Here is a 121896-nt window from a genome sequence, read left to right as displayed (position 1 = left end):
GGGAAGAGACATTTATGAACAGCCTCAGACTGTCCTTTGGTTCCTGCCATCTAACCTTGTCCTTCCTTAAAATAAGTCACACGCTCACATACACACAGACTGCCCTTCTGCAGCTGACGGTTAGCCATTTGGCAGCTCATCTGTTACCTTGTCCTTCCAGAGAGTTTTTCAACTCAGTTGCCTAGCTGCCCATAGGAAGGGGTTGGCTTCCAGCCTTAGGCCAACTTGCTTCCGCAATGCATAGGGCTCAGCAAACGCATCTGAGCTAGAAAACTCCTTCCGGCCCCAACCCTAACTTAACAATATTCCAGCTGCAATCCTAAGAATATTTATAGGAAAATGAGCTCCCTTGAACATTTTGAAGAGCAGGCTGCGTGTCTGCGTATCTGGGTTCATCTTTGAGCCAGCCGGCTACTAAGTAGATATCAGTTAAGTGGATTGCAGAACTTGAAAATATCTTTTTGTGTTAAAAAAAAAGGAAATAAGGGGTTAATTTTCTTTTAGCACATTTTACTTCTCTTCCCCCCCAAAAAATAAACTGAACTTATCATAGGAATTTTCAGATCTAGTTCCATAGCTAGTATTAGTGCTGTCAGTGGAATTCCTAAGGCTATCGTTTAAAAATAAGCTACCACATTTTATTTCCTGACAAAGGAATGCACATCTTATCATTTTTGCCCACCCCTCCAGCCTTCCATAAAGTACTAACAGGCAACCAACAGCCTAATCCACAACTTGTTCATGCTGTAGGACTGGGACTTCTATGGATTTAGTACCATAGAAGACGAGGCAGAATTGGCTTAAATCAAAATACTTTGGCTTAACTGAATTGCAGACTAGGCTGTCAGCAGATACTTTTAGAGATTTAGATAGAGACAGGTGGAATACACAGCTCCTTTCCAGAAGGAACTAGGAAACCAACATGTGGTCTACAATTACATTCTTCCTGCCAAGTGTTTAGCACAATTAGGACTCCCACTCTAAATTTAAGCAAACCAATGTGAAACTGTAGAGCTTGAATCTGGATGATTTCCAAGCTTCCTTGTCCATTTTCAATATTCTTTAATCATACATTGGAAGGAGGTTTCAAATTCTAACCATGGCTGAGATTGAGCTCTGGATAAAAGTGGTACAGTTCAGAGGCTGGCATCTGAACATTTGGTCAATTGTGTGCAGAAAGCTGGGTTGTGCTCCTGGATTTCAACTTGGATTTGGGTTCCAACCCGCCTCCAGTCCCAAACAGATGGCAACCAAGTTTGGGTTCATCATTCCATATGATAAAACAATTTTTTCCTTTAGTGTACAGTTCTTGCAAAAAAATCAAACACGGCAAGGTAGTTCAGAACATCACTACCTTTTCCCATACAGGAAAGCACCAAGTTTTTATTCTACACTGATCACTATTAAAAGAAAAATAATGAAGAACCATTGTGCCTCAGTGGAGATGTGATTGTTCCTTTAAAATCTTGTTTGAGCTTCTGTTCAGCACAGTTTCACCAGTCAATATGATTTACTCAATACAGCATGGAAATCACCTTCAGTTTATAACAGGCTAGCAACTACAGACTTCTAAAAAATGCTACAGAGGAAAGGTGTTTTTTTTAACTAAATGCTTTGAGTTCAGGTCCTCTCAAGCAAAGAAAGCTGTGCAAAGCTTACAACTGTCTAGTGTCCTACTGGCTGATGGACAGAGAGGCAATAATGGCTGAGGGTTGTACCCAATGATGTCCCTCTGTAGATGGAAGTCTTTTTGATCCACTGAAGGTTTACACATACAGAAACAGGAGGACAAGCAGGGAGAAGATGCAATTGCTGCTGATTCTCCGTTCCCTCTGCAGTCCCCTAAATCTGATCCAGAGATTTGGGGAGCCCTTTGGTAGTGCAGGGCAAAGCAGGAGTAAGAGGGGACTTGCAAAAAAACAATCTCTCGCTTTCCACCATGGAAGCCACCACTAGAGAAAGCAGCCTTTTGCCAGTCAGGAGAGGTACAACTGGATACAACCCTGAAACACTTCTTGCCTCTTTGAAATTGTTTCCTGGTGGCATTTGGAAGTGGAGACCTGCTATGTATATTACTCAGAAGCATGCCCCATTGCACATGATGGTGCTTAACCTCTAAGTAAACATGGGTTAAGGTCACACCATAAATGAAAAATTACATTACTCTTTAAGGCTTAAAGCAAAGCACAGTAATTTCTGTTGCCATAGCAGCACACACCTTCTCGTTGCACAGATTAGCTGCAAGTTTCTTTCCATCAGCCTTGACTGCTCACCTATCCTCCAGCCATTCCTCTTCCCTCTGCCTCCCTAGGCTTCCCTCAGCAGCTGCCCAGCCCAGCTGTTGCTGCTTAAATAACAAAACACCCAGGTTTTTGGTTGCTCAAAACATCCATGCTCTGATTCTGATGCTTATTCTGCCTTGCGGATTCAATCTGACCAGAACCACATACATAGTTTTGAAGCAAAGTGTAAATAATGAGAATTAACTCCATTTCCCCCCCCCCCCTAATTTACAGTATGTATAAATATTTTGTAAATGTGTACTTCTGGTTATATTGTTATTAACTGATACCTCTCAACAAGATTGTGACTAATGATGAATTAATGCGGAAAGTTTGGAAGATGTGTCCTTCTCTTAAACTAAAGTTACCAGACAACTCTGGAAACTGCTTTGGTCAGAACCAGATCTGCAACTGTTGGTTGCAGGTGTCTTGAACGTCCAAGTGATCTGTAACTGGACATTTCTGGAATTCATCCAAATCAAGAACACTGTTTCAAGAACATGTCCCTTTTCCAAACCCACAAAGCATTCAAGGTATGCTCTCATTCTCTCCCCACTTTTTTTTTTTGGAAATGCAATCACTTATGTGAACAAACATTTATGCTATTCCGCCCTCCCTCCCCCATCTCCCTGAATCCAAACCAGTTCACCAACAGTTAGTCACAATACTGAATATTTAACTTCTTAGTTACAAAATAACAGATAAAATAGGCCACAAAGTTCTACAAAGTAAATTAGAAAAAAACCAGTCTTTCTTTTTTTTTCAATCATAAATAAGTAGAAAATACAAACAGTTGTTTACAATGTCCCCCTAACCCTGCCCCCACTCCCACCCCATGCCCTTTAATTTGGCAGAATCTACTGTTGACATTCAGATTTACCACATTCGATTATTCAGAGATTTTGCGGTGTGAAAATGTGCTCCTTGGAACAGAAAACCTAGGGATGACAGGCTGTGTTAAACTTGATTGAGGCTTTGCTCACCCCCACCCGCCCCCAATTACACTAGCTAGCATAACTTTTTAAGGTCACTGTGTATATGCCTATAAAACCCTTTCACCCTCAACATGGAAGCTACTGATTCAAATGGCACAGCTTAACCTCAAAATGGGCTGGAACTCTAAAGGCGCAGGACTGATTCTTTCTGGTTTTGTTCTGGAAATTCATCCTCCCACAATATGTGCTTAGAGTATCCCCTGGTTGATTATATTTGCACTGGTATCATCAGCTGCTCTGGAAAGCCTGAACTCATTTATTTACTTGCTTATCAAAATATACACTGCACCGTATTTAGGTCAATGTGCACCAGGGAGAGTCAAGGGAATTCAGTTAAGATCTGCTTCTGGCCTAACTCCTCATTGCTCCCCAATAGCATGAAAAGAGACAATACAAGTCTGACCTGTGCTTATTAAATTGGAGTCCTACTTTGGCTAGCAATGAGGCTTGGATGAGAGAGGTCAGCTTTCCCTTGGCTGCCTTAGCCCTCCAGGTTAAGCTTTTCAGCTGGTAGGGGCTAGGATTTGAGAATGATGCTATCATGTCATCACATATTATGGAAGTGTTTGGCTTAAGGCTCTTCCAGTAGGATGGTCACTGGAAAATGAAAGCCCTGACCCTGGCCACCTGTGTGTACTCAAAGTTCAGTTCCCTCGCACAAAAATAAATTTGAGACTCTTACCTTAAAAAAAAAAAAAAGTCAGCTATACAAGAAACTTGAAATAACTGTGCTTTGGTCCTTTTTTATTTAAAGTTGTTGTTTCCATTTCATATAAAACCTGACATGACTTAGCAAGCATTTGTAAAGCCAATACGCTGTGGCGAATGAGAGCATGGGACACATGTAGACATTTTCTTAGGTTTTCTTTTTTCCTTAAAAAAAATGTAATTAGGAATGTTTTCAAATACTGGCTAGGTTCCAGTTTAAACTACAGTATCTGTCACTGACAGACTAAACTGGCTACAGGTACTCAGGTAAAGGGTTTGCTGCCATTTCTGGCTTACAATCCTGCCCATATTGTGTTTAGTGCCAATGCTCACTTAAAAGGGGGCACCACCTCCCCCAAGATCAATGCCCATATGGGAGGGTCTAAGAACCTTTATCCAACATCATCTTATTACCTTCCATAAGAACCAGGGCTTGGTCAAACTGAGGTGAGATTTCCAGAAGCAAATCCTTATTCCTGAGGTAAGTGGGAAAGTTCTGTATGTTTAGTTCATTGATGAAAAATCTTGTTCAGATGTTTCATGCCTCATCCAAACTAAAATGCCTTTGTAGCTCATTTCATCTTCTTGTGCTTCCTTATCTCCATACGATACAAATGATGACTCTACTTAAATGCCTGTGAGGATCAGGATCTAAGTCTGCCTCCTACATCTCCTTCTTTCTCTCTCTCTCACTCACTCACTCAGCTGCATGTCTTGAATAGTCCTGCGCTGCAGTAGCTTCCTCAGCAGTGGGTCTAGAGGTTTTCAGGTTTTATAGTGACCGATATGCTACTACGCTGCTTTGAATGATACAGGCCCAACACTCCTTTCTGTGAACTAGAAATGATAAATTTTAGCAAGTTTGGGGTTTCAAAAATGCTTCAGAATTGCACAGCGCTTTTGCAGCATCCTTGCAAATGCTGCACTTCTATACGTGCTCTTTGACAGCAAGCTACCTTTCTAAGAAAATTCAAGTCAAAGCCAGTTCATTTCTCGAGTACGGCCTGCGGAAGACGGGCCAGTCCCCACATCACTTTGCCTCAGTCCACTCTGCCGACCTGTTAAGTTACTCTCGTGTCTCAAAAAGTAACCCAAGAAGAGATCTGGGACACATGGCGGCTTCAGAGAAACCCTTCTATACCAACAATAGTAGTAGAACAACACAAAGGTCTGCATGTCTTTCTCAGAAGTCTACATATAAACTCTGCCTGTGTTGGGATATTAGACACAGAACTGGCTTAGGGAAGACGGGACTCGTGGGATGTAGAAAGTGGCCCTGAGAGGGTACTGCCTGGCAAAATGCCACCCAAGCAGGAATGACCTTGCCACCCTCTTGCAGGCTTTTCGCACAGAAACCGTACTCGGGAGATGGCTGCTGCGTGGATTGTTCCCTTGGTTCCCAACTGCTCCCAATTCCCACCCCATATTGCAGCTTTTCCAATTACAAGCACACAAATATATATCTACAATCTCTCTATATTTTACATGGACCACAATAAGCATAAAAGCATGTACCCTTTCCTGCTTTAATTCTCCCCACTTGAACCAGAGGAAGATAGTGCCACACCTTTGAAAACCAGTTTCTTAAAACAACATAAGCATTAAAAAAGCAAATGCCTCCAGTGAGATATTCACTTTCTTAAGTTTTGGTTTTACCCTGTTCGCAACCACACCAGCACCTAATGAAATTTGAAATGTGTATATGCATATATTTATATATGTTGTGTGTTGGCATAATCCTATATATGTTTACTCAGAAGTAAGTCCCACTGTGTTCAATGGGGCATAATCCCAAGAAAATGTGCATAGGATTGCAGCCCATGTATATATTGCTGGCAAGAAAATCAACTCAAGTGGTAAAGTGGTATCATGAATAGGCGTTAGATAGATATGTTGCGTGGAGAGAGAGAAAATTAGTAAATTCCAGCAGTGTGCCTAATTTGATATGAAAGCTCTGCCTCTAAATAGAGCGAGAGGCATCCACTGTGATTTACTTTACAAAATATTAAAAAATAAAAACTGAACACACAAAAAATAACTTTCTCTGTGAGAAATAAAAATAAATCCTAGTGCAAATATAAAGCTCTGTAAACCTGGTCCTATGAGAGATTCTATGGTTAGTAAACGGCAGTTTTAAAGCAGGCATCTTCCTCTCATAGAGAGAGCTCACATCATTGTCTCCACGATGATATGAGTTGGCTTGATCAGTTCTCCATTGGCCATTCCAGGAGGGCAGAAGGGGGCAACACTCTCTGTTTCTTTCTCCCACCGAGTTATCTCACGAGGGGCAGCCACTGTCTTCACCCTCTGGAAAAAGAGAAACACGGTATTTGGCTTCCAAATCATTATGGAGTGAAAAAGCCTAACTTTACAGATACATGAATGTGGGCAGATTTTCCCTCCTCTCCTTATAAGAACATAAGCAAAGTCCAACCAGATGCCCCCTAAACTTGTTCTGGGGGCTTCCCCAATGCTCCAGAGCAGATGGGGGGGGCATGTGGGAAGAGGAAATGGAAGCATAATTGCATGAGTGGACCTTGTTCTATGCACACAATTTAGTGGAATCCAAATGTGTATGACTGAACTGGCAGTGATGACCAGAAAAAAATCACCGGCAGGGGCGAGGTGGGGAGAGGTTATGGTAGACATGCATCAACTCAGTCTGCAGCAGCTGGAGAAAAAACCTGAATATCATACTAGGAATTGTTAGGAAAGGGGCTGAAAATAAAACTGCCAGGATTATAATACCAATACCTATGATGTAGCACACTTGAAATAGCACACTGGGTCATATTCAGCAAACTCATTGCACCAGCAGAAGGTAGTACAAGGATTCCCACATTAATTCCTTCCTCCTCCTGTGCTGTTCCCAAAACAGCTCTGGAGGGTTGGGGCAACCCCCAGAAAAGATCAAGGGAAGGCACAAGGAAAGAAGGTCCCATCTTGCAAGGAAAATCCTTGTGCTGACAGCACCTTAGCAGTAGCACTGCAATGAACACAAGCCAATGCCAACAGTTCTGGTTGCTGCATCTCAAAAAAAGGGGGGGGAGGAGGAATATTGTAGAACAGGAAAGGGTATAGAAAAGGACAGCTCCGCTATGTGGAAAGATTAGAAATGGGGTTTTCTGGTTTAGAAAAAAAGGTCAGAGAAGACATGACAGAGTTATGTAAAATGATGCATAGTGTGGAAAAAGAGGAGAGACCTATCTCTTTCACTCTCTCTCTCTCACTCACTCACTCACTCACTCAGTCACACACACACACACAGTCATCCAAGAGAACTTAATGGGTAGCCTGTTTTCAAATATTGCATTTTAAATGGATATAACCTGTCCTGGGACCTTATGGTGAAGGGTAATCAATAAACTGAATAGATTTGGCACAAAGGAGATGGAGTATTTCTTCATACAGCACGTTGCTAAGTGAGGGAATTGGCTGCTGCAAAATGTCAGCGGCACAGTGGCTGCTGCCTTAGATGGCTTTTAAAAGGGATTAGACCCATTGATGGAAGGTAGAGCTATCAGTGGCTACCCATCACGATGCCTGTATGCTTCCTCGGGATCAGAGACACCATGCTTCTGAGTTATTCAAGTCACTAGTGAACAAATGAAGGAGGGTGCTGCTTGTGGGTTTCCCGCAAGGATATGACTTGGGGGGGGGAGGGGAGTGTTGAAATACATATGCCTTTGGAATGTTTTGGCAGGGCTGCTCTTATGTATTCACAGTTCAAATGCCAAAAATGTTGGTTCATGACCATGAAGTGGATTTAGTTTGAACGTCCAAGCCACTGCTCATGAGACGAGATGAGATCAGAAAACTGATTTTGTTACTGGGAGAAAGTGTGATAATGCAAAGAACAAGAAGGCAACACAGAAGAAAGGTTTTGGGGAAAGCTGGTGTGAGTAATATGCAGTGAGCATCACTTAGACCTGAGGTACTGATAAGTTACTGCTTCCACTAGGTGGCTCTCTTAACTCAGTAGTGCAGCTGATGCACGCCAGATCCTTCCACACAGCACACTATGTAGCTAGGATGCCCATCTATGGGGCAGTACCCGGAAGGGAGGCTGCCCACTCAACATGTGGACCCCACAGGCGGAGCTTCATGTCTTTACTAGGGCTCTTGTCAAAGTACAATCATCAAAAGCTAGGCTGACTTGTCTGAGATTCCAGTATAGCAACTAGGCAGAGGACTGCTACTCATGCAACTCTTATACTCAAGCAAAATAGTAACAGCGCAAAATAGATGAGTCCTGGATTTATTTAAATAGGATAAATATTTGAAGCTTGCCCCTTTGGAAATATATGCAAATAGAAGTCCTATACTGGGGGGAAAGCCTGCTACATGTTGCATAACACAATGAAGGAATTAGTAAGTTAACTGTATTGACGCCTGATTGTAAACTATTTATTAGAATGAATATATTTGAGTGTTATTATTTAAAATACATGCTGTTTAAAAACTGATAATTAATTAAAAATATATTAATAAAAAGGCCTATATTATTGCCTGGTTACTGTTTCTGTGCATTTGATTATTACAGTACCAAATGCTTGCACACTTCCTATGTGCTAGAGTCTGGGCATTTTATACCTGGGTAGAAGTTGTACGCCGGCTCCCTCGGCCAATAAAGCGAGATGAGCGCCGCAACCCCAGAGTCGGTGACAACTGGACCTAATGGTCAGGGGTCCCTTTACCTTTACCTATTTCCACTCCAGTAAGTACTATTGCAAAGAAGTCCCTTTAAGAAATGGTGTGAGAGGCAAGCAGAGGGCCCCCATTTGGATAATTCTTAGAATATTGGTCTTCTTTAACTAGATGATCATGACCACTGGATGATCATGACCACAGCAGCACTACCAACATACAAATGTAAGATTGAAAGAATAAGGAAGCGTGTCTTCAGAAGGATGTTTGGGCTAAATAAAGTCCCAGGTTGGAAAAGATTGGAAAAGGTTGGAAATTACTGTACTGGCTTAGAGGAATCAACCTGGAGAGGGCTTTGTGGTTTGTAAATGGACACGAGTTCTTTTAGCAAATACTACAATCCCATGCATTTCTAACTTCGCTCTGTACTGGCCGTGTTTCAGCTGTCCAGAAGCTAAAATTATTGAGCACCTGTATTCTCTTCCAGAATGTAAATATGACTAAAGCAACAGGCATCTTGTTTAATTGCACTGAACCTTGTCCAGTTCAACAGAGGAACTCTGCTATGCCTTGCTTTAAGCATTGTGAATGCACCAAAATAACAGAGCCTGTAAAATTGCCCTATCCACTGAATGAATGACCAGGAAAAACTTTTGTAGACGTAGAAATGATGAATGTGCACTGGAAATAGCCTGGTTCCTGCAGCAAAGCACTGAAGTTGAGGCTGGGAAGGCAGTTGCGGAGAAAAAAGCTTGTGAGGACCAGTGTGCATTCTTATGCACTTCCAGGTTGTTGACTTACCTCAATGAGAGAGCCATCGGACTGTAGAATACGGATAAGCATTACAAGCGGGATGCAGACCATAGAAGAGAGGGCAAGAATCCACCCCAGGCCAATGGCCCACTGAGGATATATGTACACCTTGTTGTAGGTCAGTGGTGTATACTTGGCCAGAGAAAAGATAAAGCACCCCTGCATTAGGAAAAGAAACAAAACAAGACAGACAGGTTGAAGATTTGTTGGAAGAACTGTATGCACCTTTCTGCTACTGACACTAGTAGCTGCATGGATTTACAGTATCCAATGAATGTACAGTCTACAGAAAAAAACCACAAGCTTGACAACAGATAAGCTTGACAAAAGTTGAGCTTCTGCTGTAGTTTTGCAGTTGTTATTTGCTTTCATGCCTAACTCTGCACATGCCTAAGTGTGTGTTTACAAGAAGCTGTGGAGTGGGAGAAAATGACATTTTAAAAGCTTTCTCCACTTCCCTTTTGGAACTTGAGATTCAGAAAACAACATCTACCTCATTCCTTCCTTTCCATTAAGTACACCCCCTTAGCGCTTCCTCTGCCCCTGGAATCACACTGCTAGAGATTATGGTAATAATTGGTAATAGCAGGGGTTGTTGTTGTTTAGTCGTTTAGTCGTGTCCGACTCTTCGTGACCCCATGGACCAGAGCACGCCAGGCACTCCTGTCTTCCACTGCCTCCCGCAGTTTGGTCAGACTCATGTTTGTAGCTTCGAGAACACTGTCCAACCATCTCGTCCTCTGTCGTCCCCTTCTCCTTGTGCCCTCAATCTTTCCCAACATCAGGGTCTTTTCCAGGGAGTCTTCTCTTCTCATGAGGTGGCCAAAGTATTGGAGCCTCAGCTTCAGGATCTGTCCTTCCAGTGAGCACTCAGGGCTAATTTCCTTAGGAATGGATGCGTTTGATCTTCTTGCAGTCCATGGGACTCTCAAGAGTCTCCTCCAGCACCATAATTCAAAAGCATCAATTCTTCGGCGATCAGCCTTCTTTATGGTCCAGCTCTCGCTTCCATACATCACTACTGGGAAAACCATGGCTTTAACTATACGGACCTTTGTTGGCAAGGTGCAGGGGTAGGGGATGCCAAATTTGTTCTGCATCCTTTCCCCATTCAGTAAGTGTTGTTTTGTTGTATATATATTCTGTGCAACCAAAAGTGAAAAAGTGTAGCATGCTGCACACCAGGAGCAGCTGATGGGGTGCACACCAAGCTTTCTGGCAGCTGTGTTATGATGGGGTGGGGGAAAGAGGCGACAGGGAAATAAGCCCCGTGTACAGACACACCACTGGGAGTGCTGGTTACTCCTGTGCTGCACTACTATACACCAAAAAGAACAAGAAGGCTTTGATGTATTCATCATAGCACTGCCCTACTTCTTTTCACTTGACATGAATGCTTCCACCTTTTAGGCTTTGTGCAATATGCAGTGCAATCTTGTTCATGTTTACTCAGAAGCAGATCTTGCTGTGTTCAGTGGGGCTTTCTTCTTGGTAAGCCTGCAGAGTAAGCCATCTCAAAATACTAGTATTATAGAGCCACTTCTCTCTCACGCTTCCTGTGTGCTAAGGTATATAAAGTTTAACTGAAATAGCTTGAGGAACCATCTAATGGCAACGGCCCATCACATTCCAGTGCCTTCAAACAATGCTTGATTACTGTTCTGCTTACTGCATGTTTATTTATAGAATTTATAGCCTGCCTTTTGCTGCAAACACCCTCAAGGCAGCTTACAAAACTGAAAGCAGCAAAAATGCAGCTCCACGCAGCCACCAGTAAGATAAAAACCCCTCCACAGGCCACTTGGACAGCTGAGTAGTACAGTCAGGTGACTGGAAGTTCAAGTAGGGACTGCAAAAAGAGGCACTAGAAGCACACTCTAAGGGCGTCCATGCTTCTTTTTTCACAGCTCCAGCTTCAGCTTTCACGTTCTGAATTCAAGCAGTGGCTGCAAAAGAAGATTCAGGAGTGTGCTTAGGAGTGCACTCCTTATTCTTCCTTTGCAATAGGATGGACTTTGCCTAGAGAAAAAAAGGTAATTAATAGAGTGCCAGGCAAACAGGCACATAGCTTGGGGGTGCTTCTGGATTCATTGTTGTTGCTTGAGGCTCAGGCAGCTTCAGTGGCAGGGGGTGCCTTCCACCCTGTGATCCTCAGATGAAGGGCGGTACAGAAATTATTATTATTAATGATGATGGTGATGATGTGTGGGATGAAAATTTCATCATTTGGGCACCCTATGAATACATTAAAAGCCACTTCTGTTAGCTGCAGCAGAGTGGTCCACAGGAAGGCCTCTGAAAAAGATCTTAATTGGTATGCAGTTTCACGTGGGAGAAAAATGGTCTTCTAGGTTCCCCAACTGATGGCTTTACATGCAAAAGTCCAGCAGTTTTATGTGGCCATGGAAAAAAATGGAATGCCAGTGGAGATGTTTTAACATGGGAGCAATTCCTTTACACATTATACATTTTAACTCTGTATCTTAATTCATGAAGCTACTGTTGGAGAAGATGAGGAGTAAAATAATAAAGCAACAAAGTCTACTACAAATGCAAAACCATGTTTTAGCCAAGCTGTTTCAAGCACTCACCACACAGAGAACTGGTGTGATTATAATCCAGCTCCACTTCATCCAGGGACCGGGCCTGTAACCAATCATATCTTCAATGGCATCGTAAAAATTATCAGCGCCTAGAGTTCGACAAAAGGGAAAGGAAATGTTACTGGCCTGGATGAGACGCCTGCTTTGGCTCTAACCTCATAATGGGAGCTATGCCACTTTTTTAAAATTCTTTTTTATTAAATGCAAAATCAAGTGTAGAACAAAACCATCACAGAAAACAGGTACCAAGGGGGGGGGCAGAGATACCAGTAATACATTTCAAACCTTTATTATAATAGAAATTATAACAAGTTTCTAAAAATATCAACATGAATATCCTTGATTTCCAGGGGGATGAGCTGCAAATCCAGCAAACCATAGTTTTATTGTATTATCCACAGCCATTTATAGGCTGGGAGGGATAGGACTAGGGAGACAGGCTATGTTTAACATAAACACTAACATCATACCGAACAGAAAGAAATTTGTTCTTTTTTGACCTCAGTAGGGCTGATTCCCACACTTATGTGCACCAGAGTTTTGAAATAAAAAGTGTGTTTTCAAGAAGCCTGAAAAGAGTGCTGAAAAACCCACACCTTCTATCTTACACTTTCTTTGTGCCTGTTAAAACAGTGATTCTTCCCCAGTCTGCTACTGGTCCAGGAATTTTTTTTCAGCTTTTTAAACTTATGATTTCTCCTTCACAATGGGATGCAACTAAAAAGACACCACATTGTAAAAGTGATGGCAAACCAGACCCATTCAGAGTTGGCTATGTAGTGCCAAAGGCAACAGAAGTTGCACCGCCTTCCCTTTGCAGTTCCAGACCACTTCTAATTGTGTCAGCACAGGCAACATCTGCGCTCAGATGAACATGCAAAGTATATCTGGGCAGATGCTCCCTGTTGTGATGCACTGCAGCACTTTCATTGTCACAGAGCAGCATAGCAAAAGGTAACACTGGTACAGTGGCCAAGCCCCATTAACTTTCCTCTCAATAAGCCCAGCCATGCCTTTTCAACTGCCCCCTGAAAATCTTGCTTTTGGAAAAGGGAGATACTTTTTGAAAGTTCCCCAAACCAACCACTGCATCCAGCTTGATTCAGCCAATGTCTCTCATACTGTAATGTGTATTATAGACACTACTTCATTTTTCAAGGCTGGGACTCAGGCTCACTTCCTAAGAAAGCCAATATGCTGTTTCAATTAGGAAAGTGATTCTTAGCTTCACATTCACCAACTCTGTTCCCATATAGCAGGGACGTCCCAACTCCCAATAGACTGCGATCTCCTCACAGTATAAAAAAAACTGGCAGTGATCTACCCATTGTCATTGGATGGGCCAAAAGTTGTTGAGCTTTCTTGGGAAAGGCAAAGTTGTTGAGCTTTTTTTTGGGGGGGGAGGATAATATCTCTGACGGGCCAAAAATCTATGAGGAACACCCCACGATCTTCCAGTAGATCACGATCTACCTGTTGGACATGCCTGTCATATAGCAACCTTTTTTTCACCCTATCAAGGACTGCATCTCAGGAAGCAAAGTAAGAAAAATTATATTTGTCACTTAAGACCCCTATTTTAGCTCAACCCCTATTTTAGCTCTGCCTCCCTCACAATCCCAACTCCTGGGCTCCAGCGGCCTAATCTTCCAAGACCCTGCAACGTTTCGGTGTTCCTGTAGGAAAAATACCAGGCCAGATATTTACAACTTACTCACCATAAACCCAGGCTACAGCAATGCATTCAAAGAATGCAACCCACAAAAGGCATACACCACTAGCTGCATAGTAGTCAAAGAGTTGAAACACATACATGCCACCCTGAAAAAGAGCAAGAGAGAAAAAGAAACAAGTGCTATTAATAAACCACAAAGAAAACCTGTGGCAAGCAAGATGACCTTCATCCCTATCCTTCACATCTATGACTCACTCTGGAGAAGATTACTCATTGCAAATACAACTGTCAATCAACTGTTGGGGAGTTATAAGCACATGCTGTTGTCCTCCCCAGAACATGCACTTATTTCTTATATAGAAGGCATTTTTGAAAGAGATTGTGATTGACCAAAATTAAGCCATTTAGCTTATTCTACTCCAACACTGAGCTATTTCCTTTCTAAAGGATAGTATTTTAGGATGGGCTCTCACAAGAAAAATATGGTGGGAGAAAACAATTGGTGTTCAACGGAAATTGCTATAACAAGACCAAAATATATGGAAGCAATGCTTACCAAGGAGCTTCCTCATATATGGGCTGACACTGCTTTTCTCTTAGCATGATATTTTCCTTTCATGCACTGTATTTTCCTCTGCTCCATTTTCTAGCACCTTCTATAAGGCTCTCTTGTAAAGGTAAAGGGACCCCTGACAGTTAAGCCCAGTCGCGGATGACTCTGGGGTTGCGGCGCTCATCTCGCTTTACTGGCCGAGGGAGCCGGTGTACGGCTTCTGGGTCATGTGGCCAGCATGACTAAGCCACTTCTGGTGAACCAGAGCAGCACACGGAAACGCCGTTTACCTTCCCGCCGGAGCAGTGCCTATTTATCTCCTTGCACTTTGACGTGCTTTCGAAGCCCCAAATATAATGAGATAGGCTTCAACCTGCACCATTTCCCACATGTTTCACATCTATCTAGCTTTGTTTACTCCAGATCTACAGCACAACGGAGCACGCTATCTAGGTTCTTCTATAAGAATAAGCTTGGGGGAAATGCAGTGCTGGATAAAAGCAGCACTAATAATACAACTGGCATGGCCTTACATTGACACCACTGGAGAACTTAAGAGAAATGAAAGATTTGGATAAATCAGTTCTCAACTGTTCTTTCTGCTTTAAAAAACAATGACAGCAACAGAGTAACCGTTTTATAGAGCCAGGCTCCTCTCTTAGGTACCAAGGAATTTCCCCTATGCTCAGGCCAAAGTATTTGTATATCCAGCCCAGTACTGTTAGCTCTGACTGCTACCAGCTCTCAGAAGGAAAAGCTCTCCCAATTTTATTTTAACTGGAGATGCAGGAAATCAACCTGGCACCTTTTCACATGCAAAGCCTGTGCTCTGCCATTGTACTGTGATTGCTTCCCTCTTGCACTGTACTATTTGACTTCACAGAATGAAATCAAAACCCAAGCAAACCCACACCAGCTCGTCTCACTTACTTCAGTCACCATAGATAGTCCCAGAAGATAGCTGACGAAACATATTATAGCGATGAAGATTTCCCGTCGGTAACCCTTCCTTAGGAAGGATGGGTACAGATCAACTAATGACGTGATCTGTCCTTCAACTTCAACAAACTGGCAGAGAAGGAAAGAAAAAAGAACCCTGAACAACTGCCATGAATGTGTTCCATTCTTTCATAAAAGGCATCCCTTGGAAACAGTGCTGGCACTCTCCCTGGAGAAGCTGAATCCATTTACTTGCTTAACCTTTCAACAAGTCAAGGTTACAGCCTGTGAGTGGTGTCCAGCTGGGGTTTTGCACTTAGAATGTCCTCCTCCCGAGTATTTAAAAATAAGTCCCTGTCTTCTTCTTTCAGTTTATTATGCATGGGGATATAAGCAATTTGCTTTACACACATAACATATCATATTTGTTTCTGCTAACGAGCAACAGCTGCACTAGTACTGTGCACTGTAAAGCTAACTCACAAGCTAATGTATTAAAATCTTTCTTTAACCCAGGGCCTTAAAATACAGTACACTTCCAGAAGTTTTTTTTTTCTTCTGTTGCAATACAACTATAGTCTAGCTTGCTCCTAAGCTATTCTAGCATTCCAAAATCCTGCCTGACAGCGCTCCAAAAGCAAACAAAACATTAAATGCTCCAATTAGTTTTAATTATTCGACACAGTGAGAAATGACTTAAAATTACTAGGCAACCCTCAATTTACATAAGTACTTGGTTGCAGAACCACAGCACCAAGCATGTTTTAACATTCAATTTGGAAGTGATTAAAAGTCACTCACTGGAGTTCAAAGATTAAGCACTAAAGAGCCATTTAGAACAAATGGAATGCTTTGCCAATTTAAGAGATCAAGTGAGTAACAGCCAGAGGGAAAACTCCACTAATCGCTGCTCATATGAGAGGTTTTGAATTCAGTAAACTTTCTGCCCCTGTCAAGTAGATTTATTTAATGTTAAAGCTACTTTCCCAAGGAACAAATAGAACCTTGTTAGTTTAAATTCTTAAACCAACTCAATGAAATACCCCCTAAATCCCTGGTACATCTGTGCAACTAGCAATAGCCTACAAATTATTAACAGATTTATTTGCGTCATATAAATAGGTCTCTTTGGGGAGGCGGGGCAGCCGTCCATTTCCTCAAGGAACAACAACACCACCAATGTGTACTACACATTTAGTCTAACTGTTTTAAAAGAGAGCTTATCCATGGTTTCAGTTTTCAAGGGTGCTGAACTGTAAGAGACCTTATGAAAGGCAGGACTTGCAAGGGTACTCAACCCCACATCCCAAGGATGGCTTTGTCCCTTTCTTATTTAGCTGAAAACTTCCTGAATAACTTAATTAGCCACTTCATACACTTCAAAACAGTGCATAGGCTAACACTGATTAACAGCTGTTACCCTTTCTCTGCTAGAGAATGAAGCAATCCATTTCTGCAACATTTATGATGCATTTGCCCCAGAGCAGAAAATGCAACAAACCCAATTACATTGTTAAATTTTCCATCATACAGTATGGATGCTGTGTTTGTTGCTATGGTTACTCACCTGGCTGTCCAGGCCAAGCAACAGAAGCATAATAAAAAAAAGAATAGCCCAAAAAGTTGGGAGTGGCATCATGGACACAGCTTTCGGATACGCAATAAAGGCCAGGCCTGGACCTAAAGGAATAAAGGGAGAGAAAGAGGAGAAGATATAATAAGTAAGCAGCTCATTCTCAAAGGCAAGACCCCCTCTGCCTCTCCAGAACAGATGCTTGATTTGATTCAGATAAACCAAAACCCAACTGAAGATTCCAGAAGGGAATTCACTTGGATCCTTTATCTGACAAAGAAGCATGCATTGCTAGAACAGGAACTCCAATTATCAAATTCAAAAGCCATTATTTATCCACTTTCAGTCTCAGCATCTGCCTCAACATGCCAAGAATAGGTCAAACTCTACACGCATCATGCAGAAAGTGAGTAAGATAGAAGATGAGCAGCTGGGCTTATGGTGTAAATGAGACATAGTTATAGGATGACCGGTTCCTGTGCTCCTTTACAGAGGAGGGGGGAAATGCCATACATGTTCTCTTTGTTTTCGCAACCCCCAGCCCCTCCTTGGGCAAATAAAACCAACAAAATATCTTTCAAGGGTTTGGGATTTGTGCTCCACAGGCCAGATTTGGAGCTGTTATACCCCTCCACAGTTCTATCAATGCCAACAAAAAGCATTTCTATACCACAACAAATGAAGTGGAAAAACTGACTTCGACTATCTAAATAATCAATCCTCCGTCCCTTCCTCTGGGACGGAGGTTGGTAGCTGCATTGTGTTAATGGCTTACACAATGTCTATAATGAATCAATTTGCTGCTATCAGTAGGCAGTATTCTTTTAAGATACAAAGCAATAGCTGCTGTTTTTTCATTCTGAAAGCCTGCTGGCTGAAATAAGGCCAATGTCCCTCAACTAGTATTGTTAATAATCATTGGTAGATTATTCCATATTTGCACTGTGGATGAGCCACTCGAAGCCAAAACCAAGCTCATTTCCATGGCACGTGACAGTCATGCACTACAATGAGATGAGCTTTCAGTTTATATTGGTGACACTTATTCAGGTGCAATAAAGAATCATATAGGGATGAAAAAGCCAAGAAGCGCTATTGTTTATGTTTAACGTATTTGGGTAGTTTTAAAGATGACTGAAAATATTACATCAACACTTTTCATACAAGCTTTTGTTTAAAGAAAATACACTGGCATTCCAGTTTATAGCTCTACTTTGTTTTTCTTCTTTTATCTGTTACAAAGTACAGCAGAAGAATTCTCTCCACAGATTAGTCCTTGTCACTCACCACTGAATGCCTCTGCTACCTTCCATTTTCCATGCCATTAAACTGAATGGAAAGGCAGATCAGTACAGCAAAATGAAAAAATGTTGGCACCCCAATCCTGAATCTATGGTCTTCACCTCAGAAAAGTTAGTTGAGCATGACTCACTAAAATAAATGAGATTTAAGTTAGACGTGCCCTTGATTTCGATGGAAATTAAGTGCAGCCCCTTATCTCTGAACTGGTGGCATTGGGGCAAATGCATATTTAAGGTTATGCTCATGACAAGCATCTCTTGCTGGGTAAGGAACAAAATGTACAAATGGGTCTTATCCACATTATTCCCTCTTGTGAACCAACTGCTGGGACTGAATACATTATTTTAAAAAAATAAAAATTGCATCAGTCAGTTATTTAGGAAGGGAAATAGAACTGAATCCAGTTCCTCCACTTCCCCTTGAAAATACTTTAGCTTTTTTAAAAGAAAAAAAGGGGGGAGACTATGCTCACCTCAAGCTGTTCTATGAATACAGAGCTAAAAAGTACTGGTTTCCTGGGCTCATCTCTGCAGTTGCTTATCTGCTCATAAAGTTACTTAGGCTGATCTCCTACCCACATGTACTTGGAAGCAAGTCCAACTGAACTAAGTGGGTCTAAGTTAACATCAGCCTTAGCCACTTTTTCATTTTAAAAAGTGCTGTGTAAGACTAAGGCATCAAACATTTAGATCTGATGGCTACAATCTTTCAACAGACTGACAAGCACATGCTTACTCAGAAGAAATAAAGCCTGCTGTGTTCAGTGTGGTTTGCTCTCAGATATGTGTGCATAGGATTGCAGCCTTAAGCAAGCTTAAGCTAATTGAAATCAACATGGTTAAGCTCTGCATTGGGATGTTAACAGCCATTCCCAGCTCCCTCATTTTCCTGCCTGCCTTGAAGAACTAGCCAAATAAAATTTGAGGGAATATACCAGTCTTCACTGGCATTCCTCACCACTATTAAAATGGCAATATAGGAAGAAAAAACGATCTGTTTGACAATATGGCACGGCAAAATCACAGTACAAGTTTTCCCCACAGCACCCAAATGGGTGACCTTTGTCTGCTGCCTGAGGTGTGCATTAATATTAGGGTAGTCACAGCCTTTTAACGGCTTTACATCCAATGCCAATGCACATTTCTTGCCTTTTCAAGCTGTTTTGAACCTCGCCAAACCTGCACTCTCAGAGAAAAATAAAATGTGTATAATGGATATGACCAGCAGAAACCTCTGGGGTTCTACAATACCCTTTTTACTAGCTAGTTGCAGAAATTGCTGCCAGCCAGTCTAAGTGCTATCGTTTTAAGTAAGTTCACATAGACTACAATGAAAAGAGCATTTGGTCTAGCACGTCTGGGCTTCGAAGGCATAGTTAATTTGAGTTGCTGTGCTTCCTCAGGTTTTACAAGGCAAGTCCAGAAAAGTATGCATGCTTTGTTTGAAAGTAAATGAGATAAGGACATATTGTTCTTTTAATGCACATGTATCCCAGGGAAATATGTGTAGGAATCAATCCACTGTTTCCTGTATATGGAAGTGCTCTATGCACGAATGTAAAATATGATGGGAGGGCAGGAAGGGTGCAAAAAGGGGGGCTCCTCTCTTTCTAGTTTCTATACAGCCTTGTCATGGAAAACAATGGCCCTTCACTAAAATATACATGGTGCAATAAAACTCAAGGCATACCCTAGCACAGCTATAATCTCTCGAGGTCACTTGCTGTGGGTCTATGGAGCTTTCAGCGATCATATCTATTAGGAATTTGATTGAAGCAAATGGAGAGCGACCACAGAGGTTCATATATTTATAAACTGTTTGCATCTTGCATATTTTTGACTCTGTTCTGGGCATTTCTTTTAAACTCAATTCCATTTTATGTTTCTGCATGTTTTCAATTTGTTTCGAACTGTCACACCCATTGAAATAAAGTAAGCCTTTGTCTCCTGAAATGCTGAGTAATTTTACTTTTCAAAATATCTCCTTTTGGGGGGAGGGGGGAGGGGCGGTTGATTTGGTTTGTATTACTTTGCTCACACACTGGGTGGCAGTGCCCACCATCACTGCCACCGACACCATCGTACCTGACTCTGCCACATCAGCAATGTCCACCCCTTGCTCTTGTGCCATGAAGCCCAGGACGGAAAAAATTGCGAAGCCAGACACAAAACTGGTACCACTGTTCAGGCATCCCAGCAGCAAACAGTCCCTAAGTCACACATATGTCATGGAGGAAGTTAATTGGAGAAAAAAATTGAACCCATGGTTCCCTACACATCAATTAGCTAACATGTACTAAACCCCTTTGGTAGGAAACTTGCCTATAGCAGTTGTATTTGTATTTATTGTAGCTCCCCAAGGAAGTCATTGCACCTAAGCAGATTGCATAGGAGAAGAAGATTTGCGTCCCAGCATCTATCCAGACCTAAAGAAAACATGAAAAGGCCCATTAGAAGGCTGCATTTTGCACCAGCACCGGCCATTTATCTAAAGCTAATACAGACTATGCAACCCCCACAATGTGACAACAATAGACGTCTCTTTAAAATAATCCGCTCATAAATGCTAGCCATTGAATGCACCTACACTGTTCAATACCATATCACAACATTTTGGCACAAAAGTGAATAAAAACGCAATCAGTTCTTTTAAACAAAAACAACAGAGCATTACATATATACAGTCCCAGTTTTGAGCATCACCCGTTGTAGATCCCAGCAGACTAATATACACACAAGATACATTTCAAGATCAGTTCAGTGGTTTACGGATCCCAGGCTTTTTGGTGGATAGCACTATGCTCCCTCCCAATACCTCTTAGGGTTTTTCTTGCTGTGGCCAATTATGTCTTCCAGTGCACTCTGCTTAGGCCAGTGGTAGGGAACCTCACCAGACGGTTAAGGGCAAAACACTGCCCTCCAGCCCTCTCTCCCTAGAACTCTCTCAAGACCATACCCTCCACCAGCACTATTTCAGATCCCCCTTAAGGGTTTTCCCTTTGTTGGAATATGTCTTTGAACTATGACAATGCCTCTTGGTTTCCTGGACGGAGGATAGCAAGGGCTGTGTGTAGAAATGAGTCCCACTGTACAAAGGTAAAAATTGCATTTGTTGCTTCACCCACTTTTGCAACTGTCCCCTCCCACCGCTGGCACGTGTCCCCTGCCCCACAGCAGGCTGCCCAGGTGGGAATGTGACCCTTGTCCTGAAAGGGGTTCCCCAGCCCTGGCTTAGGCTAACAGAGAAGAGTTTAACGAATCAGAACAGGAAAGAAGCAGCAACCTCTCACATAGCTGCTATAAATGGTGTTCCAGATGGATTGTACTCAAGTGGCATTTTCATCCGGCTTGTATCATAAGTTGCTTTTCATTCACTGCTCGTATCACAATATTACCATAGTCTTATGTGCATTCCCCACCCCCACCCCACCCTACTTTAACAGTTTTGCATTTCCCCATTGCTACGGGGTAGAGCTTGTGGCTGACCAGATCATAAAATAAACTGTCACATAATTTGTAAGCAGTTGAAGATGGAGCAAAAAAAGAAAAGAAAGTGCTATACTCCTGCGCTTTACTAAGGGTGCTATCTTCCAAACATTTGCATAGAAGCAAGTTTCTACAAAGAACGTGAAAGGTATTCAGCATTTCCCATTTTATTCACTGTCCTTAACTGCCTTCCCCCAAGGGCGTCCATATGACATGGACATTTGCAAATACTCACAAGTGCTCCTTACCGTTCTGTTCGCTGCTCCATAATTTTGCTGCCTTTAAGAGCTAAAGACTGAAGCAAAAATTATCTCCCTTACCTTGTCCACAGCCTAATATCAACAAAAAAGCTGAGATGCTATATTTGGACAGAGTCTACAAGCCTCAGAATCCTTCTGATATAAAAAGATATACACACATGGAAAATGCATTAACACATTAACAATAATAACCTTTTTGACAAGATACGGTGGAAAGGAATAACACCATGGAGGTAATCTTCAATTAGGTTTCGACTGCTTCAAGATTACAAGAAAATCTACTGCACAATCATCCCACTGCCCTCCTCACATTTTGTTTAGAGCATAGAAAGAAAAGTATCACCACTTCCCGTTTTTAGTAACCCACCTGTGGATCTGCTAGCCGAGAGATGTCAGGGTAAAGATAAAACTTGATGCCCGTTGAAGCTCCAGGTAAAGTGACACCACGGATTAACAGTACAAGAAGCATGATGAATGGGAATGTTGCTGTTATGTACACAACCTGGTATTAAAAATGATAAATGTTATCACTTTTTGATAATAAAAAGCTAGAATTTTAATTGTATACGCCTGGTATTTGAGGTTACAAAAATCTTCAATTCTTATCCTCCTGTTTGCTCTCAGCTTTCATTATTCAGTGGATCACAGCAGCTTCCCCTTAACTGCATGCGCATATATCCATCATGACAGAGAAAGTACATTATCGGACTTTAATGCGGACTTTAATACTGGTCACATTTCTGTTTCCAGTTCCCCCAAGTCACCGCTATGTCAGGCGTGATCGACATGGTACTCTCCAACTACCATCATCTCTGACCATTGGCTGTGCTGGTTGGACCACTAGTGAGGCTGACAAGGCAACACACTTCATTCTCATTATATAGATGTCTACAGGTGGCATTCACCACAATAATGAAGAATGTGGTAGTAAAATAAAGAAATCACATATACAGCAATGAAATTTGAGTACTGGAGGTGTTCCTTCCTTCCCTAGTATGTATGCTCAATAGAACTTATGTGTTTATAATATCATTAAACACTCTTCATCAGGAGATTCACTAAAGACTGGAACTGATGTGTGACACCCCATGTAGATCACAACCACCCACCCAATAAAGAGCTGTTCCTTACTTATGATCTGAAGCGCCATAGCTCAATGGTGAACATTTTTTTTGCCACAGAAGGTCCCAGATTCAACCCCCAGCACTTCCAGGTAGGACTGGGAGGGACCCCTACTTCAAATACTGGAGAGTTGCTGCCAGTTAGTGTTGTAAATACAGAACTACTGTATCAAAGGCACCTAACTTTGTTCCTATTGTATCCAGCACAGAAAAAGGATGAACCTGGGCATGATCAACTGAGAATGTCTTGTAACACAAACTGAATAAACAGAAGGTGATGTATAAAATCAGTATGCACAAGAGATTACCCTAGCTGAATTGTACCCCTTGCTTACTTCTGAATGATTGTCCCAAAGTACATGTGTGCCTTCTGGAAATCTGCCTCAAACTTATGTTTATTTATTTATTTGGTTCCTTTCTTCTGCTAATAGGGTCAGATGATGCCACCCAGTAATTACAGCTCTGCTACTTTAATATAGCTTTGTTTTTGTGAAATTGGTTTAGCAAGATAAAAGCTCCTGAGATGCATCTTCCTGCCTTTTAAGTGAACCTCGAGAGATTTAACAGGCAGATATCAAAGCCTGTTGCACCATAATAATTTCTGCAGCCAGTCTGATCTCTAAATGCAACACCCATCCATATCATGCCCTGCTTTTCTTTTGGCAAATTACCGTATTTTTCGCTCTATAACACGCACCCGACCATAACACGCACGTAGTTTTTAGAGGAGGAAAATCTGTAGGCATGCCACCCGTAGGCATTCCCTCCATAACACACACAGACATTTCCCCTTACTTTTTAGGAGGAAAAAAGTGAGTGTTATGGTGCAAAAAATACGGTACATTTCTCTGTGTGTAATTTTTCTTCCAAAAGTATTTTGTTTTGCTTTTAAATATAATCCTTGCCTTTGTTATTTCCCCTTCTTTTCTAAATTAAACAAGTATTTGTAAGCAGTTTTTTTTGTTCGTCACAATTAACAACTTTAACTCTTACTATTACTACATTCATTAGTCACTTTTTACCCACAAGTGACTCAAAGTGACTTAAAGAAACAAAACTCACCAGCTTTTTCACCCCAAGATTGTTTCTGAGAAATTATTTCAAATTAAGCCAACCTAGCATATTTTGCCAATGTGAATTACCGTATTTTTCACCCTATAGGACGCACTTTTTCCCCTCCAAAAATGAAGGGGAAATGTGTGTGCGTGCTATGGGGCGAATGCAGGCTTTCGCTGAAGCCTGGAGAGCGAGAGGGGTCTTGCTCTCCAGGCTTCAGGAAGCTATCTGCAAGCCTTGCAAGCCCGGCGGGAGTTTCCACGGGCTCGCAAGGCTTGCGGGCAGCAGCCTGCAGACCGAAGCTCGGGGCTCGCTGCACAGCGCACCTTGGGTTTCGGTTCCCCGACCTAGTTTGGAGGCTGGCAGTGGGGATAAGAGTGCTTCTCCCTGCTGCCAGCCCCATAAGCTCCGGGGACAGTGGGGAGGCGGAGCGCCGCCATCCAGCTGTTCCCCAACCTGGTTTGGGCTTCAGGCAGATATCCGCAAGCCGTGGGAGCCTGGCGGGAAGTCGCGCCGGTCTCCCAAGGCTTGCGGAGAGCTGCCTGTTCTGGGGGCTGGGGGGGGGAATAATTTTTTTTTCTTTATTCCCCCCCCCCCAAAAAAAAAACTAGGTGCGTCCTATGGGGCGAAAAATATGGTAATTGTAAGAGAAATATTTTCAGCCAGAACAAACACTGAGCTATGCAAATTGCTTTTTGGATTTTTTAAAAAATAAAAGAGGTTGGTTGGACATTCAAACTTATGTACTTTTTTCTTTTTACATATGTTTAAAATGAAAGGAGACCTGACTGCTATCTAATTATTATCGTTGGGCAAGGAATTATCTTCCAGAAGTACACTGTGACAAATGTGGAAAATCAAAAAGGCCTGTTCATCAATTCAAAGAAAAATAAAAAAATCTAAGGATGTTCAACAGCTATGACCTAAAAAACAACTAAAAAGCAGAAGCCAGATGTTATGAGAGTTTCTGAACTCACTCTGAGTTTCTTCCAAGTTTTCAGTGGGTCTAGCCAAAGAGTTCACAGAGGAAACAACGTAATAAATAAATGCATCCTCCATCCTTGGATAAACAAGGAATATGTTGAGGTGCAGTAATAAAACTGCTAGCATATTTGCAGGGCTCGGTATGGCTTCAGCCACGTTGTGAATCCTGCATTGCAGGGGTTGGACTAGATCATGGCCAGGCAAACTAAGGCGTGGGGGCCAGATGCAGCCCAATAGCCTTCTAAATCTGGCCAATGGACAGTCTGGGAATCAGTGTGTTTTTACATGAGTAGAATGTGTCCTTTTATTTAAAATGCATCCCTGGGTTATTCGTGGTGCCTGCCTGGTGTTTTTACATGAGTAGAATGTGTGCTTTTATTAAAATGTATATCTGGGTTATTTGTGGGGCATAGGAATTTGGTGATTTCCCCCCCAAAAAAATATAGTCCGGCCCCCCACAAGGTCTGAGGGACAGTGGGCCAGCCCCCTGTTGAAAAAGTTTGCTGACCCCTGGACTAGATGACCCTCAAGGTCCCTTCCAACTCTACAATTCTATGATTCTAGGAAAGGTTCAAAATAACATTGGGAACCTAGCCTTTGCTAAGAAGTCAATTCAATCATTTTAAGCCCAAAATGATGTGGAGAGTGCGTAAAACCACTGCATAAAACTAATTTCTGAACCTATTTAAACACTTTGGCTATAATCCTAATGTGTATGTGTGTAAAAGAGGGTGGAATTCAAAGGCAGATTATGCTCTGCTGGTATCGAACGGAAGTTAAGGCAGAGTAATGTTTTGAATTTATCTGGCCTTTTTAACACCTCATTTTCCCTCTATTGGAAACCATGGAGCAAAAAGTGGGGGGAAGATTGAGCAAGCTTGGAAGTTTGTTCAAGTTTCCCCCCAGTTTGAGATGCACTGTGGGACTGAGAGGAACTTGGATCCAAAGAGAACATTTTTTATATTTATTTTTTTGGAGTTGCCAATACCAGCGCTCCAAGAAACAAGGCAGTTATAATTGCAAAGGGAGAGGCTGAGAGCACTTACTTTCCCAGTGGACTTTACACCTTTCCAAATGCAAAAGAAACATATCACCCAGACAAGGAGGAGACATAGTGCCAGGTCCCACTTGACAACACCAGGCTCATCAATTCCTGAAGACAAGCTCAATACGTTGTGCCTTAAAGGATTAAAAAAAAGGAAAGAAATGAGACAAAAGTTATGATAAAACAAACTGAACAGCTGCTTCACAAGAACCAGTCTTTAAAAGCAGAATGATGCTACTTCCCATGTTGCCTAAACAGATTAACTGGACACATGGGAAAGGCCCGTTGTTCTATTTGTAGTCTTCCAAAGAGCTGGGAGTGATAATTATCCCTCAGCTTGTTAAAACTATTCTGTTCACTCTGGAATACTTGGAACTGAATCCATTTGTCTACAGGCAATCCTTGCTTTGCACAGGGGTTACATTCTGGACTCCTGAGCATGTCGGCGGGGCCCATGTAAAGTATTCCATTCTGCCCCTTTTGTGACATTTTCTGGTCACTTCGTGGTTTGGTGCCATGTACACGTGCGCATGCTCTTTGAATCTGATGGGGCTACTCTAAAACTACTGAAAAGAAGTGATTTTTTAAAATAAAAAAATCAACCCACAAACCCACCTTTACAACTTCTTAGTATTTCTACTCATAACTAGTAATTTCTGTTGTGCAGGAAAGGTATAAATACACAAACCTCTCCAACTTTGTTATATATTGCCTTAAATTGTAAACAAATCAATCATCATTACTTTAGATAAATTTAGTTAAGGGGGGGGTAAGGGAACAGGATAGCAACCTGCTTCTATCACAGCACTATAATCACACAGACATCCATTTTAATAAGTAAACAAAACACAGAACTAGGGGAGTTGTGTAACTTCTGAAGCGTGTCCCCTTTCAGCTAAGATGAAGAACTGTTTAAAATAGAAATGGAGGATAATAAACTAGCTGTTCCCAAGGATCTCACTCATAAGAAGGAAAAGAGCAAAAACAGTTTGCTAGATTTATGGCTAGCATCAAGTGTACATGAGCCAAAAGCGGATTTTGCTTTGTTTTATTCAGCTCTTATTAGATTTGCATGCCTGAAGCATGTGATCAGCTTCCTGAGATTTCACATGAACCAAGCCTGCTGAGTCCTAAGCACTTATAAGCTTTGGGTTGGTAGCTGGGAACAATCAAAGTTCTTGTTTACTGGTAATTGCCCCCTGCTTCTTACTGTTTCATTATGTTTGCAACCATATACTATGAAATAAAATCTTCACAACTAAGAAATCAAAGCATGTGATGTAATCCCAAGAGGTAAGACTCTGGAAATGAAGCCAGATTTGCTTATCCCCTATGACTGCTGCTCAAACAAGCATGAGATTTACACAGACCATTAGCTCAAATAAGATATAATGATGGCCTCCAATGCACAATCAGCAGCACTGCTAAGAGGAAGATGTCACTTAGCATACAAAGGTGAACATTTCAATAAAGTCAACCATGCCTGAGAAGTTTAGTGTTCAGCAAGTACAACTGATAAAGATTTCAGGAAACATTCCACCTGATAAAGAGCACTAGGCTTCATAATTCAGGCACTGTAACAGCTCCTAAGGATTATTTAATTCACAGTAGGACTGTTGTCTTCTGAATGTACCAAACTTAAGTGAATTAACACATGATAAAGAGGTTTACATATTTACAAGGCAACATACATTATTCTGAGTTATGTAACTTATTAGCTAGCTCAGGGCAATGCAGCTGACCTCAATCTGTTAATACATATAACATATGGTAGTTATAAGATTACTGAACGTTTATCATTAATGTAAGATGCAAAAAAAAAGCCCCAATAAAAAGTTATTTTTTAAAATTAATGTAAAATGCAAAGTTCTTTGTTAAGGCTTTTCTGTGCAATAAGTTAACAAATACCTCCCACATAGATGACATTACTTGTGCAATGATTAAGTTAAATATCTGTATAAAATGCATGGTGAATCAAGGCCATCATTCACAGAGTCAACTTGAAATTTTATTTGAATAGGGCTAAATCACATAATCATAATCAAAACAGGAATATCAGGTGTCTGCATTGTCTCTGTGACTCTATAACCTGACATTCTTTTATTATTCTTATACTCTGCCCTTCCTCCTTGCAGAATCCAGAACAGTAAACAGAGATGTTAAAACATGACCCAAATATCATAAGACGACAATAATTTAAATTCGTAACAATAAAAAATTCGTAATAATAATCCAAAACTCCTACAGAAGTAGGTAACACCCCATACTTCACCTTACAATTTTAGTCAGTCCCCATTTTACTCTATGTTCTATGTCTTTTGTAAAGTTCCCCAAAGAGCAACAATTAAAATTGCTTACTCCCAAAACTCTGTCACAGGAGAAGTGAAGTTAGTGGTATTCAGTGACAACCAGAGGGTTTTGTTCTGCCTGAGAGTGTCTTCTATGCAGTTTTTTGTGTTCCACTCTTGGTCGCAGAAAGCCCAAGGCAGCTTACTCGTAAAAGAGTGGAATAGATAGTACAGTCCCCAAGCCAGGATGATGATGTAATACACATTCAAAAGCGACACGATCACTATGGAAGCATAACCTATTCCTGATTTTTTTTAAAAAGGAAAGAAAGAAAGCAGAAGAAAAGAACATATGAAATTACACACATAAGTAAGGCTTGTTGGTATTACAGGTGAATATGTAATATTCACTAGTTTAGGAATCTCTATGTCTAGGGTTACAAAGGCAACAGTTCAACATCATATATCTACTACATTAAGCGGAGATGCATAATTTCAAGACTCAGATAAGGTATCAAGGCCCTCTTTCACCAGTTGCACCCATGTTTCCAGAGAATTCAGTAAGGAGTAGTAGTTCCTCCTAAAACACAGTTGTGAGGTTGCAAAGGTATGCAAGCAATGGCTATCACATTTGGACTGCAAACATATGAACTATGGAAGGGTAACCTGTGGCTCTCTGAATGCTTTTGAACGTCATCTCTCATCAGTCCCATCATAAATTGGCCAATGCTTAGGGCTGATGTAGTCCAGCAAGATCTGGAGGGCCACAAGTTGCCCACCGCTGTTGTGCACACTTACCTGGAAATAAGTCTCATTGAATTCAATGTGCCTTTCTTCTCAGTAGACATACAAATGATTGCACTGTTAATATTTAGGAACACCCTTCTTAATATCAACAAAACCACTGAAACTACAACACTTGAGCAGAAGGAAACGGCCATGTAAATGAGGCACAATTCATTTCTTGTTAGGTTTGTAGTCTACATTTCCCCCAAATGGTACTCAAAGCAGCTAACAGTAATTAAAAACAATACAACAAAAGAACAATAAAATACAAAGAAAAGAAAAGCAGACAAGGCATCAATAAAAACAACTAGCTAAAACCTCATTTTGTCTCAACAAAATTACAAGTTATGGGCCAAAGGGCTATCTAAATAAAAATGGAAACCTAAGGACATGATGCAGTACCTATGGCTCTGTGGCTTGTGTCCTGGTGGACTATACCTACTAGCAATAGTAGTAGTAGTTTCCCTCCCCGCCTCCCAAAGGAGCCAAGGGCGGCAAGCATACAAACAAGAAAACATCTAAAACGAATGCAGACTAGGAAGGAGTCCCAATTTAAAGCAGGTATTTGTTGGAAGAGAATAATTATTCCATGTGCACAAGGTAAAAATTGCCTTGTGTTTCTCCATGCTACATACCAATATGCTTTTGAAATAAAGGAGAATTTCAAAAGCACTTTGTGATGAAGTATTGGAGGGGAGATGTTCTGCTCTTCAAAGAAAAAAATCCCACTGGGGAACAGCACACCCAAGGAAACAGTTTGAAGTAGTTCTTTCAATCCTGGCTTGTATTATGAAGCCACTATGAAAGCTTTAAACATATTTCTGAGTATCAGGAGCCAAAGCTAAATCACAGGAGATGGTTCTCTCAATCCAATCTGCTTATGAGTCTCCCTGAGTCAATGTCAAATGCAGACAGTGGGCAATGGAAGTGTTGGCCTAACTTAGGGTGACAATCATTACGTATGGAACAGAATTCAGTGAAATGCACTTTCTCTGCAATGCAGTTGTAAACAGTATTATTCTACTTATACCTCTGACTACAATGTATAGCACAACTAGAGGAAGGTATACTCAAAATTAAGTCCCACTGTGTTCTGCCTGTGTACAGCAAGGCTTGTTCCCAGGAAAAGTGTGAATAGGACTCCAACTTTACAGTGCAATTTTATACATATCTACTCAGAAATAAACGCCATTGAATTCAGTGAGGCTTACTCTTACATAAGAATGCATAGGGTCACACAGTCATAAAACATTGGTTATAGCAACAGTAGTAACAATATTCTGGGAAGGAAAGACAACATGTTTGTGCAAAATAAAACAAGGTCAAAAGAAGGTCAGCAAACTGAATTTTGTAATATATGTACACATCTATCTTCCCCCCCCCCCAAAGGTATCATGCCTGCTATTTATAAAATAAATGTTTAACTTGCATATCAATGCTTGACAACAAAAAAATACTGCCCTGTTTGCTTTGCAAGCACAGGGTCACTAGCAGATAAGGTCATGTCCTTTGCTGTTCCAAATGGCATGCACACAGCTAATGAAGTGCAAATTGGCAAACCTTTAGCTATAAATTCCAATCCAGGCCCCATACACTTGGCAAGAAGTCCTATTGATCTCAATGGAACTTCCTTCTAAGTAAGTACTTTGGGAGACACAGAACCGGTATAAACTGGCAATCATCTTACAAAACACCAAACTGCCCTGGAACAACTTAATGGCCTGTGAACACACCAGCTCCTTATTAAATATTGAGCTTTCTTGGATGATGGGAGCCATTCCACATTCTCCTGATGCAAATACCCATAGTAAAGCATTTCATAGTCATTAAAGATCAGAAATCTCAGAGAAGTTGTTCCAGAGAGTTTCATGTATTCTGAAGTCTACTAATTGAAATATTAGTAGATCCTAAACCTTCTATCAGGAACACATCAATTTCAATACTGCTCTTATATTTTTTAAATAGAAAAGTTGCATTAGCAGAGGCCAACCAAAATTTTGTTCTCACAAGGATTCACCCCTAACAAGCTAAAGTTATGTTTCAAACACAATACAAGGTCAGGGGAAAATTTGCTCCGCGTTCTAGTTCTAAACTTGGAGGTGGAAGGGAGGGCAGGAAACAAGACCACCTCCAATAGCTCGGAGCTGGAGGGGAGGTGGGAGAAAAAGCTTTTTGTACTTCTGTGACTAAATTTTTAGCACTCCACTGCCCCCTTTTTCAGGGTCTATCTCCTCCTCCTCAGAAGGCAACACTGTGGATGTGGAGGAGATGTCAGAGGGAACTGCCCACAGAGGCAGTTTCAAGTCCTCACTGTTCTGGACACTCTGGCACAGTAGGTCATTCTCAAGCTGGGCCTTGCATCCTGCTGTGGAATTCCTGCCAGGTATGGCAAGCAGGTTTTGCCCTCAGTGCAAAAATGTCTCCAAGACCAGTACTGTTTAACTTTTCCCCAGAGAGGTGTGTGACAACCATTCAGCTGGATGGGAAAAAACTAAAAGGAAAGGATGGGAATTAAATAAAATCAAAGTCACCAGCAAAGTTAAGGATAAAACCTGTTTCCTGCCCTGCTGACCCCAGTCACAGGGAGCCATGCCTCTGCATAGACTCACCCCTTCCTTTGCATAGCTGCAAGGTGAAGGAAGAATGTCACAGAATTTTGGGAACTAACTTAGATGTGTGCATGTACATATATATATATTTAACATGAATTAGGCAGATAACTAACCGGTGAAGATAGGGCAGATCTTTTCCCAGGATGTAATTCCTCCTTCGGAGGTATACTGTCCTAGTGCCACCTCCAGGAAAAACACAGGAAGACCTCCCCCAAACAGAAAAATGAAATAAGGTATGAGAAATGCACCTGTAGAGAAAACACAGAAGGAAGATTAGGAAGATTCTATGACTCAATGATTTATTTTCTTAATGGAGTAGCAGCTGATGCTGGTATTTAAGTATCACTCTGAAATCTGGCCCATGCCCTTGTTAGCATGTTCTGAAATTGCCACTTAAGAGCAAAGATTAATAATCAGACTTTAAATATGTTACACAAATGCCCTGTTATTTTCAGATTAAGAAATGGGGAACAATGTGAAAGAAAATGTGCAACAGAATGGTTTCCTTTCATTGCATACTGGAAGATTAGGTAAAATCTCAAGGCAATTGTTTTCTTGTTTTACAATGTCTCAGAATTTAATGACCTGCTGTTTACAAAGTGTACTGCATGTAACAGCTGTAAGAGTTTTTAAAAAGCAAATTAAATGCAGTGAAATGCATACCGGAAATATGTGACTGGCTTTCGTTAATATGAATCAAATTTCCCCTTTGCCAAAAAAATAAATAAAAAAAAAAGCTGAGAAGTAGCTATTAGTCCAATAGCACTTCCGGTTGTTTTTAAATCTTGATCTCATTCATCTTCAGAGCAGCCCTGCTTTCCCACATACCCATTCACATGAAAGGGAGCTGCTATCCACATCCCAAACCATTATTGAAGCGACAGCAATACTCACCTCCGCCATTTTTGTAGCAGAGATACGGAAATCGCCAAACATTGCCTAATCCAATAAATCCTCCAGCCACAGACAACAGAAAGTCAATCTTGCTGGCCCACTTTTCACGCTGTGGTGGCTTCCCCTCTGCCTCATCCTCAGGGCGTGTCCCAGGGCTCTTGCCAGGGGAAGGTTTGAGAATGTCCTTGTGGAAATCTTTTAGACACTGCAGTTTCTCCTTTGTTGCCATGTTTTTGCTTTCTAAAAGGAAGGAAAATACAATATAGGTTTTATAATCCACGTTACTTGGAAGACAAATAGGTACCTGTGCTTACAAATCACCTTGGCAAACAAAAAGTTTCCTTCAAATTCACCCACTTTTTCAAGCCAGTATATGCAGAGGAAAGATGCAGCTGACAGTTATTCCTGTCTTGACCCCACAAATGAGTTTAAAATACACCTGTGCCTCTTTCGCATTGACACCTATTAAGGGTCTTTTCACAATAGAAGGTTAGCATTCCAGGTTCCTGAGCAGTCTGGAAAAACAATCCTTGGATCCTAATCACAGTGTTAGTAAGATACTTTGTGTTAGAGAAGAGGCGGAAGCATCTTTGTTACTCAGAGCATTAAAAACAAAAGCAGCATTGCCATGTATTGCGACACCTTTTCAGGCCAGCAGGAAATAAAATGGATCCTTTTTTTGCACAGAAGAGATGTAAAAGTCCATCTGAGCCAGGCCTGTAAAAACAGGCGAACTGACACTGCTATGCTTTTGTTCCCTTTCCCTCTCAGAGCCACCTTTCAGACTGGGGCTCAAACACTTGTCAGGCTTCTTCCTAAAGCTCCTTTGGAAAGTGGCTGTGGATTAAGGTATAAGAGTGCAGAATAGGTAATGTGTGCATAAAAAAATTAAGAGGACAGGTAGAGTTTCTAGGGAGAGGGCAGAAGTGTGTGCCCTGGGGATGAATGGCGAAATAGTGAAGGTGTTAAGGAGGGAGGGAGGGAGGGAAGAAGTAAGGAAAGAAGCAAGGAGGAAAAGAGCAGTGTATTCTGCATTGGAGATGCCAAGCACACACCCAGCCACTGGGCATTCTCTTGAACGTCCTTGCCATTCCTGGTGTGCAACCCCAGATTTTGAAGTACTCTTTACCTACAGTTGTGAAGAGATTATCAACAGGCTTAACTCCTGTTTAGGCAACTAGCAGATCGCACTCTGACTTTATGTTTACATCAGCTTAGTAAATGAGAGAGGACCACTGTAGAAAATCTGCCCTCTGTTACGTCACCATGTTACTTTTTCTTTGCACTGACCCAGTGTCCATTCCAAGCCTGTAATTTCTCCCCAGAATCATCATCGGCTGAAATATTAAGGCTTTGCGAAGAGTTATCATGGAGCTTCTATTAAAAGTGATCCCCCGCCCCCCGCTTTAAACATAGTGATTTATCCTAATGAGCGGAAGGATCTAAAGCAGCAGTTTCTTTCTTCTTCTATTTTTATATCTTGGTACTGATTAAACAACAAAACCCCTGCATAAATAAACCTTTCTGTTCAGTTCAGTTTCGGCATACACCCCCGCCTCATTTCACTGCCATCTCAGCATCTCACTTGGATTTCAAAGTAAATAGGACTGACTCACTCCTGATACGCAATAGAATCATGTTCTTTGCCATAGCAATGGCTTTTTAGTTAATGAAATAGCCAATGACAAGGCTTGCTTTATGAAAACTCCAGAGCAAAGTGAACCCTAGACGGTCACACTGGCTTATAAATATTGCTGTCAACTGTTAAATTGCAAAAAGTATGCCATATATATATATATATATATGGTTTTGGTGTCTTCGGGTGTCTTCCCGTGTAAGAGTCGGGGTGTCTGTGCGACGTTTCGACGAGGTCTCACTCGTCATCTTCAGGCTGGTGCTTTCGGCTTCTTGTTACTGTTCCAGTAACAAGAAGCCGAAAGCACCAGCCTGAAGATGACGAGTGAGACCTCGTCGAAACGTCGCACAGACACCCCGACTCTTACACGGGAAGACACCCGAAGACACCAAAACCTGCATTCCTGTACCCGTGAAAATCTACGAAAGCAAATATATATATATATATATATATATCCAGGGGCACATGCGTACACACACATACTTGTGTTATATATGTTAGATTTTTAAAAATGGAAGATAAACACGCACAAGATTTCATCCAAAGTGCATGTTCAAAACAGGCCACATTTTATCAGATTCAAATGTGGAAGCTGTGGGAGGTATGCCATTTACACTGGAGCGCTAAAGTAAACTTCCATTCATTGCAGAGACCAGGCACGCATAGGCAGCCTAGGTTGTCCTCATTTCTGCATACTTGTGCTCTTATATATTAGAAGGGCAGTCAATCTAATCCAGTCTTCGTATCTGTGTCACATGGCTTATTTTTCCTCCAATTGGAGAGTTATTCTGTACCGGGTTGTGTGAATGGAAAGGCACATAATGGACTTTCCATCATTTTTTAAGCTTGCTTGATGATCCTACATTGGAATCAACACATGCAAATAATCCTACCAACATGCAGAAGATGACTGCTGGATGAGGGCAATGATTTAAATCTAGAAAGTTTAAAATATAACACTGATAGAAAGAGATATAGCTAGTAAACACTTAAACCTAACATTCATGATAGAAGACATTAATACCTCGGGCTTAAACCATCTAAATAGATCATGCTGGACACAATAGGACTTACTTCCGAGTAAATGTGCATAGGACTGCACTGCAGATCTGTTTGTATTTTACATGGTGCTTTATTAGTGAAAACACTTAAGTTTTTATTGGGCTTATGCAAAGCAGTTCATTTATTTAAGACTTCAACAATGTTTTTATTTGTTTGTGCAAGTGTCACCACAAAAACTTAGTTCATATTATCACAGTGAAAACCTGGAATTAATTTGCTGCTTTCTGATCTGTAAACAGATTTAGCTTGCATGGCAATGACCTGAAACTAGGGTTGGCATTAGTTTGGCATGAAATCTGCAACTGGAACATGATTCTGAGATTGATATGCATCAATGTAACCATGCAGATGAAAACCTTTTCATAAACCATGCAGATTAGCTAAACCATATCTGGAGGGAAACAATGGAACTTGCCTTACTGCCTCAGGTCTTGCTTACAACCAACAATAAGACACTCTCATAAAAAATTTTTAATAAGGTTTGGAGGGGAAATATATTTGCTTTTCATGATGCTATTATCTGGAAAAAGTTTATTGGAGCCATTTTAATCTAATCTTTTCAAGTGTGCCTAAACAGACCATATGCAACACTGAATGCCAGGTAACAGATTGTCAATTAACATGTCTAGCCAACTTGTTTCAAAGGGTTGCTTTAGTATGGGAACGATGATGTTACAGAATAAGAGCTGGCAGGCTGACATATTAGACACTGAATCTTAACCAGTAATTAAGTATGTATAATTATAGCTACACTAGTAGATATGGAGAACAGCAAATTGGAACCTCTCATTTGCAATGGTCCTCTTCAAAGATTAGTTTCACTTTATTCAATACATTTGAATTTTTGAACAACTTTAAAGTAGAGATATTATAGAAAGTAATAGGTCATGGCTTTGTATAACTGAGGCAACAAGTAGAAGAAATATATGTCCTACAATAGCTTTCATCTGAATCAGAGTTCAGTGTGTGGCATGAGACATCCCCTTCCTCTTGAGGTTGAGCTCTGTCACTATTCTGAAATTTCCGTCTACCCATATAAATTAGCATAGGTGAATCAGTGCCCTCTTTTATAGTGAGGAATTTCCTCTTTGGGGCAGGTATGTGAATGTCCACCTTAATCTTGCCTGCTGAACATCTTGCCTACCTCTGCCTACTCCAAAGCCCCAAATGTATTCGAGATCTATCATCCACCACCCTTTTCTAGGGCTGCCATACGTCTGGATTTTCCTGGACATTACCAGGATTTCAAAGGCAATTACAAAATTGCGAGGTTTTTTGTGTTTTTGTAAAAAAAGGGGGGAAAGAAATGGGGAGTTTTGTTTTTTTAAGTCAACAATTTTGGGGTGTGCTGGTTTTTACTTTTTGAAATATGGCAACCCTCCCCTATTTCAGTCTTTTGGAACATACAGTGGACTTTAAGGAAGAGGAAGGTTTAGTTGGGAGGACCACACTTAAGTTTGTGGAGGTAAGAAATTTAAAAACCTTGCAATGACTTTGTCACATCAAAAATGAATGCCAGAACCTAAGCTTTAATAAAATCTATTTGCAGGGGGGAATCAATGTAAGAATCTGGGTTAAATTAGCAGGTCCTTGATTTTAAAAGTGTGCTTTTCCAGATTGACTGGATGTTCTTACTTCTTGAATTAACAGGGAACATTTGTTTGGACTGAAAAAATACGGTGAGACTGGCCAGAATAAGTTCACTTCAACAAGCATCAAGTGCTTTCGGGCATCACAACACAAATAGAGCAATGCTTGCAATTAACTCATGCTAGTTGTGTGACTTCTTGGTGTAACTAAACTAAAGTGTCTAAGGAGTCTTCAAACAGATTCCTGCTTTGAACTGACAAAATCTGAGGGCCCGTTTTTTTCATAAACTGTTTTGCAGATCATCCCCATAACAATCACACTGAGCAGTACCACAATTCTATATTATGACATAAACAAACTTCTTAAAATGCTACCCTTTATTGTGCTCATATCTCAGACTTAACCCTATGGCCCACCCATGGTCTCCTGACTATTGCCAATTACAGGAAATTCCAAGAGAAGATGAAAAGGAGGTGGTTCAAGGCACTGCACAGTTGAGGAAAATTCCAAGAAAACTGTGTGTGTTTAATGAAAGGCATTGTCCTGAACATTAATAGGATTTGTTTTTAATTTCCTGTGATTTTATTCCACTGCATTAAACTACAATGCCTTTTAAGAGATAATAATCAACAAGCTGATATGAAGCTGGAAGGCATTTTGCATGCTGGAAACCAGAGCTATTATTTCAATATCAGCTAATAGGAAACAAAGTAATTCAAAGACAGAAACTCTATGTTTAAATATAACTCAAATTCATGGAGAATAAAATGGGCAATTCTACTTCTAAAGAACATGCCAGCTTCTAGGAGACACATGTCTGCTTTCCTTTCAGAAAACAAGGGCTTGGCCAAAAACACTTAAGATGGCTGAACAATGAAGAGAGCCAAAGCCACCATTTATAGAAGCAAGTCTGAGTGCAGCCAAAGGCAAGTTCCTTCAAAAACAAAAACTGGGTGGAGGGGGGGGGGGATATCCAGGCCAAATCCTGTTGTTGTTTTACTGGTGAGTATCCAAGTCTGTTCATCAAATTCAGAGCAATTGTCCAGAACTTTCAATGACATTACAAAGAGGGATTATTACATAATCAGTAAGATATGGCTTTGTTTCTCTTTGGCTCCCCAAACACATCCTTATTCTTAGTAATAAGACGTCATCTCTGCTTCCAGGCTCTAAGCAAACCATTCAATAACTAGCAGTGTCCCACTAAACTATCAGTCATGAGCATTAAATACTCTGGGAAAATCTGCTGACATTACCTCTGTCAGTTCTGGTTTGCATTGCACCCACAGGCTCATGCTCTTCTTCCCACCTTTCCACCTCCAGCCTCTGGCACAGCTATGAGATCAGAAACGTTCACTTCTGTTTTCAATTAGCTGCAGTTTAGCATTCATCACAGCCAAACCCAAAACTTAATCTCAACTATAAGTGGGACCTTCAAAAAATGTTGAAGCATAGAGTGCTCCTTCTTCAGGATTCTAGCCACTGTATTCCATCTCACCCCCATTTTCAATTTATCCTTCCGTCAGTCAGCTTTCCACAGCCAATGAGCATGCTCAATCCTCATCAGGCAGGGGTTCCCACCCTGTGTGGGGCTCCCCACTCCTTAGATTATTTCCCCCTAAAGAATCAAATGTGTGTACAGTGGTACCTCTGGTTACATACTTAATTCGTTCTGGAGGTCCGTTCTTAACCTGAAACTGTTCTTAACCCAAGACACCACTTTAGCTAATAGGGCCTCCCACTGCTGCCACACCACTGTCACGCGATTCCTGTTCTCATCCTGAAGCAAAGTTCTTAACCTGAAGTACTATTTCTGGGTTAGCGGAGTCTGTAACCTGAAGCGTATGTAACCTGAAGCGTATGTAACCCGAGGTACCACTGTATTTCTGCAAACCATGAGGTTCCCCCAAGCCTGCTGATTATTTCCTTTTGTAAATGGATAGAACCATTTTGGCTACATAAGCAATGGCATCCACTCCTACCAAGACTGGAATTGGTATTTGGTTGAGTGAAACAACACAGCTTCATAAACCATGGTTTGGTGGGCTTGTCTCGTTAAAGCATAGCTAAGACTAGCCGGTTTATCTACTTTCAGGCATAACGCTGAAATGTGGCCAACTAAAAAATGGAACTGAGGATAGTTGAAAATGAAAGCTCAAGCTTCCTTGCAGCTGCACCAGGGAGAGAGGCACGCATGACCCCAAGGCACATTCACATAATTTAGTAATCCAAAACCTCAGTGATCAAAACACACACTAGAACCAAGATGGGTGGTCTCTAGGTTTGCCAGCAATTTCTTTTGCCTCCTAGTAATTTTGGGAGCCAGAGATTTTAAACAAAACATTAACTACTAAGCACACACATTACTAGAGGACTCACTCCTTTCCACTGTATAATGAACAGCAAAAACTTCTGGGCTTTGCTATTTTGAAAGAACATGCTTCAGTTTTACTTATCTCGTTTATCTTAATGCACCTTCCAAGCAGATTGCCACATGGCATTTATACTGCCTTCTGCTTATCTGTTTTATTTTTCATTATGTGCTGCTCTGCAATGAACTGAGGATGTTTCAAAGTACAAGCAAAGCGTACTATGAACTGCAAACTCCTAGAGTGAAAGTTGCTTATATCACAATGTCTCATGTCTTTGTATGTGTAGAAGCAGTGGAAAGGATTAAAAAATCTTCAATTGTGAGGAAATGTAAAGAACTTACATCTTAATGAGCAAAATGGCAATGCACACTGCACCAGTATTTGAAATTATCTAGGCATGGGTAAGACCCCTTGCCCTTTTCATCTGTATAATTAACACACTATGCTTTTGTACATATAAGCAGGGGAAGTAATGAGATCAGTGTGATCATCTCACGGAGGTGTGATGGTTTAGTTAAACCAGTACAAGCACAAGACACAACTCTTTTTATTTAGCTAGGTTCTCATCATTTCAGCTTAATGTTCTATGAAGGCTTATACTGTAAGATCAGACACCATAATCTGACTGGCTAATAATGCTGGAACAGAACAGTGCTCATAAATGAGTAAGAGGCAGAAACGAGCAAGTAGCACTTTCCTGTAGCAAATAGCACAGTCATCCTATCTTGCCTAAAGTAGCACTTTCCTGTAGCACAGGGGTCAGCAAACTTTTTCAGTAGGGGGCCGGTCCACTGTCCTTCAGACCTTGTGAGGGTCCAGACTATATTGGGGGGGGGGGGTGAATGAATTCCTATGCCCCACAAATAACCCAGAAATGCATCTTAAATAAAAGGACACATTCTACTCATGTAAAAACTCGCTGATTCCCGGACTGTCTGCGGGCCGGATTTAGAAGGCGATTGGGCCGGATCCAGCCCCTGGGCCTTAGTTTGCCTACCCATGCTGTAGCAGATAGCACAGAGTCATCCTAGCTTGCCAAACATGTTTAGGCTGTAATTTAGCCAAAAAGTGCAAAGCTTGCAGTGTTAAACTGAGGCTCTTTAGTATCAAAGCTGCCCACCTGTCACCTCCAGATTGGCCCTACCATGCTATGCGTCAATTCATCTTGTCATTATTGTCTGCATGTAATATTACCTGGGATTCCCTAAAGACACATTGTGTCTCAGTTTAATAACCATGGTTTAAGATCCTGGCTTGTTCCAAGGGTGATAACCATAGTTTCCCAGTTAATATGAGAAATTGTGGGCTAATTGGAGACCTGCAGCTTGAATAAAAGGAGGTGTTATGGGGCTACCTAAGCAGGCAAAAAGCTTGTTCATATCTTCGCCAAGTCATGATCACCCAAACAAACCCAATGTCACATAAAAGCTGGGCTCTTCACAGATGCAGTACACATTTTTAAACCATCATGAGATCCCAAGAATTGTTCCTGAGAAAGTGTGGATATATTAAGTGGAGACAAAATTCACCACATAAATCTGTTTGAAGACATGTTTTCCATACTATGAAAGGAATGGATCTTTGAAGTAGGTGTGCTTGGAATACACTCACTATCAGACACTGTCCCAGAAACAGGACATCTAGGCTTCCCTTTCATTGCTCTCCAGAGTCAAAACAACACCACACTCTTTAGGCATCAGGACTGCTTCCATAAACTAACAGAGCAGGAAAGAAATGGTGGCAGGCATCAACAGAATACAGATGAAGGACTGAAAGCTGTTATATCCTGCTGCAAGTATTGTTAATTCAGTAAGGAGAAGTGGCCTGGTTAAAGGTTGTTTTTGTTCATAACAAACCAACTTCTGATCTCAATTAACACCCCTGGGGGTGAGCTAGCTAAAAGGCTAATGATTGACAATAATCCAGAAAGGAGCACAAGCTTCCTGCTGCTTTCTCTTGATAAACTGCTGCTTTGATCATTACATCATCACTCCAGATGCAAGAGTGCAAAATGTTACTGTTTGGTGCTGGAAAAAATTTCAGAGGCGACTAACTGCACCTGAAAAACTTACAGTATTAGGTGCAATTCAAATGACAAGTGCCTCTTATTTAAAATTCTGGGATACACAGAAGGCAGGCGCTCACAAATGCTATTCACACACATTTAATATTGCCTGGAGTACATCTGAATGTCTTCTGTTTCTATTTCATTTCAGCTCATTATGTGCCACCATCAACTATCTGCATCAGTGACTTGTTCTTCAGGCCACTTTCCCATCCACAACCAGAGCACACTTTGCCTGACAATGATGTCACAGCATGCAACGTCAGAATCATTCCATTGCCCTGACAATCACAGACGGAAATGTATTTTGTGTGGCACAATGGGAAGAGATGCAGAAACAATGTGGGCAGGCACTGTTAACATCTTCATGTTGGCCCCTATTAAGAGCAACCATCCCAGGTTACACAGTACAGTTACACAGCAAATCTAGTGTATTATTAGAGATTTCATTGCATCACTAACAATGTGATCTGCTCTAAAACTGGAAACAGGGCCACAGCTCAGTGGTTGGTTGGCATCCATCGGGAAATAATGAAGGAGTGAGTCTTCAGGGATGAAGTCAAAGCATTAGAGTTACAGCACCTGCTGTGGCTGCAGAGGCCAATAGGGGAGAAGCATATTCTGTTGCAGCTGGGACAGATGAAGGCATCCAATTGTGCTGATGAAGGTATACCAGTGGTAAAGCACATAAAAATGATTATGGATTCTGCCCCTGGGATTTCTAGGTGTGTGTGTTAAATATCTCAAGTGGCATGGCTAAGGACGAAAAGCCATCTGAGATTATGGATGGCTGCTACCAGTCAGGAAGCGAAGCTTTGAGGACTAGCCGCTTCACACATTCATGACAACTAGGATACGTTACTTCAGTTGCCACTCAGTCACCAAGGCAAATGTCATGGTTTGTGGGTACAGACAAATGGAAGTACAGATCAGAGCTACTGGGATGATAAAAAGAACCAATAACAGCTAATGGATATATCTTGAAGGTGTCTGATAACATCTTTCTTTATGAAGTCTGCTACAATTTGCTTCATTTAGAGTTGGGCTTCCATTTAGGGGAAAAGAGAAAAGAAACAACTGAACAGAAACTAGATTTTATCATATTTGAAAGAGGAAATGAAGTTCTATGGTCAGTCACCAGAATGCTGGGAACAAAAGGTGAAACAGAAAGGGATCAGGATGTTTCTACAGAGAAAATGCTCTAAGCTACATAAACCTGCTAGTGAGGAAACTCACACTGAACTACTTGTTCTTTTCTGAGTGGCAAAACAGCAGAAACACACACACACACACACCTCAAAAAAACTCTCATCTGTTGTTTCCTTACTTTCCTAGCCACACACATGCACGCTGATGGTGAAACAGCAGCAAAGAAGACAGAAGCCTACTGTTTATGCACTTATGTGGGTACAGAACAGACTGACTCACTGCCTAGAGTCAACGTTGATTTCTCACTCTCCATAGCTCACCCACTCACTGGATTCTCCACTGCACCTTTAGCAAGATGGTACATTAAAATGGCTACTCCTGCCCTGATTTTAAACAAGTAGCATTCATAGGGTGCCCTTTGACATGCTAAGTGAGCCCCTGCTACTGCTTCAAGACACTTTCTCCTCTTATTTCCAGTCTCATCACCCCCCCTCCTTTCTTATGCGGCAACAGCATCATGACTAATTTAATTACTCCAGAGACTTAAGTAAGTAGCTACTTAATGGGTATGTGAGAATGTGGCTGAGAGACTGGCTGGTTGCACATGACAAGTTAAACCAAACCTTGACTTACCCAGACCAAAGGAGTACAGATTCCTGGAGAAGGGTTTGCAGCTGCTTTGCTCCTTCCTAGTTCTTTTGCACCATGCCAAGCAGGCTTAGTTTATCATGCCAACCAAACCAGGACTCTGTGGTTAAGATCCTATCCTCACTAACCAAGAGCTATAACAAAATACAAGCCTTGATTACAACTTGTGGGTAAGTGGAACCTAACCACAAGTCCCAGTTTCGATGGCACACTAACTCAAACCTTGGCTTTGCTCAGCATGGCAGGAAGAATTTGGAGGAGAAAAGTGGCTGTGAGCTCTTCTCCAGCAGCCCACACAGTTGCACGGTCTCACTAAACCATTGCATTGCACACTAGAAATGGTTCTGGCATGACCTTAAACCGTATCCAAATAAATCCTAGAAAAAGCACTTCTGGGATCACCAACACTCAGCATCAATAAGATAACACTTGGCTAAAGCCATGGTGCCCAAGAACAATTTATGACTGTGGCACAGATATGCTCAAAGTGGTGAGGGAGTAGTCATCTGTTACATATGACCACTGCCCCAACTGAGCACCTGCCACTACTTCCTGAGGCACACACTCCACTACAACTTCCCCTCCCTAGTCAGAAAGTGTGCCAACTGGCATCTCTCAATCCTTCTTATATGGGAAGAAGCCAGGGAAATCCTTTGGGACCAAGGGATAGCAAGACTATAAACTCTCCACAAGCCTGGGAAAAGGGAGTAGGAAGGATGGATAGCTGAATGGAAACACTGGATTAGTAAGGAAGCTGGTTGTAGAGGAGCCTAGGACCTATGTATGTGTTGTTTATCTGAAATCCTATGCATATGTACCTAGGAGCAAGTCCCAATTAGAAGTCAATGGGGCCTACATGCATAGGGGTGCCCTTTATGTCTATAAGCATTTAAGATTAGGAAACATTTATTCGTATAGTTAAAATGATTCTGTAATAGGAATATATTTTACTATACTTATGGGTCTACCAATTATTTCCAAATTTCAAATCTTCTGCATATAACCTTGGGGTCATATAAGTCACTAGCCATCTGTGTAATTCTTAACAGTTTTCCTGAAGAATGTGTGATAGAAGATCCATTTTTAAATCAGAAAATTATTTTCAGCACAATATTTATTACCAACAAAAACTTTGGCAATCAGATGCAAGAAAATGCTACGCTGTTGCTTTTTGCAAATCCTTCTGTTGGCTAATCAGATCAGGATTAAAATAAGCATTTCATTTCTCTAAGAAACCGAAACATGCAGCCCACTTCTATATACCATGCTTTGCAAAGCAGAATTTGCAAACAGAGAACTTAACCTACACTTTCACCTATAGACAACAACAGCAACAAAGCCACTGATTTTAATTTTGACTTCAGTTAGGAGTTTCACTTGAGTGAATGTGGAATCAGTTCCTGAATCAAGAAAAAGAACTGTCCGGCTCTGTCATGGTACATGGAGCCTACTTGCCCTGAACATTCTTACCAAGAAGTGGTAAAAACCTATACTGAAAATTACTGTGAAAGAAAGCAAGAAAGACAGAAAGAAATTGTTTATCTCTTCTATTAGTTGCCACTGATTTCAGACAATGCTTTTGATACCATTATTTATATTTAGTTTGTGTTAATCTCGCACACACTTTTTGCACTTCAGAAGCATGCAGAACCACAACATTAATTTGAAGAGGGTACAAAGCAACCAGTCTGAACAAAATTAATGGATATCCATGGTTATGGTCACTCAACCTTTAGTATGCAATTTGCATTTTGAATTTTTATTCTTTTACCTTGTGGCAGAAAAATGAAACTATGACCAAATGGAAAATGTTTGCAATTTCATACTACTACTACTACTACTAATAATAATAATAATGCTATGGAGATGTGAATGAAGTTTGCTATGGCAACATCTTTACAAAAGCAAAACAACAGAAAATGAGACTTTAAAAAATAAAATTAAATGCATATTTTTCCAGTTTGCTTGCAGAACAGGGAAATAAGACAAAGCATGAGTGATTGGGGGATGACAGCAGTTTTCAATAAACATGGATTTTGTGCTGCTTTTTAAGGAAGTCAAAGGTGCTTTCGATCAAAATTCAGAATAAAGCATTCCTCATTTTGATAGTATCCTTATCTGACTCCAATGAGGTGAACCCAGATTTTAAACAAAAGGGAGAGATTCAATGCAGTGAGTGTCAGCTTGCACAACAAAGCTTTCCCTTCCTCTCTCCTCTCCCCTGCAGCCTCCCCCCACAAATGGCCCCAGTATCTGCTCTGGTGTGTTGGGGGAATCTTCTGGAGCAAATTTTGGGGGTGGGGGGGCTGCAGGGTGGAAAAGAGAAAAGAAAGTGTTAGTCCTGTTGCACAAGCAAATTTCCATTATGTATGTTGCCCAATAAATCTAATCTGAAATGCTGTAACAGTAAATTATTCTGGGTGAATTATTCTCCCCTCAAGTAGAAGAATTATATGTGTGCCTTCTGTAACAGGTAAGTAACATTTTTCTGCTTTAAGCATTTGTCGGTTTTATTATCTTCCTATGTTCCCCTACATATGTTCATTATGACAGACAATTTCTCAGAAAAGACAGAATAAAGAGCAATTATTCAAAATTTAAGGAAGAAAACTATGTCATCTACTGGAATATTTGTAAAATATTGTGAGCAATCCAGGGCAACTTAGACATTCCTATCAATGGGGCCACATACTCTGGAGTGTACCTCATTCTTTGCAAGCTGAATAGTTATAAATGCCCACACCCCTTAGACTGGCAATAAAATTATGAGAGCTGCAAAGTCCGGATGTAATGATGGGATGTGGCAGAAGCATAGTGGGTGACTGGAAATGGTGCAACTTTTCTGTAGATCATCTGAGGGCTGGAACTGCCAACATAGCACATTGGGGGGGACGGGACAAAAATGATGTAAATGTTTGCAGATAACATTCCTAGAATTCTCAGTGACATATGGATAAACACAAACGAGGCATCAAGCTCCATGTACAAACATGCCTCCCCCCCATTTCACAAGCATCCCACCTTAGCTGCACTCACCCGTTGGAACTTCTGTCCCCTCCTCAATGCGGATGGGCAGTGCTGGTTCCTCCATAGGGTGAGGCACTGATAGAAAGTAATGAATGATGGTAGTATTTGACGCAAAATGATTACAGTAAGATGGTTCCTTCTTAGCATTACAGTTACAAATGAGACTGGTGATAGCTATGAGCAATCCACTTTCCATACTAAGAAATGACCTGCTTCAAAAAACAATCCTAAATCATGACAAAGACCATCTCTGAGAATGCATTTCTGTCTGAAAAGGCTCAGATCATTCCACCATCTCTGAAATACTTGAGCACAACTGCCTTAAGAAGTATTTATACTTAAGGGCTATACACTGCTCCCTCAAAATTAACACTGCTGCAGAGGATTTAATTTTGTTAAATGTCAAGTTTAAAAAAGGAAAAAGTATCTTAACTAAGAAGAGGATGCCGTTCCAAAATTGCTGTACATTTTAACAAATCTAGTATTTGACAATGTGCCTGTTTTAACTCTCATGAGAGCATTTAACTCCCATTTAAAAATTCATGCTGCAGCAGTCCAAAAAGCCAAAGCACTAAGCCAGAAACACTATAGAGATTATGAGCAAAAATAAACGTATAGAAAGATGTATATGAAGAAGAGTCTTCACAGGTTATCTGGATATGCAGAAAAGGAAGCATCAAGACTTCCAGTTTCACTTTACTGACACATGTCTAAGCAGGTAATAAAGGGGCACACTGTTATATATTATATGCACACTCAGGTTTGTACACATATGATACATATGTGTACAAATCAAGACCCATGGCACTTTTTGCGGTTTGTGTATTTATCTCCTTTTTTGTTGTTGTTATATCCCATTCCTTTTCTACATGTAGATGTGTGAAAGATATTCACAGAGTGAGAAGGAAAAGGGCAAGGGGAAAAAGGAGAAAAATGCCCTGCTCAAGCAGAGGGCTGTAGAGGAGCTGGGCTTGGAGAATGGACACCTGTTTTTCCTTTCTCTTGTCCTCTGAAGCACAACATGGCATTCCTCCTTGCTTTTTAAAGAACTTGAAGGAGGGGAAAGTTTGGAGCTAATGCCGCCTCTGCCCCCAGCTTTACACAGTGAGGAAGCATTACATTTTGCTGGTTAAATGGCCTTTGCAGAGAGCAAATTGAGCCCAAGGAATGTACTAATCAGAACAGAGCATTCTCCAAAGCCAATTCCTTTTCCCAATCCAGCAATGGGCACAGAAAATACACACCAGACTGGCCTTTAGCCTACCTCCCAACTCCAGGGGCCAAGAACTCATGTGTGGGTGCTGCTCTATGTTGCTAACATTTCAAGGTAGCTGGAGGGTAATGAGCATGTGAAACCACTGTCTTCAGCCTGTTTTTGAGGGTTACTGGGAAGGCATGTGTGTAGTAGGCCATTTAAAAACACAAGACCCACAATTTCCCTGCATACCTCAGTGGTATGTAGGCATCCAGTCTGACCCTTTCCCTTCACTAGTTCTGCTGTCCAGCACATCCACATGCAGCTAACCCTCATTTGAAAATAGGAACAGTGATGGTTTAATAGTTTAGAAACTGTCTCTATCATGCTAACCATCCAGAGAGGCCCTGCACCTTACTGAGCTGGCCAATTATGACATCCAATGAAGCCAAGGGGACTCTATGTTATGCTCATTTCATGGGTTTGCCTGTCTAAGCTGGGAGTTTCCTCCAAGAAGTTAGTAGATCCCAGTTCTCCCATTCCTACAAGTAAACTTTAATTTTCTCTGGACAGCACCATTTTACCCCTAACCACTCACCAAAGTCCCTGCACTCAGCTGCCATTAATATTACTGCTATCAGGCTTAACAGGCACAGAAGATGCTGGATCAAGAGGTGGCAATAATGACAGTGAGCGAGGTGGCAATAATGACAGTGAGCACTTTAAACACTGCTCCCATGGAGAAACATCTTATTAAATGGCATCTGTTGGGACCTTTGCATGTTGTATTGCAGAGGATGAAATGTGCAAATGGACTGTGTGCCGCTGTACTGTAGTAGGAAAAACACACAAAATGGGGTTCTATCGTCCATTTCTCTAATTGGCTAACCATGGCCTGGGATGGCCTGCCTTTGGCAGCCTTCCCCAAGCTCGTGTCCTCCAGATGGTGTTGGCACTCCAAATCCCCTCAGCTCCGGCAAGAATCACCAATGGTCAGATGTTCACCTACAACTCCTCTCACTGCTGGGGGGTACTAAGTTGGCAAAGACTAGCCTATGATGTGGCTGGCAGGCATCTCATACATCCCAAGAGGAGGAGGCAAGGAGGGAAATCTTCCAAACCTATACCCACATCTGTTGAGAATTAAGGCAGAAAGGAGGAAATTCTTCCATTTTCCTCATCACAATATTTTGCAATGTTCCCTTAAATCTGAATGCACTGCTAGTTTATCATGCAAAACAAGGCCATGGCTTGAAGGCAAAAGATGTTTTCAATCAAATTTGCCTCTACAAATGGAGGTACTCAGCACAGAAATGATTACCTATGGAGAGTGTGCTGCACAAGCTGCTTTTTATTCTAGCTCAACTAGAACTTCAGCCCCATAAGAACATTTGTTACCATAGCTTTTAGCTACATGAACCCATTGTTATGCAAATATAGGGCAGCACTATAGCTAAATACTTACTTAAAAAAACAAAAACCTATTGTTTTATTAGACCTTTACCCAGGGCTAACATTCCTGAGTTTGCCACTGAGTTACGGACAGTGTGCACAGAGAATGTCATATAAAACAGACTCCATACTACAAAGGAATGCAATAATTTTCCTCTCCAAAGCAGATTCTGCTCCATCAAAACAAAAACAAAAAACTTAAACCTAAGTGAATCCTTACCTTTATTAAATTTACAAATTTAATTATGTTTTTGAACACAGAGACAAATTTTCAAAAGAACTGTGCAGCTAGTATAATGTGTCCAAGGAGTTCTTTAGTCCTGTGTTTCGCAAACAGCAGCCCTCTCAATGCATGGTTAAACTGAAGGGAAACTCATAAGCAGTTTGAGATACGGCATGGTTATTACTATTTAGAAGGGTATGTGTGCATGGGTGTAAAGTCTTAGTGGGTGTACCCAAACTTATGGGCTTAGACAACATCTTTGTAAGTAACCAGCCAGAATTTGCAAGTAAGCCCAGTCCATGAGCAGAATATACAACTGTTTTACTGCAACCTGCTGCTCCATTTGGTCTGAGAATGATGCTCATGCAGAGGAAGGGAACATTTAGTAAAAGGAGTTGCATAATGCAACTAAAAAAAACAACATTGATGGCTGCTGGGACTGGCTCTCTAGCACAACCTAGTGGTTAAGACTCTTGCTCATTCATCCAGGGTGAGTCACTGTTTCATGTAAATAAATGGTTTGCCAGACCTCAAACTGCCCTGTGATACATAGATCAGCAGACTGACTGCATCCTGTTGCTGTTCTTTGAAGGGGAAGGGGACTGGTAATTGTCTATATATACTTATATTCATGGCTGTCAACAAGTAATGCCAAGAAATCGTAGAAAAAGCTTACAATATCTACATACTGAGGCCACACGCACATATGCACACGCCAACTTTGCAAATACTAACTTGGATTATGTTATATAATCCAAGAAAAACAAAGTGTATTTCAGCACAGGAATGGCAGCAGAAAAATTTATACTGAGCTCGTACACTGATTTGATCTATGGCCTTGGAGAAATCTCTTACAGTGCAATCCTAAGCATATTTACTCTGAAGTAAGTCCCATGTAGTTCAAAGAGAGAGAAAGGACTTACTCTCTAGTAAGTGTACCTGTGATTGCAGTGCTGATTACTCTTCATCAACTTCTATTTCTAAAATGAGGGCAATAGCAGTTACCTACTTGTTCACATGAAACCCAGCACTTTTGTCAAACTGTAAATTCAAGTCAGAGTTTGTTGGCTACTAATACTACAACAACGACAATAACTACTACTACTAACAGCAGCATTTCTAGTTTGGCCCAAATCACTTGCTCTCTCAACCACTATTTTGTAAATTTGAAACAATAGGAACCCCACTTCACAAAGTTGGTAAGAATATATGCAAAACAAAACACTGATCCAGAATGGGATGATCTGTGCACATGTTCTGATCACAGATCACCTTAACTTTACACAGGAGTAAGAAAAGGCTCTGCTAGAGGGAGCAGACATCCATGTCCAGCAGCCCCAATTCTTATGTAGTTCCCACCCAATAATAATAATAATAATAAATAATAATAATAATGCTGAGTATTTATCACTACATGACAGTAGCTTATTTTCTGCAAGCAGTTTTACTGTCCTATGAGCAGATGGTGAACATCTGGAATTCTGGAACATCTGAGCTGCACTGCTAATATTTCGCTATTTTCATTAATGAGCATTAATAACACTTACATGAAGAAGTCTCTCCAGAATGGATTTTCTCTTCCTGTTTCAGAAAAAGAAAAAATAAAATAAAATAAACAAAAACAAAACAAAACAAAAAATAAGATGCTAATGGAGGGGAAAATATGGACATAATCCTGCCAGATATGAATGCAACATGTGTGTTTAAGAACTCCAGATAACAACAGAGTCTGCACTACCAGGCAACTGTTCCTCCCTAATTTTCCGCTTTAATCTTTCATACAATGTGCCAGTTTTAAAAAAATGAAATTCTGGCAAACTGTCTCAAAAGTCACACTTAAGATCCAGAAAAATTAAGTTCCTGCAGCAAGACAGGGAGGCTTATCACTTTCCCTGGGATTTGTTTGTGCATCACTGTCTAGGATCTCCATTGTTTACAGCCATTTTCTAGCACCGAAAGGTCCTCTGTGGCCTACAGTAGGGACTCTGATCTTTTAGTCTTGAAAAATGAAAAGCTGAAAAACAGCTTAGGAACATAAGAAGCTGCCTTACACCAGGTAAGTTTGTCCAGTTAGCCCAGTATTATGCACTCTTGACTTGCAGTGGCTCTTCAAAGTCTCGGGAAGAAGTATTTCTCACAACATTCTACCTGGTCCTTTTTAATCTAGAGATGCCGGGGTCTGAGCCTCATACCTTCTGCTTCAGCGTTACCACTGAACGCTATTTCTGGCTTTGGGGCACAGCAACTGTTTCTGGATCTCTTCTTGCCAGAGACCTAGTCTGCAAATAGGTACAGGGATCAGCAGAACTCTGTAACGGTTCTCAACTACCGGTACCTAGTTAGATCCTGCAAAGCAAATACCCTCTCTGGGTCCTATAGCGGATTCTGCTGGCATAGGGCAGGGAGCTGGCTCAAGTATGAGAGGGTGGACTGGAAGGCAGAGAGAATGGGATTGGAAACTGAAGAGTACCAAGGCATCAAATTTCTCCCCAAGTCTGCAGTTTTGACAGGCCTCTACTACATTGTTCTTCTAATGCCCACATTCTGGGAGCAGCCTGAAGTCTTATCTATAAGCAAGAGTTAAAATAATCTGTGCTAAGGAATTTGTGCAGTTCTGCAAGAGATGGGGAAGAAGTAGAGATAGTAACAAAGTGTATTTCGTGTCCTGACAGTCTCTAACTGAAAATAAGCTGCCTAGGTGTATTCTATTAAAATAGCTAAACACCTCTTCTGTACTTACCACGGCAGGATGTGGTGTATTGAGTCACTTCTGCAAGTGCACACCAAACATTTAAAGCACATCTGTCCAAAGAATCCTGGGAATTGTAGTTTACCCTTCACAGAGCACAATTCTTGACATCCTTAACAAATACCTTCAGGATTACCAGGATTATTTGGGGGTAGAGGAGAATTTGCTTTAAATGTTTGGAGTATACACAACATCAGGCTGCAGTGTAGTTTCAATGCTATAGTCAAACTATTGTGTACTTAAGCGTGGCTTGGATATAGGCTGAGCAGCTATAAAGCTGGGTTTCATTAAGTCTAAAGGCAGTCCTAATGTAGAAAACAAATTCCTCCAGCTGCAACTGGAGTTAACTACTATAAAATTTGTTGTGCATGCCAGGCTAAAGCTAAAGTAATTCATACAGGGCGCTAGAAGCTACTTGTCCATTAAAAATACACTTTGTTTCTGCTAGGCAAGGGGATATATGTGGGAATGTGCAGTTATTCTACATTCAGTTTCAACAGTTTAACAGGTCTATTAAACTTGGCAGTGTGTATAAAACTGAAAAAAATCAGAACAATTTGAACACAAATGTATATCACAAAGCCACAGAGCTGGGCTTCTCATTCTGTGGACCTTGAAACATTGTAGCTCTTGGTGTTATTTTTATCTTTCTATAACTTGCCTTAGGTGGAAAATATATTTAAGTCTAAGCTACTGCAAGCTCTTAGAACTTGAACCTCTGCAGCATCTGGAATAATTTTCTGAATTAACAATAATTAAATAAAATGATAATGGTGGTGGGGTGGTGATGATGATATTGTTAAAACTAAAAGTAGTTGCATTAGTAATAACAATAAAATTAAAAATAATAATGATATAAATAATAATTTAAAAGAATCAATTCAGCATTGAAAAAAACAGTATTATTACTTTCTCTGGTTGAACAAGCCAACTTGCTCTTAAAAGGAAAGTCACAAGTCAATGATAAAATATAATTAATATTCAAACCCCAGTTTATTCAGAGATACAGTACAGGACACATCTTGAATGAGAATAGATGGCACTGTTTTTCAGACATTTCATTCCCCTCAAGAAATCATTTTTAAATATTTGACATTTATAAGTACCACTGTAATTTAAAACAAATCGACTTAACATGATTTAAACAAGCTCCAGTAAGTTCAATAAGGCTCCCAGCCCATTGAAGAGACTGGCATACCTGTGCATTGTCTCTTATGAGTACTGGGACAGTTGCACATCTTACACAATGGCAAATGAAAGTTTCACACCATACACATATGAGTTGGAGACCTTGGCACTGGTGTATATATTTTTGAAAAGTGATTATTTGTAAAGCAGACCTTAACAGCAGAAAGTGCTTTTATCTGGGATTAGACAACAGCCTCTGCTTGAAACGTTAAGAGTATTGTTAGGGACAGGGCACACATGCAGTGCTTCTATGAAGCAAAAGTCTTGAGGCAAGCTGCATCTACAAAGCAAGCTCACATTCACAGCTGCACTAGCAAAGCAAAGTTAATTTTGTAAGGATGCAGAGACAGGGAAGAAGTATACAGAGAAGGCTGCCCTAAACTATATATGAACAGGCTTTAACTTGCCACGAGGAAAAAAATAATCAATCCCTGCTAGAATCATGTTTGAGCTTGAAGGCAAAAGTAGAAAATAATGGGACAAAACTGAAATGCACCAGGAGGGGGTGCCCAGAAGTATATAATCGTGATTATTACTACTGCTACATATAAAGTATTTTGTACTGCAGACAGACCTAATTGTCCTTTGAGTTACTTCTATGAGCAAAGCAACCAATAAATATTATTAATAAGAGCAGTGCAGTAGTAGTAGATATTTGCTTCTGGCCTTTAAGCCCTGCTTAACTGAGGAATACTTACATATCTGGTGGAAAGGAAGCTGGTTAGCAGAGCTGGAGCATCCTGCTGCCATGGCACTTTTGTGTAGCTTTGCCTTGCTAGCAAGGCTTTCACGGCCCCCACCCTATAGTCAGCTTTCATTTCCCCCCCATCTAAAAACTGTTATAAATGCTGAGGATGCTTGTTCATTGGTTGATGAGACTTACAACAATGGGAACAAAAAGACCGTATAGAAAGAAACAGAGGCAGGCTAAGTAGATAAATGTTAGACAAAAATATGAAACAATGAAGCTAAATGAGTGGGTCAAGCCGTGTTGGATTTCTAGCTCCTTTCTTCGGCCTTTCCTCCTCAGTCACTAGGGAGCTGGAGCTTTTACCTCTGCCCACTGCCTCGCCTTTATCCTTACCTCATGTCTCTGCCTACTTCACCTTCCTCTGGGCAGCCTGTCCCTGTTCCAATGTTAGCTACAGGTGGGAGGGTAGCGGGGAAAGAATGCCCTTGTGACATCAGCAGCCATTGTCTCAGGCTTCTCTCCTCTGTTCCTTAGGTGTGCAAAGAAATCTGAGTTGAGGGCAGGCTGCTGATACCACAAAAGAACTGTTCCTCCCCCTTAAGCAGGGATACTTCCTGCTCTCCTGCCTAGTTACTAGGGGAATAGGGCATTTAGGTGGCGCTGTCTCCCAGCTCAAGATCACAAGTTCCCCAAGCACAGTCTCTAGCCTTCCCCCGCTCAGTTTTCTGAAGAGAAGTTGTTCAGGAGGAGGTTTGAGCAGAAGGAGGGACTCCTTCTCAGGACACTAGTCCCGCTCCCCAAATCTCTTGCCTTCCCAATCCCCACCCCTTGCCACCTCCACTGAAATGGTTCAAAGGAAGGAAGGGGAGTGGGGAGAACCAAGCTTGTTTTCAGAAACGTTAGTGCATATATACTTATCATCATACTACACGTGACATTTGCAGGATGCAGATGGCTTTACATGATCTTGTTTTCACAATCCTGTAACTACTTTGAGTTTATTGATTAAAAAATACTTTAGTGGTCCTTTTGACTCCTATTGTCTTCTCCCACAACTTAACTTGCATTCATATTCCCTCCTCTCCTTCTTCTGTCCTTTCTCTCTTTATATATTTGTGTGTGTGCCTTTTCTATGGTAGCAGGGTAGCAAGAGGGGCATTCTATATGGGGAAGATAAGTACTAGTGTAGGCTTGTTTTGGGTTATCACATGCTATATAATAAACAACATATAACATTCTTTCAAGAGCAAGAACAACAAGGTTACTTCCTTTCTCTCCTACCATTCTTCCCATATGCAACAGGATTCTGAAATATTGAGATCTGAACATCCAGATGCTCCACATCCCCTCTACCATTCCACCACCATTTCACCATTTGTGTCAAGCACAGTATCTTATCTCACTACTTCAGCACTTAAGTCATGTGATCATCAGACGATATCAAAGACTAGCAGCATCTTGAACCATTTCCATAGAACAGTTTCTTTTCACATTAATTTACAAACATTTACCAAAACAACGCCAGCCACTTTCAGCATTGTGTACTGGAAAAGTGTCTTGTCCTATTGAGATGTCCTGAATTTATGGTTTAGTAAATTATATACGAGATTAAACTCAGATCTGTATCACAGGATATTTCATAACCTCTTTCCTCCCCAGGGCATAATAGCAATATGATGTCTGTCTATGCCACATCATTATTTTCTTGAAGATCAATTACTTCACAGAGTCAATTACACTACCACACTGAAAACAAAAATGTATTTTTTATTCTGTTGGATATGACAAATAGAATTTAGATACAGATATTAGAAAGGTTTGTTGCTGACTTGAGGGATGGCCACACAATCCCACTGATACATGTGGGGAGCTGATTGTAGACATTAAAACAGCTGTGTGGAGCCCCAATTCCACAGATACATTTCAACAGCACCCCTACTGCTGTGTCTTAATTGGGCCTCACTTTGTAAAAGATGTGTCACATGCACAGAGAAGCAGCAAACATAACAGTGATGATGCCTTCAAGCAAGTACAGAACATTTTCACAACATGATGCTGCTCAGACAAGTAATCCAATCCATGTATTCCAAGGGAAGGAAATCACTTCCCTCCCACCATGTTCACCAGCCTGGAAGTGGGGGAAATCCTTCCCATTCCCAAGTGTAATGATCAATTAGAACACTGACAGGCAACCTTTAAGGTAAAAGCACCACAAGTCAAGCACAAAGTGTGAGACAGTGCAACACTAGCATACCTTTCAAGACATAGGCTACTTCCAGGATTTGGGGTGATTTTGGCTCCTTTCAATAGTCAAACCTAATAGTTCTCTATTGGACAGTGTTCTCGAAGCTACTAACATGAGTTTGACCAAACTGCGGGAGGCAGTGGAAGACAGGAGTGCCCAGCGTGCTCTGATCCATGGGGTCACAAAGAGTCGAACATGACTAAACAACAACAATAGCTCTCTGGCTATTGTCCAGAAATGCCACAAACTCTGACACTAGGTGCAACCAAGCCACAATTTGGCCACCCACTTATGAGCATGAATGCCTATCCTGACATTCTTAACACGTAGGCTCTATTCAACAAAAGGCTTCTAGTTACACTTTTCTAGATACAGCAGTTTTAAATCCCTCAAAAAATCTTGGGAGGCAGAATGAAGGCTATATATATCCCACTTTCCCCCTCCACAAAAGGAGGTGCTCAAACCGGCTTTCACAAACAGAAATGCAAAACATTAAAATAACAATAACCCAATAATTAAAACAAATGATCAAACTAAAAACTGCACCAAAAAACAAAGCACAAAACCACATCACTCACAATACTACATTTTATAATGCCCTTATTTCCCACCACAGAGCAAACAACAGCATAGGATGTGTGCTTTTGACTGAAGTATGGTGCAGTAGGAAAAGGGGTGAATAGACTTCCCAAGTGCTGCTTGACCAATCTAATTGGCAGCCTCACTTCAATTACATTACATTAGAAAATAGAACATCAAAAGTTCCAATCACACAGCTCCAAAGTCATGCGTAGTTTTGCCCTCAGTACCCTGTGGGCCATATTTGAGAAGTCACTGTGAGACTGGAAAACCTTTACTGAAATAACCCTGAAAGAGAGGCTTATAGTTCACCCAAGCCCTAATGAAGCAACAAGATTCTGACAGGTCTATACCTCATTCACCTATTTTTAGTATTCTCATCAGGCATTTCTTCATTTCCCCCATTAATCAGTTATCAGACTCTTATGTCTCAGTCCATTCTCCCCTTCCCATAAGAAAAGAGGAACAGAAGAAATTCTAATGATATTTTATTCCATCATGGCAAAAAAACAATACCTAAATGATATCATCACATTGCACTCAGTTACTCCACTTTAAATTAGCCTTCGGAGAGTTGCTTCAGCTTTATACCAAAATCTCCTGCTTATATCTCTTTAACCAAAGCTGCTCATTTTATGATCAGCTCAAAGACCAAGACTTCCGGCCATTTGTTCACTTACTAATTCTCTAATATTCTATAGGCCTCATCCTGGAATTACACAGTTCTATCCAATGCAATTAAGAGATTTCTGAAGATAATTCTGTCTAAGTTTGCATACTGGAGCCCATCCATGATATAGCCCAGGGGGGAAAGCAACAACCTATTCCCCCCACCCATTACCATTCTGTAACAATGTCTTTGCTGGTCCAATCTCACATACCGCCCCCTACAGGATGGGATGTTATTTGCCACACTTGCTTTTGCAGGCTGCCAAAGGTTATGTCATTCTTGGGTGCCAGTGCTATAAAGAGATTAGTGCAGAGGAAAGTGGGAAAGGAAAATGAAAGACCTTGGGGGGAGGGTAGAAGGTGACTGGAGGGCAGAGGGTGAAAAGCAAAAGGGAGTGACAGATTTAAAAAAGAAGAGAGATCAATATTGGGAAGATTAAAGGAGAAAGAGGTAAAATTGAAAACAGAGAGAAACAGACCACCACAGCAAACATATAATTTCCCCCTCTGAACAGTACGTTCACCTTCAGCATTTGAAGCCTTAAGTAAATGACATTGTTATTACAGTAGATGACTAGCTCATCTCCGGTACAAAGTAAAATCCATCCCTACTGTAAAAGATCAGTTTCCAAGCAATGTCTTCCAGGAAAATATTCCCACCACATTCCAAAGTCAAATGGTGCTAGAGAGATTATTTGTTTATTCAAATATAAATCTAGACATACAAAATCATTTGCCAAGGACACAGAGGTCTGGCCTAGACTGGGCTATATTTCCCTCCCCTCAAACACTGTGTATGAATAACCCCACGTTTTTAATAAGCTCATTCACTAAAAACAAAATATCCTTTTAAAAAATAAGAGATTTCAAAATCTTAGCCAGCAGCAACTCCAAATTACATAGCCTGTTAACATGACAAACCTATTTGGTTCTTTCAGCCCAACCCTTAAGACAGTCTTTAACACAGAGGAACAAGAAAGTACAGTGGATACCAAAAGAGCCCATTAAGCACAACTGACTTTTCTTGGCACACTTTCTTAATGCCTTTCCTGATACGGTTAAAAATTAGTCACTATGAATGTTTAAAAAAGAATAAGCAAAGCTCTATATCCACATTGGGAAGAGCTACAAGGACGTTCAAGATTTCAAAACAGGCAGCTCTGTTTCTTCACCATCACACCTGGCTCTTCATTTCGCAGTATATATTACTTATTTTTAGAACACTAAAGACAGTAAGCTTAAAGAATGCATACTTAGAAATAAGGTCTGTATGAAAGATAATGGTCTTTTCTCCCAAAAGCATTCAGCATTAGGCAGCAGCAGTAATAAGAATGTCTAGTTCAGGCATTCACCTTGGTAAAACACAGGTTGTATAGGTAACGAACACTTTGTTCTCCTCTAAACAAAACAGTATAAAAAGAGAAGCATATCCTCAATTGGCCATCTGCTGATCCTTACACGTATGCAAAGTGCCTTCCTCCTCATGCTCTTATATGGAAATTTAGATGGTGCTGCCTCAAAAGTCTGTATCCTTCCCTTTTGTTAAACGATCACACACACAGATGAATATTCATCACCTTAGTGCTGCCTTCTGATCCCAGGAACAGCGGTGGAAATCCAGAATCACTTTATTGACACTGAAGTGTGCTGGAGATTCGGTTCTTGCCAGCAAACTTTCTAAGAGTATCACAATCCCTTTCCTTTCACCACTCCAAACCCCCAAAAAATGAATGAACGAGTGCACAAGAGGGCAACTGCAGTCCAGTTAAAGATGTACTAACACCAATCGTGTAGCAATGCTAACGCTTGCCTTTTCTGGTAGATTTTTAGTAGCTGTGATGCAGAGAACAGCGCTGCTTAAATATAATTTAATCGCACACTGCACAGAAGTGGAAGGGAGTGAGGAGGGCCAAGCACATGCTCACCACACATACAAAGGCAGAAAACGCACTAAAACTAGGAGGAAAGCGTTAGCCGCACCAGCAGACAATTCCATTTAGCTGCTATCTGTTATTTAAAAGTTAACACAAGGTGTCGGAGGGCGGCGGCGGCGAAGAGAGGTAACTGCTGAGAGACCCCATACAGCCAAACCAGAAAGGTGCACATGCATGCACGTTTTAATGGGGGGGGCACCAGACAAAAGGAAAACCGCCATGCGCTCGCTCACTCGCTCGCTCTCAAAAAAAAAGCACAGAAGCAATGCATCCTAAAAGTAAATAGCAAAGGACAAATACAAATCTCTAAGGAAGGGGGAAAGGGGTGGGGGTCGGATAAGGGAAGGTAGGTGGGTGGGCTTCTCAGCCTACGGTGAAACCTGGCCAAAAAAATCCCCCACCCCCTGATGCCAGGATTTCTTGCTTCCCACCTTGGCTGAGGGATGCCCCTTAGAAAGAGGAAGAAGCGTTTCTTTTCTTCAGAGTAGCTCCCCGTTTTCCAGTAAATGACAAGAGGCGATCCATATGCCGACTCCCTTTGTTCCTAAGCGCTACGAGGGAGAGCGGAAAAGAGAGGGAAGGAGAGCGAGGAAGAAAGGAAGAAAAGGGAGCCACCGACAGAGAGAAAGCAGAGCCGCGAAGGATGGGCTCAGGTCCTTCCCTGTGTGCCTTTGCTCTCCCAATATATATGTAATAATATATATCTATATCAAAAATCCCTCGGAAAAGAGCCTCGGGTACCTGTAGCAGCGGCACCCCTCTGACCAGGTATCTGTCCAGCGCCTTAGCTGCCCGTGGGTCTGTCCCGTGTGTCCCGGGGAGAGTGCCAAGGCGGACTAACAGGGCTGCGAGGGAGGAAACGGTAATTTATAAGCGCTTTCTTCCTGACCTCTCGTGTCTGTTGTCTAATGAGCGAGCGCCGAGCATCACCCATCCTGCTGAGTGGAAAAACACCAGCTCGGCCTCGTCTTTGGCGGGGGAGGCGGGGAGAGGGAGCGGGAAGGAGGGGCCATCTTTCCGTCAGTCCCTTTCGACACACACACACGGGGAGGGGGACGGGCGGGGAGAGGGAGGAGGCTCGGCTCGGCTGGCAGGCGGCCCGGAGGGCTGCGCGAGGCGGGGAAGGGCCGCCACAGGCGCGGGGGGGAGGAGGAGGTGGGAGCAGCTGCCTGGCCGGGAAAGAGACCCAGCAGCTCCGGGCGTGTGCCAAGGAGGCCGGAAAGTCGCGCCTTTATTTCCCCCCTACTCCTATTCCCCCCCCTATCCACCCGCACCCCCCCCCGGCGGGTGAGAGAAAAGGAGAAACGGCGCGCGCGCGCGCGCTCGACAGGAAAATGGGGGGGGGGCAGATTAACCGTCGAGACTGCCGTTGAGAGGGCGCTGCAGGAGGGGGCTTCCTCCTTCCCCCTCCTCAGGCTGTGAGGAGGCGCACCAACGCTATAATTTCGACTCCCCAAGCTCTACAACGCGAGGGTTTCTGCCTCCCCCCCCCCCAAACTTCCCAATCCCAGGTTAGAGAGAAAGGGGAGCGGGGTAAACAGAAGAAGAAGAGGGCGCCATTTCGCAAACGGTCGCGAAATCCCGGTTTGCCGCCGGGCGTCGGTCGCCTCAGCTCGGAGCGGGCGCCCCAATGCAGCTCCCCCATTGGCTGAGCCGGGCGCGCGCCCGCTCTCAAACACGTGTTCGCCGCCTTCCTTGCTTCGGTGGGGGGGTGTAGGCTTGAAGCACCGAAATGTGCGGGCTGTGGATCTGAGTGGGCTTCAGTGAACCCGCTCCAATTATTATTATTAAAATTATATACCGCCCTTTATCCGAAGATCCCAGGGCGGTGTACAACATTAAAAACAGAATTTGCATTGCATAATAATAAAAGACAATAAAACAATAACGGGGGGAGAGGAATCTTAATAACATTCCCACACACACATATTTAAATTGCCATAGACCAGTGATTCCCAATTAGCTAAGTACTGCAGACCCTGATTTTTAAAAGCCAAGCCATGGGCCCCATACTTTTGAAAATGTTATCTCTAAGGTAGTAGTTTTGTTATTTGAATGGTGCCATGGATCCCCTGGGTGGGTTACGTGGACCTCTTGGGGTCTGCGGACCACCAGTTGGGAACCACTGCCATAGATTGTTTAATGGCCAAAGGCCTGGATAAAGAATGTTTTTGCCTGGCACCTAAATACTGGTACATATAATGATGGCTCCAGGCGAGTTTCTCTAGGGAGAGCATTCCACAGATAATTCCAATGCAATAAAACGAATTGTATGCAAAATGTGTGTGTGTTTTAAGTGCATTTTTTTCTGGGGAGAGGATCTATAGCTTTCATCTGATTCTCAAAGGAGCATGTGACTCCTACCCCACCCCCCATGTTAAGAACAGTGATCTAAAGTGTATGCCCAATAGTAGTGAGCTGAGGTGTGGTGTAGTTGAAGGAAACTGGATGGCCACCAACTTGGGTGGTTTAGACAAATAACTGGAGGATAAGGCTATCAACAACTCGCCAGGACGGCTATGTTTCACCCGTGTTGGAGGCCTCTAAAGACCAGTTGCGCAAGTGGGGAGAGTGCAGTTGTGCGCATGCCCTAGCTGGCATCCTATGGGCACAGGGTTGGCCGCTATGAGAACAGGAAAGCACTAGATGGGCCTTTGATCTGATCCAACAGTTCTCTAATTATGTTTCTTGCATGCTAGTTCCTTTTTAGCTGTTCTAAGACCTTGGTGGGCAAGTCACACTCTTCACTTATTTTACCTCACAGGATTATTGTGGGATTGAAACTTGTGCATTAGAGGACAGAGAAATCACAAATAATAAATCTATTTTAAGGTCTTACAAATAAGTCACTTATGCTTTCTTGAGCTGGCATGGATGATTGTTGGAAGCATAAGAAATAAAATCCTACCAGATAACACTGAAGCATTCTGGGTCCTCTATCCCTCTGGAGACCTGAAATTTATGAATTCTTTTTCCCTCCAATAATCAAAGTTCATAAGTTTTTATACCACAAAGATAAATGTCAGTTTTTCAAAGTTTTCCATTGCTGGCTTATTAGAATCCTAGCAGCAGCTAGCATCCATGTCAAAAGTTCTTCAGAGCAATACACTTTCCTGTTATCAAGACTTCAATAATGACAGTTGTGAGGAAGCCTGAACAGGTGATATAATTATTTCAGATGTTTCATGACAGACTTGAGACCAGAGTAATGAAACCCAAGAGCATTCCCACTAAAGATGGGAAAATATCCTTCAGAGGCCGCATCCCCACCAACAGGCAGAAGCTTTGCTAGATGCATCACGTAACTACACACATCTGGGATGACAGCTTCCAGGGAAGAGGGTGTGCAGGCATGGACTTGACACATCAGTTCAAATGAATCATTGTTTGAGATCACCCCTCTATATCAGATCCCTTTCATCCTCACTCAGTGATGTAAGGGACATCTGGTAATTTTGTTGAGATCAGGCCAATAAAGGGGGGGGGGGGCATCAGTGCCATGTACCTTTACTTAGAAGACTTTGCCAGTATGTGAGTGTGACAAAATGGGAAGGACAGAGAGATGCAGTCTGCCACAGATGCAAATGTGGAACACAAAAATAGGGAAGCAGCCTTCTTCAGAAAAATGAAAGTGCAAACTTACCACAATAAACACAAAGTCAAACAGAAAGCTGAATTTTCTGATAGATCACAGAATGCTGAGGAGTAGATGCACTTCTCCAGAGATTACAATAATAAAAGATTGCAGGCCTTTGCTTGAAAAACTCTACTTCAGCTCTTTACAAAGGGATGGTCCCTTTTCATATTTTCCACATTTACCTTGTGTGTGTGTGTACCTTAACATTTACCGTATGTCAGCTGCCTTAACTACTGTTTTTAGAAGGTCGTGTCTGTGAATGAGAGTGATAAATTGGCTAAAGCAGGAGTGAACCAGGGATTGGATCTTGTCAATGGTATTAGCTTCATTCTCTCCTGCCCCCCACAATAATCTGGGCACTGCACAACCATCAAAAATAAATAAACCATGTAATCAGACAAATCAGAAATCATCTCTGTTTAGGTGATGGATATGGTCGGAAAGATAGAATGATTCTTATTTTATAGAATTTACATACCACTTAATCACTAAAACCTCTAGGTGTATGCTAACTCCAGGATCAGAGATCCTGTGTCTGAATACCAGCAGCTGAGGAATATTAGTGTGAGAGAGTTATTGCCCTCGTGTCCTGCATGTGCTCTGATGTAATGGTTAGGATGTTGGACTAGGAGTCGAGAGACCAAGGCTGAAATCCCCACTTGACCATCAAGCTCACTGGGTGACCCTGAGCCAGTCACTGCCTCTCAGCCTAACCTACCTCACAGAGTTGTTGTGAAATAAGGAGGGGGAAGAACCATGTGACCACCTTGAGCTTGAGAAAAGGGTGAAATATACCGTAAATGCAATAGATAGATGGATGGTCCTTAAGATCTCTTAACCCTTTGCTCTGGCCTTGGAGATGGCTGCAGCCCTGCAAGAGGAAGGTATGATTGCACTGAAAAGGCATCACGGCATGCAGGAATTTTGCTGCGTTGAAAAGGCACAGATCTTACACACACACACCCCTTAATTTTGATTTAGTTCTCTTGTTTCATTGAATTCAACATGTAGATGTAAAAAAAACAATCAGACTACTTTGGGGCATAAGAGGAAACAAAGTGCATAAGAGGAAACAAAGATGTTTTGGAATCAAGAGTGCATAATAAACAGTACCTGGAACTGAGTAAAGTAATAATAATAGTAATAATCAATCTTGTATGACACAAGATTGGGTACTGGTAGTCCTTGTTTTGTTAAACAGACTCATACAGCGGAGTCCTTCAGGATGATAATATGAGTGTTGACTTACATTGTAGGGCTCCCATTCTAAAAATTCCTGTTCATGAGCACAGTGGTCCAAATCAGTAAGGCCGAGAACACTAAAGTGCTTCTTCCAATTGAACCATGTCCCATTAATATTTGCATCCTTAAATACCACCAAAGTAGCTTAGGAGTAATTCCTACTGGGTTGTGCTTGCTTTACAATTTGCCCATCAGGTTGTTTCCACCTGTAAGGCTGGAGCATTGACACACATTTCCCAGCAATTTCAGATTACACCATGGGGAAGCACCTCCTACATCACTGGGCATATGTGGAAAAGGGGCCTGAGTTTCCCTGAAAGGTATAAATATGTTGAGTGGTCCCAGGGCCGGACCTACTATTAAGCAGAGTGAAGCAGTTTCTTCAGGCAGCAGGTGCATTGTTTTTGCTGCAAGAGACTTGATTTTAAGTTGGTGCCTAGGACCTGGTATGAGATGTAAGGGTTGTTGAAGTGACTGGGAACAAAGACCATAGTGCTATAAAATTCAATATATATGTAAATGGACCATTCCAAACCCTGCACAGAATCCCAACACGGTCACATTTGACTTCAAAAGAAGAAACTTCACCAAAAATGAGGGAATTGGTAAAAAGGAAGTTGAAAGGGAAAGCCACAAAGGCCACATCTGCAAAACACTTGGGGGTTGCTTAAAACCACAATATTAGAAGCTCAGCTAGATGGTATACCACATGTCAAGAAAGGTACCACTAGGGCCAAGAGGATGCCCACTTGATTAATGAGGAGAGTCAAATAGTGAAGATAAGAGATGAAGTTCTAGGCCAGGAGTGGAGAGCCTCTGGTCTGCGTGCCTATTTTCACCTGCCAAGGGGTCCAGTTGGGTTCACAAGGCCATTTTCCTGAAACAATGTCCACCTGTCAATCAGCTGATGTCGCTCCCACAGGGAACTGGGCTAGACAGGCTTTTGGTCTGGTCCAGCAGCTCATCCACTGGGAAATATTCCTCTAGAGTAGATCGAGCCCATTGAGTGAGCCAAAGCAGCTCCTTTCCTATGTGATCGGTTTTGATAGTTGTGCTCACTTTGTTGATACCATTATGGATTTCCAATCGCATGGACCCTGCTCTTCTAAAAGATTATCAAAGTAAGCAGCTGACTGGATTCTGTTGAAAACAGCAGTAAAAACAAGTCAAATACTATGAGCAGCAAGATAAAAAGCAAATATGTCTTAAAGCATGTCAGTATAAAGAGCCCATTGAAATAAAAGTTTTCACTTTCTGCCGAAAGGCAGATAAAAATGGGACTAGGCAGAGCCACCTTGAGAGCGTGATCCAGAATCACAATAGAAAACACTGCCTTTGTTGCCCCTTATTAAATCAGTCACCTAGATTTCTGTTTTTGGTCAGAATGTGAAATGTAAGTAAATAAAAGGTAGGATTTATTTGGGGTAGTGTGGGGAGTCTGTACCTCTCAAATATTCACTAAGCAAAAGGGTGTGTGTGGAATGTAGCAAACACTTATCTTGGTGGAATCTAGCCACACAAGGCAAAAACAGAGTTTGTTGCAGGGATTACATTCCTATGGAGTCGGTTTAGGTGTTGAGCTACCCCCAGTTACAACAAAGTGGTCTGTATGAAAAGGCTTCCAGCTGACTGAGGTTTTTGCACCATAGGAATGTTCTTCGAAAAGTTATCCTAGGTCAGGGCAGCTGCATGGTGGGAGAAGGCCACCAATTCTCCCCAAATTTAAGCCTCCCCCCTCAAAAGAGTGTTTTGTTACACCTTGGAAATTTCAATTGATTCACTCGAAGAACTTAATGTTTTCAAGGGTAAGTATAGAAAAGTCACCTACAGCTGTGTTCTGAATAGTTTTTGTTAATTTCCAAATGCAGTTATTTATAGGTTATCATAAAAATATGGACCACTTGGAAGCTTGCCTAATGTGTTAATGAACTTAGATTTTTTAAGGACAAGGGCTTTCGCCTGAGGGAACAAATTGTGGCAATGCATTGAATTGTGGGTATGCATTGAATTCAGCTTGGCAAACAGGGCTTTGCAGAGCAATGTGACACAGTTAACTCTTGCATAGTTACGCCTTCTAGCTTCACTTTGAAATAATAGCCCCTCCCTCCCTGCCTGCCATCCTACAAACACACATACAAATCTGGAATGGAAGGACGTCCATTTGATGAAATGGGCTCTGACTTATGAAAAATTATGGTATATTACAGTAGTTGTTGTTTTGTGCTGTAATTTATGGCTATCCATATAGAATTTAATAAATTGCCTTTACTACAATGACATCTACAGCAGCATACATTTTGTGCGTAAAACGTCCCAAGATCAACACCCAGATACTATTATTAAATTATTATTATTTCATCTCTATACCACTTTATATTTTCAAGAAAAAAAACCTCAAAGTGGTTTACAACCGACATTAAAACATCAAATAAAACAATCCAGAATAAAACATTGCTGAAGAAAGTCAAATACCTGTATAAAGTATGCATTCAAAGCAACATACTTCACAGGAAACTAAAAATTTTATCTTAAAGATATCAAAATAAAACATTACAAAGGAGGTCAACTACAGAATGCACATTTAACACAGCAAATTTAGCAAAAAAAAAATTTCAAAAGGAAATAAAACATTACTACTGGAGCTCCAATAAAGTGCACATTTAAACCAGCATAATTAGAATAAATTAGAATAAAATATCACATAAGCACAGAATATATCTAGTGCTGTTGCTGCCAGTCCTGCCCATGATGGCTCATGGCAGGCTGCAGCTGTGGAAGCTCAGGCTCGATGACCTGGGTCTGCACTAAGAGACAGCCAAGGTGGTCTCTGACTTCCTCGGTAGCCTCAGCTTTTGCAGCTGGAGTCAGTCAGGGCCCTGCCCTCCCAAGCCAGGTGGGAAAAGGCCTGCGAGGCAGGCAGCAGGTCTTCCAGGACTTACAGTCCAGATTGGTCCAAGGTAGGGTACAGAAAGATTCTTTTCTGGAACCTTAAAGGTAAAGGGACCCCTGACCATTAGGTCCAGTCGTGGCCAACTCTGGGGTTGTGGCGCTCATCTCACTTTATTGGCCGAGGCAGCCGGCATACAGCTTCCGGGTCATGTGGCCAGCATGACTAAGCCGCTTCTGGCTAACCAGAGCAGCGCACGGAAACACCGTTTACCTTCCCGCCGGAGCGGTACCTATTTATCTACTTGCACTTTGACGTGCTTTCGAACTGCTAGGTTGGCAGGAGCAGGGACCCAGCAACGGGAGCTCACCCTGTCGCGGGGATTTGAACCGCCGGCCTTCTGATCGGCGAGTCCTAGACTCTTTGGTTTAACCCACAGCGCCACCCACGTCCCTCTCTAGAATCTTAGAGAGCCACTAAGTCAGTATAGGTAGCATGGAGCTGGATGGACTAATGGTCTTCCTTCCATATAAACCGACTACCTGATTTCCTTATTCTATATGAATCTCCATAGGTATGAATTGCAGACAGAGCCATCTGGAAGTGCCCGTTATGCTTTCACCTTTAAAATAATACATGCTTTCTTAACTGCTTTGTTAGGCTAAAGTAGAATTGCTTTTGCAAAGTGATTTGTGCCCGTGGGCTGTTGCCCTAACATTACAAGAAATCTAAATCAGCAAATGCCATGATCCTGTGGGCACTAGTTATGTCTGTCACACTGGAATCAGTGGAGCTAAACTCAGGTCTATCTGTACATGTCTTTCCATGCATCTGAAGAAGGGCTGTTTACTGTTGCAGTAAATGGTTGCATTGAATTTCCCTCTTTGCGGAGAAGACAGGTTGTTAATAAATACCCCCTATTGCCTTGCCTTAAGTGAGGAGAAATGCAGGATGCCGCCTTTGAAAAAGGCACTCTGCCGACCAATTAGAACAGAAGGAGTCATATCCTGTCCTAGAGCCATCCAGCAGTGTGGCAGCGTTAAAATGTCAGTGCTAATTTATTCCCAGAAATCCTTTTATGGAGATGGGTTTCCATGAAAACTAGAATAAACTCTGCTGTTCTGGAGTTAGGCATTTGTTTTTGTGTTGTGTGCATGTTTATTAACTGAATGTTCCATCCGTGGTTGTTGTTGTTGTTGTTCCCTTTTTTAAAAATCAAGTCTTCCTCTAGGCGCCTGCTGGGTTGCTTAACAAAAGGCTTGAGAGCATTTTTGCTACGTCTGCAGCACCTGCGGTTCAAAGATGTACCTGCCTGGTGAGAAATGGCTTTTTGGAACAAAGGTGCCAGGCCTCCATTAATTCTTTTCACCAAGCTTATGCCCTGCTTTTCCTAATTTTCCCTGTATTTTCCATGACTACCAAGGTCACACCAGTTATATCTCCCCTCCAGGTTATAAAACTAATCACAGGACTCTGAAGTGGAAGGAAGAATTGCATATGCGGAAGGAGGATTTCGTAAGAGGCGGGTCAGCTGCGGTCCCCTCGTCTCCTGCAAAGGCAGCTGCTTGCGTGGGAGACCATGGCTGCTGCTGTACGAAGTATTAAGTACCTTATATTTTGTAAAATGGCATTTTAAGACGTGACGGCACTCAAATGACAGGCGTCCCTTTTTGAAAACATGATGGGAATGCGGAATCGGTTGCACTGGTGAAAGCTGGTCCCTGCTCTTTCTCACTTCATTTTCAGAATGTGCCTTTTTATTTATTTATTCCTGCTTCTAGGAGGTGCTTGTGGTTGCTTATCTTAAATACAAAATACCGACAACAATAGCAGAAATCAGCAAATCCAGTAAATGCTTCACATATCATCAAACCTGAACTGGAGAGAGACACACAGGCCCAACCCAGCCTGCCTTTGACAACTGTAGTGGTTTTTCCACTTCCTTTAAAAAGAAAAGAAGAAGAAACACCAGCTGAGATGTTCACAGCACAAACGATACAGTGGTACCTTGGGTTAAGAACTTACGGTAATTCATTCTGAAGGTCCGTTCTTAACCTGAAACTGTTCTTATCCTGAGGTACCACTTTAGCTAATGGGGCCTCCCGCTGCCGCCGCACTGCCATTGCGTGATTTCTGTTCTCATCCTGAAGCAAAGTTCTTAACCTGAGGTACTATTTCTGGGTTAGCAGCGTCTGTAACCTGAAGCGTCTGTAACCCGAGGTACCACTGTACTGTGATATGTCATTCCATAGCTTTAGGGCTATAGTTGTAAAAGGCCTATCCCTTGCTGCCTATGACCTAGCTTATTGTGAAAAGTGGAAAGGCAATGCAGGGTCTTAGGCCATGTGAACAAGTTTGGTGTTCAGTTGGGATACATCTTTATCTCACCAGGGAGGAGGAGATTAACCTTACTGCCTCTGAACATAACAATAAAATCCTCAAGTGGGGAAGAAGTGTTCCAGGTGCCTCCCTTAAGTTATGAGAGGTAGGCTTCTACAGTTAACTAGAGGGAAGGGCCTTCCTAACAGTGGCACCCAAAATACAGAATACAGACTTCTGTGAGGACTGTGTAGTACTCTCCCTGTTGACCACTTGGAAGTTCCTTAAGGCTTACCTTATTATAACTTGTTCTATTTGGCCAGGTCTTCAGGCAGTAGATTTTTGTCTTCTATGCTTCAATTCCTGCTTCATAGACATGATAATATTTCAGTAGACTGCATTGATATTTTAAGAGGGGTGTGTGTGTGTGTGTGTGTGTGTTTACCATTCTGTACACAATAGTTTTAGATCGGGGTGGGGAACCTGTGGCTGTTCAGATATTACTGGAATCCAGATACTATCAGTCCTAGACAGCATCGACAACTATCAGGAATGGTGGGAGGTCCACAGTCTCCCTGTCCCTGGCCTACAGCTTCTGACAGACTTGTCCTCCTTTCAGTTTTCCTAATCTCCTCCTAAAGCCATGTAATCCAGGGCCATCAGCACACCCTGAAGCAAATTCCATAAATGAACCATGCTTTGTTTGAATAAATATTTGGGTCTGTCCTGAATCTGCTGCTGACAAAATCTGGATGGCCAAAGTTTCCTCATCATTTGTTTTAGACAAATGATTTAATAAGCCATCTTGTGCACATAATATTATTGAGTGAAATAAGATAAATATACAACGTTTACACAATATAAATAAATAAATGATACCGGGTTAGTTATGACTCCTTCCCTTGGCACCTCTACAAATACTGTAACACCAGACAATCACCTGAGTAGGGGTGGGGAGCCTCTGGTCCTCCAGGTGTTTTTGGACTACTCCCAGAAGCCCCACCCCTACACACTACATGGGTGGGCCACACTTTCCCTGCAGCTTTGGATAGATTTGTCCTCCATTCAGTTTTCCAAATTTCCTTTCAAAGCTATCTAACCCAGGACTATCAGCACATCTTGTAGCAAATTCCATAAATGAATGGTGCTTTGTTTGAAGAAAAGCTTTATTTGGGTCAGTCCTGAACCTGCTGCCCAACAATTTTGTTGGGTGACTCCCGGTTCTAGTATTAAGAGGAAGACGAGAGAAGATTATCACAATTTGCTTTCTCCATACCGTGTATATCTTTATCAACTTATATGTCCTTGACTGACTATGCCGTTCTATTCTCATCCAGTCACCCCCTTTCAGGATATATCTGCTGACCTGTTAGCTGTCCCTACAACACTGAGCTGTGGACTTGCGAACTAATCAAACGGCCACAAACCACAAAGGAGCAATTGCCATGGTAATCCCTGGTGGGCCCAATGACGGACCAGTGATCATCACAGGTGGCACAGTCCATAAGAATGACTGCCACGTATAATAACTGCACTAAACCAGATTCCTATCTGGATGAGACTTTAATTCAGCTATCTGGCCAGTAACCAACAGTTGTAGTGAGCAACGGTGGACTTTAATCTGCCACATTCACCACTGCCTGTTGAGCTGATGATGAAGCTATCCTGAAAGCATGCTTTATATGTGCAAATGTCTTATCTCCAAGAATGAGAAAAGAGCAGCAGCGATTCCTTGAAATCAATTAAAGCTTTGCCAGTGGGCTTCAGGCTGCACCCATACTGCATACCAGCCAGTCAGGGGTATGCAAAAGATTTGGACAAATTCCAAATCAGGAGCCAACATGGGATTCCTCCAAAGTACACAGAAACAAAGTGGGGATGTGAGACGTTTCAAAATGGCTGCAGGCAGCGTGTCTGCGAAAATGGCTTGCCATATAAGGAAAACACCAAGATGGGGTGAGAGGGGCAAGAATAGCTGTTGTGTGACTGACAGGTCTCGTTTCCAATCAGAGTGGGTGATTTTTACCAAGGCTCTCCAATCAAGGTGCTTATAACCTTGTTCTTGTCTGCTCTATGCTTTGTTAAGTTCTGATAGTGGTGCCTGCTTGGAAGATGTTGAACATTCCTGAACAAGTCCTTCTGCCTCTGTTCTACATCCACTTCTGTCAAATCAGCTTTAGAACATAAGAAGAGCCCTGCTGGATCAGACCAAAGGCCTATCTAGTCCACCATCCTGTTCTCAGTGCCCAACTAGATTCCTGTGAGAAGTCCATTATCAGGACATGTGCAAAATATCCTTTAAACATCTTTATTAATATAACCTTTTAATCAACGAAGGCTGCGACTAACCTGGGAAGGTACACATGACCCCTTCTACACACTGAATGAATGTGCAGAATGGGATGCCCAGAGCCACCATTCCAGACGGAACCCCCTCCACGACCCCCAATTAATGTCTGTTTGCTGTTTCTTAGAAGCAGTTCTTCCTAGTAGAGATGCATCTGTGGCAAATAACACTTATTAATATTGATACGGAAAATTCTGGGGTGAGAGACTACTCAACAGCCCAGCTCGTTGGGGTACAAGTCCCCCGCAGGTCCATGCAGTCGGTAAAAGAAGGAAATTCCAGCCAAACCGCCATCAGTTTGGCTGGAGCAGCAATACAGGGGTCAGTAGACCATGATATTTATTGTTGCGCAACAGGTCCCCACAGGAGTAAGGAACCCAGAGCAGGGGCGACATTGACTTTTAAAACTTCCCACAATATCCCAGAATACAGTTCATACAGCATCATTGATACATCATCTTTACATCACTGACTTGCCACAAAATGGAAGGGGTAGACCGGGGTTACACTAGTTCAACCTTGGCAAACATGTCCAGACAAGTTACAGATAGGTAGCCGTGTTGGTCTGCCATAGTCAAAATAAAAAAATTCCTTCCATTAGCACCTTAAAGACCAACTAAGTTAGTTCTTGGTATGAGCTTTCGTGTGCATGCACACGAAAGTGTATCTGAAGAAGTGTGCATGCACACGAAAGTTCATACCAAGAACTAACTTAGTTGGTCTTTAAGGTGCTACTGGAAGGAATTTTTTTATTATGTCCAGACAAGTCCTTGGTACAAGATTAGCATAGGCAAAACATGTCCAGGCACCTCTCAAGTACCCACCATCAAAGGACAATAGAGCTCCCTTTGCACATCCATAACCTGGGGCAAGTCGGGTGATGGGCTTTTGGAAACTAACAGCTCAGCATTTGTCACCCCTGGGCACTTCCATGGGTGGGGTGTGTGAACATGTCCTCACGCTTGAGGGATTATGGCGGGAGGTGGCAGGGAAAAGAGTCCTTTTTCCAAGGGCAAAATGGCGTTGGAATGGAAGAAATTGGCAAAGGGATTGATTTTATATGATTTATAAAGCTAGGTATCTTCCCTGAGCTGTCAAGTCGAAAGGATACATTCAGGCATAATATTTGTAACATTTAACAACTTCAAAGATGTGTCCCCCTCCCCTTTCATTTCCGTAACAATATACATTAGCAATCTCCCATACCTTGGGAGAACTCTTTCCAAAGAACATCAAACTATAATGCAGTCAATGAGAGCAGACAAATGCAGGATTACACAGTAAGGTCACAATCATAAACACATTTAGCTGAGAGTGAGTAAGTTCTATGGAACTTCTGAGTAGACACGTATAGGATTGCCCTATAAATGTTGCATCTCTGCTTCATATACGTCAGCTTGTGGAGATGACAGAAATCTGTTGTTAAGGAAACATCCTATTAATTTAGACCTATATTTAAAAGCACTGCTCACAAAAAGCATAGTGGATGCCCTGAATTCCAAAGCAGCACCACTTGAGAGAATTTGCTCCAAGCACCTTCTTGCAATAATGTCTCTTAGTTCAAATTTTGATCTGGCAACCTTTTGGTGTAATGTGCTGCAGCTACAGTCTAGTTTCAAAATGCAAAAATGTAGACTCATTCTTTTATCTTGAATTGCACCATTGTGCATCACCAACGAAAAATTCCTCTTGATTCAAAAGGTTCTTTGCACATATTTTGCATTCATGTGCACAGACGCACACTAAGGCGTATATAAATTCTCTATAAATTAACTAGATTTCCTCCGCCTTTAAGTATGAAAGGAATAAAAGAAGAATACTGTTGTTCTGAGTGCTTAATATGCACTTTGACATTGTTGAGTTATTTCATAGATGCCCACTTCATATAGAAAAAGCGGTAATAAAAATAAACTCACATTGAACAGAAATGCAGTAACCACTGGCAATTCACTGGAGAGCTACACAACATTGCCTTCTTAGTGCCTATTCACACTTTAGTTTTCAACTTGGGTACAAGAAGTACTGGAATTTGAAGCATAAACTACACCTGCAATGCAATCAATTGGGTTAAACAATTTTATTCTGTAAACTCCTCTAGTGTAAGCTCGCAAGCTCCAAACTACCAAACTATCAGGTTTGGTGGACTGTTTGTAGGGTTCATATTGTGTCATACTCTGGGGAAAGAGATAGTTGTCTGGGGCACTGGTGAGCTCTCACTGGCAAAAGCTTCCATTATCGAGAAAATCACCTGGTCAGTGCTAAAAACAAGTCAGTGTTGACAGACCAAATAAGAGAAACGCTCTAGGTAGCTGGGATATATTGATTCAGAAGGGTGTTCAAAGGAAGCCATTGTATATACAGCTAATTCAAACAGTGTTAAGAAAAGGGCTTATTATATGGGTTATCGGGGAAGTGTATGTAACAAGAGTTCCTGTATTACTAACGTGTGATTTCAGTGGCTCCATACCCTGCTGCTTCTATTCAGGGACAATGGTGGCAGCCTGAGCAGAGGGGCTGCCCTGGGAGAGTGCCCTCCACCTTATTATAACTTTCATATACCAATGTTCAATATGCACAGTGCTGTAGAACTGTAGCCTCTTTGCCCTTGCTTCTGCCAGGAAGGTTACTCTTGTTCTCATTATGCAGATAGGGAACTAAGACTGGTAAATGCTGACTCATGGAAGGCTGCCCAGCTGAGCAAGGATTTGAATGCAGGCCCAACACCAAATTTCTGTGATTAATTTGGCCTAATGTGCTTATACACAGTCACGTGGCATCCTTGGCATCTGCCAGCGTCCCAGCGGCTTAAAGGCCAGGGAAGGGTCATTTTGGATACTGAACGTACCCACTGTGACACCTCGGCATCCTGAAGTCCTAGAGAGCCTTCCAGTCAACGTGTAGAGCATGGGTAGGCAAATTAAGGCCCGGGGGCTGGATCCGGCTGCCTAATTGCCTTCTAAATCCGGCCCACGGAGGGTCCAGAAATCAGCGTGTTTTTACATGAGTAGAATGTGTCCTTTTATTTAAAATGCATTTCTGGGTTATTTGTGGGGCATAGGAATTCGTTCACTATTTTTCCCCAAAATATAGTCTGGCCCCCACAAGGTCGGAGAGACAGTGAACCGGCCCCCTGCTGAAACAGTTTGGTGTAGACAATACTCAGCCAGATGCCTCAGTATAGGGCAGCTTTCCAGAGTCAAGGGGCCTCTTTCAGTCCGAAGTCCACATTCCCTCGTGACTAACCATTTGAGGATGGGATGCCAGAGGTTGGCAGGGCCAATGCACACAGACTTTCTTTCTCATGCACATCCCCACTCATACAGGTGACTAACAAAGCAGAAATTTAAAATTCTTATAGGAAAACATTTCAGCTTCCGCCTTCATCAGCTGCTCTGATAAAAATGATGCTGTTTCCAAGGATGCTCAACGCTCTATAATTGCCACCTTCGGAACAGCATCATTCTTATCAGAGCAACTGGTGGAGGCGGAAGCCGAAACGTTTTCCTATAAGGATTTAAAATTTCTGCTTTGTTAGTCACTGTAATAAATATATGGTTTTAGTGCTTAACTGCATCCTACCCAGATCCAGAACAAACTTGTCTGATGTGCTGTTTGATGTTTTAGTTACTATCTGCACACACAGATCCATAGGCAAACCCTCCCCACAAATCCATTCTCATACCTAACACATAACACACACCCATTCATGTGCTTGCTTGCTTGAATGAATGAATGCATGAATGGATGTGTGTGTGTTATGTGTTGAGTATAAGAACTGGATGTGAGGTGTGTGTTATGTACTTATGGGTATACAGTGGTACCTCGGGTTAAGTACTTAATTCGTTCCAGAGGGCCGTTCTTAACCTGAAACTGTTCTTAACCTGAAGCACCACTTTAGCTAATGGGGCCTCCTGCTGCTGACGCGCCACTGGAGCAAGATTTCTGTTCTCATCCTGAAACAAAGTTCTTAACCCGAGGTCATATTTCTGGGTTAGCGGGTCTGTAACCTGAAGCGTCTGTAACCTGAAGTGTATGTAACCCAAGGTACCACTGTATATGCAGGTATGTGTATGTACTGTATATAAATGGGTGTGTGTGTACAGTATAGGTATATTATTGTAAGGATGTGTGGGGATGTATACGGCAGAGAAAGTGTGTGCAATTTTTTTGCAGTGGCTGTGCCCACCCATAGCCCATAACCATCCTCTCCCTCCCCAGGAATTACACATTTTCAAGCCTAACTGCCAAAAGACTGTGTGTGGTCTTCATGGAGACAGCAACTGTTTAGGGAAGGATTAACCCTTCCTTGCCCAGCTGCAAACTCCACAAAGATCCACACAGGCCAGATGAGGATGCCCCTGGCCACATCTGTCCCAGATGCTAGTGGTTTCCCACCCCCGTTAGAGGCTGATTATGTTGGGCCAGTACTTCAGAAATGGCCCTTCTCTGAGCCTTTGGGCTTGTAGTACACATAGATGGACCAGGTGCAAAGGGAAGGAGATGTGGAGTCAGGGCTGGCTTCAGCCCCTGGCATCTTTGGGCAGCTGGCATGGCCCACTGCCAATGTCTGCCTTGCCCCACTCCTATATTTCCCCCTTTCCTAGCACTCTGACCAATAGCAGGCGGTTGGATTTGGCCATCTTTTTAATCCGTCCAGCTTCTGACCCAGTACCACTATGGGGCATTGTGGGAAATTTTAAAGCTGCTTCGTCCCAGCCAATGCAGCAAGTAAGCCCACTAGGGTCCACCAGCAGAGGAGAGGGCCCACCAGAGAATGCTTTGCCCAGGACCCCTTTAGATCTGGAGGTGACAGAGGGTACGGTACAATCCTTGGAGGTAAGTCCCCATTGTGTGCAAAGGATAGCATTCTTAAAAATTGTGCCTCAGAAGGGCCTTCAGCAGGGAAGCTCCTTGAGAGCCAATGTGGTGTAGTGGTTAGAGTTCTGGACAAGAACCTGGGAGACCTGGGTTCAAATCCCTGCTCAGCCATGAAGCTCTTAACTCACAGGGTTGCTGTGAGTATAAAATGGGGGGGCGTATGTAAGCCACTTTTAGCTTCAAGGAAAGGTGCGATGAAAATGAATGAGAGGAAAGCCTGTAAAACTCCCAGGGGTGTCTGGCTGCCCACTCTTGGAGGCAAAATTATTGTGCAAAATTTGGTTCTGAAATGGCCGCTGCCCTCAGGTGCACTATACAAGCCACAGGAGGAAAAATCATGGGAGGGAGAAGGGAAAAGCAAGCTCAAGCGCTAGTTCTTAACATGGACAGTCTTAAAACTTACAGCCGGTATCAGAGGCAGTTCTGGCAGTCTTGCTCTAGATAAAATAGCAGGCCCCACTCCCCAAGCACTCTTGCCCACCAGATCTGATTCTGGAGCAAAGCTGGCGACAATGTCCAGGCCAGGAGGACGAGCCAGCTCCTGCCGCACAGAATGTCAGACTTCAGTGGACTGGCTAACTTACATCTTGTTGACTTCAACGGATCTACTCATAAGCATGACTAAGGCTGGGTTCAATCTCAGCCTGAGGTGCTTATTCTCACAAGACAAACATTAAACGAGCGTGGTGTGTGTGGTGAAGCTCATGCCTCCCTTAGCAACTGCCAAGGCCAGCTTTTCACTGATTAGATAAAACTGCTGTTTTGAAGAACTGCAGCAATATGGAGGCAGAACACCTGCTCCTTCCTTCAGCTTTCTGCATCCCAAAACAGGTATGCCCTCCTTCAGAAGACCTGAACCACTTGCTGAACCTGCAGCACTCTCCGTTTCTCCTTCGTCCAGCATCCCAGACTGGGCTTTGCAATCCACATGGACTCCGTGCCTCTCTCTTCAGTGCTCAGTAGATGCCAACCATATTCATCCACTTATCACGACCTTGCACTCTGTAAACTAGGCTCCCTATGTTTGTTTAAATGGCAGATTAAGGTGTTTTCGTCCTTGATAGTTTAATTGCCGAAGCAGGCAAGTACACACCCGTTTCTTCCTTTCTGCTTTGAAACCAGCTTAGCTATTCACGCAGGCTTACTGGAACATGTAATATGAGGGCATAAACTGATGGCATGTCAACACAAGAAACTGACGCATTGTTTATTATTTATTATCGAAAAGTGCAGCTTATCTCCTTTCACGGGAAACACCGGATTTCGGTATATCTATTACTTCTGCAGGGTGGAGTTGTTTTTTAATGAACAAAATCATATAATCATGGTGTTCCAAAAGGATCATCAGTAGGATAAGACACCACCTGTGGCGGAACTGCTTCCAGCAGCAAACATGTAGCTGAAGACTGCAGTCTTCACAATGACCTGGAAGTAAGTCCCATTGAATGCATCTGAACCTCCAAATAGGCTCCGTAAGATTGCAGTTAAGTTGAATGTGTCTCGTGTAACTTTATGTAGATCTGTCTACTGCCCACTGAATCCTCAGTTTCCACCCATCGTGGAAGGAGCCATTGACTTCTACGGGAGAAAACAACTTTTATGAAATGTGAATGGATACAACTTATTTTACAAATTTGTAAATCACTTCACAGTCTAAGGCCATCAAAGCAGTGCACAAAGTATAAATAAAATAAAATACAGAAAAATACCAGTTCAAAAAACAATTAAAACTATTTCTGCAAACTTAAAACCATTCCTGTAAGTACAGTTAATAATTCATAAATGACTGTGTCGTACCTCAGGGAAAGACTTCTTGAACAAAAACATCTTCAATGGGCCCCTAAATGCCATAACATTAGTATCACACCTCTTTAAACAATTGTGGCTTCTCCCCAAGAATCCTGGGAACTGTAATTTGTTAAGGATGTTTATAGTTGTTAGGAGACACCCCCCCCCATTCCCTTCCCAGAATCGCAATTCCCAGAGTTCCCTGAGAAGAGGGACCAGTTGCTAAACTACTCAGGGAATTTTAGTTCTATGAAGGGAATAACAACTCTTAACATCCTTAACAAACTACAGCTCCCAGAATTCTTGCGGGGAAGCCAGTTTGTGTTCCACTTCCAGAGCAACTAATTCTCACAACTTTGTGGGGTAGATCAGACTGAGAGTTGGTGGTGAGCCAGAATTTGGATTCATGTCTCCTTTGGAGACTTCTGCGAAACTAATTAAATGGCAGAAAAGCAAGCTTTGAACCCCTCCCATAGCAAACACCAGCACAAACATTGTAAGCATTGTGGTCTCTCACTTCTGAGAAGCTTGTAAAATGGCCTGTGAATATTCTGTGCTTTCTCTTTCATTTCCCCAGCTCTGAAAATGTTTATGAACGTTCCAACATATCACATGAGCTCAGATATTAAGTAACACAGGCATCAACAAAGCTGCCTCTGCAAACTCTCTTAAGCACACTGCAGTACAGTGCTTGTGGGCTATCACTCTGAAGGAGGTGCTTGAGTTGCTCTTCACTCACCTATTATAAACTAGGGCTGCCAATCAATTAGCTCATCTTTAACTGATATTAAATCTCATTTAGCTGATGCCTTTAACACAATGAATGGGTTAACCTTAAATAAATTTGCATATTATGATAAACCTTATTGTATTTAATTGAAAATAATTAATTATGCGATCATTTTTACTCCCAGAGAATCATTCATAAGAGCAATAAAAAACAAGACAATGACTGACCACAGCTTTAGAAAAGGAAAGGGTGATAAGGAAGGAATAGGAAAACAGCAAATTCATTCAACATCTGTCAACTGTTCCGGATAAACCAGGACATCCTAGTTTTCCCCCATGAGAGTATGGTGGCCATTTTGGGTGCCACGATCTTGGGCTGCGATCTTGCTTGCAAAAAAGCGCTTTTGGGGGGAGGGGAGGCTGCGATCTTGCATGGGTCACATGACTCATGCAGGAGTGTGTCCCAGGAAGCAGTGCCCTGGTTTTAGGCAACATCATGTTGGAGGGCATAGTAGTATTTTATAATGACCAGCAGGACCGGTTAGCAGGAGGAGGAGCCAGATGGAATTGATCTCATCTACAGAGAGGCCTTGCTTCCCTTCTAAGATGGAATAAATGCTTCCAGGTGACAGGTGAGGGAGCAAAAGCCCATTGGAGCTGATTATTCAGCAGAGCCATTGGAGAAGCCCTGCTTCCCATTTCTTCTGAGTGCCTTTTAGACGTATTGAAGCATGTGTGAGATTGCTTGCAACTTAATACACAAAATATAAATTCACATGCCATTCGGAGGAAATGCCATATTTATATTATCCAGCTCACTTCCTTTTACAGTAGCATACCAGAACCGAAACAGCCTTGAAAAAATATTAAACAAACAAGTCCTGCCAATTAAAATTGACCCACCCTGTTAATCAACTAAAGCTTTAGCCACTTAATTTACAGTTTGCCCGATTGAACATTGCAGTCTTCCTTTAAATGAATCAACTGGAAAGGTCCTAAGGGAAACAAATGAACAAGGGCATAAGAAGGAGTGGGTCACTGACACACGGAGAATGCCGGCAACCGGCTGATATCAACTGGAATTAGCCTTTCAGATTAAATTGCAATTAAATTGCAATTAATAAAAGTAGAAGGCGGCACTAATTGCAGTGCTGAACACTGTCAACAGAGGAATGTGGATGTCTTGTCTTGGATACTAAACGAAGTTAACAATAGGAGCCTATGCGTTTCTACGCAGAATTAAGGCCCACTGAGTTGAACTTGCTTTACTTCCAGGTAAGCGCACGTAGGACCGTAGCCTTAAGGAGGTTCATGGAACATCTCTTCCTCAGAGGCATGCCTAGCCTCCCTTGGGCCCTTGGCAAGGAGCTGTATTGCTGCCCACTTCACCGTCCCTTGACCTTTGGCAAGGAGACATATTGGTTCCCCCATCCCTTGTGCCCTTGCCAGAGCAGCCAAGCCAGAGTGGAAATGCATGGTCAACCAGGCCAACCCCAAAGTACGCCCCTGCTCTTCCCATCCCACATTTAAAGTAAGGGCCCCATCCCTCCCCTCGCCCCACCTGAGGGGATTTTTTTCTGGGTACAAGTGAGGGCAGGAAAGGGTGGGTGGGAAGCTTTCCTTTCCTGAACTTCCCTCAGCTGACTTAGCTTAGGATCCAAGCCCCTATTTCTATTTCATAATGAACGCGGCAGAGACGTGGATTTGCTGCTGAGCAGACTGGCTTATCACTAGGGAGGGAGGGGGAACTGCTCATTCACAGCAGAACAACTTTTGTTTTGTTTCAGAATGAGCCATGTCCCAGACAGACTAAGGAAACAGATATGAAAGCACGAGAAGCTGGAAAGTCCCTCGGCACAACTATTTGGGCTAGGAGTGGAAAGATAAAGCTTTCTAATAGAAACAGTTCTGTCCTGTCATTACCTATTATTGAACTCACTAGTCTGTACATTTCCCCCTGAAGAAATGCCCCCCAGGGGTTAAAGCACAGCAGCTCTTTACAGGGTTTCCAGCTGGAATGATAGAAGCCCGTTATATGCCTGGATATTTTTCAGGGCAGATTATTTGCGGCAGGAGGCCATTGTTTTTTAGGTGTCCGGGGCTCATGGGATTTGAACTTGTACAGCAGATTGCTTATGATCCATGGACAGAACGCACCCGCTGATCTTAGCGGCAGAGCTTTGGACACACTTCAAACGGGAGAGCGAACGTGCTTCAAAGTATAATGGAGGAAATGTTCTGCTAAGTAGGGAACTCCGCCTCATAAATATCAAGCTGAAGCCAACATGGGAAAAAAGTCAACACAGAAATGAGTATGTTCTGTGAGAAAATGTTCCGTTGGAGGGTTTTGAGTATCTGGACTATCTTCCTACCCTACTGAAGTGTTGTCTCATATTTTTGCTCAATGATGCTGATTCACTTTTAGCAAGAAGGCTGAGGCATGGCAGAAAGCCTGCCCGCAGCAGAGAGTTTGGAAGGAGGCCGGGCCAGAACAGCAAATCATACAGAGATGGAGTCAGCAGCCTCCTCTGAGCAGGGCTGGCCCTGCCATTGGGCAGAATGAGGCAGCTGTCTCAGCAGGGCAGGATTAACCATTCAGCAAAATAAGCACGTGCTTAGGGTATCAAGGGAAGGACGGCAACACAGAAATTTTCCATTGCCGGGTTTTTAACATCAGTGGCCACAAATTGCTCAGCTGAGCGTTCATTTTCTCAGCTGAAGTTGATTAAAACTCCCAACAGAACAACTATGCAACAAGGCAGGCTGGATGCCTTATCTCTACTAAGTACAGAAATAGGTGTGCTATGTAAGATTAGTTCTGAGGGTTTGATCAAAGACTTGGCATTTAGAAAATAAAGGAGATTTCCCCCAAAAAATATAAATAAAGTGAAAGTATACAAAAATAAACATCACTTTCCATCTTACTGTAGGTTTTGTTTCATTTTGAAAAATAAAAACTTATTTTATGGTTTATTGTTGTTTATATTTTGAATGGGGGGGGCAACATATTTTCAGTGCTTAGGGACTGCGCCTCAGGCAGATGTTGCGGGTGGGGCAGGCAAACAAGGAAGTTGTACAGCTCTGTGTGTGCAATGGAGTCTCCCCTAAGCTCAGCCAAGCTGTGGACCACCCTGTTTACAGTGCCAAAGTAAGATTTCAACAGCTAGTCCGGTCAGCTTTTTGTAAGTGGGAAGACAAGAGGCACCAACATGTTCGTAATTTGTTGATTAAATAAATTTATATCCCGCCCTTCCCCTTGAAGGAGCGCCCAGGGCCACAAACAGCATCTTAAAAAACAATTCTGATACAGACACAGAGTGAGAAAGATCTCAACTGAAAAGATCTTTGCCTCGGGCAGCAAAAGATTTTGGGCCTGCCCTGCCTCTGCAGGTGGATAAAGCCTTTAATTGCTTAAGCCTTAAGTAATTGTTTATTTGCCACAAGATGCTCACCTGTTCTGCCCGACACACAAATCTGCCCAGGTGAAACATCCGAGGATCCCTGCTGTAAAAATATTTTGTGTACTCTTAAAAGTAAAAAATAAAAAGTGAACTGTGAAGCAGCTGTTATACTGTGGAGGTTTCAGGCTCCTCATGCTTTGAATCTTCGGTTAAAAAGGGCACTAAAGCAGGTGCCAGAGCCAAGACTTGGAGAGGGGTTGCCAGCCCAAACAGGCAGTGCTGAACCAGTTCGACCAATAGCCCAGCTTGGCATAAGACAGCCTAACATCAGGAAGTGTCCCTTGCCCTCCATGAAACCAGAGCAAGGCAACTCCTGCCCTCTATTCAACCTGAGTGAGCCAGGCACATACCATAATTCCCTCCAAGCCTTCAAATCCACAGGTTCTAGATTAGGTTGTCTGGCACAGAGACGGGAGTTCCAGGTGGTCCTTTTCTCCACCAATAATCCTCCCTGCTAATCCCCAGATGCAAATTCTAATGGCACACATGGCGCCCAATGCTTACCCAGGGTGCTCCTGTTGTTGCTGCTGCTGCAACCGAGGCATCCAAGGCTTGCTGCTGCAGCCAGGGGGTCATTAAAGTTGGTGCAGGCCCACCAGATGGCACTTAGCTGAGCGCCCCCTCAAGGCTACCCCTTCCTCTGCACTTGTTTTCTGTCTGTGAGAGGGTAAGAATTACCTTCCCAGATTTCTGCTCTGGGCATGTGGCCAGATGACAAGAAGGCCACTTCAGAGCAAGACTGCAGACTGCAGAAATGGTCAGCCTGAATGCAGGAGCTAGGCTGCACACCCCAGACACCCTAGCAGTGTCCCTCCAGACCAGGGTGGCCCTGCGGACATTGTTAGACTCCAACTCCTGCCATCCCTCCTCCCTCACAATCCACTTTCCCTTTGGGTGACATCTATTTAGATCAGGAACCTGAGGGCAGGGACTTGTAATTTGCCCAGTAATCCTTAAAAAAAATATAAAAATTCTTTAAATAAATTGAATAAATTCCAGCCCATTTCCCAGGCAGGGGCTGATGGGACTTGGAGTCCAACCACATCCAGAAGGCCAAAGTTTAGCTACTCTCTTTTGCCGGGCAGGCAGAGAAACTTGTGCCTTTGTTTTGAGTGTTTTCATGAATGCCAGGGGCTGCATTCTCGCCAACTCATGCTAACCTTATGCTGCCGTGTGTGATCATGTGACTTCCACCGCAGAGTTCCCTAAGAGGATTGGGTGAATAAAGAGGCAACCAGCCCTCTTTTGAGACACAAATAGCCATGTTCATTAGCAAATAACACACTGCGAGGCAAATTATGGTGGGGAGAGGGAAACAGCAACAACCATGAGGAAAGCCAATAGATTTGCTAGTAAATCGGATAGACGTGGACATTTCCCTCAGCATGAAAGTCCTTCTGTAAAGCTGAGGGAAGCTGTCTAGCGGCCTGAGCTCCTGTAATTCCTGGATTCCAATCCCAGCTCTGACATTAACGCCGCGTAATCCTCTGGCTCTGACATTAAGGGCAAGAACCTCAGCTGGCACAGCTTGGCACGGCTCAACCGACATCCGTGGCTTAAAAGTGTTAGCTCGCTAAGGCTGCAATCCTGCACACACTTATCTGGGAGCAAGCCCCTGTGAATGCAACAGGACTTCCATCTAAGTAAGATGGCATAGAGCAGGGGTCAGAAAACTTATCGTGTCTCCAGCGCCGATTGTGCGGCAGGCTGGAAGCCCATACATACGCGCACACGCTATTTCCGGCGCACTTCCGGGTTGGAGGAGCACTGGAAATAGCTTGTGCGCATGTGCACGGGCCTCCTCTGACCCAGATGTGCACTGGAAATAGTGCATGTGCATGCACAAATAATGCTTGCACATGCGCACAAGCTATTTCCTGTGCTCCTCCGACCCGGAAGTGGGCAGCCGTGCAGCGCAGCGCTGGTAAGAGTGGGCGGTGGCAGCGGGTGGCGGTGGTCACTGTGGGCCAGATAAACAAGTCCCTCGGGCCTTATCTGGCCCCGCGGGCCTTAGTTTGGGGACCCCTGGCATAGAGTCACTGTTTAAAAAGTTGAACTGTCTTGCCCAAGCCATGCTTCTTGTTCTGTGGAAGCGGCATGGCAACAATTGTCCAATCTATCCTGGAGAATTATGGGAGTTGTGTTGAGTTTTCAGGAGAAACCCTATTCCTCACACAGAGCTGCAACCCCAGAATTCCCTGGGAAGAGTGATTGGCTGTTAAGCCACTCTGGAAATATTACCTCTTTGAATGGGTATAGGGGTCTCCCAACAATTCTCAGCATCTTTAACAAACCACATTACCCAGAATTCTTCAGGGGAAGCCATGACTGATTCAAGTTCTCAGTCCTTAAAAATATGGTGTGAATGTGCTACACACCTTTGGTCAACCTGCTGAGGGCAACACGAAATTCAACATACCATGGAAGTAGTATCCCTTCCAAGGAGCCATCGAATGTCTGAAACAAGAAGGAAGGAAGGAAGGAAGGAAGGAAGGCAGGCAGGCAGGCAGGAAGGATAGAGGAATAACTCCAAATCTGCACATGGCTGTTCCTTTTCCTCCCACACCTCCTTTCTTCCCCCTTAACAAACTGTTGGTTTGGCAATGGCGTAGAACAGCTGAATACCCATGGCAGGACATCAAGAGAAAAATACTAACAGACGCCTAAGTGCATTGCATAATGCCCAAACCTTAACTCACTGGCTGTGCATTACTGAACAACAATCAGATGATCTCTCTCTAACTTTGGAAAATAAGAACCGGCTGGGCTGGGAGGAGGGGGGGCAGAACAGCAGCCACAAGGGTTTTAATTTCCATATGGGTTTTATTTCTGCATTGTTCTGCATTTCCTGGTATTTATAACATTCAGAGGTTTGTGCTGCTTTTTATGTTTTTGTTATCTTGCTTCCTTCGATACGCTTCATCTCAGCCTTTCCCCAGAGCTTTATCTACGAAGGACGCCAGGGCATTTTTTTTTTCAAGTGGTGCATCTAGAACAGCCTTGGCTGGTGCCCTACAGATGTTTTGCTTTGCAAGTGAGCATGCTGGCCACTGGGACAAAAAGCAGTTGTCAGCCAAAACACTTGGAGGGCATCAGGTTGGTGATCTAGAGACACGCACCTGGTCACTTGCAGCAGGGGAACTGGGGTCCTCTTTTCTAAGCTGTGAGTATGAGACAGTTTAAATGTCTGTGGGTATTCAGCACACCATCATATATGAGGTCATAACAATCAGTTGAAGGGCACACACATAACAACAACACATAACTGCATGTGAACACACCCACCCACCCCCAAAAAAACACCTGGAAGAAGCAGATAAAATTATTGCACACTCTGTGCAATGTTGAAATGGTAGCACTGATAGGCCAGTAGGCCCTCCACTGGTTTTGTGGCCCTATCAATGAATTCCTCAGCTTGCCTTCCCCTTTCCACCCAGCAAACCTCAGTGTCATCCATCCAGCAACATAAATGCTCCAGAGCAAAGTCAACTCATTGGCCTGGCTTGCAGTAAGCCAAACCATGGTTTAGTGAGAAGGCATAAATGTGTGGATTGCTGAAGAGGAGATCACAGCTGCTTTCCTCTTTCTCCTCCTCCCCTGGTCCTGCTGCTGCTGCTGCATGGTTTGGCTTAGATTCTCATCTGAAACCCAGCCTTGCCATTTGTCTTGCTCCAGACAAATCACAAGCTGTAGCTATTTTCTATGGCTTACCTCTTGTGGCTTGTCTGCAGCAGGCAGGTGGAGAGGACATGCTACACTAAACCAAATGACACATCCGAACTAGAGAAGGAGCAAAGCAGTCTTGAGAGTTTGCCCGCCCACACTAAACCATGGTTTGGCATAGTCTTACATGCAAACTGAGGAACTCTTTTACTGTCATGAGTGTCAGTCCAACTTTCAAACTTTCTAGAGTACTGCCACTCTAGAATAAGTGGTTTGGCGATTAGGATGTAATAAATCTTCTTCCAAGTGACAAAGTAAGATGTTGAAAACAGACATAGTGAGGGTTCTTGCAATGCTTTTTCCAAGCAAGCATAAAGACGCGGGCTCTCTAAGATTCATTCTCTATTGTCTCCACCCCAGCAGCAAATGCAACTGTGAAGATCCAAGTGTGCCACATCTTTCCCAGACACAAGTGCTACCAGGCAGTTGGGACTTATATAGAAGCACCTCCAGTCAACACTGAAATCAGTAGGGAATAGAGAGTGCTGATGTGGTCACACCCACATCATACACTGAATGCACATTTCCTCCCCAAATAAATCCTGGGAACTGCAGTTTACCCTTCAAAGAGCTACAATTCTCAGCACCCTTAACAAAGACAGTTCTCAGGGAAGCTTTGGGTGAAGCCATGTGCTTTAAATGGACGGCATGACTTTGTTTATCTCCTTTCTTGTTCTTTCCATTGGGTTTTTTTTTTTCCAAATGAAAAGCTTTGCCTCAGATTCCAGTTACTTCTTATCCCTAAGTACACTTGTTGCCAAGAAACAATTCAGCGCTGCTTTCAGTTCCTCCCTGCAGCCATTGAGGAACCAGCAGTAGACTGTAGGAAATAAACACTCTTCATTATTATCTATTTTTTTTATTTTCAACCAATATGGCCATAGCAACCAGCAGTGATAAATGCAGGACTAACGCGCTGCCCACAATCTCACAGTTCTTTCTTTATAAGTAAGTCAACTACACAGCTCATAGAAAACAAGAGGAGAACAAGAGAAACAGTAATGTCCAGTCACAGATAAAATAAAGTAAAATAATGCAGACTCATATTGTACATACACAATTCCAGAAGCGGCATGCTAGCTTCCCAGTAGGTGCAGCGCTGCTGCTTATGAGGAGGGGGAGAGGTGGGGTGGTGGGGAGGTTGGAGGGGCACAAACTCACTGGTGGAGCCAAGCTAACACTCTTGCTGGTCTGTTTTCACCATGCTGACCTCCCCAGTGCTTCGTCCCTCTCGCTCCTGGTAAGGAACAATGACTCACCAGGCGGGAAAGCAGCGTAGCAGCTCCATTGCGCTCTCTGAGCTGCATCTGCATAACCCTACAAAACTCCACCTTGCACGTGTGATTTCAAATCACCTCTAATTTTCATAGTCGCTGGATGCCAAACCTCTCAAAAAAGTTCTACATTTGGGGTGGAACATAAGACAGATGTGGCATTTTAAGTGTGGACATAAGAACAGCCCTACTGGGTGAGGCCAAAGACCTTGACCTCATGTAGCACCCTGCTTCTCACAGTGGCCACCCAGAGGCCCCCGAGAAAATCCCAAGAAGGCGATGAGGACAATAGCCACCTCCTCATGCTGATAGTCAGAGGCATTCTGAACTGATCCTGGAAATAGCATATAGACATCAGGACAACCCATTGATAGCTTCAAGTGCTTCATGATCACTTTGAGGGTGTAGAGAAAGGTCTGGTAGCACTGCAGCTATGCTTCAGGACATGCTTCTATCCTGGGGGAGCTCGGACTAAAGAATAATAATATAGTTTCAGCCTGGTTCACTTGAACGAGAGAAAAGAGAGCTGTGTTCACATCAGGGATATCATACCACCCTTCACTCACTTATCCCTAGAGCAGTTTTGCAAAAATTAAGTGAAAGGTAAATGTGTGTATGCATCATGCATACATGCCATTTTTTAATAAATAAAATAAAATAAATGGGCAGGCTACGAGGCGTGGAGCATGCCTATAGGCTGACACACCTTCTAGGCATGGGAAACAAGACCCAACATTCAACTTACTGGTATTGATGCCTATAAGACAAGTTCTGAAGCTAGAGTCACCCTGTTCATGAAGAACCACCCTCAGAATGATGTTTCTATCTTCCTCCATAAACCGACTTGCACCATGAGTAATGAAACAAACTGCAGAAACTCAGGACCCAGAAGAGGAAGTGGTTGAGAAATTCAAGAGGAACTCTGGGGACCGGATCTCTGAGCAGGTCCCTCACTGAAGCTTGCTAAGAGCAGGCTTGTTTGAGGGCACACCAAGACCCAAGGGCAGGCTCAAGGGCAAAATTCATTTTCTGACTGGTAGATGCATTGGGACCAGCGTCACTAACCATCAAAAGCAGCATGTAAATGTTCCCTGGGGACCAAACAAGAACTCACATGGGAGAAGCAGATTGTCTTGATTCCTAATGGTTATTTGCACTTTTATTGCTGTGAGATTCAATTACTGTACTTCTGCATTGACGAGCTTCCCTAATAAGACTACAGAAGGTTCAGAACATTGCTGGTGCTGCTAGGATCTCAGAGAAGAAGGGACAATTGTCAGTCACATTCTGCATGTGTGTGGTGGGGGACCTTTGTCTTAATGTTAGGCTGCAGATTGATTTCACAAGTTTTCGTATTTAATTAATTCAATGAAAATTTTCTGAGAGGAATCTTATAATCCTGCTTGGATAGATTACTTGATTCTAGAACCTTTTTCTTCATTTTAAGGAGGCCCAAGCAAGACAAAACCAAGAAAAAGGATCAGAGCTGTAGAATACCTCTCATGCAAGGAAAGGACAACCAGGATTAGATCTCTTTAACCAGTTTAATAATATACAAATGGAAAATTTTGTACACAAAGCACAGGTGATTGGCTGATGCAAATAAAAAAGAGTGTAGCCTTATTGGAATTCACCGATTGGGTCTGCGTTGCTCCGGGACAGGAGGAAGGAAGTCAAAATGACACCGAGTTGGTTCAAAGAAAGAGTTTATTCTGCTCTCCGGATAGCAGAAGGCACTTGCGTGATTAGTCCCCAGCAAGTCCAAAGAAATGACAGGTTTCATGCAGTTTATATCTCCTCCAGGCACCCTCTCACTCCTCCCCTAGGAGCCCAACCACGTCGGCGTACGTACACAGGTTGACATCACATATGTTCCTGCTCTGGTACTCTCAACCATAAAAGGATCTTCCTTCCTGTACTTCTGACCATAAAAGGATATTCCTGTTCCTACTCCTATCTTGGAACAAGAGGTCACTACTTCCGAGAACATGCTCTGGTGTTAGTCCCAGACTTGGGTCTGTGCGTCATTTGTGGCCAGGACATAAGATATGTCTGTGTCTGTTCTACTGGTAAAGTCAAGGCCAGTCTTGCCGTCAAACTGATAAGGGAGAGAGCTGTGTTCTTGTTTTGCATTTGCTCAACGGCTAAAGTTTATGCATTTTAGCTAAGGAGAAATGGGGATTTTGGTGCAGTTTAAAAACTGCCTGCTCAGTCAGTTTTGGGGTTTGGGAAACCCATTCCTTCAAGAGAAGTCACTTTTATGCATCTATAGGCAGTAGTATGCTGGTATTTCAGAAGATACCAGCAAATAGGCTGCCCACGTTATATAAGAAGGGCCTGCAGGATCAAGCACATGAGAAAACAGGCACAAATATTTATTATAATAAACATGTGAACAAACTAATACATAACAATACAAACAATAAATGAACCAAATACTTAGCATATTTTGGCCTTCTGGCGGGTCCCTCATTGCAAGAAGCAAAGCTACAGGGAACCAGGCAGAGGGCCTTCTCGGTAGTGGCGCCCGCCCTGTGGAACGCCCTCCCATCAGATGTCAAAGAGATAAACAACTACCTAACATTTAGAAGACATCTGAAGGCAGCCCTGTTCGGGGAAGTTTTTAATGTGTGACATTTTTAATGTTTTTTTAATCTTTGTTGGAAGCCGCCAAGTGGCTGGGGAAACACAGCCAGATGGGCGGGGTACAAATAAATTATTATTATTATTATTATTATTATTATTATTATTATTATTATTATTATTATTATTATTAACAAATTATGGAGACACAGTTACATATAGCCAGGTTTTAAAGATGAATCTATATAGCCCAACCACAACGGGGAGTGAGTAATGGGAGGCGTACTAATGCAGGACTCGCATGCACACCCTTTTGTCACACTCTGGTGTGACCTGTATTTGGCAACAGGGAAATATCAAAATGCTGCACCAGGGGACAACACTGCAGTGTGGGGGAAACTTGCCTCCCACCTGGAGACAGAGCCCCAGTTTGCATATCACAGAGTATATCACAAGTAATGATTTCCTTTGAATGTGTCTATCTGAGCTGATTCTCTTCTCTCTGCTAGCATGTGGAGGAAACAAACCATAATCCCTGGCTTAGCGCTTCCCGCAAAACAGGGCCTGTGGTTTGCTTTGCTCCAACACTATCAGGAAGCCAAGAACAAACTTTGGCTACAGGGTATAACTGGTTCGGAAAGAATCCACAATTTCTGGTTTGGACACAGTGCTAACAGGGATCATAGTTTATTTCCTCCCAGCGCAAGCCAAGAAGAGCAGAAAGAAACTTGACTGAGATTTTTTTTTAAAAAAAAACAACAACCACTGTTTCTCCTGTTCAGATCTCAGAAGGCAACCTAAAATACTTGAACCTAAGTAAGGAGGAGAAATATTTATATCTTTGTAAAGCTTTATTCTTCTTATCTTTGTTTTTAAGGATGGCGGGCAGCATTCTGCTATGTTTTACTCAGAGGAGGCCCACTGAAATCAAAGAACATAACTAAGTTAGGTCCACTCTATCTATCTATCTATCTATCTATCTATCTATCTATCTATCTATCATCTATCATCTATCTATATGGCATTTCAATCCCACCTTTTTCTCCAAGGAACTCAAAGTGGTACACTTGGTTCTTGTTGGAATCTCCACTCGGCCAAGCTGATAAAGTTCATCTTCTGGCCAAGTCCTTCGGAATCGCCCTCCGACAAATAATTAACGACCTGAGCCTTTGATGAGGCCTCAGGCATGTTCCCCCATTCAGCAGAGTTACCAAAGCAGCACACAGAAGTGATGAGATTTATGGCTACATTGCTATGCTTTATTTCTTACTACACAGACAGCAAAGAAATATACATCCTCTCTCTATGAAAGCAGAGAGCAACTGAACAAAGGAACAGAGAAACCAGTGCGTCACATCCGTCTCCCTTCTCCCATGAGACTTCCAACAGTCTGGAAGGTGTCTGGAATGTAAACAGAGTCCTGTGACTCTAAGCAGCTGCTCAGTGGCAAACAGAAACTAACAGTTCTCCCCCTCCTCATTGAATCCCCACAATAACCTTTTGAGGTAGGTTAGGCTGAGAGGTTGTGACAGGCCCAGGGTCACCCAGTGAACTTCATGGCCAAGCGGGAATTTGAACCCTTGTCTCCCACATCCAACACTCTAACCACTACACCACAGTGGGTCTTCTCTGAATAAAACTTCTCTGAATAAAACTGAGTTGATACTATCCAATGGTTCTCTGCTTATTTGTATTTTAAAATAAAATAAAATAAAATATGAGGATACTATTATGCATATTGTTCTTAAATTGGATTGTTGATTTACACTGTGCTTTGTCTCTTGATTTATTTGTGCCCTGCTTAAGAGAGCTTTTTTGATCCGACAGTTTATGAATGAAGTCAGAATGTGCCAACTTTTCTTCTAAAATGACAAGCCAAGGAGGCCGCATACCCACTGCAAGCTTCCTGTGACATGAGCACATAAGTGTGACTCTGAGAGGAAATGGAGCACTGTGCTTGCATATCTGTTTTTTTAAAAAGGGCAGCGTGAGATGCCTCGTTGTTTGGAAATCTGGCCCGAAATGTCCAAATGAATCACAGCAATAATAATTTCGTGTAATTAGCTTTCATTTGTAGCAGTGTTGACTTGGGGAAGAATTAAGATTCAGGCTCTCTGGTCAAGAATCTCCCAGTTGAGGTAAGCTAGTCTAACTCTACAGGAAGCAATGCTAATTTACACCACCGGAGACTTTGGCTCCCTTAGGTATATGTGTATGTATTCAGCTACACCAAGAAAAGGCAGAGCTTCCTAGGAGTGGGGAAGTTGTAGCTGTTTAATGAGAACAGCTCTAGTACCCCACAGAGCAGGAGAGCAATCTGACTAATTGAAACTACGGGGAAGTGTAAGTGGGGCATTGCACTTCATCATCACCTGTGCTGGAAATCAGCCAAGAAACAATGGCTACTCTCCATTTCTCAGTGAGACCACGAAGGACCCGGAACAGGCGAGACTTCCACCTTTGTCTATGTGATCCTCACCATTTTTTATGTAGAAACAGAAATATTTCTGAGCCGTTACAGTTGGTGGTGGTGGGGTACAGCAGGCCCACAAGTTACACGAGTTCCGATTCCGGGGGTCCACGGACAAGTAAAGCCAGGAAACCCCCAGAACCAGCACTGTCCCCTCACACACAACCATCCCTACCTCTCCGGAGCAGGCCTTGCTCTCCGCCTCGCTTTCTGGGCTCTGGGAATGTTGTGCGAGGGCTCTGGGAGTGTCCCAGAGGCCTTGTGCTTCCTTGTTCTCTTGTTCCACCTCACACTTTTCTTTATGGCTTATGGCCACTCTTTCCTTATAATCTCCAGTCAGTGTGAGAGGGTCCATTGTTCACACCAACCTGGAGCAAGCCCATTTGAATACAGTTGGGATTTATGTATCTAAACACACGAAACGATCAGGCCATTTCATACCCTCTTCAATATCTTCACAACACCCAAGTGAGGTCGGTTTGGCAGAGAGCTCGTGACTGGACCAAGTCAGGAAGTGAGTTTAAAATGTAAAACTGCATAAACACACATACATGGTTGGCAAACTGGTTTTTGTTTGCTGTAAAAAAAAACGGAAGTGAAAGTGGAGAGTGTGGGGGATGCCTGCTTTCCTAGGTTTGGGAGTGTTTCTCTAGTGTTTCATCACCTCTTTTTTGCCTGTGCTACATTGCAAATTATGCAGTTGAAGGTGTTAATTTTATGTATTTATCAAGTTCCCTAAATGTTTTGCTGCTGTTGATTTTACAGCATGGAGTAGATAGAGGTGGGGTGAAGAGAAATGTTCACTGTGTGTTTCCCAACTGGAGTGTTGCTGCTGTTGTTATCCAAGCTCTTGGTGCGTTGTTAAGTTTCCTAGGAAAATGCAGCAGTCAAGTGAGGGCTGGTTGATTATAGCAGCAGTATGAAGGTGGTGGTGGGGAGTTGATTCACTGCTTTCCCACCCACCTGGAGTGGGTTGGTGCTGCTGCTGATAGACACATAAATGAGTTCTTGATAATGCTATAATTCAAAGAGCTCAAGGTGGTGTACATGGCTCTCTTCCTATTTTGTCTTCACAACAACCCTATGAGGTAAGTCAGGCTAAGAGACAGTGACTGGCCCAAGGGCACCAAGTGAGCCTCATGGCTGAAGGGGATTTCAAATCCCTTTTGCTTAAAATAAAAGAAAAAAGGTTATGATGAGGTATTAATAAACGATCATACAAAATGAATTCATATTCCAGTCTCAATTTATGCATCAGCACCTGAGCAGAACTGCTGTAAATCTTAAATTGCTTTTGACCCCTTTCATCTGAAATAACACACCTGGTCTCAGCAATGAATGTAGCATTGCCAGCCTAAGATCACCAGATGAAAGACCTATGAAAGTTGATTTGCTTGCATGGTTTAGGGTTGGCACGTCAGGGTCCCTTCCAACTCTACGTTCTTATGCATTTTGTAATCTGGATCTACAACTGTGGGGGAAGTTTGTTGATATTCTGTCCATTGCAGATCTTATTACTTGGGTGTGACCCCTGATTTTTTTGGAGGCTCACTCCACCTGCAAAAAAAAGGGTACAAATTTGCATGTGACAAGAAAGTGTATGCACTTTTTTTTGCAGATTTGCGTCTGCTTTTGGCGAGTGCTGCAGAGAACCCAGGGCAGATTACACCAATATACTGGACCCAGCAAATACTATTGGCACGGCTGATGGGCAGCTTCTCCAACACAAGCTCATTTGGAACCTCTCCACAAACAATCCTACATCCAATGACCTCTCGTTTCCCACCTCTCCGGAGAGGTTCTCTGTGGGAAAGAGCCAGGTGGGTGCCACACAAGGCACGTATTTTCTTTGCCCTCCCAAGTCCTGCTGAACATCAATAGGCAAATGCCTGAAAATTACAGAGCTACGCTCGCAGCAAAGAACAAGCAGCAGCCAAGCCTCAGCGTTTAAGAAACAGCACAGCTCTGCTATTGAGTTTCCATGTATTGTTTTGGTTCTTTGTGCTCCGTACCAAAGAGCGAGGAGCCCTTGTTTCACAGAACATGCCAGCTGAGAAGTGTTTGAACTGCTTACCAAGAATAATATTCATTGTATGTTTAGCTCTCTCTCTTTGGTCTAAATAGGAAGCCATTTGCAAAGCAGTCAAACATCCTTCAAATGTAGTTATCGGTCCCAAGCGGTTGCTGAGAGACGGATGGAAATAATTCCACCTTACATAATGTTCCCCCAAGTGTTGACTGCTGTGGCTTACCATAGGGAAAGCTAATTGTCTGTCTGTGCTCTGGACTGGAGGATATAAAGTGGCAGGAAGGGGGCTAACCTCCAGTTTGGGTACCTAATCCACCCCGCTTTTAAGTAAAGAAATTAGCAAAATTTGCATATCGCTTCATTGTAAAAACCTCTAAGTGGCTTGCATAAAATACTTGCCTGGCACCAGGGCTTTTTTTCTAGAAAAAGAGGTGCCAGAACTTGTTGACCGCTGCACAGCCCAGAGCACTGTGAAGGGGAACAGTACCACAATGCTACAGAGGTGCCGGAACACACCAAAGAGGTGCCAGAACTCTGTTCCGCTGAGTTCCGGCTGAAAGAAAGCCCTGCCTGGCATCATCAATACATGTCTTTAGGTGCCAGGTGAAAGCATTTCCCTTTACCCAGGCCTTCAGCCATTAAACGATATATGGCCTATTAAATGTGTGTGTGTGTTGGGTGGAGGGCTGTTTTTATGATTACTTTATTTCATTTTTAAAAATAGTTTTTATTAAGAATTTCAACACAACAAATTATCAAAAACATTTCATCTCCATCCTCCCCCCATTTTCCCCTCCCCAAAGACAATCCTTCCTCCCATCCCACCCCCAGACTTCCCTCAGCTCTTCTCTCTGGTTTTTCAACACATATTATTCTCTGCATATTATTAAATTGTAAAAATCCTTGTTTTTATGATTATTTTAATATTATGCTGTGCATTATGTTTTTGTTTTTATACACCACCTTGGGATCTTTGGATAAAGGGTGGCATACAAATTGAACAAATAAAATAAATAAAAATACTTGATAAATAAAAGATACATTAGATTATTAGTCAAAGTCAGGTGTTGACAAGTTGGCTGAAGCAAAAAATCAAAATATAAAATGAAAGCAGCAGTTCAAAAAAAAATCCATTATATCAAATTTGCATATTAAAATGCAGGTCAGCTTTACATGTCTGGGTAAGCCTGCCTAAATGAAAAAGGTTTTTAACAGACACAAGAAAGTATAGTATAGGAGCCTATCAATGGGCAGGGAGTTCCACAGTGTACAGTAGATGTTGTCATGCTGAGAGGCTGATTCCTTACAAGTGCGGAACAGACTTTGTGTGCCACTCGTAAAAGTACTAGCGCTGTCAGTCAACCACACTAAGCTTGATGGGCCAATGGTTTGAATTAGCACTGGTGCAGATTTACAGCACTGCTTTGGAGAGGCCAAAGAGCCAGCCTCTAATTGGCTACATGGTTTGGGAGCTATGCGGAGTGAAAGGCCATCTGTAATCGCAAACCATTGCCATGCTCTCTTATCAGCAAGTGATTTGTGTTAGTCAGACGCAGGGAGGCTCTGCAGGCTGACAGCCTGACCTTGAAACTGCACCGCTGGCGCCATGACATAGACATGAATGGAGCAGAACTTTTTGAGGAATCATGCTGCCCGTTTACGGACATCAGCACAACTGCGTAACTGGAAGATCCTGCGGTTTTTCTATAGACAACACGATCCAGGTTATCATTCCTCTCTAAAGGCCCTTTGAGTTATGAGACACACAAACAACACCCCATTTTGAAGTGATCCGATGAGCTCACTTTCTGAGCTCATTAAGGAAATAATCACACCTCTGCACTGCCCAGGACCTTCATTTTTTGCTGTGAGAAGCAATGAAGTTATGGCTGGCTGGAGTAGTGCTGGGTTATGTTATAGCAGTCAGTGCTAGAATCAGAGTCAGAGAGAATTCTTTAATATGCAGAGAGAGATTGCAATGGATGCTCAGGGATGTTTAAGGACAGGCTTGAACTCACCTGGTCACCAAAGGCATCAAGGAACTGCATGTAGGTGAATGCATTGAATTTGATCCTGGCATGTGAGCAGGCTGGCAGAAGAGGGGGGGCACTCTGTCCCTCCTCTGTGCCTGGCATAGAAACCAAGCAGGCTTCCAGAACAGAAAAGCCTTCTCCTTCGTGCCCATCACAGAAACACACTGTGGTGCTGTAGGAGGCACGGATCTCCCCATCCGTCCCTATCAGCCTCCAAGAAGGCCATTAAAAAAAAAAAAAAGGAATGTTGTGGGTTAGTAACTTTTCTGGGGTTATTTACAAGGCTTGTTCCTGTTTACACGTGTCCTTGATCAATTTGGTTCAGGGCTCACTCCCACTCCCACTTCCTTGCATCCTGCTGCTTTCTTCTAGGAAAATGGCAGAGCAAATTGAAATTTGGGGTTGCTTTAGATTGATGTTTGCTCCGATTCAGAGCTAAAGAGTGGATTTCCCCTGGGAAAGGGCGGAGCAAGAGGTAAACCACTCAGACCCATACATGAAAAGCATGGGTCAAGCAGAAAACCTTTGGGACCCATGCTTTCTAGCCATGGGACAAGCAGAAAGATGAATGAGCCCTCCGTTAAAGTCCTGAGCCTTTTACATTGGTATGATTTCCCCCACAAGGCTCTTAAAGCACAAGTTTGAACCCAGATCAGATCGCGAAATCAACAACTTCCTTTGGATTCATTGTGTCAGCTAGATTTGTTTCGGGTACCATCATCCCGAGAGGGCTTTGAAAACATCAAAGGGGGCAGTTCCAGATCAAAGTTTGATTTTCATGTTCTTGGCTTCCACTTTGAACTCTTGCCGAAAAGAAAAGGGAAAAGAAAACACTCCCACACTGCATCATTAGCAGCAAATAATTTGTTGCAGCACTAAGGTTAGTTTTCCTTCCTCGTCTAAGGCTGTGTACGCATTGGCGGCTTAAAACACAGTGAGGTCATTTCCCCCTGCTGTGTTTCAAGTTGCTTTTGTACATTGCTGTGCATACCAGAGAGGAAGTGGCAGCGTCTCCTCTTGATTCACACCACCTGATTTATTGTCCTGCACCTGCAATCCCCACTGCTGGAACTCCTATTCAGTGAAGCTGCCATTTGTGCTTGTGCAACGGCTGAACTGTGCACTGCAGCTGAACTGTGGCTTGCATTTTAAAATCGGATGGAAGCTGGTTTGAGGGACATCACAGCAAACAGGAGCATTTCTCAAGAAACTATAGGATATACTTATGGACTGTGACTAACATCATGTGTACTCAGCTTCAAACACCAGCAATGGGAGCACGCTGGAGCCAGACATGGGCATGACCGGGGGGGGGCAGGGAGGGGCAGCTGCCCTCCCCCATTAAAAATGCATAGGAAACTGATGTTCTGCCCCTCCCTGTAACAAAAGGCTTGCCCCCTCAAAAAAATCCTGGCTTTGCCCATGGAGCCAGAGTAAATGGTAAATGGTAAATGGTAATGTGAACATAACCTTAATTAGGGCTTTCTCAGCAAACTGGGTTCTAGTAAACTTTGGGATTCCCCTGAAGCTTTTCAGGGATTTCTTAGTTAGGAGATCAGTTAATGGCAGATGAAGGCTGTGTATACATTGCCAGCTTAAAAGGCAGTCAGGTTGTGTGTGTTTTCTCAATTTGTACTGAAGCAGGTTTGGGAAGAAACGGATCAAAACACAGTAGTTCACAGGAAATGACAGGGTACCTACAGATGGTGGCTAACGTCACGTGTACGCCATTTGCCAAAGCAATGCTGCAAGTGCACTGGATGCAGAGTAAACAGGAATGTGCACACAGCTCCCAAAGCATGCAAACCCAAGAAAGCATTAGGAGCACTCAAAACACATCATCTGTTTGCATGCAGCATCCAGAAAGGGAAGACCAGCAACTGCAGGACTTGTGTGTTCACGTTGCAACACAATTTCTTCTATTTGTGAAGTTCATGGGTGAATGGTGATTCTTATGCAGCCAAAATGGTGCATAAGGTTTGAGGGGAACCACCATAGAGAAGTACTCCCCCATAGTGAAGACCGAGCATGCTCAGTATCTATGGAACACTGAGACGGAAAAGAAAATGGGGAGATGGAGAGGTAGAGTCTGTTGCTGCAGCTCAATGACAAGAGTGCATAATTTGCATGCAGAAGATCTCAGATTCAATTCCTGTTCAATTCCAGGTAAAGCTGGGAATGTCTCTTGCCTAAAACCCTGGAGAAGTGCTGCCATTCAGTCTAGATATTATTATGCTAGATGGACCAATGGCTACTCAGTATAGGAAAGCTTCCTATGTTTTCTTCCTACCCTCTCTTTTTCATAGCATTCTTTTTTGCTTATGTTTATGGTTCGTTAACATTTCTGAAAAGGAACATAACAACAGCAACCCAGACAACAGTAACAGTCTGCAAGTCATATTATTGTTTCCCCTGGCTTCAGTGAGTTTCCGTCGCCAGTGTTTGAAGCCAAGTATGCATGATGTTGGGACGCGGGTGGTGCTGTGGTCTAAACCACAGAGCCTGGGGCTTGCCGATCAGAAGGTCGGTGGTTCGAATCCCTGCAACAGGGTGAGTTCCCGTTGCTCAGTCCTGTTGCACGTCAAAGTGCAAGTAGATAAATAGGTACCGCTCTGGCGGGAAGGTAAACAGCATTTCCGTGCGCTGCTCTGGTTCACCGGAAGTGGCTTAGTCATGCTGGCCACATGACCCGGAAGCTGTACGCTGGCTCCCTTGGCCAATAAAGCGAGATGAGCGCCACAACCCCAGAGTCGTCCGCGACTGGACCTAACAGTCAGGGGTCCCTTTACGTTTATGCATGATGTTAGTTATATTCCATACATTTCCTGCAACTTCTTGAGGAGTGCTGCTGTCTGATGCTTCACCTCTCAGTGTGGGGAGCCATGGGCAAGTCACCATCACTCAGCCACACTTCTCTGTGTGTAAAATGGGAATGCCAAAGATGTCCCTCTTAGGATTTTTTTCTTTGGGAGGTTTACTGAAATCAGCATCGTTAACCATTCCTGACACAAAGGCTGCAGTCTTATTCACCCTTACTGGAGTTGGGAGGAAGCCCCATTGAACTCAACAACATTTACTTCCCAGGGCATTGTCAGTGCACTACATAAATGATTAGTAACCGAGTTGCACATGTAACTGTAAGTCTGTGCCCTTAACAAAACAAACAAAAAGTAATCAAGAGAGTTGACATGTACATTAATAATAGAGAGCCCAATGCTCTTCCTAATGCTGTGCGCACAATTATTATGTGATCAGCATTATATATATTGTCTGCTTTTTAGTTTATCCTTTCTAAATGGCCCAAAGGGGTGGGCACTATGACTGAAAACTTTCCAGCCTTTTAACTTCAGTAGAGTGGGCACTGCACTCATGAGATAATTAAGCAATAAGGAGTGCATCAAGTGCATTCAGTTATTGGCTAATAAGGGTTTGTGTTGTGGCACTATCAGGATGGATGTTGAAATAAGGAGGAGGAAGAGAAACATCACTTTTGGAAAGCACTTAAGTTCATGCTAACCTTGGAGCTGCTGCAGCTAAGGAAGCTTAGGGTCCATTCCCCCCACCCCCAGTGATGAGATTCAATCAACACTATGTATGTTTCAGTGATGGATCAATTGCCCATTAGTACCCATTGTCCTCCACCCCATTATAGCCAGAGCATATCAAAAAGCCATTCTCTACTTTGCACAAGAGCACAGATGGTTTGCTGACTCACAAATCTCCCATATTCAGGGGCATAGTCAGAGAAGCGAGCTGAATTTATACAATGATTCATCTCACGGTTTCTAACAGAAAAACAGTCCCACCAGGGGACCTACTCATAATTTATGAAAAAGGTATGATATTTTACGTGGGGGAGGGATGACTTGCCAATGCTTCCTGTCCCTTTACCTTTCAAATCCTGAAGCAATTTGTGATACTGCATTCAGCTACCATTTACCGCGCCATTGGCCATGCTGTCTGGGAATGATGGAGCTGGGAGTCCCAAGAAGTACTGAAGGGCCACAGGGAATCTGTCCCGCCTTTGAGATTCTGCCTGGATTTGCCATAAGCTCCTGCCATCTGTTCAGCAGGTTAGCCACTGACTCAGCCATCAGTCAGGGTTAAGGAGTCTTTGGCTCTCCGTCACTAGCACAGAAGCCAGGTGGACTAGCAGAAGACAGCTGGAGAGATCGGTCCCTCTTCTACCAGCCTATTCACATATCTGCACTGAATTTCAGGTGCTCACCTGCATTTGGTTTCTGGTCACCTATGGTGACCAGCAGTGGAGACTGGTCCTGTAGGGAGAAAGAGGTGCTGTCCCAATCTGTCCTTGCTCATCTAGCCTACTTAATTACCTCTAGTCCAGAGGATGTCAGCTTTGTCTTCCTTAGGCTCAATGTTGCCCCTTGAAAAAATTAGCAGGGAGGAGGATGGGGGCAAAACCAGAATTAGTATGTTCTGCTTGTTATTGGCTCTGGCTCCATCTACTGCTGGCCTCTCTGCCTTCCACCCCACAATCCCTCTTGGCATCACTGTCCACCAGGTGAGCTCTTAAATTCCAGGATGTACAAATACGTATGGAGGAGATAAATAGGATGGCACTCCTAGCCAGGGCAGCAGGTTTGCCCACACCAGACCCCTCACAGAGAGAGACCAGCATCTTAAGAAGCTTCTCCCTTGCCACCCCCCAACTGGCCTCTGCTGTTATCTCAGACACACCTGCCCTCTTCCTTTGGGGTCACCTCCTGCAAATGAAGGGCTCTCTGCATTCAGAATATTCCAGAGCTCTCCCCAATTACTTTCCAGGCTTTTGCTCCCATTGAGGGCCATTCACATTATTTTATCACCTCTGAGGCCCTGGCCAGGTATTGCCTTCAGGCCGTGATGGGAAACCTGTGACCTTCCAGATGTTGACATACTGCCCTTTGGAACTCCCTCTCATTACACATCAGAGAGGCTCCCTTCTTTATTGTCTTTTCAGCCCCTACTGAAGGCCTTCCTTTTTCAACAAGCCTTTTAAGTGGAGAGCCTTTATCTGCACTAGATTCCAAATTGCTTTTACATATGAAATTCTTTTTAATTGTTGCTGTTCTACTACTAGGAAATGGCTCTGAGGCATTTTAAGGGAGCAATTAATACAAGGAAGCAAATAAACTGTTAAATAACCCGGCTGCTATACCAGACCATTGGCCATGTGGGCAGAGAGGGCTGATGGGTGTTTGAGTCTTCTGGGGAGTCATCTAGGCCTGAAGGCAAAACCTTCATGACAGTCCCACCAGCAGTGATCAAATAGAGATCTCACAACAATACTTCAAAGCATGGCTTGAATGTCCCACTTGCCTTCCCCCCAGAAAGAGTGGCTACTTATCATCTATTTACACTGTTTGCAGATGCTGACATTGGTATCCCAATCTTCCTTTCTAGAGCTCACAGGCTAGAGTGCAAAAGCGTGATTGGCTGAAGGCCCAGGTGGTTTGTTAAGGGCTGCTGGGAATTGTAACTGGGTGATGGTAAACTACAATGCCCAGAATTCTTTTAAGGAAAGAACATGTTTTGAATGCACCTTAAAGGTTTAGTGTGTTGGCATACGTCTGTCCCGAGAGTGAGAATGGAGTGCACCTCTGGGGGTGAAGTCAAACTGCTACATCAGGAGGGTTACTTCCGCAGGGCACAAGCCTGGGCAGTGTGTGTGGAGGTCCTGAGCTGCCCAGACAACAAGACTCACAAGACAACAAGACTCTTGGCCTCACTGATGTGGTCCAAAGGAAAGCAGAGCAAAGTGTTTGGCACCAGCCTGGCTGTAGGAGTTGCTGGAAGGAGGTATACAAGGTGCCATCTAACTGCCTTAGGAACTCTACTTTGTGTTGGGTTTTCTGCTTAGCCTTTTCTTCCCCCGAAAATGTCCTGCAAGGCAACCGAGGTTTAGGATCAGAGTTTTCTTCTCCTAGAACGACTACCTTCCCAAATCCAAAGAAAGAATGAAGACTAATTAAGCATTGTGGCAACCACTTATATGAATCCACATAGTACCATTGAAATGAAGTTATCAGATACTAGATGCAGGAATCACAAATGCAACTGTGGGCCTGCACAGTCAAATGCTCACGGCATCACAGCTGTGGTGCAATCTGAATGCGAGGCCCAATGTGTTTTGTCACGTATCAGTCCTCTTTTTAGCATTTCTGTGCTTTCCTAGTCCTCCTCCTCCTTCCCCCCTTCTTCAAGTACATTGGTTACTATGGAAACCAAGACATCATCCAAAAGGGCAGAACTCGGAGGCAACTACGAATATAAAATGCACACAATTTATATAATCTTTCCCAATGCTACTTCACACATAATTTGAAGGTGGTGATGGGCTGATTATGTGAATAGGTGGGGTTTTTTTAAGTGTATATTTATATGTGCTCGTGTCTTTCTGTGTGTCTGTGTGTCTATGGGTGTATGCATAAGGTTGCCAGCCAGCTTATCAGAATGTCAACAGAATGTCATATTTTTGACCAGTTGCCCAAACAGGACGATTTAAAGCTAGGGTGAAAATAAATTTAAAAAAAGCACGTTGGGCCTTTAAATGGGCATCTCCTTACTCTTTAATCTGTATGATATATTTTGCATTTTCTTTTTAAAAAAGCTGCTTTCCATTAGAGGGGAAAGGAAGTTCTACACATGCCTTTCCCCATATCAACCTCTCCCTATTAAGTCAACCTAACTGTGCCTTAATATTTACAGGTGCGGCTGTTTTCTGAGTCCCTGAGTACATTATTATGTGAAAGAGGCTTTCCAGTGATGATATTCAGGCTGCCCAGGATCCTGCTTCCCACATGGCCAACTGCATGCCTTTTGGAAGTAGTAGTAGTAGTAGTAATAATAATAATAATAATAATAATAATAATAATAATAATAATTTATTATTTATACCCCGCCCATCTGGCTGAGTTTCCCCAGCCACTCTGGGCGGCTCCCAATCAGTGTTAAAAACAGTACAGCATTACATATTAAAAACTTCCCTGAACAGGGCTGCCTTAAGATGTCTTCTGAATGTCAGGTAATTATTTATCTCTTTGACATCTGATGGGAGGGCGTTCCACAGGGCGGGCGCCACTACCGAGAAGGCCCTCTGTCTGGTTCCCTGTAGCCTCACTTCTCGCAATGGGGGAACCGCCAGAAGGCCCTCGGCGCTGGATCTCAGTGTCCGGGCTGAACGATGGGGGTGGAGACGCTCCTTCAGGTATACAGGACCGAGGCCGTTTAGGGCTTTAAAGGTCAGCACCAACACTTTGAATCGTGCTCGGAAACGTACTGGGAGCCAATGCAGATCTCTCAGAACCGGTGTTATGTGGTCTCGGCAGCCACTCCCAGTCACCAGTCTAGCTGCCGCATTCTGGATTAATTGCAGTTTCCGGGTCACCTTCAAAGGTAGCCCCACGTAGAGCGCGTTGCACTAGTCCAAGCGTGAGATAACTAGAGCATGCACCACTTTGGCGAGACAGTTCATGGGCAGGTAGGGTCTTAGCCTGCGTACCAGGTGGAGCTGGTAGACAGCTGCCCTGGACACAGAGTTAACCTGCGCCTCCATGGACAGCTGTGAGTCCAAAATGACTCCCATAAACATGGAAGCCCATAAACATGAGATAAGCACAACCGCTTTCCAGGTAGACCAGATGTTGCTGAACTACAACTCCCAAGCAAGCATGGCCAGTTGTCAGAGGTGATGGGAGTTGTAGTTCAGCAACATCTGGAGGGCCAAAAGTTCATCACACCTGCCACAGACAGACTGTGAAATAGAGGTATGACTGGAGTCAAAATGATAATCTTTTCAGCACCAGGTTACTATGTTATTTGACCAGACATTTAAAGCATTTTAGGTTGTAATCCTATACCCACTCACCTGGAAGTAAACCCACTGAATTCAGTGCCTTTTACTTCTGGACAGGCTTGTATAGGATTGCACAGTTAAGCATTTTAACTGTTGTTCTGTCATCCACCCTGTTGTTGTTGTTGTTGTTGTTAATTGAATTTATATACCACCCTATACCCGGAGGTCTCAGGGTGGTTCACAGAAAATATCAACATTAAAATCACAATATATATATAATCAAAATGAAAACAACAACCCAATCACATCCCTCCAAAAGAACCACATTTTAAAAGGGCATAGGGCTTAACAATTTTTTTAATAAACCAATTAACTTGCCCCCAAGGGCAATGTGGGAGCTTCCAGACTGTTTGTTTTATTGAGCAGTCATTCTCATATGGTCACACAAAACTTGTGCAGAGATTATATGACATTGCATTTTCCTAATATGTTAATGCTGGCGTCATATGACATTGCCAGGTAGTAGATGTTTTCCCACACTTTCCAGTGTGGTGATCCTTATCGGACTTCTTTGTGGCTAGAAAAGTGATGGGATGTTTGCATTAGCAAGTGTGGGGAAACAAACAAGGAATGTTTCCAATGAAATTGTCCTATTTGTGCAAAGCCTTCCACCTGTGCCATAGGACTTCTTCTCCCTCTCCCCTCCCCAAACATTTATCCCCCCCCCCAAAAAAAAAATCTGTTCCGGAAGGTTGGAGGAAATCCCAGGACAGGTTGGGGGGCAGGAAGAGGAGAAGGAGATAAACTATTGTGCAGACGGAAGTCCTTGTGTCCAGATTTTCACTTTTTGAAATATGGCAACCCTAGGATACTACTAAAGATTTTGTCCAAATAAACAGCCTGTTTGGAGGCACCCTGTGTCTGGAGGCACCCTATTTCAAATGGAAGCCACTTTCTTTTCAGAAAGGAAACCTCTACAAATGCTCAGGAGCACGATTTCCATACGTACTTACACAAAACCATCACCTTTGCCTCAGAGGGAAGGCTTGATCAGTTTGTGGAGGCACATGCTCAGAACTTTTCATTGGGCAAACTAAAGTTGGCAATCTTATTTCCTCAGGTGCACACACATACCTCATGCATCAAGACTGAAGGCTGTGATTGCATTAAACCTTAGCATCCAAATCCAGCCAACTGGTAGCAGTGTAATAGCATGTTTTGTGGTCCTGTGCTGTCCTAGATATTGGTGTTGGCACATTCCATTCTAACCACCAGTGTTCTGCATTGCAAATCTTGGGATGAGTCACAAGACTGTGCTTGTCAGTTACGCACATTGCTTCAATCAGCACAGGGTCTCTTCTTACAATCTGAGCGAAGCAGGTTTGGTCCTGTAAATTGCCTAGTTGGAGACCCACCTTGGAACCATCTGTAAACCACCTTGAGCTTTTCAATTGGAGAGTGGAGTAGAAGTGGAGCAGAGAAAGCTCTTGCCCTCATAAGAACATGAGAAGAGCCTTGTGTGGGGTCAGACCAAAGGCCGGTTTCATCCAGCAGTTTATTTGTGGGAAGCCCACAAACACAACATGAGCACAGTAATATCCACCCCAGCAACTGTTACATAGAGACGCCCGGGGCAAAAGAGGGTCATTATCTGACTGCTACAATGGTGCCCTCTCAACACACTGAATTTACAAGGTACTTGTTTTCAGGCCAGTCCAAAACACTCAGTTCAAAGTGTATTAATAAAGTGTGGGGTAAGCAACTGAGCTGCATCTTTAACTGTCATGGATATAAGCAGAAAAAAGCAGTCATAAGTCTGCCCAGAAAAAGAAGAAGAAGAGTTTGGATTTGATATCCCTCTTTATCACTACCCGAAGGAGTCTCAAAGCGGCTAACATTCTCCTTTCCCTTCCTCCCCCACAACAAATACTCTGTGAGGTGAGTGGGGCTGAGAGACTTCAGAGAAGTGTGACTGGCCCAAGGTCACCCAGCAGCTGCATGTGGAGGAGCGGAGACGCGAACCTGGTTCACCAGATTATGAGTCTACCGCTCTTAACCACTACACCACACTGGCTCTCACTGTAACCTCAGAACACATGGTGATTGTGTTGAAGCACAGTGAGCCAGTCAGACCTCCGAAGGATGTCAGAAACCAGCCAGATACCTCAGCTGGGCAATCCTCTAAGCCAGGGATGTGTCACCGGATGCTGCGGGACTCCTGTTCTCGTTAGCCCCAGCCAGCTATATCAAGAGCTGTAGGCCAACACAATCGTCAGACTCCTTATCCGTGTCCTGAGCAGAGCTGAATCCTTAGTCTATCCCGAACCATCAGCATCAGCTGTACATATTCAGCGTTGACTAGTTTGCCACTTGATTCCCTACTGTACAGCATATTTGTCCCCAGTGCTTTGGGGCCACAGATTTGGAGGCTTATGTGCAAGATGGAAACAGAGTCCTCAGCCTATTGTCAAAGAAAGTGCTTGTAATGAATTCAGTACATTTGATGAGTTTCAAAACAAAACATGCAGGAGCCGTTTCCTTTCAATCAATATCATAATTCTCTCTGTGTTGCCCAGGCTTCTAATACAGTTGTACCTTGGAAGCCGAACAGCTTAGTTCCCGAACTATTCCAGTTTGTGAACTATTTTTGGAAGCCAAACATCCGACGGGGCTTCCGCGGCTTCCGATTGGCTGCAGGAGCTTCCTGCAGCCAATCAGAAGCCATACTTGGGTTTTTGAAAGTTTTGGAAGTCGAATGGACTTCCGGAATGGATTCCGTTTGACTTCCAAGGTGCGAATGTATGTTTCTTCCTCCCCCAGGAGCTCCAAAAGATTATATTGTCTGTACTTTCAGTAAAAAGTATTTTTTTAAAAAAAATAATAGCAGACTAAGCAACGTTGACTCCCTGTGAGAAGCAAGTGTGATGTCCTTTTCTCCAAGCCTGGGATGTGGGGTGTCCTTCTTTCTTAAGGACAGAGATTCCTGAGCCAGACCCCTGGGCCATCTAGTTCAGTATTGTCTACTCTGACTGGCAATGGCTCTCTAGGGTTTAGGCTGGAGCTTTCCCCAGTCTTACCTGGAGACTCCAGCAATTGAACCTGCACTAACACTGAGCTTTGGTCCTTCTCTTTCACCACCTGCGAACAGGACAGTGGTACTCGTTCCAGTGATCATTTTTACCCTGCATTGTACTGTAATAGTTCTGAAGGTATAAGCATTTCCTAAAAGATAAACAGGAACTTAATGTTCCTCTTATTCCTTTTGACTATGCTTCATGATCAGATGACTTGAAGATTGTGGCATGGCCATCTAAATATAAAAAAACAGAAGCAAATCTGTTTTGGAAAACAACACTATAAATTACATTGCGAGTAACACTTTCTGTGCCTTTTTCTTTTTCCTGTTATGCTTACCAGAGGGACCATATCTCCACCACGCCATAGTCTAATCTGTTCATTTCACCTTCTGCTACCATTCCCTCCCCCCATTAAAAATCCAGTTTTATTTCACTATGTTTTTTTTATTTTTATGATTTTGCTTATCTGTCACAGATTGAGGGGCTGATATAACAGCATTAATATGCCTCTCAACATTCAGACCTAGCTCTGGAGAGTTCACACTGTGGCCTCATTCAGAGTAGCCATCAACACTTTACCACACATGCATTCTATCTGTGTGGACAACAGCAACAAACTTACTGCACAATCAAGTTTAAATCAGAATGCAAAGCTTAAGTTTAGAATGACAAGTTTTAAGTCATTGATTCCAATGGGGGGGGTAAGGATGTGCTTAGCTTTCTCTCATTGAAATCAATGGGATTTAAAAGTCATGAACTTTGGTTGGATCATGCCCCTTGTGAATAAGAAGAAGAGGAAGAGGAAGAAGAAGAAAAGGAAGAAGCAGCAGCTAAATGGACATGAAATTTCCTGTAACACAGGGAGCTTTCTACTGGCTACCCTAATAATGCTTAATATCCCAGTAGTTTTAAACAAAGTGGGAGAAGTCCTGTTCGGGTTCAGTTCCTGGTTTTGAGTAAATCTCAAAAAGTATTTTATCTGGTAAAAACAAATTGCCATTAAATCAAGCATAAAACCCCCCAAAGAAAACAGCAATAAGGGAACTTAGCTAGAGTTGAAACTACTTACTGCAAAGAAGGGAAAAGACTAGCAGTGTAATAGTGCCAAGTGGATTCTTTTATTTTACTTTTGTCTTGCGTGTGTAGCAAAACTGCATTGGCCTGACGGTTCATATTGTTGCCAGGTAAATAGGGAAAGCTACAGCCAAGCCTGACATGCCGCTACCTGATTTGCTTGTGTTTTTGCCAAAACAGCAGTGAGGAGGTTATTCTGCATACTCATCCCGACAAGTTCGCAGCGATGCAAAGGAAGTTTGTAAAATTCCATTGCTGAGCTTTGCTTCTCTCCCCACCCCACAAGTCTCCGCCTCTTGTAATTCGGCTGAATCATCAAACACACATCTGAATCATTGTGGTATCTGCTTTTTCCCCCATGATCAAGAGAACAACGCACACTGTTTCTGCATGGAGTCCTTGAAGTGTGTGCTTGCTTATTTTGCATACATCTGAGCTTTCCCTACAAATGTCACAGGCGTCTGTCCTATTTCGGCTCATCACACAGGGGGAATGGAGATGAGAGAACACTAGGTCCATCCCTTTCACCAACCCACTCCGCCCCCACCACTGTGACTCTCCATGAGTTGGGGGGCTATCTTCTAAGAACATAAGAAGAACCCTGTTGGATCTGGCTAGTGCCCCATCTATTCCGGGATCCTGTTCTTACAGTGGCCAACCAGATGTCTCTGGGAAAACTTCAGGCAGGAGCTGAGTGCAGCAGTGTTCTCTCCCTTTGTCCATCCCAGGAACTGGAATGAAGAGTCATAATGCCTCCAACTGGGGAGGCAGAACATAGTTATTTTTACTCATGTAATCTCCCTGCACACTTTGGAACTTTGGAAGCTTATAGATGTAGAGAAGGCTCCCCCTTTGTTTTTTCATTCTATCCCTCTTTCTTACAGATCAATACAACTCTTCTGAGCCTGAGCCCATCAAAGTGGTGCACAACAAGATGCTGTGCAACCAGAATACAACCTCTAAAAACAATCAGACCACTTACGCAGACGCTAAAAGCAATCAAACCATTTTTACAGGTGTACAGTTGACATCCCATTATAACTTGGAGAGGTAAGCAGCACAAGAGGAGAGTGATTTTTTTTTTTGGGGGGGGGGAGCAGAGCTAGCATGCAAATCTACTTTCTCCCTCATGTTCTTCTAACTGCACAAGGGATTGGACAGTCCCCAACAGGGCTTGCGATCCTTTCATTTCATTGCCTTTTGACTCCATTGTCTACATCCATATATAATTATAAGCGCATCTGTCAACTGAGGCTAACAGTTCATGCACCCGAGGAACTGGGATCCAGTCCACACAAGCATACGTCACAGTAAATCTATTTGGGCACAATCCTAACCCCAGCTGCTGCCTGGTAGGGCTTAATAAGGTGGCGGGATCATCGCTGCATCTGCAACCCTGCCAAGCACACCAGTCCAAGTAGGAGGTGGAGGCGGGACTGGGAGATCACTGCATCACCCTGGAAAGTCTGACTTTTGGGTGTGGGTGTTGCTGGCTGCAACATAGCAGTGCACAGCAGAGGAGCTCCATGCCAGCGAAGGTGCCCCTCTGCCCAATCCACCCACCCAGCACAACCCATAGAAGGGCTGGATTACAAGACCCTTTTATTCTCTTTGCATTTGACTGTAATAAATTAACAGGGTAATCTGTTTTTGTATCAACCAGTCTCTTGTTATGCTACCATTTTACAGAAAGGGACTAGTATGAATGTTACAAAGGAATTCACAGGAATTTCCCAAAGCTTTTCTATCTCCAGTCAGCTGTTGTAGATCCCCCCCCCAAAAAAAACCCCAACTCTGCTTCTGGAGAGTCCCAAAATGTAAGACAAGAAGTGTTTGGGGAAAGTCAGGATTAGGAGAGACCAATATCAGGGAAAACATGCACACCACTTGTTTCCTTGTGAAAATCCTTGGGTGAAATGTGCTGGTCTCATACTCTACCACATGGCAGTGTGTGTTTGTAACCTGGCTGCCGGCAGCTGACAGCCCCTCGTGCTGGAATAAAGTCTGTGGGAAGCCCTCCTCTCTGGAGCTTCAGCAGTGGCGCTGCAGGAGACCATGCAATGAAGAAGGTTCCTCGCTGTGCTTATAACGATGCAATCAAAATTCGGCACTGTGGCAAGCGGGAGGGCGAAACTGAGGCTTAAGAGGTTAGCACCGGCTAATACAGACCGTGCAGAGCTCCCTTCGAAGTGTGACCTTCTGCAATGTCAGACGGGTAAAGGCAAGAATACATGATGCATTTCTTTACGCTGCTGTATTGTGGCGCTTCATCTGTGCAGTCCTATGGCACTGGGTTGTCCATCTGTAACAGAGACGTTCTAATTCAGAGCTGATCAACACATAGAGTGATAAATCATGTGGCACAGAGTTCCGGGGACTATACAACCTGGGACTCCAGTTAGGGGGTTCCAAGCCTGAATCCTTCCCCACACAAAAGTCCTAAGCCTGAATCCTTCCCCACACAAAAGTCCTCCTGACTGTCAAGGATGAGCTGGGAATCAGGAGCTGTGAATCGGTGGCCATTGCTGCCTCTGGTGAGAGCAAATTCCATAAGAAAGGTCACTTTCTTATGACTGCCCTAAAGCTTCCAGCATCCCCTCTCCCTGTTGTGCATCGCTGTGTGAAGGGGCTTTCCTTCCAGGGAGGTTGCCCCACTGAAACGCAGCACCTGGTAACTCCTGTGACAAGAAAGGTAGGCAGCTGAGCCTGAGAGGCTGCTTGCCTGGATTTTCCACCAAGGCCTCTAGACAGCTTCTCCCTGGATTGGATCCAAGGTTGTTTCTAGAACATGCTCACTTTAGAAATCCCCTAGCTAAAGAGTCAGCCCGGCTAAGTACTTTCTCTCCTTAGACGAAAGAGATACTGAAAGAGGTATCTCTGCGACCAAATGACCTTTGATAAGATTAAAGCAGAAGCCACAGAGCGGTTAAACCAATTGAACGAAGCTGCAAATCTTACATAAATTCAAAGTTGAGCTTATTCTGCTTTAGCACATGCATGTGTGAAGGGACGGGTGAGATAAATCAGACTAGTTATTTGCTTCATTTTTTTATATTATAAATAATTAAGCAACCCCCATAAGATATCTGAGTGTTTCTGGTTTATTTTTTAAATGCTTACTTGAGTTTGGATTTGATATCCCGCTTTATCACTACCCGAAGGAGTCTCAAAGCGGCTAACATTCTCCTTTCCTTTCCTCCCCCATAACAAACACTCTGTGAGGTGAGTGAGGCTGAGAGACTTCAGAGAAGTGTGACTAGCCCAAGGTCACCCAGCAGCTGCATGTGGAGGAGCGGAGACACGAACCCGGTTCACCAGATTACGAGTCCACCACTCTTAACCACTACACCACACACAATTTGTTGTTGTTGTTGTTTCCTGAGCCTGGTATGTGGCATTTCTTAAGGTCACACTTTGATGCATCCAGATTACCATCCATTCAGAGGGGCTGCATGGACAGTCTCCCTTACCATCACTGCAGCAATGTGAGAGTGGCCAGAACTGGAAGGGAACCTGTAGATGCTATGGATCACGTCATATGGCCTGGAAAACTGGCATTGCTGCCCTCTGCAACCGGGATGGCTTTCCCAAATGCTCAACCTGAAAGTTAGCCTAGGGTTGTCAGAAAGACAACACAGATGGCTGCTGCCTGATATTTAGTGGGAGGGAATTCCAAAGAGTAGGGGCCATGACAGTACACACCCTGAATGCCTGATTCCTATAGCAAGCAGAACAAACCTCCTGATAAGAAGGTCCTCTGCAGGAGGCCTTCACCTGCAGAGCACAGTGATCAATTGGGTATAAAAGGAGTGAGATGGATTTCCCCCCCAGATGTTGACATCAGCATAATTGTTCCTTGTAAATTGGAGCACCTCCTGCATGCTCAAGAGACAATAATGGTGGCTAAGGGTGCCCTTTCTCTAACTGTGGTTGGTATGGCATTTGCACCCTTCCCTAGAGACACCCAGTCCAGCCAGTTACATGCGCTTTGGTAATGTGCCAATTGTATTATTGCAATGTGCTGTATGCTGAGGACCGCTTTTAGGGAGTTTCAATTTGTCAAAATGCATCTGCAATGGGTCTCACTGATGACCTTTGTACGGAGCATATCGCTCCAAGACTTCGGCAGGCTGGCTTATGCACACTTCCCCCTCGTATTCACATTTTGGCGCACTTTATTTGGTTGAAGAACTGCGTCATGAAATCCAGAGAAGTGTCAATTTTGATGGGCGGCTGTGTTTCAGTTGATGCATTGTTTCAAAAAGGGCAATGTCACGTAATGCCTTCTTGTATATGTTGTAGTTTCAAGCTCCAGGCTAAATCCTGGCTGTTACACAAGGCCCTTGAGGTTCAGGTGTTGTTAGTTCTGGTGCTGACTTCTTTGGTTTCTGTTTTGTGTGGTGGTGGTGATGGTCTGCCCTACTTTAGCTGACTGTTTGATTTCTTGTTCCTGGTTAAATTTCTTGTGGTTTTTATCTCTTATTATTGGTTTTAATTCCTATTGGCCAGTGATGTCTGTCTGGTGCTATATAAGTTTTATCGAGAATAAACAGGCATACATGAGTTACAGTCAGGTGTCTGGCAAAAATAAATGCAAGATATATCACAGGGACTCATCTGAGGAAGGCAAGACATTAACATTCCAAGGTAATGGATAGTCAGTGAATCATACAATCAGTTGGTCAGAGACAGTGTCAGATAAAGTGGTACTTGGAAGGAATTTGCCATCCATGTGACTGTGCTGACAAACAGGTCACGAAAAATCATGGTGCTAACCTTATCATTTTGACACCAGGCAAAGGTATATTCCCCCCACCCAGTCATTTGTCCAGCACTAATAATATCATGTCATATCGTCAATTCTGTTTTAACCTATTTTTGAAATTTTATTTGTGTATTTTGTTTCTTCCTTGTAGATCATTTTGGCACTTTTTAGTGGGAAGTGAGATACAAATTTAATAAACCTTAAAAAACAAAACCTTTTTATTGACCCTAGGAGTTTTTTTGGGGGGGCAGGGGGGAATTTGAGAAGGGTCCATATTCACCCATTCTTGGCTTATCATATGGTTTTAATGTATGTATTGTGAGCTGCTGTGTGCTGTTTTTGAGAAGAATGGCAGGATATACATTTTCAAAAGAAAGGGCTCTGTTTTAAAAGCACAGAGGTGAACATCATAGAAGACTCTCACCTGCAAATATGTCTCCCTGGCTCATGAACACATTTTGCCTCTGAGTAGAGGCATGTGACTCCTCTTGACATTTGACGTGCCATTAAACACCTGTGCATACACCACAAACCTAACTGCCATGTCTCGTATGAACTGGCTTTCCCTGGGAAGAAGGAAAAACCTTGCCCCATCTTTTCCAATTGTGAAGTTATTAAGCAACACAAGAATCTGCCTTATGCTTATCTAGCCCATCTAGCGCAGTCTTACTGGCACTGTCTGGCATGGGCTCTCCTGGATTTCAGAGTCCCAGCCACTTGGAACTGCTGGGGACTGAACCTAGGGAATTTTGTGTGCAAAGCAGATCCTCTGCCTCTGAGCTACAGGAAGGAAAGGATGATCTTATTTTTGTCCTCGCTCAGACACGCTCAGTACTATTCCACCCAGCGTGCTGCTGGGACCCAGGGGGATCTTTATAGCATCACCATGCAAAAATGTTTTAATGTGCACTCCCTTGGCAGGGTAAAAGGCCATTTCATAAACAGGAGATTGGTAGGGAATCCCTGTGGTGCAGCAACAGCTGCCTCTGCTGCTCTTGGGGGAACGTTCAGCTCAGCGCACTGTGCAGCAGCAGCAGCAGCAGCAGGATGTGGAATTCTCTCTGCACAGCTCAAAAAAGGTGCAGCATTTCAATGGGGAATGGTGCTAATCTCTCCATCGTTGCGGCTGAAGCTCACTTTCTTTTATAAACCCTGACGCTGCGTGGCAAACTCCAGGGCCAACAGAATTAAATGGAGCCATCTGAAAGTGGCCTCTGCAGCACAGATAAAGAGGCCGCAGGATGTGAGGGGCAAACCCTCTCTATGCTTTCGCAAATCAACATGGTCTTTAAGTGGCCAGGTGCCTGAACAGGACCCTCTTCTCTTGAGGAAAAGATGTGGAACCCCATGGAAAAGCCCAGCACACCTGGGGACTTGGATAAATCTGGGTTAGTCCCAAAAGAACCCAAAGTACCCCATCTCATAGGCAGCTTGCCTGCTTCCCACCCCAATAACGTTTCTCACCATGTCCTGTGCTCTGTTTGGCCATATGGGCCCCGCTCCATCCAGTTCTCAAGTGAAAACATGGAACAGACCTGATGAGAAGATGGTAGGAAGACCTGATTAGTTCGCCTTGGTAGGAAGGGCCTACTCAGGAGGAGGTCAGAGTGGATTCAGCTATGAGCAATGATTCAGCTGATAACTGTGAAGGAGAGGGGGTGGCAGTGAGGAGAAAAGGCTCCCAGTCGCTGCTGGGTCTTTGTTGGGAAGACAAATACCTTTTGAGCTCTCTTGCTAGGTGCTCAAAACTCGGTGCTCATCATCCGAGGCAGCCAGCTAGTTTTCAGGGAGGGCAAGAACATGCCCTGTAGCATATACAGCACTGCCCTGCAACAGAAGTGACTGACCAGAGGGCCTTATGGGAAACTGCTGCCCCACACTACCACAGCATGTGCTGCCAGAGGCGGTCACCTCACCTTGCCTCACAGTAGGGCCGGCTCTGCCGCTCCCATGTCCTTTGTACACTGCAGATAATGCAGAGGGGTGAGAGAAGACGTCACTCTTTCCTTGTATGTGTGGTGCCAGAGGTCTTGGGCAAGTGTGCAATCAGTGGCAGTCACAAATGGTGCCTGATTACAACAGCTAATTGCAATCTAAGAATCCTTGGATTCCCCACGGCAGTTAATGAACATTCTTAGCTGAATCCAAGCTGTGGTGTTGCTTTGGCTTTCGAGGGTAGGGCCAGGAGCACATTTCTGACTTTAGTACTGCCTTCGAGCAGAACTATGTGATAGAGAAATTGCTGAGGAGCTCAGGTGATCTAGCGAGTACGAAGGTGATTGTGGGACCACAGAAATAAATCAGCCAAGAGAGCTGAACACACCCTTGGCAGCTGCGTCTTACCACACCCTTCAGTCCTTTCTGCAGGTAGGTTCATGTGCAGAGTGTAAACACAACCCAGAACTCACCCAAGGAATAAATAAACTTGCACATGTGTTCAATGTCACACAAAGAACACTTTTTTCAGTAAGCTGCAAAAAAAATTAAAAAAAGAAACAGGTAAGTGAAGGGCATTTTGGGCTATGTAATGGGAACAGTTTTGCTCATTTGACAAATTATAATTGCAGTTATGTTTAAGCCACAGCACTCAAAAAAAGCCCTCACTAAAAACTTCTGTACAAGTTTAGCAAACATGGGATAATAGGAGAAGTCCTCTGATGGAACAGTAACTGGTTAAGGAATGGGAAGCAAGAAGTTGGAAGAACTGGACAGTCCTCCCAATAGACGGAGGTAGAAAGCATTGTTATTGGGACCTCCACTTTTTACCTTTTTTGTATGTTTAGACATCTGTTTGGCCACTGTACGACTTGATGGGCCTTTACTCTGATCCAGCATGGGGTTCTTTAGTTACGTTCATAGTTTCGGGATGGAACGTTCTTACGGATTCAATTGTGATCTCCTAAGCAAAACTAAAATAGCATATTTGAGGAATGTCATCTTGAAATTTACTCTTAGTGATTTTATTTGGGTTCCCTTCTCCCTGTTAATATTATTTGTTTTAAAAAAGACCAATTTGAATGATAAACACAGCAGCTAAACTCTGCAGCATGAGAGACTTACTAAATCCTGCCTTGAAGTTCATAACCGCGCTCAGCTGTGCATTTTGAAATCAGTATTTTTTGGGAAACGTACAATAAAGTCATAGCACAGCAATATAGTACATGTGTGTATTTTTTACACAAATTTCCCCTACCACAATCCCACAGAACAGAATGTTCTTATCAACTTTCTTAAGTTTTACAAGAGAGACAGAAATATAACAAGATATGTGTGGGTTTTAAAAAAATCTTACTTATTTCACATTCCGCACCCCCTTGACATAATCCCAATTTGCCTGTATTCATAGCTGTGCAATGAAAGAAAACACCTATGCTTATTTCCAGGGCTTGTAGAGGTCATGCTAACCTACTGTTTTATCTTCCCTACTGAGCTCTATTGGACATGTTAGTAGAGCGGGTTAGCATATACTAGGAATGAGGACATCCAGGTTCAAATCCCCATTGAGCCCCATAGCTTGATGGACTAGTCATTCTCTCTCAGCCTGGCTTCCTTCACCCATTTGTTATGAAGCTAACGGTGCTGGACATGGGAGCCATATTTCACCCACTGAGCTCCTCAAAGGAAGGCAAGATAAAATAGAACAAATCCACAGTGAACCCCTTCTAGAATCGTTATGTGGGAAACGTATGTACTAGATCTCAGAACCATGCCTTTTAATGTTGCAATGCGTGCCTTCTACGTTTCTAGCATTGCTTCAAGGAGTGTAGATTCCTAAACCAGAGAATGTCCTGGGTCTTCACAGTAGCACACTGATAAACATCATCATGTTTGGCTTTACCCCACAAAGGGAAGCTGCACCACCGAACCATTCTTTGCTGAGCAGCTCTTAAAGGTGGAAGCCTCCATTAAAGGCAAGGCAAAAGGCAGCTTTCACAAATCTGGTACCTTCCAGATGTTCTGGACTATAACTCCCACCAGATGCTGGTTGATGGGAGTCACAGTCCAGAAAATCTGAAGGATGACAGGTTGGCTAGGGCTGGCCTCAGCAACTCTGATTCCGATTTCCAATTGGGCTCCTAAAATGAAAAGCAGCATGCAATGTACGGTACGGTGCTTAACTTTCTCTGCAATCATGTTTTGGATGTTTGGACGAAAAAGGAACGAAGCAAGCAACTCCAGTGGTGCCCTCTATTATCGTTAATTACTTCCCCCTCTGACTGTGTTTCACAGCAGAGCAACTGAAAGAGACTAAAGCCCATCACGTGCCATTGTTTTCGCTTTGTTCCTTTGGATGGAAAAACAGAATGTCCTGCCAATCTGAAACATACAACTTTCTAAGAAAGTTACATAAGTACTTTGTTCTTGGCACCTGGGGATCAAAATTATCCCCTCTCTTTTCCTCCCCCCAGCCGCCCCCAACACACCCCGCATCCCAAAAGAGATACATGAGCAGGCCTGGCCTGGAAATGTCTTCCACACTGTTTTGAGCATTCTCTACCCATTAATGAGAAAAGGAAACTACATTCAAAAATTACCAAATTGGAGAGAGAAAACATTCAGTGAAATTCCCATGGGTGGGATGTGCAGGTTTTGTTGCGCTTTCTTTACTCTCGGGATGCACAAAGGGATTTGGGGAGGACTTTTTCTTTCATTCTACAAATCTTCTTTCTAGTCGTCTGTATGCTATGGCCTGACTAGGGGACCACACTTCCTGAAAAACCTATAGCGTTGGTCATAGCACGTGGCTCCACCCAAAGAATTCTGGGAACTTTGGAAGCAGCCATGTTCTTTAAATGTGCTTTAAAGGTGACCCTTGATTGTGCTTTCCTGAAAGTGTGGAAAGCTACAGAAACTGGTGGGCCTGACAGCATTTTTTTTGTGTGTGTGTGAAGTAATTTTTAAGTGAAGTAGTGCTAAAACGTTTTTAAAGGGTAAAAGGAAGGACTGCAGGATCCCTCAGCTGGCTATAGAACCACAGTACTATCTGCCTTCTGTTGCTATGCTGTGTTTACTAGCTCCTTTTTGCCCAGTGAAGTACCTCACAGGCCTGTCATAGGTGATATCCCAACATATTTTTTGGGCTCTCTAGGTTGCATAGAACAACTGAAACCATTTTGGAGCCCACACCAAACAGTTCAAGAAAGGCATGCATCTAGGTGTCCTGTTTTCTAAGACACTGGTTGGGCTAAAAGTGTACGGAATTTCAGGTTTCAGTCCCATAACACCACCATGTTGGTACCATTACTACAAGGGAGCGGGGCACTGTGATCTAAACCACTGAACCTCTTGGGCTTGCTGATCAGAAGGTTGGCAGTTCTAATGCCCACGATGGGGTGAGCTAACTGTTGCTCTGTCCCAGCTTCTGCCAGCCTAGGACACCATAAATAGGTACCACTGTGGCAGGAAGATAAACAGCATTTCTGTGCGCTCTGGCTTCTGTCACAGTGTTCCGTTGTACCAAAAGCGGTTTAGTCATGCTGGCCATATGACCCAGAAAGCTGTCTGTGGACAAATGCCGGCTCCTTCGGCCTGAAAGCGAGATGAGCACCGCAATCCCATAGTCACCTTTGACTGAATTTAACCATCCAGGGCTCATTTACCTTTACCTTTTACCTGCCATTACTACAATTATTATACCCTAATGAGTAAGTGCATAATCAAATCAGTCAATCAAGCCCAAACATTTTCATATTATGTAATGCACTTTGGCAAATTCCTTTTCAAAATGCCTGGCAATTCTCTTAGTGTAAGCATGTTTTGCTTGGCTCACCCGAAAAAAAGGCAGAGGCGGACGAATCAAGAATTCTGAGGAGAAATGCCATTGGTTCAACCTGTCTTCAAGTTCATCATTTTTATTTTTATTCTTAAATCCAGAATCCACATTGGGGTGGTACCTTAATTGGGCCAATAAAAATATCAAAAAAATAATAATGGTGTGCAAGTGTTCTCCAGAACCTCACATCAGACTAGATGGTAAACAAAGCAAGGATGGAGGAAGAAAATGATTGGGTTATACTCTGGCCATAGTGTTATTACACAAACTGTTATACAACTGTTAACAAAAGACATCATGTGTAGGGGTGCCATATTTCAAAAAGTGAAAACCAGGGCACCCCTGAAAGTTGTTGAACTTTTTTTAGGAAGACTCCAAAATTGTTGAGCAACAATTTTTAAATGAGCCCCAAAGTTTTTGGTTTTGAGCTCACTTTTTTTTACAGAAATGCCAAAAAACCCCCAAATTTTCAATTAACTTGCCTAAGATCAGAAATTCCCCCCAGACGTCAATTCCACCTTTGAAATCCCATCGTCTGGTGAAAACTGGATGTATGGCAGCCTTAATCATGTGACCTTAAGAAGGGCTGTGGCACAGTGGTAGGGCATCTCCTTTACATGCACACATGAAACCCTAGAAAGCCCTGGGTAGTCCGTATAGACAATACTGAGCTAAGATGGACTAATGGTAGAAGGCAGCTTCCTGTATTCCTGTCTTGAGATCTTGTGCAAGAGATTGTGTGAGGCTTGGTAGTAGCATGCATCTTGAGAAGAGATTGCACAATCGTGAGATGCCGTGAAACATCTTGTGATGTGAAATATATGTGAAATAGGGCAATGGAAGTGGAAGCACATCTCTGGATTTCAATTCTCTTGTCTTCTGCAAGAATCTTACAGGATCTGGGAAAGCATTCCACTCATGGAAGGACACTTCTGCATCCATTCCACTATGATGGACTAGAGGAATGATTTTTTACTTTGAGGAAAGTACGGTAATTCTTAATGTTATTTTGACTTTAACGACTAATGTTAAATTCTTTCCCCGTGTGCCTTTCTGAATCATCATCATTGTGACCATCAATGTTTATTGTTGTACCAAAGGTTATCATAATATAAAATTAGAATATAAGAATCATATACCATGGGACTGACTTTTAAGTAAATATTCTTATGATATCTGGCATAAAAGGTAAGGAAACAAGACTTTTGAAAACAAGGTGAGAGGTCTCCTGTATTTGGACTACTATTCCATTTTAAAAACCAAAGCAGCCTTTACAATTAATCAAATATTAGTTTGTCCAATTGCAGTGTTTGAACTGCCACAGCAAATACAGTGACATGACTGGAAATGTATTTTCCTGTGTTTCCAGGGGACATTGAAACTTCTGCCGTTCATTCACCATGGGAAATCTATCCAGAAATATTCTCATTATTTGTTGGACAATACAACAAATAAAGTCCTCTGTTGCCTGCAAAGAAATATACAGAAACAATGATTTACACAGATCCCAGTATTGCCGCTTTCAGTAATCTTGTAATGACTGAGGTCTGTGTAATCTGAGGTCTATGCTATATTTTATATATGTAAGACTCTTTGCACCTAGCAGCTTGTGGGGTGGAGTGCACAATGTAGGACTGGGATGAAACAGAGGAGTTGCAAATAGCAAAAAGGCCCCCTCCTTTCTATTTTTCCACTCCCCTGTCCATTGCCAATAGACCAGCCCACTTATTGTACTTACATTCCAGTGGTGAAGTCTTGCAACTTGAAAGGAAAAGTTAGTTAGGTGTGGAATGTGGCACCTCAAATAAAGAATTGCAAAATGGTTAAGATGCTATTGCATAGTGATAGAGAACCTCTGGCTCTCCAGATGTTGCTGGACTCCAATTCACAGCAGCCTGAGACAGAGATTATGTAGATTGTGGTGCAGTTACATCTGGAGAATGACAAATTCCTCTCAACTGTTGCAGATTGGGTGGGTAAGCTCCCAGTTCCATTGAAATCAAGTGCAAAACCCAAGTAACTATATCCAGCCATGGCAGTTTAACTGGACTCTGCATCGAAACCATTGCCAGCTTTTTCACAATATATTTTTCACACTTCATAATTTTAAAATATCTGATCTAATAGTCTTGTCAGCTGCAGGCTTGTAATAATTGGATATGAATAATTTAAAAAATCTGAGCTGGCTATACAAAGGAGACAGAGACCTGTGGCAATATGATACTCGCTCTACAATTGTTTAATATGTGAATCGGTTTGGCATTGTTTACAGATGCCTGTTTGTTCAAGAATGGCACAATGACAGCTCCAAGTGCATTGCTGCTTCAAGAAACAGAACTTGACAAGAACATTTTTTTTTGCCCATGTGCAATCATCTCTACTTGACTATAAGAGACTGAAATAAAGTCTTATGGATTCACACCTGTGTTCACACAGCAAGAACCTTGGGGCATATTCTGTTCTTGGAAGCACACATATACTGTTAACAGCAATGCACCAATTGAACTGAGTGGCAAATATATTTTTACTTGTTTTTAGGATTCCAAGCCATTGTGTGTCTTTGGGGCAGCACTACAGCCGGTGGAGAAATCCAACAAGCTTTGCATTTTAATATGAAGCCAGCAAATTCAAAATTCTCAAAACAACGTGTGAACAGAAATTCAGTTATCCTTCAAAATTCACCCTGATCCAAATTTTATGGGACTTTTCACCATTCAATTGTGTGCAAAAATGCATATGATGGGGAAAATGTGCGTAAAATACATATATCAAGTGAAAAAAACCCAAAGAAACATGCATTCTGTTTGGGGAAATTGCTTGCAAAAATGTGTATATTGAGTCAAAAATTTGTTGTTGTTTAGTCGTTTAGTCGTGTCCGACTCTTCGTGACCCCATGGACCAGAGCACGCCAGGC

The 121896-nt window shown here is 42.9% G+C and overlaps 1 protein-coding gene and 2 long non-coding RNA genes across 9 annotated transcripts; 2 read left to right on the top strand and 1 right to left on the bottom strand.

Moving 5' to 3' along the window:
• Positions 1–470: 470 nt before the first annotated feature.
• Positions 471–60004, bottom strand: SLC6A6 (solute carrier family 6 member 6). Of its 7 annotated transcripts, none has more exons than XM_082209663.1 (16): positions 59837–59933; positions 50582–50621; positions 32622–32857; positions 31841–31975; positions 28400–28634; positions 26043–26175; positions 22203–22337; positions 20412–20515; positions 20175–20299; positions 16783–16895; positions 15207–15344; positions 13767–13869; positions 12037–12137; positions 9434–9604; positions 6156–6292; positions 471–4822 (listed from the first exon to the last, which is right to left on the bottom strand). In XM_082209663.1, exons 3-16 carry the CDS (start codon positions 32848–32850, stop codon positions 4741–4743), a joined length of 1941 nt encoding a protein of 646 aa, XP_082065789.1. In that variant the 5' UTR covers positions 32851–32857; positions 50582–50621; positions 59837–59933; the 3' UTR covers positions 471–4740. The 7 variants fall into 7 exon arrangements, with proteins under 7 accessions (XP_082065789.1, XP_082065790.1, XP_082065791.1 ...); XM_082209664.1 differs by lacking the exon at positions 59837–59933 and adding an exon at positions 54062–54146; XM_082209665.1 differs by lacking the exon at positions 59837–59933 and adding an exon at positions 53676–53765.
• Positions 60005–68047: 8043 nt separating this feature from the next.
• LOC309526115 lies at positions 68048–70564 on the top strand. The gene is made up of 3 exons (XR_014216677.1): positions 68048–68202; positions 68312–68568; positions 70518–70564. It is a non-coding gene; the product is annotated as an uncharacterized lncRNA (long non-coding RNA).
• A 5705-nt stretch (positions 70565–76269) lies between these two features.
• LOC309526827 lies at positions 76270–95112 on the top strand. The gene is made up of 3 exons (XR_014216964.1): positions 76270–76363; positions 77237–77364; positions 94052–95112. It is a non-coding gene; the product is annotated as an uncharacterized lncRNA (long non-coding RNA).
• Positions 95113–121896: the final 26784 nt, after the last annotated feature.

Source organism: Podarcis vaucheri, assembly GCF_965113315.1.
Source record: "Podarcis vaucheri genome assembly, chromosome: 2".
In the NCBI taxonomy this organism is placed as follows: domain Eukaryota; kingdom Metazoa; phylum Chordata; class Lepidosauria; order Squamata; family Lacertidae; genus Podarcis; species Podarcis vaucheri.
The sequence above is the reverse complement of the archived record's forward strand: the minus strand, read 5'-3'. Positions and strand labels throughout refer to the sequence as shown.

Excerpts from the sequence above, each read along its gene's own strand:
- SLC6A6 (XM_082209661.1), bottom strand. The coding sequence starts at position 46,234 with ATGGAGGAACCAGCACTGCCCATCCGCATTGAGGAGGGGACAGAAGTT. Across the intron at positions 12,138-13,766 it reads TGCTGTAGCCTGGGTTTATG|GCGCTGATAATTTTTACGAT; the intron begins GTGAGTAAGTTG and ends GTCGAACTCTAG. Across the intron at positions 9,605-12,036 it reads TCACACCAGTTCTCTGTGTG|GGGTGCTTTATCTTTTCTCT; the intron begins GTGAGTGCTTGA and ends TTCCTAATGCAG.